The following is a 123003-nucleotide window of genomic DNA, read 5'->3' as shown; positions in this document are numbered from 1 at the left end:
GGCCCCATCTGGTGCAGACCCATGCAGGCCCTGAGCATGCCTCTTCAGTCTCAAACCTGCATTGGTCCTGTTACCTTTAGAAGGCCTGTTGCCTTGATGTCCTCAATCCCCTCTGGCTTTTATAATCTTTCCTCCTGAGGGTTCCCTGAGCCCTGAGAGGAGGGATTTGATAGAGACATCCCATTTAGGGCAGAGTGTTCTAAGGTCTTCCACTCTCTGCTTGTCTGGCTGTGGGTCTTATTGTATTTGTTCCGTCTGCCCGAGGAGGAAGCTTCTCTGATGATGGCTGAGGAAGGCACTGATCTATGAGTACAGCAGAATGTCACCGGGAGATATTTTTTTTGCCACATTCCTTTTGTAGAACAGTAGTATTGTGTTTTACCCTTTGCTATCTAGTCTCAAGTTCATGATCACGAACAGTGTTGGCTATGGATTAGTACATTTTGTGGAGTAAGCCTGAAGTGATTTAGATATTGCTTGGTTACTCCCACAAGTTTTCTGCCGCTATTTCGTTGAAGATGGGATGGTGTTTATGCTTTTCCTTTGTTTGCATGCAGTGAACCTTCCGGTACCAAGAATACTAACCAGTAAGGGTAGAAGTTCTAGGTAGGCACCAGCTCTCCACAGTCAAGGAACTGTGTAGGAATTATCTTTAGCAATAGGGTCATGCTGTCAGTTTGTGGAAAGCAACATCCTGGCTTGTCTGCAGATTTCTCATGGGACCCCTTTGGCTATGACAAAACCCATTTCCAATACTGGAAGCATCATTTGCTGACAAGAGATGTCCAGCTGAGATTCTGCTTCTCACATTATTTGGCCATTTTGTTTACCTATGTATATATTTAATCTTTATCTATGTAAATATTTTAAGAAACTTGTAATGTATTGTTTCCATTCTATGCCTAAATTAGATCTCAGTTTTAGCTTTCTCTCCCACACCCCCCCCTTATCGTCCATCCTCTTTTCTTCTCCCCAACTGAATCTCCTGCTTCTTCCCCGACCCTGAACATAACTATCCTTTTCCCAGGCAGAGCTGTCTGTCCCCTCTAGTCCCTTACTCTATATCTAACTCTTATGGTTCTATGGATTGTAACTTGCTTACGATTGACTTAACAGCTAATATCCACAGACAAGAGAGTAACTACCATATTTAACTTTCTGAGTCTGAGTTACTTTCCTCACTTAGGATGTTTTGTGCCTGGAGATTATTAGATTTAGTATTTTTTTTTATTTGACTGAGGTCTCCATTCCTATCATGTCTCAAATGCCTGAGAGTCTCTCTTCCATCTCTTGTAGTCTGTTGTTGATGTTTGCCTGTGAGGTTCCTGAGCAAGATTTACCTCCTTTGGGTTTTATTCATTGATTCTATTTCTAGTTTTAGAAATTGAACTATCTAATTCATTTCTTCCCACTGTTATTTGGGTTTCCCCAGATCCTTTATTTCATAGATAAAGGATTTAGTAATTCCCTCTTTTAGGACCTTTATCATCTTCCCACAGGCTATTCTGAGCTCTTTGTTTTGTGCTGCAGCCATGTCCCGTTTGTCAGAGTCTACCACGTAGGGTTGCTGGGCTGTAGTGGAGATATATGGTCTTGGTTGATATCATGCTTTTATGCTAGTGTTTAGGCTTCTGGGTTTGCGCTGATTGGGATTCTGGGTTCTAATATCTGGTACTATCATTGTTGGGTAGCTGTCTCGATTCTGGATTTCTGTTGACCTCTTCTTGTGAGGTAAGCAAACTGGAGATTGCCACATGGACACTTTCAAACCCGAGTAGAAATCTTTATTGCTGGCCAGCAGCTGCATGCAGAACTTTCCCAAATCATGCATTCCTGAGCCTTATAATTCTTTGCCTTTTACGGACAAAAGTCATTTCCTGGTTGGCAAGTTTCAGTTAAAAAGAAGCAGAACGGCAGAATTCAAATATCGAGGTTCATACATTTAGGGACATTTTACTCAGAGACTTTTCCAGCCACATTCCAGAACTATTGACTTAGCTTCTATTCCCAGGTGGACTGACTGTTTTTATTTTTTCAGGTGCCGATGTCTCTGTGCTGGGTTTCGAGGTCTCAGGTCTCAATGGTGCCTATGTTCTTTGTTTCGGGGTAAGATCCCACAGAACTTTGTTGATACTGTCCTTGTTCTGGTTTATGTAGTCACTGCTTGGAGGACTTTTCTACAGTAGACTTTCCGGCTCTTCCCTGATGTTCCCTGAGACATAGACGCAAAGCCGTGATGTAGGCGTATCCATCGGGGATAAGTTCTCACAACCCATTGATTTCTGAATTGTGTCCAGTTTGGGTTTTCTCTGATGATTTCCATTTACTGTATTTATTAAGGATTGTTTCATGATCCAGAATATGGTCTATTTTAGAGAGATTTCCATGTGCTGCTGAATTGAAAGTATATTCTTTGGTGCCTGGGTAGGCTATTCTGCACATATTTAGAGGTTTATTTGATGTAAAATGTTACTTAATTCTAAAGTTTCTGCTTATTTGTTTTGTCTAGATGATCTGTCTATTGGAGAAAACTGGTTGTTGAAAATACCTACAATTATTGGGTTTGTGTTCATCTAAATCTTTAATTCTGTTAGAAAGCTTTTCATGAAATTAAGAGGACAGGGGTTTAGTGCACATATGTTTAGTATCGGGATATTTCTTTTCCTTATTAGTGGATCCCTTGATTAGAAGCACTATGGCCTTTGTCTCTTCTGATTAGGTTTAATCTAAGTCTATTTAGTCAGGTGGCAGGAAGGCAATACCTGCTTCCTTTATCATCCCATTTTCTTGGAATACTTCTTTTCATCCTTTCACTTAAAGGTGATGCCTATCCCTAAAGCAAAGATTAACTCCTGGTAGACAGCAGATGGATGGTTTTGTTTCTTAATCCATTCAGCTAGCCTAGGAATTCTGATTGGAGTTTTGAGGCCGTTTATTTATATTAATGAAAGATCGCAGTCATATTTTTTGCTGGCCTGTGTTCTTAGTTGTGGTTTATTTTTATTGAATTATGGCTTCACATGTTATATTTCCAGAGTCCCTTGGCTGTGCTTATTCCTCCCCTCAGCTTGAGTATTGCTTCTAGGATTCTGTTAATATGAATTTATTTAGGCTTTTTCTTTCACAGGAAAATTCTCTTGCTCCATCAGCTATGGCAGATAGTTTCCCAAGGTGCAGTAGTCTAAGTAGGCAGTTGTAGTCTTTTAGAAGGTGGAGTGTCTTGCTCCAGGTTCTTCAGGATTTCAGAGTTTTCACTGAGAAACGGATGTTTTTTATGATTTTTTATTTTATGTGTAATTTATCCTTTTTTTCTATTTCAGCTTTCAGTAGTTTTTCTTTGTTCTGTACACTTAGTATTTTTTTTAACTATGATATGCTTGAGTGTTTTTTTCTATTGTTGTTTTCTTTTCTTTTCTTTCTTTCTTTCTTTCTTTCTTTCTTTCTTGCTTGCTTGCTTGCTTGCTTGCTTGCTTGCTTGCTTGCCTGGTTGGGATTCTGTAAGCCTCTTGTATCTTTTTGGTGACATTTTCTTCTTGCTAGAGATATGGTTTATGTTATTGACCTGATTGTGATCTTAATTCACATTTCCTTAATACTATTAGGTCTTTTGAATGACTTCAGTAGAGCAGTGTCTATTCAAGTTCTTGGCCCATTTGAAAGTAGGGTTACTAATCTTTTGGCTTTGGGGTTGTAGCAGTTCCTTTGATATTTTGACTATTAACCGCTTTTAAGATGGACTATCAACCTTTTATAAGATGTGTAGTTTACACACGCCTTACCCAGTTGTTGTACTGCTTTTCACTCTATTGATTATTTTTTCTCTTGTTTTTAAGAAGGTTTCAGTTTGATGCATGTAGGTTTTGATGCCACAATCATGCAAGCATTGCCAACATCATGGAGCTTCCATCCATGTTACTATCATGGAGCTTCCATTCTATGTTTGTTAATACCATGGAATTTCCATTTTATGTTTTCTTGTAGGACTAGGAGACTTGTGTGCTTTAAGCCTTGAATTGGTTGTAAGTCTCTACTAATTTTGAGCTGATTTTCATGCATAGGAAAACTCTTTTAAGTACTAGAACCTACTTAGGATCTTATCCACATGCTTGGATCACAGGTAAAGCCAAAATTTAATAACAACGAGGAGGTTGCTTTTACAGGTTCCTCTATCTCTACAAACTCTCAGTTCTTATGACTTCCTTTGGGCCCCCCCCCTTCCTCTTTGATTAGAATCACGAGGTTTTGACAACACCCTGCTCTGCTCTGGGCTTCTGCAGCAGTAACCATGTGCGGGGTTAAATAATGGGAGTTCTAATAGAGGGGAGAAAACAGTAAAATCAGTCCTGGTACTTCCGGGCATGTTGTACAAGTAATCCCTGCATCCCGGAGGCTGATGCAGGAAGATCATTGGGAGTTTGAAGCCAGCCTGGGATACAACAGGTGAGAGAGAGAGAGAGAGAGAGAGAGAGAGAGAGAGAGAGAGAGAGAGAGAGAGAGAGAGACAGAGAGAGAGACAGAGAGACAGAGAATGAATTATACTATTTATTATAATTTTCTACCATTATTTATTTTTCTGAGTCATTTAATAGTTTCTGCATACATTCTGTCCATGTTTTCTAATTAAATTGAATGGGGGCAACAGCAGGAAGCATGTTTATGATATCTTAACTACAATTAGAAACTTAGGCTTAAAATATAAATCACAGGCTGTTTTTTTTTTCCCCCATGAAGATCCAGATAGTAAATATTTTACAATTGTAGGTTTTATGGTTTTGGTGAAATTACTCAACTCTCCTGTTTTAGTTTGAAAGCAGGTGCTGGCAGTATGTAATGAAGGAGCATTTGTTTTGGAAGACAGGTGGCTAGCCTGTGGAGAATAGTTTGCCAACCTCTGCTTAAGGAAGGGAAGGAGGAGGGATGAGGCAAGAGAGCAGGGAATTGGCAAAGGCTTGCTGTGGGAATGCAGGAAAGTGGAGAACACCAAGGATTACCAGATTCTTAGGCCGAGCACAGTGATGCACCTTCCAATTTTAGTCTACTTGGCATTTAAGCACCATGGGTTTACTTTCTAAATTGGAGGCCATAGTGGTTTTGCACTTTTTCTGCTGATTCCTACTTTGCTTTGTTCTTATGTGACAAGACTCCTTTAACGAACGCTTTATCACCTATGTCTTTTTCAGTGTTGCATTTTTGACAGGACTCTGGAGGAAAAGCGACCTGGCTCATTATCCAGCCCGGACGCATAAACATACTTGAAAGTGCTTCCTTCTCTTTAGGTGTCATCCAGGAAGATGATGGATAAAGAGGCTGTTTTAATAATGGAAGGCTGACATTTCTAACTGACTCATGTGGGCACAGGATCAGAAGATTGGCTATTTATCATAGGAAAGGCTGCTGTTCAGGGTAAACAGTGGCATTCTCTTTTACATTGTCCCCAGGCCACACAAATCAATTAGAAGTATGTCTTATTAAAGACTCTGTGAGTGTCGAAACAAATGTTGTTTGGTGAGCTGACCTGGGGGAGCATTCAAGGCCTAGATGTTTTCTGGTGATTTAATTTCTTTGCTTCGTGGAAACACGAAGACACAGCGTTCTCGGAAATTGCAAGAAGAAAAATATTGGAAGATAGGTATTGTCTCAATTTCAAGTGGAACTGGCAACTTCATGTTGTACTGTGAAGTAGGGTGCCTCCTGTGCAAAGCCCTGGAGATATGTGACTTCCTAAGATTTCACATCCATTGCTCACTGGAAGAGGCTGTTTTCTGAAGCCCTTGTTCATATTTCCAACGAACCTTCCTCAACCCTGCTTTCTGAAGTCGTCACTGAAAACAATGTGCTTCTCCATAGTCTTCTCTTTGTGGGAACTGGTAGTGAGTGGAAAGAAAGGAGAAAAAGAATGAAGAACAGGAGAGAAGGAATAGGAAGAGAATAAGCACAATTTATTGTACAATGAGTGGTTTATTACTGTCAAAGATAAATTACCATTTAGTGTCTAAAAGCACACATTGGAGCAGCCACGAATCACTATGGGGAAATGGATCAGGGAAGAATTCTTGACGTTTGGAGCTAGAGACCCCAAATGGTAGGCAGACACTAAGAGGGAAGGATTATGAGTACATTAAACTAATATAGCAAATTTAAATAAAATTGGGTCTCTGTGTCTGAGTCGTGGAGACCAGGAAATCTTGAGCATCAAGCAGAGATCATACACAGGTTTACCAATGTGTGAGGTGCTTTGAATAAGAAAGGCCCCCATAGGTTCATATATTTAAATGCTTAGGGAGTGACACCATTGAACAAATTAGGAGGTGTGGCTTTGTTGGAGGAAATGTGTCACTGGGGGTAGGCTTTGAGGTTTCAAAAGCTTAAGCCAGGTCCAGTGGCTCTCTCTAACGGCTGCCTATGGATCTGTATATAGCACCCTCAGCTCTTAACCAGTACCATGTCTGTTTGTGTCACCATGCTTCCTGCCATGCTGATAAGAAACTAAACCTCTGTTAACCAGCCCCAATTAAATGCCTTCCTTTGTAAGAGCTGCTGTGGTCGTGGTGTCTCTTCATAGCAATACACCACTGACTAAGACAGTATAGTAGACTGGTGAAGCTTGTGCTGGTAGAGGAATGAGTAAAAATGGGAGGGCTGGACTGAGAGCACTGATAACTGTTGTGGGAGTTGTTAGGAGAAAGTGGTGAGGCCAGACCAGGGAGGACTTTGTGTCGGACCAACTTGCCTCAGGGGTGAGGGGTAAGCTATTTTTGCTTGCAAGAGGAGAGATCTGTTTTAAGGCTATAATGAACTTGATAATCAATGATGATTTTGATGGTTAGTACTAGACATTTGACAAACTGGGCAGAGCCTAGTCAAAGATAGCTGAAAGAATGGCTTTCAGTATTGGACTTCAGATGCCCCGAGATGTGCCTCAGGCTTGACACTCAGGGAGTGACACAAGACCTCAAGAGCCTTACTCCAGAAGAGTGTTAGCCAGGTCTGTTGTGTTACCTGGATTAATTTAGTAAGGGGTCTTGTTAACATCTGACTGGTTCTTGTTACCCTTCCTCATGGCGAATGCCATGCAGAATAAAATTCCTGTAGATTTTGGTCTAGTCTTTATTTATAGGCAAAGGACTTACCCCAATTTAGTAGTCGATTTCTTGATCCTGTTCAATAATCTGCCATGTAAATCCAGAGGGGTACACCAAACTCCTCCCTTCCTCTGGTCCACTCTAATATGAGGAGCCCTGCCATTGGCAGACCGGCAGATAGCCCTCACATCTCCCCATCCTTTCTCTTTGTAGACACTTTTCCTAGTTAGACTGAAAAGGCCTCAGAGGCTACAGAGACATTTCATAAGCAATAGCTTGCTTTGGTCTCCCTTTCTTTCTGCAGTTAGATAATAACCCAGCTTTCATCTCACAAAGAAGTCACCCAAGGGATAAATGAAGATCATAAACTATTTGGAGTACCCGAGAAAGGAGCTGGGAGTTTTGAGAACATTGTTACAGGGCTTGCAGACAGTGACTGTACAGGGAGAGGAAATCCCAAATTTCAGAGGAAACTTGTTGGGTAGTAGAAAGGCTTATCCTAGACAGTAGCATATATGCATATGGGAATCAAGGAATGCTAATAGGAATGTTGAGCTTGTGGTTTGAATAGTAATGTTAGGAATTAGTTTTGGCAAGTTATCTTTCCCTAGAAGTGGAGTCAGAAATCTAGGTAATGGTAGGAATGAAGGTATAGATATGTTTTTGCAAGGCATATACTAGAGGGAAGTAAAGCAACTTTGCTGGGATCACCTGTCAATCCCGGTACCCAACAAGGAGAATTGAGAACCAAAAGGTGAGTTCAGAGAAGCTGATTAAAGCAGAATAAGTGACCTCTGTATTAATTAAATATTGAATTATAGTTCCTAAACATCTAAAGTAACCTGGGGCTCTTCCATAGAGACAGGAAATACAGAAGCCTGAACAGATTCCCAGGTTGCCCTCTGAGCTAGGCATGGCTCCGTTCTCCATGGAATCTTCATAAACTAGGAAGAGAGTCTCAGGTACTGTTTAGCCCATGGGTAGAGTGTCCTTGAGACCTTTGGTAATGGGGTAACTTTCCCATTTGAAAAAGTGAGGGACAGTCTTGCTTCTAGTGTCTCTTTTGAGGTTGCAAAGTGGACACATGCCAGATGATGGGTGAGGGGGTTGGCAGCTATGACAATGTCTTTGTTGGTCACAGATGGAGCATACACAGGGTCTCTGTGGAGTGGGGGAGAGGCCCTTCTATGTCCATGGTCTCCTCATCTACGATATGGAAATTTGGGCTGTATCATGGACAGAGGTACTCAAGGATGCTCCAGCATGGAAATGGAACCAGCTGTGGCAGCTGCCACCTGTCTGGTCCTTTGCTTTGCGTACCCCATTGTTTGTCTTCCTTCTTTGTCTTTGAGGGCTCCTCCTGATTTAGCAAGCTTGGAATACTATGTCTTGTGCAGTGGGAAAGAGATTTGGGTCTCTTGTTCAGCTTTTGTTTTGGCTGATGTCTAGAAAGGTCATGAAATAGACTTTGAGAATGGTAAACCCTTCTTTGGACCCAAGTTGGTTAAGCTATGATAGATAACCTCAGGCAGTTTGGGTGTTACAGAGCTGGACTTTGAATGGAACTTTGAATTACCCCTCTTAGTTTAGTGTAAAAAAAGTATTTGATTACTGCTATTTTCACACATTTTATTAATCATTTGAATATGTAATTATGACACCCTTCCCAAAATCTGTATTCTAATAGGGCTACCTAGGTCTTTTAAAGAAACCGTATCTTTCTCAGAGGGGCCTCATTTGACTTTCAGGCATGGACCCTGTCAGATCATTGCTTAGCCAGTGACCAATTGCAAGGCTTTTCTTCATGGGTACAGAATAAGAAAAGCAATAAATATAATGCCAGGTTATATCATAGGAAGTGGTGAGAGCCACTTTTTAGTGAAGAAGAAGGGGTCTCAGTTAGAGGCTGAGTTTGGCTTCTGACTTAAGCCAAGATTTCTCTACTTGAGGGTACTTTCTGGATGAGGCTTGCATTGGAGACTATTTCTGGTCTCTCAGTCATGACCTTCCCTTTCTTGTGTTAATTAATTAATAAACAATGGTATAATGCATGGCATATAGTAGATATAAATTTTACATATCTGAAAAACATGTCATGTTAAGTGCATGGGCAGCCGTCTGGGTATCCTAAAGAGAAGGGTATCCAAAGATAGGGAAAATGATTTTAAAAGGCAACATATAGTCAGAATTTATAAATATGATTTATATAGTTTTCTAGGATGATGAAAGATGTGGAAAATGATCATCCAGAGAAAATTTTACTTAAAAAGGTCACACTGGGATCCAGGATAGTATATAATGGGGCTCTAATTAGCAATATTAAGAAGCTGTGCTGGCCATATTAGTGCTTAAGAGCACAAGGTTGCAATTTATTGTCAATTGACATGGGTTTTGATCCACTGACGGTGTAATGTCTTTGTTGTATAATATCTTTCTGTTATTCATATTATACTATTTTTAATACGTACTGAGTTTACGTTGACAGGGTGATTTCTCCGGGAGAGCTTTAGGTGACTTCTGTCTTGAGCTGGGATTTCTTTACTTGAGGGTGCTTGATTAGAAACTTGGAGTTCAAAGTTCAACACTTCAACCTCCAGGATAGTGAGAGTAGATGGATACTGAGTTCCATTATCAGTTATCAGTGATTATAAGTAATCTTGCCCATGTAGTGATCCCTTCACATATATTGGGGTGAAAACACAGCTAGGGGAAGCTTCCAAGAAGTCATATATATTGAAGTTGTAGTGTCAACGATTGGGAAGTTGTGTTTTCTTCCACACCTCACCCTATGCATCTCTCTAAGTTGTCTATAACTTGTACTTCTTTATTCTTCATTCTTATAATAAGGAAGTACTAATAGTGAGCGAGTCATCCGCCTGAGTCCTGTGGACTCCTTCTCTCTTTGATGGGAAGATGTTACTTTTGTAGCTTGCTTAGGAGCCTTTGAGTAGACCGGTCACCCTTTGAAAGTGCTGTTTGAAGTGATGGGATTCTTGACAGACAGAACCCTTAATTTGAGTGTTTGCTAACTCCAGGAACTTCTGTCAGAGTTTCAGTGTGAATTTTGGATCCTTAGCAGAGAATTATGAACTGGTCAGTTGATCAGAAGAGAAATACTTACTGTGGGGACAGGATCCACACTTGTGGTCAAGGGAGTTGACTATCTTGATTATGACACAGGACCCCTTATAGTCAGTCAGAGCTTTGGCTGTTCAAGGACTGTGCTGACTTAGTACAATTATTAAAAGGAAGGAAATCACTGTTCTTTGACATAATTCTAAGGAGAGTCGAGGATCCCAGACTGAGCCAGCAATGACTGTTGGGCTCAGTTTTCCATATTTATGCCAATTACTCATTTTCATTCATGTAAAATATATTGGTTCTTAAAAATAGAGAAAAGCTAGACAGAAGTCTAGATTTTAGCTCTCATTTTATCCGGCAAAATAGAAGGGACACTGAATTAAGAATGAAACAAATGAAGAACTAGAAAGAATTAAGAACTGCTTTTTAAATTGAAAAGTGACAGAACCTGTTATGAACGCATAAAGGGGAGATTAAATTTTAGAGTCAAAGAGACTTGTAATGTACAGTGACTCAGAACCGTCCTGTATTTTGTGATATATTTCCCTTCATGAATGATTTAAATTTTCTCACTAATACACTCCTTCTGAAAGAGACAGAAGAGAGTCTTTAAAAGTCTTCTCAGAGGTACCTGGTGCCCTGAGCAGGGCCAGAGTTAACGGTCCCTTCTGGGGTCCATTGTAGGAGTGAAGCTTCAATTCCAGACATTAGAAATATCTTTGTGATGAAGCATTCTGCTGCATAGTCTACTTTAAAATGTGCATTATGTCACTAAGAAGGAGTTTAAATTCTGAGCTATTACAAAGCACCGTGCATTTCAGAAATAGGCCCTTCTTCAGGACCCATTATATATTTTTATTTAAAAATTTCATATAATATATTTTAATCATTTCGCCCTCCTCCAGCTTCTCTCAGATTCTCTCTACATCCCTGCCCACTCAACTTTGTGTTGTTTTTCTCTCAAAAACAACACAAAACAAATCTTTCAAAAAAAAGAAGCAAAAATGAAACAAAACTCCTTACAGAACAAGAAACACACCCAAGAAGAACCCACAAACACAAAGATGAAAACAGAACAAATAAGCAAAAGACCAAAAAAAGCAACAACAACAACAACAAAATCAAACAACAGAGCAATGCAAACCCCACTGAGCTCACTTTCTGTTGGACATCTATTCCTAGGCATGGAGTGAGCCAACCCTCAAGTGTGGGTCATGCATTCATTTGGAGAAAACTGATTTCCCTTTCCCAGCAGTTAATAATTGTGAATAGCTTTGTGGGGTGGGACCCAGTGGAGATCTCCCCCTCTCAGCACTAATGCTCCCATCTAGCTTGAACCGCGCAGGTCTCAGGAGTATTTCCACAGTCTCTGTGAGTTCATAAGTGAATCAGTCCTGTTGTATCTGGGAGACACTCTCTCTTTGAAAACATCAGTCACTTCTTTACAATATTTGTGCTTCCTCTTCGCTCAACCCCTGCTCCCTGGGGAGTGGGGGTTGATGAAGACATCCCATTTAAGACTGACTGAACATTTCACCTCTTTTATGCATTGCATGTTGTCCAGTCTTGGGTCATTGTGATACTGTAAGAAGCTTCTCTTCTGTGGGATGAACCAGTACTGATCTATGAGTACAGCAGCATGTCACTGGGAGTCATTTTATTGCTGTATTCCTTTAGCAGGACAGTAGCATTAGGTTTTCCCTAATTCCATGACCTATCTAGTCTTAGGATCTTGGCCACTTCAACAGTGTCAGGTACGGATTCCATCTCATGGAGTGGTTGTGTACTCCCATAACACTTTTTCCAGTACCACATCAGTAGATCTTATAGGCAGGTTAATGTTTTATGTTTCAGGATTTGTATCTGGATAATATTGATAATATTGTCTTTATCATAGGTCTTACCAGCAGGTTGTGAAGAACAGATAAAAGCCTTGGTAACAGCTTTGCAATAGCCTGTGGTGTTTAGGGATTTCCATGAGGCCCTGTGGGCCAGCGACCCAACAAGATGCACCCATTCCTGGCACTGAAAACTTCACATAAGACAAAAGACGTCTAGTTGAGACATTGCCTCCCTATTATTTGGTGACTTTTTCAAATGGGTGTTAGTGTGAATTGTCCTTCCATGTATTCATGCTTTTATGCTTTTCTCCAAGCACCCTCCCTGTCATACTATATTCTATTTCTGTTTCCTGTGAGAGTCACTCCACCCCTTTGGCTCCTTCGTAGGCATTTAACCTGTGTGGTTATTCATATTGTAGCACATATTTTGAAAGCTTAAAAGCTGACATGAACATATAATAGAAACCATATAATGTTCATCATTTTGTGTTTGAGTTACCTCACTAGGGATGATTTTTTTCCCTTGGATCCATCAATTTAACTGCCAATCGTATTTTCTTAACAGCTGAATAATATTTCACTTACCACATTTTCATTATCTATTATGGGCATATCCATTATCCATGATTGGCAGCTAGGCTGTTTCCAATTTCTGACTGTTATGAATAGTGTAGCAATGAATACAGATTAGCAAGCGCCTCCACAGTAGGCTGTAGGGTCCTTTGGCTATAAGCCCAAGAGCGGAAGAGCTGCATATTATGGTAGATTGAGTCCCAACTTCCTGAGGAGCCACCACTGATTTCCAGGGTGGCTGTAAAAGTTAATATTTCTACCAGCAACAGATGAGTGTGTTTCCCATACCGTTTGTTCTTGCCTGCATAAGCTGTCACTTATTTTATTGATCTTGGCCATTCTTACTGGTATAAGAGAAAATATAAGTTTTGGTGTGCATTTCCTTGAAAAGTAAGAATGTTGAACATTTCTTTAAGTGTTTCATAACCATTTGTGTTTTATCTTTTGAGAACTTTCTGCTTAGTTTTGTAGCACAGTTTTAAAATGACTTGTTTGCTTGTTTGAAGTACAGCTTTTTTTCATTCTTTATATATTTTAGATATTAACCTCTGTTGGATGAATAATTGGTAAAGATCTTTTCGTTCTGTAGTCTGCTGTTTTGTCTAAATGATGTGACTTTTGTAGTACAGAAACTTTTCAGCTTCATGAAGTTCCACTTATTAATTGTTGATCTTAGTGCTTGTGCTAACCCTGTTCTGTCAGGAATCCTTTTCTGTCAATGAGCTCAACCCTATCCCCTACTTCCTCTTACATCACATTCAGACTGATGACTCTTACACTGACGTTCTTGATCCGTTTGGACTTGAGCTTTGTGTGGGGTAATTATGAATTTATTTGTGTTCTACATGTAGCCATTCAGTATGGCCAGCGCCATTTGTTCAAGGTGTTTTCTACAGTATGTATTTTTTGACTTCTTTGTCCAAAATCAGGTGTCTATAGATGTGCGGACTTACATCTGGGCATTCAGTTTGATTCAGTTGATTGGTGTCTCTACTTTTATGACAATACCATGCTTTTTAAAAAAAATTGTTAACCTCTGTACAATTTGGGATCAAGAACAGTGATCCTAGTGAACTCCAACATTATTACTATTGTTGTTGTTATTGTTATTATTATTATTATTATTATTATTATTATTATTAGTAGTAGTAGTAGTAGTAGTAGTAGTGGTAGTAGTAGTAGTAACAATAGTAGTAGTATTTAGGACTCAGGACTATTTTAGGTATCCTGACTTTTTTGTGTTTCCATTTGAGGTTGACAATTGTTTTTTCAATTTCTGTAAGGAATTGTGTTGGAATTTTTATGGGGCGTTATGGTGAATCTATGGCTAGCTTTTGGCAGAGTGGACATTTTTATTATATTAATCCTACTGATCCATGAACGTGGGGAGCGTTCCACCTTGTGTTGGTGTCTTCAGTTTCTCTCTCCAGAGTCTTAAAGTTTTTTTTTTTATTTATTAACTTGAGTGTTTCTTATTTACATTTCGAGTGTTATTCCCTTTCCCGGTTTCAGGACAAACATCCCCCTAATCCGTCCCCCTCCCCTTCTTTATGGGTGTTCCCCTCCCCATCCTCTCCCCATTGCCGCCCTCCCCCCAACAATCACGTTCACTGGGGGTTCAGTCTTAGCAGGACCCAGGGATTCCCCTTCCACTGGTGCTCTTACTAGGATATTCATTGCTACCTATGAGGTCAGAGTCCAGGGTCAGTCCATGTATAGTCCTTAGGTAGTGGCTTAGTCCCTGGAAGCTCTGGTTGCTTGGCATTGTTGTTCATAAGGGGTCTCGAGCTCCTTCAAGCTCTTCGAGTTCTTTCTCTGATTCATTTAATGGGGGTCCTGTTCTTAGTTCAGTGGTTTGCTGCTGGCATTCGCCTCTGTATTTGCTGTATTCTGGCTGTGTCTCTCAGGAGCGATCTGCATCCGGCTCCTGTCAGCCTGCACTTCTTTGCTTCATCCATCTTGTCTAATTGGATGGCTGTATATGTATGGGCCACATGTGGGGCAGGCTCTGAATGGGTGTTCCTTCAGTCTCTGTTTTAATCTTTGCCTCTCTCTTCCCTGCCAAGGGTATTCTTGTTCCCCTTTTAAAGAAGGAGTGGAGCATTCACATTTTGATCATCTGTCTTGAGTTTCATTTGTTCTAGGCATCTAGGGTAATTCAAGCATTTGGGCTAATAGCCACTTATCAATGAGTGCATACCATGTGTGTCTTTCTGTGATTGGGTTACCTCACTCAGGATGATATTTTCCAGTTCCAACCATTTGCCCACGAATTTCATAAAGTCATTGTTTTTGATAGCTGAGTAATATTCCATTGTGTAGATGTACCACATTTTCTGTATCCATTCCTCTGTTGAAGGGCATCTGGGTTCTTTCCAGCTTCTGGCTATTATAAATAAGGCTGCTATGAACATAGTGGGGCACGTGTCTTTTTTATATGTTGGGGCATCTTTTGGGTATATGCCCAAGAGAGGTATAGCTGGATCCTCAGGCAGTTCAATGTCCAATATTCTGAGGAACCTCCAGAATGAATTCCAGAATGGTTGTACCAGTCTGCAATCCCACCAACAATGGAGGAGTGTTCCTCTTTCTCCACATCCTCGCCAGCATGTGCTGTCACCTGAGTTTTTGATCTTCGCCATTCTCACTGGTGTGAGGTGAAATCTCAGGGTTGTTTTGATTTGCATTTCCCTTATGACTAAAGATGTTGAACATTTCTTTAGGTGTTTCTCAGCCATTTGGCATTCCTCAGCTGTGAATTGTTTGTTTAGCTCTGAACCCCATTTTTTTAAATAGGGTTATTTGTCTCCTGCGGTCTAACTTCGTGATTTCTTTGTATATTTTGGATACAAGCCCTCTATCTGTTGTAGGATTGGTAAAGATCTTTTCCCAATCTGTTGGTTGCCGTTTTGTCCTAACCACAGTGTCCTTTGCCTTACAGAAGCTTTGCAGTTTTATGAGATCCCATTTGTCGATTCTTGATCTTAGAGCATAAGCCATTGGTGTTTTGTTCAGGAAATTTTTTCCAGTGCCCATGTGTTCGAGATGCTTCCCTAGTTTTTCTTCTATTAGTTTGAGTGTATCTGGTTTGATGTGGAGGTCCTTGATCCACTTGGACTTAAGCTTTGTACAGGGTGATAAGAATAGATCGATCTGCATTCTTCTACATGCTGAACTCCAGTTGAACCAGCACCATTTGCTGAAAATGCTATCTTTTTTTCCATTTGATGGTTTTGGCTCCTTTGTCAAAAATCAAGTGTCCATAGGTGTGTGGGTTCATTTCTGGGTCTTCAATTCTGTTCCATTGGTCTATCTGTCTGTCTCTGTACCAATACCATGCAGTTTTTATCACTATTGCTCTGTAATACTGCTTGAGTTCAGGGATAGTGATTTCCCCTGAAGTCCTTTTATTGTTGAGGATAGTTTTAGCTATTCTGGGTTTTTTTATTCCAGATGAATTTGCAAATTGTTCTGTCTAACTCTTTGAAGAATTGGATTGGTATTTTGATGGAGATTGCATTGAATCTGTAGATCGCTTTTGGTAGAATGGCCATTTTTACTATATTAATCCTGCCAATCCATGAGCATGGGAGATCTTTCCATCTTCTGAGGTCTTCTTTAATTTCTTTCTTCAGAGTCTTGAAGTTCTTATTGTACAGATCTTTTACTTGCTTGGTTAAAGTCACACCGAGGTACTTTATATTATTTGGATCGATAATGAAGGGTGTCGTTTCCCTAATTTCTTTCTCGGCTTGTTTCTCTTTTGTGTAGAGGGAGGCTAGTGATTTATTTGAGTTAATTTTATACCCAGCCACTTTGCTGAAGTTGTTTATCAGCTTTAGTAGTTCTCTGGTGGAACTTTTGGGATCACTTAAATATACTATCATATCATCTGCAAATAGTGATATTTTGACTTCTTCTTTTCCGATCTGTATCCCCTTGACCTCCTTTTGTTGTCTGATTGCTCTGGCTAGAACTTCAAGAACTATATTGAATAAGTAGGGAGAGAATGGGCAGCCTTGTCTAGTCCCTGATTTTAGTGGGATTGCTTCAAGTTTCTCTCCATTTAGTTTAACGTTAGCAACTGGTTTGCTGTATATGGCTTTTACTATGTTTAGGTATGGGCCTTGAATTCCTATTCTTTCCAGGACTTATATCATGAAGGGGTGTTGAATTTTGTCAAATGCTTTCTCAGCATCTAATGAAATGATCATGTGGTTTTGTTCTTTCAGTTTGTTTATATAATGGATCATGTTGATGGTTTTCCGTATATTAAACCATCCCTGCATGCCTGGGATGAAGCCTACTTGATCATGGTGGATGATTGTTTTGATGTGCTCTTGGATTCGGTTTGCCAGAATTTTATTGAGTACTTTTGCGTCGATATTCATAAGGGAAATTGGTCTGAAGTTCTCTTTCTTTGTTGGGTCTTTGTGTGGTTTAGGTATAAGAGTAATTGTGGCTTCGTAGAAGGAATTCGGTAGTGCTCCATCTGTTTCAATTTTTTTTTTTTTTGGTTCTTTTTTTCGGAGCTGGGGACCGAACCCCGGGCCTTGCGCTTCCTAGGTAAGCGCTCTACCACTGAGCTAAATCCCCAGCCCCCATCTGTTTCAAGTTTGGATAATATTGGTATGAGGTCTTCTATAAAGGTCTGATAGAATTCTGCACTAAACCCGTCTGGGCCGGGGCTCTTTTTGGTTGGGAGACCTTTAATGACTGCTTCTATTTCCTTAGGAGTTATGGGGTTGTTTAACCAACTGGTTTATCTGTTCCTGATTTAACTTTGGTACCTGGTATCTGTCTAGGAAATTGTCCATTTCCTGCAGATTTTCAAGTTTGTTGAATATAGGCTTTTATAGTAAGATCTGATGATTTTTTGAATTTCCTCTGAATGTGTAGTTATGTCTCCCTTTTCATTTCTGATTTTGTTAATTTGGACACACTCTCTGTGTCCTCTCGTTAGTCTGGCTAAGGGTTTATCTATCTTGTTGATTTTCTCAAAGAACCAACTTTTGGTTCTGTTGATTCTTTCTATGGTCTACTTGGTTGATTTCAGCTCTGAGTTTGATTATTTCCTGCTTTCTACTCCTCCTGTGTGCATTTGCTTCTTTTTGTTCTAGAGCTTTTAGGTGTGTTGTCAAGCAGGTGACATATGCTCTTTCCTGTTTCTTTCTGCAGGCACTCAGCACTATGAGTTTTCCTCTTAGCACAGCTTTCATTGTGTCCCATAAGTTTGGGTATGCTTTACCTTCATTTTCATTAAACTCTAAAAAGTCTTTAATTTCTTTCTTTATTTCTTCCTTGACCAGGTTATCATTGAGTAGAGCATTGTTCAATTTCCACGTATATGTGGGTATTCTTCCCTTATTGTTATTGAAGACCAGCTTTAGGCCGTGGTGGTCTGATAGCACGCATGGGATTATTTCTATCTTTCTGTACCTGTTGAGGCCTATTTTTTGACCAATTATATGGTCAATTTTGGAGAAAGTACCATGAGGAGCTGAGAAGAATGTATATCCTTTTGCTTTAGGATAGAACGTTCTATAAATATCTGTTAAGTCCATTTGGCTCATGACTCCTCTTAGTCTGTTTATGTCTCTGTTTAATTTCTGTTTCCATGATCTGTCCATTGATGAGAGTGGGGTGTTGAAATCTCCTACTATTATTGTGTGAGGTGCAATGTGTGTTTTGAGCTTTAGTAAGGTTTCTTTTATGTATGTAGGTGCCCTTGTATTTGGGGCATAGATATTTAGGATTGAGAGTTCATCTTGGTGGATTTTTCCTTTGATGAATATGAAGTGTCCTTCCTTATCTTTTTTGATGACTTTTAGTTGGAAATTGATTTTATTTGATATTAGAATGGCTACTCCAGCTTGCTTCTTCTGACCGTTTGCTTGGAAAGTTGTTTTCCAGCCTTTCACTCTGAGGTACTGTCTTTGTCTCTGAGGTGTGTTTCCTGTAGGCAGCAGAATGCAGGGTCCTTGTTGCATATCCAGTTTGTTAATCTATGTCTTTTTATTGGGGAGTTGAGGCCATTGATGTTGAGAGATATTAAGGAATAGTGATTATTGCTTCCTGTTATATTCATATTTGGATGTTAGGTTATGTTTGTGTGCTTTTCTTCTCTTTGTTTTGTTGCTAAGACGATTAGTTTCTTGCTTCTTCTAGGGTATAGCTTGCCTCCTTATGTTGGGCTTTACCATTTATTATCCTTTGTAGTGCTGGATTTGTAGAAAAATATTGTGTAAATTTGGTTTTGTCATGGAATATCTTGGTTTCTCCATCTATGTTAATTGAGAGTTTTGCAGGATACAGTAACCTGGGCTGGCATTTGTGTTCTCTTAGGGTCTGTATGACATCTGTCCAGGATCTTCTGGCTTTCATAGTTTCTGGCGAGAAGTCTGGTGTGATACTGATAGGTCTGCCTTTATATGTTCCTTGACCTTTTTCCCTTACTGCTTTTAATATTCTTTCTTTATTTTGTGTGTTTGGTGTTTTGACTATTATGTGACGGGAGGTGTTTCTTTTCTGTTCCAATCTATTTGGAGTTCTGTAGGCTTCTTGTATGCTTATGGGTATCTCTTTCTTTAGGTTAGGGAAGTTTTCTTCTATGATTTTGTTGAAGATATTTACTGGTCCTTTGAGCTGGGAGTCTTCCTCTCTTCTATACCTATTATCCTTTGGTTTGATCTTCTCATTGAGTCCTGGATTTCCTCTATGTTTTGGACCAGTAGCTTTTTCTGCTTTACATTATCTTTGACAGTTGAGTCGATGATTTCTATGGAATCTTCTGCTCCTGAGATTCTCTCTTCCATCTCTTGTATTCTGTTGGTGAAGCTCATATCTACAGCTCCTTGTCTCTTCTTTTGGTTTTCTATATCCATGGTTGTTTCCATGTGTTCTTTCTTGATTGCTTCTATTTCCATTTTTAATTCCTTCAACTGTTTGATTGTGTTTTCCTGGAATTCTTTCAGGGATTTTTGTGACTCCTCTCTATGGGCTTCTACTTGTTTATTTATGTTTTCCTAGAATTCTTTTAGGGATTTTTGTGATTCCTCTCTGTAGGCTTCTACTTGTTCTCTAAGGGAGTTCTTCACGTCTTTCTTGAAGTCCTCCAGCATCATGATCAAATATGATTTTGAAACTAGATCTTGCTTTTCTGGTGTGTTTGGATATTCCATGTTTGCTTTGGTGGGAGAATTGGGCTCCGATGATGCCATGTAATCTTGGTTTCTGTTGCTTGGGTTCCTGCGCTTGCCTCTCGCCATCAGATTATCTCTAGTGTTACTTTGTTCTGCTATTTCTGACAGTGGCTAGACTGTCCTATAAGCCTGTGTTTCAGGAGTGCTGTAGATCTGTTTTCCTGTTTTCTTTCAGCCAGTTATGGGGACAGAGTGTTCTGCTTTTGGGCATGTAGTTTTTCCTATCTACAGGTGTTAGCTGTTCCTGTGGGCGTGTGTCTTGAGTTCACCAGGCAGGTCACTTGCAGCAGAAAAGTTGGTCTTACCTATGGTCCCGAGGCTCAAGTTTGCTCGTTGGGTGTTGCTTATGAGCTCTCTGCGGAGGCAGTCACCAGGAAGCTCTGCGCCACCCTTTCCGGGAGCTTCCGTGCACCAGGGTTCCAGATGGCGTTTGGTGTTTTCCTCTGGAATCAGTAATGTGTGCAGAGTGCAGCCTCTCCTGGTTTCCCAGGCGTGTCTGCCTCTCTGAAGGTTTAGCTCGCCCTCCCACGGGATTTGGGTGCAGAGAACTGTTTATCCGGTCGGTCCCTTCAGGTTCTGGCGGTGTCTCAGCCGCAGTGGACCTGCTGCTCCTGGGCAGTCTTAAACTTTTTATAATACAAGTTTGTCACTAGCTTGTTTAGAGGTATTCCGAGATGTATTGTTCTGAAGCTGTTCTGAAATGCACTAATGCCCTGGTTTCTTTCTTAATTTTTTCATGTGTGTGTTAAAAAATTTTGATTTTGAATGTTAATTTTGTAGCCTGCTATTTTGCTGAAAGAATTTATCATTTGGATAAGTTTCCAGGTACAGTTTTTTGGGTCAGTTATATATAAAATCATATCATCTGCAAATAGGGATACTTTGACTTCTCCCTTTCCCATTTGTATCCCAACTGAGTTGTCTAGTGGCTTTAACTAAGACTTCAAGTACACTGAATAGGCATGGAGAGAGTCCACATCTTGTCTTGTTCCTGATATTAATAGAAACATCTTGAGTTTGTCTGTTTAGTTTGATGTTGGCTTGCTGTAAATTACTTTTGTCATATTGAGGAATTTATCTTGTATTCCAAGTCTCTCCATGACTTTATTATGAAGATGTTGTTTGGTTTTGTCAAAGACCTTTTCCTCCTCCAATGAGATGATCCTGTAGTTTCTGTCTTTAGGTTTGTGAATGTGGTGGATTGTGAATTATGTTTATTGTTTTCCACATGTTGAACAATCCCTCCATCTCTGCCATGAAGCCACTTGATCATAGTTGGTAATATTTTTTATGTGTTCTTTATTTTGGTTTGCAAGTATTTTAATGGGAGCTTTTGCATCTATGTTTATAAAAATATTGGTCTATAATATTGTTTAATCTGTTGTTTTGGTATCAGGGAAATAGTGACTTTTAAAACAAATTAAAAATAATTTGAGAAGTATTAAAAGTAATTCTTTGAAGATCTGATAGAATTCTGAATCCATGTGGCCCAGGGCTTTTTCGGTTGACATACATTTATTTACTGCTTCTATTTCCCTAGGTGTCATGGCTCTCTTTAAATTGTTTATCTGAGCTTCGGTTAAGTTTTGTAGTTCTCATATATCAAGAATTTCATTCATTTCTTTTAGGTTTCCCAGTTGAGTGGAACACAGATTTTTAACATATGTCCTTATGATTCTTTGAATTTCTTTGGATTCTTTTGTAACTTATCCCCTTTCATCTTTAATGTTATTACTTTGAGCCTTTCTCTCTGTCTCTCTGTTACTTTTGCTAAGGATTTATCAATTATATTGGTTTCCTGAGAGAATCAAGCCTTCATTCCATCTGTTCATTGTATTTGTTTGTTTCTATTTTATTGATTCCAGCCCTGAGTTTGATTATTCTCGCCATTGGTTCCTTTTGGTTGTTATTTCTTCTTGTTATTTTAGAGCCATGAGGTGTGTTGTTATGTTATTAATATGAGATTGCTCCAGATTTTGATAAGCACTTCTAGGAAATTGCCTCTTGGGGCTGTCTGTTGTTTTCCATGGGTGTGGGTAGGGGGTGCTTTCATTTTTATTCAATTCTAAAACATTTTAATTTTCTTCTTGATTTCTGTCTTTTGACTCATTTGTTTTTAATCAATGAGTTGTTTATTTTCCATGAGATTGTAAGCTCTCTGCTCTTTCTATTGTTACTGACATCCAGGTTTAATCCATGATAGTCATGTAGGATTCAGGATGCTATTTCAATTTTCTTACATCTATTGAAATTTGCTGATCCCAAGAATGTGATCAATTATGGATCAAGTTCCATAAGTTGCTAAGAAGCAAGTGTAATGCTTTGTAGATGTCTGCTAGGTCTGTTTGATTTGTGTTGATATTTAATTCCAGCATATTGCTATTTAGTTTTTTTTGTCTGCATGACCTATCTATTGGCAAAAGTAGGGTATTGGAGTCATCCACTATATTGTGTGAAGAACAATATATGATATTAGCTGTAGTAAATTTTTTTTTGTGAACTTGGGTGTCCTTGTGTTTAGTGCATTAATCTTTAGAATCCCAAATGTCCTCTTGATGGATTATTCCTTTAATAAGTATGCTATGTCCTTCCCTATCATTTCTGATTAGTTTTGTTTGAAGTCCTTCTTGTCAGATATTAAAATAGCTCTACCTGTTTGCTTCTTGGGAAATTTTGCTTGGAATATCCATTCCCATCATATTATTTTGAACATAAGTCTATCCTTGGGGGTGAGATATATTTTGTGGATGCAGAAGAAAGGTAAATCCTATTTTCTAAAAAAAAAATGTTAGTTTGTGTCTTTTTATTGGGTATTTGAGACCAGTAATGAATGACTGGTGTTTATTGATTGATTCCTGTTACTTTGTTGTTATGATGTGAGTTTTTACCTCTTTTTTTTTACTGTTCTTGAATTATTGAATCTTTGTATCATAACCTCTTTATACTGAAGTTTCCATTTACTGCATTCTGTAGATCTGGATTGGTAGACAGTTATTGCTATAGGAAGAAACTTTTTCTCTCTACCTTGATTTTGATTGGTAGTTTTGCTGGCTACAGTGGTCTCAGATGTCATCTGTAGTTTCTCAGAGTTTATAGTCCCTTTAGGCTTTAATGTTATTCTAGTTGACCTGACTTTATATGTAACTTAGTTTTTACCCTTGGAGATTTTAATATCCCTTCTTTTTTGATTATTTTCTGTTGTGTGAAATTCCTTTCCTCTCCTTTCCTCTCCCCTCCCCTCCCCTCCCCTCTCCTCCTCTCCCCTCCCTTCCCTTTCTCTCTCTCTCTCTCTCTCTCTCTCTCTTTCTTTCTTTCTTTCTTTCTTTCTTTCTTTCTTTCTTTCTTTCTTTCTTTCTTTCTTTCTTTCTTTCTTTTTGGTTCTGTCCATTTGTGTAGTGTATGCTTTTTGTATCCTGACAAATATCTTCTTTAGGTTGAAGACATCTTCTTCTATAATTTTGTTAAAAATTGTTTCTGTGGTTTTTACTTGAATTGTCTCTCTTTTCTCTATACCTATTATTCATACATTTGTCCTTTTCATTGTATCACAGACTTCCTGAATGTTTTGTGCCTGGATAGGTTTTTTAAGAATAACATTTTCTTTGGCTGAGATATCTATTTCTTTTAGCGCTTCTTCAAGATTTGAAATTCTCCTTATCATGTCTTATAATATGTTTGTGAGATAATTCTCTGACTTTTCAAAAAAATTAATTTTTTATATCCTAAATTTTCCATTTCCATTTTTATTTCAGCTTGTGGTTTCTTTCTTTATTTTTATATTTTGAAATCTTTCATTATTTGATTTAACTGTTCATGTTTTCCCTTTCTTCATCAAGACCTTTATTTATATCTTCCTTAAATTCCTTGAACATACTCAAAATTGTTATTGTAAGTTATTGTTTTGTGCTTTGGCTATATTTCAGTTCCCAGGGCCTATTTGCAGTAGGGTTGTTTGCTTCAGGAGAAGGTATGTTGTCTTGAATATTTGTGTGGTGTGCTGGCATCTGGTATTTGAAGTTATGGTGTTTCTTTTATTTTTTAAACAGAGAATTCTTTTTTTACTAGATACATTTCATTTTTTTCTCTCCATTTTTATTAACTTGGGTATTTCTTATTTATATTTCAACTGTTATTCCCTTTCCCAGTTTCCAGGCCAACATCACCCTAACCCCCCCCCCTTTCCCTTCTATATGGGTGTTCCCTTCCCCATCCTCCCTCCATTACCACCCTCCCCACAACAATCATGTTCATTGGGGGTTCCATCTTGGCTGGACCAAGGGCTTCCCCTGCCACTGGTGCTCTTACTAGGTTATTCATTGCTGCCTATGCAGTTGGAGCCCAAGGTCAGTCCAAGTATAGTCTTTGGGTAGTGGCTTAGTCCTTGGAAGCCTGATTAGTTGGCATTGCTGTTCATATGGGGTCTCAAGCCCATTCAAGCTCTTTCAGTCCTTTCTCTGATTCCTTCAGTGGGGGTCCAGTTTTCAGTTCAGTGGTTTGCTGCTGGCATTTGCCTATGTATTTGCTATATTCTGGCTGTGTCTCTCAGGAGAGATCTACATCCAGTTCCTGTCAACCTGCACTTCTTTGCTTCATCCATCTTATCTAGTTTGGTGGCTGTATATGTATGGGCCACAGGTGGGGCAGGCTCTGAATTGGTGTTCCTCCAGTCTCTGTTCTAAACTTTGCCTCCCTATTCCCTCCCACAGGTATTCTTGTTCCCCTTTTAAAGAAGGAATGAAGCATTCACATTTTGGTCATCCTTCTTGAGTTTTATGTGTTATGTACATTTAAGGTAGTTCGAGCATTTGGGCTAATATCCACTTATCAACGAGTGCATACCATATGTGTTTTCCTGTGTTTGGGTTACCTCACTCAGGATCATATTTTCCAGTTCCAACCATTTGCCTACGAATTTCATAAAGTCATTGTTTTTGATAGCTGAGTAATATTCCATTGTGTAGATGTACCACATTTTCTGTATCCATTCCTCTGTTGAAGGGCATCTGGGTTCTTTCCAGCTTCTGGCCATTATAAATAAAGATGCTATGAACATAGTGGAGCATGTGTCTTTGTTATATGTTGGGGCATCTTTTGAGTATTTGCCCAAGAGAGGTATAGCTGGGTCCTCAGATAGTGCAATGTCCTATTTTCTGAGGACTTCCAGACTGATTTCCAGAATGGTTGTACCAGTCTGCAATCCCATCAACAATGGAGGAGTGATCCTCTTTCTCCACATCCTCACCAGCATCTGCTGTCACCAGAGTTTTTAATCTTAGCCATTCTGACTGGTGTGAGGTGAATCTCAGGGTTGTTTTGATTTGTATTTCCCTTATGACTAAAGATGTTGAACATTTCTTTAGGTGTTTCTCAGCCATTTGGCATTCCTCAGCTGTGAATTCTTTGTTTAGCTCTGAACCCCATATTTTAATTGGGTTATTTGTCTCTCTGCAGTCTAACTTCATGGGTTCTTTGTATATTTTGGATATTAGCCCACTATCAGTTGTAGGATTGGTAAAGATCTTTTCCCAATCTGTTGGTTGCCGTTTTGTCCTAACCACAGTGTCCTTTGCCTTACAGAAGCTTTGTAGTTTTATGAGATCCCATTTGTTGATTCTTGATCTTAGAGCATAAGCCATTGGTGTTTTGCTCAGGAAATTTTCTCTAGTGCTGATGGTGTATATATCTAGTCTTTCGTTTACTGAGTAGTTGTTCTGTTCTTTGGTTGATGTTGCCCACCCTTATTCCTAGTTAAGTGTGGTGATTGTGAAATCCCAAATACTCAAATAAGCCTCAGATAAGAAAACTCAACACCCCCAAATCTTATTGGATTCCTTAGTGGAGATAGTCTTAAGATGAAGGACTTATTTTGATTTTGTCTTATTCCCCCAACCCCCCAACACACATTCTTGGCTTGACATGAAATACAATTAGGTTAATGACTTATGCCTTTATGTGATAAAAGTAGCATTTCTTTCGAATGCCATTTGCAGGCTGCTGAATTCTGTGTCTGTTGCAATTTCTGACAGCTTTTTAAAGAGGAAAAACCCTGGAATCATAAAATTAGAGAATTGCATGCTTTGCACAAAAAATTTAATATGCACCATGCAGTCTGTGCTTTAAACATAGGAAAAATGAAGAAATAATCAAGTAGTAAAATTTAAGAGCTCTCAGTATGTGTGGAAGTAGGGAGGTCACACAGACCTTTGCTTAGTGTTCTAACCTCCCCTGTAATTATGGTTTCTAGAATTTTAATACTGTGCATCAAGGGTAATGAGGTTCTATTGATTTAAATTTGTGTGTATACATACTAGATTAAAAGAATGGTTTCTTGTCAAGCAATTTATATAGCAATGGCACTAGACAGTGGAATTTCTGCTAGAGCTTATTGTCCCCTGTGGTCCTGTGACAGATTGTGTGTAGGAAGGAGAGCATTCCTTTTAAAGGGGCTTTTCTTTCTAGTACCAACCTAGACGTGCTACTTCAAGCTCGTTTCTGAGTTCTTGTTCTGATTGATGCTGCTCTTCCATGGCTTCTTTCTTACCATCTTTATAGCATTCTTAACTTCTTCCAAAATAGTTCTCATACATTTCTTTGAGCATGGTTTTCTGGCATGCAGTTTCTAGCAATTCCAACAATTGGATCATAAAGAAGCCTGAGGTGTACAAGCTCCCGTTCTAAAATGGGGAAAGTACTTCTGATCTTCCCAGGACTGACTCCAAATGCCAGAATAAATGTTACCGTTTGTGTCTGTGCAAACCACTGTATGAAGCTAGCAGAACCGTTTCTGTGATCTCAGAGTATGGCAGCCCAGCATCTTCCCACACTCTCTAGATCACTTGACACAAGCTCAAAACCCGATTTCTGGGCATGCTAACCTATACCATATGATTAGGCAGATGGCTCAATTCTGTGTGGACACTAGTGTGGACATTAGTGTGAACATTAGTGTGGTGTGAGGTTAACTTATTTCTTATCTGTATTTCTATATAAGACTGTTCTTAATGGGGAAGGAATTGAGTCTGCTTCATAACCCCAAGCCAGTTTTATTCTTTTATATAACATTAAAAGTGTGATTATTTACTTTCTATGATTTTTTCTGCTCTATTTTCATCCCCAATAATCCCAAATTTATGTGGGCCTTCTCTTTCTTTTTCCTTTGTCCTTGTCCTGTCAATTTGAATTTCTTCCCTGTCATTTTGCCCTCATGGTCATCCAGGAAAGGAGAAGCTATAGTCTCCAGGATCCTGGGAGCACAGAGTGCTTAGGGCTCTTCAGCACTTGCTCTAGACACATCCTCGCCCAGCGTGTGTTTTCTTCTCACATTGCCCCTGTGAGATTTCCAGTACATTCCTGCTGGCTCTTTTAGAAGTCTTAGAACTACTGCCTGCTTCCTGCTTTCACTGTGCTTCCCCTGGCATAGATGCTGTACATGTAGGAGCCACTGGGGCACCTTCTGGGGTGCATGAATTTGTCACTGAAGGTGGCCGAGGATGCTGATGGTCAGTTTTAGCTTGTTTTTCTAATTGTCTATCTACTTTTTTTTAAAATGGCAATAATTAAGGAGATTTGAAAGTCTAGCTGCCTTTATCTTCATCTTTCCTATGTAAAATATCCTTTTGCTCAATATATATATATATATATATATACATATATATATATATATATATATGTATGTTGAGGCCAGTGACATAGCTCAGTGGAATAATTGCTTGCTGTCATGACATGGTTGCAGCTCCTGGTACTCATATGATAAAGGAGAGAACTGACTCCATGATTTGTCCTCTGACCTCCTCATCTGTGCCATAGCATGTGTATTTCTATGGACATGTGTAATATAAACAAATATTTAAAAATTTAAAAGCATAGATATTGAAAGTAGCAGTGAGTCTTTCCTGGGACTTGTTTTAGCCAACAGATGATTTCATAATAGTTATTATTAGAATATATGAGTACTTAGGTATTTCTTTTTGGTAGGACTGATCTGATTCTTGTCTAAGAACCCTATTTGCTGCTTTTCTTCTCAGCAGACCCTCCCAACAGTCAGTCTTTGTAGTTTTTCAAAGAAATGAGTGCGCCAGTTTTCCACAGTGGATCACACACTCTGATGCCTCACAAATAATCTTTCTTTTCAAAATCATGAACCACGGCCTAGCTCCAGATTATTTTTCCTTCTGAGATATATTTTGATTTTTAAAGAGAAATTATGCTAATGTTATTTTCAGTTTGCCGTCTATCACTACTCCTTGACTGTACAAGCTACATGGAGTCCTCATTTTATTTTCACGTGAAACTCTCTTGTCTGAATGACTGGGATCTTAATGTCAGCATAGGAGAAACCCTGGTGATTTGTTAAATGTATTATAGAGAAGGGGAAAAATACAATAAATTGTAAGTTTGAACAAATAGGTGAAAGTTCTAGTTTTAAATACACGGCTTTCTAGCTCAGATGTGATTAAAACATCTAGCCGCATTGTTCTGCCTTTTGCCCCTTATACATTCTTTACTTAGCATACTTTTAGGAGCCAACTTTTGTTTGATCTCCAAATTTATTCCCTATATAACAAGGCATAGATCTCACAGGTTAGGGGTGGGTATTTGCTTGCTTGCCTTATGGTTTGCCTTAGATTTTAAATTTAAATTTAAATTCATGGTTTAAACTATTGCTAGAAGCAAGAATGATTTAAAGGGGGCAACAAAGATGAGACAGTGAAGCCAATCTGGCTTCTTTTAGGTACCAAATGTTGACAAGACACTTTGAAATATACCCATGGAAAAGGCCATGAATCCACAATAGCAGGAGAGTGGCTAATATTCTATGTAAGGGGTAGTTATTGTCATAAGCAAACATACTAAGCTCAAGTGTAGTTGGGTAATAATCTCACCTTATGTCTGCAAAGCATATCACTGCATGTAGCATTTGAATGCATTTACAAATGATGTTTTAAAACAAGGTATATACTTTTGCATGAGCAGGATGGAAATTTTGTATAAAGCAGGGACTCTGGGAAGGGTAGAAGATACCAACAAGCATTGAATGCCATTTGCAATAAGCTAGTCAATTGGAAACAGACATTAATGAAATCTGTTGGCCATGATAGTGATCTCAAGAGATTTGTTTGCAATGAAATGAATTAATCTCCTAAGCAGGCTCCCTATTGATACACATTACAGTCTAGCTGGCTCCAATAACTATACAAAGCATTTGCTAAGAAACATATACTGTAAAATGTCAGTAGACTAGACCCATATATCATAGTGACAGGACAGTAGATTAGAGATTAGGACCCAGTCCTATTCAGAAAGCAGGGAGCTTGGGAGGAAAGACAGAAGAGCAGGAGTAATGTGGATACAGCCTTTGTATATAATGTTTCCAAAGATAAAAATGAGAAAAACATTGAAACTGAAAGCCAAGAATGTATAAAGGAAGACAGCTTACAATTCTCAATGTCACCTGTTCGATTTATGTTAAGTAATATCTCAGCCCCAAGGTCTCTTAGCCAAGATCTCAGAATCTGTGGACTTAACTTGTCTGAGATTTGTTTTACGTTTGGCTTTGGTTAAGGTTAACAAAACTGAGAATTCTCCAAATAGGAGTAATAGCAATGTGTCAAAATCTGGATCATGAGAAACAAAAGATCTTCACATTTAAAAAATTTTAATAACTGTAGTATAAATGGTTAACTATCAGTGATACTTGGTATGGGCAAGAATCAACTTATTAAATTTATAGTTACAGTCAAGTTTATATCTATGTCTAAATGCTGAATAAAATGTTTCAAATAAATTATCAGAAATATGAGTTAATGTTAAACTAAAAACAATAGAGCATATACATGGATGGGCATACACACTGAAGCACGTGTGCACGTGCATGTTTGTGTGTGTGCATGTGTGCACACATGCACAGGCCTTTCCACAAATGAAAAACTCTTGGCCATACACATTTCTTGTTCCTTGACCAGGAGATCTAAAGTTTCAAGCCATCGTGCTCACCCATATGGAACTTTACTTTGCTTTTCTGTGTTTTCAGGAAGTGGCCGAGGAGCATGACTGCTCTGTGACTCACCCCGCCATGCTGTGCCTGCATCCACCAGCAGCCTTCAAGCTAAGTGACCATGGGTTTTACAGAAGGAGTGCTGTTTCTTGAGCATCAGCTCTCTAGATCTTTTCCTCTCTCTTCTTGTTCTGCCCAATAGAGCAATACAGGCAAGGACACTGAAATATTGGCAAGGGCTATTAATTTTTGTCCCTTTTGTCCCTTCTGTTAGGGAATTCTTCCTTATTAACATCATTCCAGTTCTTCTTGATGACTGCTATTACACCTCTTGATTTCCCCATTGTTGAGGTAGCATGTTCTGTACCCTCTTGGCTATGTAAATCCACTGAAGAAGGGTCAGATTCAGGCTGTATTAGAATTTGTATGCTACGGATCTAGAGAAGACTCCCACTCAGTCCCCAACTTAAATTTCATCTTGCTGTTTGGCAGGTATTGTCCTGGAAGGTGAGAATTATCACTAACCCATGAAGAAGCATGATGGTCAAAAAGTGGGCTGAGGGCAATGCATGGAGGTGATGGAAGAATGATGCTGGTTGTATGTGGGTGACTCAGGGCTCTCCTGGTGTGCAGAGCACACATCCCCAATTCACTGTGCTGGTGGCTTATGCTCTCCTCTAAATGTACCTTATGCAGACATTATATTTCTCTTTTGATAATTTGATAACTCTTTTGATGGGCTTGATATTCGACTGCACAGATAAGTGCAGCTTATAGTTTCTTCTCTCTGTTCTTAGGACAACAGTGGAGGGTGAATATTCTTGTTTTTTAATTGGATTTTTTATTTACATTTCAAATGTTATCCCCTTTCTCAGTTTCCCTTCTATAACCCACCTACCCCATGCCTCTCCCCTGCTTCTATGAGGGTGTTCCCCCTCCCCAACCACCCCTGCTCCTGCCCTGACATTCCCCTACACTGGGAGGTTCAGCCTTGGCAGGACCAAGGGCTTCTCCTCCCATTGGTGCCAAACTATCTTTTGCTACATTTGCAGCTGGAGCCATGGATCTGTCCGTGCATACTCTTTAGTTGGTGGTTTAGTGCCTGGGAGCTCTGGTTGGTTGATATTGTTGTTCTTCTTAAGGGGTTGCAAACCCCTTCAGTTCCATCAGTCCTTTCTCTAACTCCTCCATTAGGGACCCTGTACTGAGTCCAATGGTTGGCTGTGAGCACCTGCCTCTGTATTTGTCATGCTGTGACAGATCCTCTCAGGAGACAGCTATATCAGGCTCCTGTCATCATGTTCTTCTTGGCATCAGCAATATTGTCTGTGTTTGGTGGCTGTATATGGGCTGGATCCCCAGGTGGGGCAGTATCTGGATGGCCTTTCCTTCAGTCTCTGCTCCAAACTTTGTCTACCTATCTCCTCCTATGATTAGTTCTCTCTTCTAAGAAGGACTGAAGCATCTACACTTTGGTAGTCCTTCTTGAGCTTCATATGATCTGTGGACTGTATCTTAGCTTTTGGGCTAATCTACTTATCAGTGATTGCATACCATGTGTGTTTTTTTGTGATTGGGTTACTTCATTCAGGATGACATTTTCTAGTTCCATCCATTTGCCTATGATTTCATGAAGTCATTGTTTTTAATAGCTGAGTAATACTCCATTGTGTAAATGTACCACATTTTCTATATCCATTCCTCTGTTGAAGGGCATCTGGGTTCTCTCCAGCTTCTGTTTATTATAAATAAGACGTCTATGAACATAGTAGAGCATGTGTCCTTGTTATACATTGGAGCATCTTTTGGGTATATGCCCAGGAGAGGTATAGCTGGGTCCTCAGGTAGTACTATGTCCAATTTTCTGAGGAACCTCCAGACTGATTTCCAGAGTGGTTGTACCAGCTTGCAATCCCACCAACAATGGAGGAATGTTCCTCTTTCTCCACATCCTCGCCAGCATCTGTTGTCACCTGAGTTTTTTATCTTAGCCATTCTGACTGGTGTGAGGTGGAATCTCAGGGTTGTTTTGATTTGCATTTTTCCTGATGACTAAAGATGTTGAAAATTTCTTTAGGTGCTTCTCAGCCATTCTATATTCTTCATTTGAGAATTCTTTGTTTAGCTCTGTACCCCATTTTTAATAGGGTTATTTGATTCTCTGGAGTCTATCTTCTTGAGTTCTTTGTATATATTGGATATTAGTCCTCTATCAGAGTAGGATTGATAAAGATCTTTTTCCAATCTGTTGGTTGTTCTTTTGTCTGGGGGAATCACCATCCCTGACCTCAAACTGTATTACAGAGCAATAGTGATAAAAACTGTATGGTATTGGTACAGAGACAGTCAGTTAGATCAATGGCATAGAATTGAAGACCCAGAAATGAACCCACATGCCTATGGTTACTTAATCTTTGACAAAGGAGCCAAAACCATCCAGTAGAAAGATAGCATTTTCAACAAATGGTGCTGGTTCAACTGGAGGTCAGCATGTAGAAGAATGCAGATCGATCCATGCTTATCATCCTGTACAAAGCTTAAGTCCAAGTGGATCAAGGACCTCCTCATCAAACCTGATACACTCAAACTAATAGAAGAAAGAGTGGGGGAAGATCCTTAAACACATGGGCACTGAGGAAAATTTCCTGAACAGAACACTAATGGCTTATGTTCTAAGATCAAGAGTCAACAAATGGGATCTCATAAAATTGCGAAGCTCATATAAGGTAGAGGGTAAATATTCTTGTTGCTCCCTTTGTGCACATGGGGAAAGAAACCTAAGAGAAATGAAGTAACAGTAGTAAATGGTAAAGGAATCTGTACTCAAATATACCTTTGGTACCAAAGCCTGACTTTTTGCCACTAAATTTTGCTGCTTCCATTGGTGGTAAAGGTTTAACAAACTCAAATGATGCATCATTTTTTTTTGCTACAACTAATATCCAAGTCCAGGTAGTATATAAAGAGAGATCTTTTGAGCACTTGCCCTTTCAGTTGGATGTCTGACTGGGCAGCCTTGTCTATTTGTCTTCTGGTGAGATCCCCCTTGCTGTGTCTCTTAGTGATTAGTGTCATGATGTGAAAACATGCAAGTTGAGTGATTATGTAGTCATATAGGAAACCAAAGAGGAAGCAAGTCATTCTTTTATGTAACCACCCTTTTAGAACTAAACAGGGCTCCAAAAGAACTACATTAATTTCTTCTGTGGACAGTATATGGTGTCACTTTGCATTGGGCACATTTACCACTGTTACATTAAGGAATGAACTTCCAGCACATGATCCCCTGGGGAAGCAGTCATGTCCAAACCATACCCTCCTTTAAATTAGTGATGAGCTGTAGCTCCTTCGTAGGCACTTATACGAGCACATTGTACATAACTTTGCCCAACTTCACGAGCAGCAAGGTTTTGATGAAGATTGACTCTAGCATTAATCTTCACCCCAGTTGCTACAAATCTGCTCGCTCTTCTGTAAAACCTGTCATTAAACATATACCTGCACACCATGCCCCTGAACTCCAGGTTTTTTGTGTAATAAAGCAATATTGTTTCCCTACATGTTGCTTTCCTATAAATTAAAGCACTTTTTCTTTTATTTTTAGTGTTTCTATTACCATGTATGGATTATATATAATACCTTTCATTGAAACATTTCCAGACATGTAAATGAGGTATTTTGATCATAATCAACCCAACTACCCTTCCATTGCCCTTCAGAGCTCTGCTAACACCTTTGCTCTTCCCAATCACACATGGTTCTACTTTCATGTATTTTTTACATCACCCTAGAAGCTACAAGCTTCACTGAGGTGAAACATCTTGTTTGTGGCTAAACAACTGAAGAAATTTTCTCTCTTCTGTTATTTGCACTCTGTATATAAACTCTCACAGAGGGGTAGCAACCCATGACCCTTTCCCCTTTCCTTGACAAATTGTGATAGACCTATCATTAGGAGACTGTGTGTAAATAAAAACAGATGCTCTGAGTTCGTGATGCCAACAGCCATGCCATACTTAGAAGTCAGCATTTCACACAACTCCTCATTTCTTTTGCTCTTGTTCTTTGTCTCTTCTTATGCAGTGTTTCCTCAGTCTTGAAATGGGTTATAAATATGTCCCACTTAAAGCTGTGTATTCAAAAGTCATTTATTATCTTTACTTCGAATAGTTATGAGTCTCTGTAGTCATTGTTGTGTGGACTATGGCAAAAAGGAGCTTCTTGTATCAAAGCTAATAGCAGATTTATTCTTTGGGCATAAAATTTTGTAGAAGGCAATTTAATAGCTACATCACATTCACTTAAGGAAACAACAACAGTAGTTTCCTCATTAAGGCCTGTAACACTACCAGCTAAAGTGTTTTGTCTTGGTTTGCAGCAGTGGATTGTAGTTCCTTCCTTTGGAGTAGGCATAATCCAACTAGAAAACATTTGGTCACTCTCACAACAGACTTGACACACTAGTGTAACAGTGGGTTCATTTTCTGTGCCTCTTCAGATTGGTGTACACATGGTTCATAGCTGAGTAAGACTGTCTATGATAATTCTCTCCCAGAAGCCTGCACAGCTTCTGAAATAATGAGGGCTAGACAGTGTGGAGGAAGTGTCCAGTGAACTTGATTTCTCTTTGCCTTGTAATAAAGGCATTTGGCATCTTCAGCAATAGGATCTCACCATCCAGTTTTGCTGACAATCAACAGTGGTATTGTCTGTATTATTTTAGGAGCGTTGGGGACTTCTCTGATAAACAGTTTGTAGGGAGACAGATAACAACCAGGACTGGGATTTTTTACTTAACAACCTACAGCTTCTAGAAGCAGCTTTATCCACTCACAAAGGATACGCTCATTCAAACGTTAAAAAAATACTGTATTTGGTCAGCATACTACTAACCATATTCCTGTATGGCTTTTTTTCATACATCATTAGGTTTGGTTGACCCTCCCCCATTTCCTCCTCATTCTATCTTCCTATCCAACTTGCCACATAAACCTGTCTGCAATATTCCTCCTTCCACTATTATAACATTTAATACAACCCACCTACTTTTTTTATTGGTCCAATGCCTGAACATTCATTTCATTAATTAATATATGTATTTATATATTATTCAAGCTTTTATGAGAAAGAATTCATTAAAATGTCTACTAGGAGCCCGATTTTCTCTTTAACCACCGGTTTATTATGACATTTGTTAAGATGTATTTATAAATCATCCTCATTCACTATTTAGAGTTCCATCACTGTAACAAAATCCCTGACAAAATTAACTTAAAGGAGGAAAGGTTTAATTTGGCTTGTGGTTTCAGTCTGTTATTCGCTAGCTCACTTCTCTGGTCTTTCGGCAAGACAGAAGTATCACCTCATGGTGGTTGGGAAGCACAGACAGTTAGGGAAGGGTTGGAAACAGTCTGTACTCTTCCTGGGCATACCTCCGTGACACTTTTCCTTCAACTAAGGGTAGCTTCTACTTTCCACCTCCTGCCAATAACATTATTAAATTGTGAATGCACCAATGGGTGAGGATGTCAATAAATAAATTCATAAAGAATACTCAACATTCTATTATATACTAAGTTGCCACCTGTCTTAGTCAGAGCTTTATTGTTGTGAAAAGACACCATGATTGTGGCAAGACTTATAAAGGATAACATTCAATTGGGGTTGGTCTACAGTTCAGAGGTTCTGTTCTTTATTATCGTAGTGGGAAACCTGGCAGCATGCAGACAGACATAGGGCTGGAGGAGCTGGGAGTTCTACATCTTAATCTACAGGCAGGAAAAGGAGATTATGTGTCACACTGGCATAGCTTGAATATAGGAGACTTCAAAGTTTGCCTCCACGGTGACACACTTCCTTCAGCAAGGCTATACGTACTCCAGAAAGGCCACACTTCCTGACAGCATCACTCTCTATGGCCTATGGGGACCAATTGCATTCAAACTACGACTACACCACCTCTGAATGCGACTTTAGAAAGGACCAAAGCTTCCGAGATACATGATGTACCAGAGAGAATTTCAGGTACTACCAATGACAATTATAGGTGTTTTACATAATTTCTTTTCTAAAATTTGGTTTTGATAAACTTGGATGTATCTGTGTCTCTACTTGCTATGCCCTGTCTCAAGAACATGTTTTAAACATGACTAGAGGGTGCTTACTTTCCCTCACTAATTTCCTATAATTAGTTTAAACTTAGTACTTACAACCCACATTTTCTTCAGTGAATCTTATCCTCTGTTTAGCACTCTCTACTTGTTTTATTATTTTGTTTAATAATTTATTTATTATTAAAGAAGAGTGGGCTAGTAATGGACAATAAGTAGTGAGCCTTCAACAACTATGTAAGACTCAAAGGTAGAGTTTGAGTGAGAGAATTTGTTATTTACAACACAACAAATAATAAGAACATTGATTATACCATTAATTTTTCCTGGTCCTCAAGCCTTAGAAGCAATTCAGTGGGCCCAGTAGTACTAGGTTGGTCAACAGGAAAAGAACATAAAGTAGAGAGTTGAGCTCTTTACATAAAAATAGAAACTAAATGGCAGCTCCTCTTCTACCCTGGGAAGCAACAGTCACCTTGCAATCCCTTTGAAGTTGCTTGATCTTTATTTTCCTGAGAATAGCTATGGAAGTTGCCTAACAATAAAGGGAAGTCAAGCTTTGATACGCCCAACAAGGATGCTCAGGAATCCACAGGACTCACTGTGGACACACTCTCCACAGTCTGCCCACTTTTTTAACAGTCTTAACTCAATGCCTATTTCATGTTGCTGAATAGCTCTGATGGTATAGCAGGAGTTAGGACCCATTAATTCAATTTGTTTGTGTATTACTTAAGAATGTCGTCAGTAAGACTGTGATCACTATGATGAAACCAGTATTCAGTATTAGTTTTAGCCATGTGCATAGCATCCTTGACCCAACCTGCTGAATTTCCTCTAGAGAGATCTAGTAAGGTTTACCTCAGATGGTTGTTTAGGTTCTTTTCCTAGAACAAAGTAGAGAGTTGTGACTGACAGTATTAATGTAAATACAACATGGGGTAAAATTCGACATACAGTCTTCCACAGTCAGTCATAAAGCAGTTCCATGCCTGTCTACTGTCTTTTATGACCCATTCAAGTTGATATTAACCTACTGATGGCTAGGTTTCTCTCTCACTGTCTCTTAATGCTAAGTTTAAGGAAGGGTTTATAATTGTCATATCTCTGGACTTTAATATGGAACCAGGAGTCAGCATGATACTGAAGGAATATCATCATTTACCTGGTGCCCGGATTACAGGAAGGATTAATGTCAGTTCTAAAAATTGCAGTGGATAGCAGGTGGGCCAAACATCAACCTTCATCCAGAGCTGAATGGTCTACATCACACTGTCCTTCACATTATACCCATGACTAAAATGGAAATGATGCTCCAGCTAAGTATTTCTTGATAAACTTCACTTTAGTTACAATATATGTGGGTTTGTTTAAGTCTTGTGCATAATGCTAGGCAGAGACTCAATTGCTATACATATGAAACCCACATTGCTTAGACCTCACAAGACACATACGAATGAGTCACTGTTGTGGAAGATTGTTAGTCCCTGTAGGGCTGTGTATGGGGGGAGGCAGAACCACACTAGGAACTGTTGACAATATTCTCAAGCCAACAAAATGACTCACAGATGTCCCTGTTGGCATCACATCTGGATAAAGACGATAAATTCAGTAGTGAGTCACTTAATTGGTATAGCAGCCAATTGACTTGGGAAGGACATGTGACTGCTTTGCCAAGCTCTGGGACCAAATATAGGGGAAAAGAGATGTACTTATCTGAACATCTAGATTATGCTTGGAATCTGAAAAGTTCCCCGCAGCCCATATTTTGAACACTTGAAGTGCTGGTTTGAAAGCTGTGGAGCCTTTAGGAGGTGGGTCCTGGTGGCCAGAAATGGGTTTCTATAGGTGCCTTTCAGATGTTATATTTTGTCCTGGTTCTAGTCTAGCCTTCTTTGTTTCCTGATCATTAGCTCTGCTGTACACTGTCACCAATGTGGATGAAGATAATCTGCCATGACTTCTCCAACATAAAGCCTGAGATGTCTGAAACGAACCCAGATGAGCATTTTCTCCCAGAAAACTTTTTTTGGAGTCAGGCACTGAGTCATACTGTTGTAAAAGTAGTGAACGTAGATCCTTTCAACACTCGTCAGGAGCTGACCCTGCTGCCTTAGATATTAGAGCTTGTTTTCTCTCTTCATAGTCACATAGCTTATTCTAATCTAATGGTCACTTCTCCCTTTTCCCAGACTAAGGGGCCAATAATGTGAAATGTAGTGATGCAGGTGACCCGGCCACTATTTTATTAGGCCATTGTGGGGGACTACGAGGTCTAAAAATTCTACAGGTAGCTCATTCTAATGATCTGTGTTGTTCTTTGTCCAATAAGTGGTGTTAAGAAGTTCAAGCAACAGATTGGAGTGTCCTGCACCATAGATAAAGCTAGGCCGCCAGTCTATACAATGTGAGAAAAGACAGGAAAACAGGCTGTGTATTGTCAGAATGTTAGAATCACAGATATGCAGAGGCTATCCCTATCCTGTTCTCGGCCTCTTCTGTCCTGATTCCCCGAAGCTGTACATCTTCCCTCTTTTTAGAGCAGCTACATTTCCTACACTTACTGTCTGCATAAGATGCTAATCCACGAACAGCAGGATTTTCTAACCTGCACTTCTTTTTCAATAAGCTATTTAAGTATCATTATGTCTTTTCATGATGCCAGTGGTCTTGAGATTATAAGAATCTGAGGTTTCTATTGGATATTATGTTCATTTTCCTACTGTTGATGTTTTGTTGCTAGTAGGATGCCATTGTCTTATTGAAAGTAGCTTGGATATCCCAAAGCATTGTACACCTTAGTCTTCAATGCTACCACAGTAGAACTGATGCTGAAAGAACCATTGATGATGGTTAGATGCTCGTGGTAGGAGTATCAGTGTGATCTATTGGCCAGGAGTAGGTGGACACCTTGAACTTCTTTACAAGATTCTATAGTTTCTGGACTTAGACAAAGCAGAGAGGTCTTAGAATCAGGTCTAGCCTATCTTCTCATTAAAGATGAGGTTTGGGAAGAAGTAAAGCAATGGAGGTACCAAGGACATACTTGGTTCTCAGGAAGCATACTACTGTTTTATTCAGTACAGTGATGATAATCTCCATGGAGGAATATGTCCCAGACTAGCCATTGCATGGCACCTTGAGTTTTTTCTATATGTCCTCTCTGAGGATCAATTTCCTAGTTATTTTCAACTGAGCCCACTGACTCTTTAAATGATTCAATTAATTCTATCATGCTTTTTTGCTTTTTAAAGAATGGTTCTTGAATTAACTGGCATATTACAAGGAAAGAGGAAGGACGGGCTGTGGGAAGAACTCTAGCACTGAGCTGGGTGAATGCCAAATCCAGAGTGTGTATTGTAAGAGCTATGTGAGGAGAACAGGCCTATACAATAGTCTGGTCCAATGGACACCTCTGGCGGAGCCACGGTCTGGAAAACCATATCAGCAGAAAGTCTCCACCTGAATATTTGTTCACTACGTTCAGAGAATGATTGATTACCTCTTTTGTCAAAATTGGATGTTTTCAAGTGTTTATTTTGGAGAGAGAGGGAAGGGGGAGAAATAGCTTGCTTATGGAGTTGAATTGCTGGATTTTTCAGCAGTCCTAACAATGCTAGTCAAAAATTTTTCTGTTTTCTGAGCTTTCAAAGCCACAACACGCACATCATATGTGGTGTGTGTGTGTGTGTGTGTGTGTGTGTGTGTGTGTGCTGTGTTTATGGGTCCTCTTTCCTCATTCCTGATAGAGACAAGGGAAGCTATCCATAAGGACTACTATGGACTCAGTGGAGGCAAGAAGTGATGTGGCAAAGTAGAGTCTTCCTGTCAGTGACAGTATCCAGGGAAATATGTGGCACCAACATGTGGAATGGAAATCTAGGCAGAATGTGGACATTTTGATACATTTCAGCTTTTTCTGAATCTAGAATTATCATGAGAGCACAACTCCCAATGATTCAAATTAAATGAGATGTCAAAATTAATATATTTATCATTAGAATATTAAGTGATTATTAAAGTTAGGATTATGATAGCTTTGTGATAGCATACATGTTTATAGTACATGGCTAAGTTGTTATATACAAGTTATGTTGATTTAAATATACATTACATAAAAAGATACAGCAAAGTAAAATAGTGTCAAGGTTTGCTACCTCTATTTTACTTATTTTTAAATATTTTTGATGAGGTCAAGTCAATTTTCAAAACACTTTAATTAGAAAAATGAATAAGAATAAATTAACCATACCTAAATATAAACTTCTTTCTGATAGATATGCTAATTTATTTATGGCAATTTTAACATTATTTGGCCCTTCCTCCACCTTGAGAAAGGCATATTTGGAGTTTGGATTCTCCACAAACAAAGCTAACAGGATCTGCCAATATTTAATGAAATTTCTGTGTTGATGCAAAAATCACAACTCTCATCTTAAAGGAAACATAAAACTGTGTATTCTGGAACCATTTTGAATGACCATAACCTGAGAATGCAGATTTAGGAACCAAAATTCCATGTTTTGATGTGGAAGCAGTTTCATGAAGGTTTATTGTTTTACAGAACAAAGAAATTTATAAATCAAGGCAAGTTCAAACTACACTAGTGGGTACACCAGAGAGGCCAGTAAAGCATGATGAGCTGAGAGGAGCTAGTCTATAGGCCCAAGATGAGATTCTTAGCTTTGGAGTTGCTATAAGTCAGTGATCTGCTGAATTAATAGATTCCAAAAAGACACTGCCAGTATGAAGTTTTATAGCCATTGGGCTGACTGAAATCAGCCCAATTTATTCCATGAGTATTTGTGTTAATATGTATTTTGTAATTTGTATTAACTCAAGTGTCCTTTGCATTTTTGTCAATTATGCACAGAATTCTAAATCAAATTTTAAGAGAACTCACCTTATAAACTTTAGTCCATGTTTTCAAGCATCTACATTTTCTTTTTTTTTATTTTTTACATTTTATTTTTTTTATTAACTTGAGTATTTCTTATATACATTTCAAGTGTTATTCCCTTTCCCGGTATCCGGGCAAGCATCCCCCTCCCCCCTCCCCTTCCTTATGGGTGTTCCCCTCCCAACCCTCCCCCCATTGCCGCCCTCCCCCCCCCCAGTCTAGTTCACTGGGGGTTCAGTCTTAGCAGGACCCAGGGCTTCCCCTTCCACTGGTGCTCTTACTAGGATATTCATTGCTACCTATGAGGTCAGAGTCCAGGGTAGTCCATGTATAGTCTTTAGGTAGTGGCTTAGTCCCTGGAAGCTCTGGTTGGTTGGCATTGTTGTACATATGGGGTCTCGAGCCCCTTCAAGCTCTTCAAGTTCTTTCTCTGATTCCTTCAACGGGGGTCCTATTCTCAGTTCAGTGGTTTGCTGCTGGCATTCGCCTCTGTATTTGCTGTATTCTGGCTGTGTCTCTCAGGAGCGATCTACATCCGGCTCCTGTCGGTCTGCACTTCTTTGCTTCATCCATCTTGTCTAATTGGGTGGCTGTATATGTATGGGCCACATGTGGGGCAGGCTCTGAATGGGTGTTCCTTCTGTCTCTGTTTTAATCTTGGCCTCTCACTTCCCTGCCAAGGGTATTCTTGTTCCCCTTTTAAAGAAGGAGTGAAGCATTCACATTTTGATCATCCGTCTTGAGTTTCATTTGTTCTAGGCATCTAGGGTAATTCAAGCATTTGGGCTAATAGCCACTTATCAATGAGTGCATACCATGTATGTCTTTCTGTGATTGGGTTAGCTCACTCAGGATGATATTTTCCAGTTCCAACCATTTGCCTACGAATTTCATAAAGTCGTTGTTTTTGATAGCTGAGTAATATTCCATTGTGTAGATGTACCACATTTTCTGTATCCATTCCTCTGTTGAAGGGCATCTGGGTTCTTTCCAGCTTCTGGCTATTATAAATAAGGCTGCAATGAACATAGTGGAGCACGTGTCTTTTTTATATGTTGGGGCATCTTCTGGGTATATGCCCAAGAGAGGTATAGCTGGATCCTCAGGCAGTTCAATGTCCAATTTTCTGAGGATCCTCCAGAATGATTTCCAGAATGGTTTTACCAGTCTGCAATCCCACCAACAATGGAGGAGTGTTCCTCTTTCTCCACATCCTCGCCAGCATCTGTTGTCACCTGAGTTTTTGATCTTAGCCATTCTCACTGGTGTGAGGTGAAATCTCAGGGTTGTTTTGATTTGCATTTCCCTTATGACTAAAGATGTTGAACATTTCCTTAGGTGTTTCTCAGCCATTCGGCATTCCTCAGCTGTGAATTCTTTGTTTAGCTCTGAACCCCATTTTTTAATAGAGTTATTTGTTTCCCTGCGGTCTACCTTCTTGAGTTCTTTGTATATTTTGGATATAAGGCCTCTATCTGTTGTAGGATTGGTAAAGATCTTTTCCCAATCTGTTGGTTGCCGTTTTGTCCTAGCCACAGTGTCCTTTGCCTTACAGAAGCTTTGCAATTTTATGAGATCCCATTTGTCGATTCTTGATCTTAGAGCGTAAGCCATTGGTGTTTTGTTTACGAAATTTTTTCCAGTGCCCATGTGTTCCAGATGCTTCCCTAGTTTTTCTTCTATTAGTTTGAGTGTGTCTGGTTTGATGTGGAGGTCCTTGATCCACTTGGACTTAAGCTTTGTACAGGGTGATAAGCATGGATCGATCTGCATTCTTCTACATGTTGACCTCCAGTTGAACCAGCACCATTTGCTGAAAATGCTATCTTTTTTCCATTTGATGGTTTTGGCTCCTTTGTCAAAAATCAAGTGACCATAGGTGTGTGGGTTCATTTCTGGGTCTTCAATTCTATTCCATTGGTCTATCTGTCTGTCTCTGTACCAATACCATGCAGTTTTTATCACTATTGCTCTGTAATACTGCTTGAGTTCAGGGATAGTGATTCCCCCTGAAGTCCTTTTATTGTTGAGGATAGCTTTAGCTATCCTGGGTTTTTTGTTATTCCAGATGAATTTGCAAATTGTTCTGTCTAACTCTTTGAAGAATTGGATTGGTATTTTGATGGGGATTGCACTGAATCTGTAGATTGCTTTTGGTAAAATGGCCATTTTTACTATGTTAATGCTGCCAATCCATGAGCATGGGAGATCTTTCCATCTTCTGAGGTCTTCTTCAATTTCCTTCTTCAGTGTCTTGAAGTTCTTATTGTACAGATCTTTTACTTGCTTTGTTAAAGTCACACCGAGGTACTTTATAATATTTGGGTCTATTATGAAGGGTGTTGTTTCCCTAATTTCTTTCTCGGCTTGTTTCTCTTTTGTGTAGAGGAAGGCAACTGACTTATTTGAGTTAATTTTATACCCAGCCACTTTGCTGAAGTTGTTTATCAGCTTTAGTAGTTCTCTGGTGGAACTTTTGGGATCACTTAAATATACTATCATATCATCTGCAAATAGTGATATTTTGACTTCTTCTTTTCCGATCTGTATCCCCTTGACCTCCTTTTGTTGTCTGATTGCTCTGGCTAGAACTTCAAGAACTATATTGAATAAGTAGGGAGAGAGTGGACAGCCTTGTCTAGTCCCTGATTTTAGTGGGATTGCTTCAAGTTTCTCTCCATTTAGTTTAATGTTAGCAACTGGTTTGCTGTATATGGCTTTTACCATGTTCAGGTATGGGCCTTGAATTCCTATTCTTTCCAGGACTTTTATCATGAAGGGGTGTTGAATTTTGTCAAATGCTTTCTCAGCATCTAATGAAATGATCATGTGGTTTTGTTCTTTCAGTTTGTTTATATAATGGATCACGTTGATGGTTTTCCGTATATTAAACCATCCCTGCATGCCTGGGATGAAGCCTACTTGGTCATGGTGGATGATTGTTTTGATGTGCTCTTGGATTCGGTTTGCTAGAATTTTGTTGAGTATTTTTGCGTCGATATTCATAAGGGAAATTGGTCTGAAGTTCTCTTTCTTTGTTGTGTGGTTTAGGTATAAGAGTAATTGTGGCTTCGTAGAAGGTATTCGGTAGTGATCCATCTTTTTCAATTTTGTGGAATAGTTTGGATAATATTGGTATGAGGTCTTCTATGAAGGTTTGATAGAATTCTGCACTAAACCCGTCTGGACCTGGGCTCTTTTTGGTTGGGAGACCTTCAATGACTGCTTCTATTTCCTTAGGAGTTATGGGGTTGTTTAACCAACTGGTTTATCTGTTCCTGATTTAACTTCGGTACCTGGTATCTGTCTAGGAAATTGTCCATTTCCTGAAGATTTTCAAGTTTTGTTGAATATAGGTTTTTATAGTTAGATCTGATGATTGTTTGAATTTCCTCTGAATCTGCTGTTATGTCTCCCTTTTCATTTCTGATTTTGTTAATTTGGACGCACTCTTTGTGTCCTCTCGTTAGACTGGCTAAGGGTTTATCTATCTTGTTGATTTTCTCTAAGAACCAACTTTTGGTTCTGTTGATTCTTTCTATGGTCCTTTTTGTTTCTACTTGGTTGATTTCAGCTCTGAGTTTCATTATTTCCTGCCTTCTACTCCTCCTGGGTGTATTTGCTTCTTTTTGTTCTAGAGCTTTTAGGTGTGCTGTCAAGCTGCTGACATATGCTCTTTCCTGTTTCTTTCTGCAGGCACTCAGCGCTATGAGTTTTCCTCTTAGCACAGCTTTCATTGTGTCCCATAAGTTTGGGTATGTTGTACCTTCATTTTCATTAAATTCTAAAAAGTTTTTAATTTCTTTCTTTATTTCTTCCTTGACCAGGTTATCATTGAGTAGAGCATTGTTCAATTTCCAAGTATATGTGGGCATTCTTCCTTGATTGTTATTGAAGATCAGTTTTAGGCCGTGGTGGTCCGATAGCACGCATGGGATTATTTCTATCTTTCTGTACCTGTTGAGGCCCGTTTTTTGACCAATTATATGGTCAATTTTGGAGAAAGTACCATGAGGAGCTGAGAAGAAGGTATATCCTTTTGCTTTAGGATAGAATGTTCTATAAATATCCGTTAGGTCCATTTGGCTCATGACTTCTCTTAGTCTGTCGACATCACTGTTTAATTTCTGTTTCCATGATCTGTCCATTGATGAGAGTGGGGTGTTGAAATCTCCCACTATTATTGTGTGAGGTGCAATGTGTGTTTTGAGCTTTAGTAAGGTTTCTTTTACATATGTAGGTGCCCTTGTATTTGGGGCATAGATATTTAGGATTGAGAGTTCATCTTGGTGGATTTTTCCTTTGATGAATATGAAGTTTCCTTCCTTATCTTTTTTGATGACTTTTAGTTGAAAATTGATTTTATTTGATATTAGAATGGCTACTCCAGCTTCCTTCTTCTGACCATTTGCTTGGAAAATTGTTTTCCAGCCTTTCACTCTGAGGTAGTGTCTGTCTTTGTCTCTGAGGTGTGTTTCCTGTAGGCAGCAGAATGCAGGGTCCTCGTTGCGTATCCAGTTTGTTAATCTATGTCTTTTTATTGGGGAGTTGAGGCCATTGATGTTGAGAGATATTAAGGAATAGTGATTATTGCTTCCCGTTATATTCATATTTGGATGTGAGGTTATGTTTGTGTGCTTTCATTCTCTTTGTTTTGTTGCCAAGACGATTAGTTTCTTGCTTCTTCTAGGGTATAGCTTGCGTCCTTATGTTGGGCTTTACCATTTATTATCCTTTGTACTGCTGGATTTGTAGAAAGATATTGTGTAAATTTGGTTTTGTCATGGAATATCTTGGTTTCTCCATCTATGTTAATTGAGAGTTTTGCAGGATACAGTAACCTGGGCTGGCATTTGTGTTCTCTTAGGGTCTGTATGACATCAGTCCAGGATCTTCTGGCCTTCATAGTTTCTGGCGAGAAGTCTGGGGTGATTCTGATAGGTCTGCCTTTATATGTTACTTGACCTTTTTCCCTTACTGCTTTTAATATTCTTTCTTTATTTTGTGCATTTGGTGTTTTGACTATTATGTGACGGGAGGTGTTTCTTTTCTGGTCCAATCTATTTGGAGTTCTGTAGGCTTCTTGTATGCCTATGGGTATTTCTTTTTTTAGGTTAGGGAAGTTTTCTTCTATGATTTTGTTGAAGATATTTACTGGTCCTTTGAGCTGGGAGTCTTCACTTTCTTCTATACCTATTATCCTTAGGTTTGATCTTCTCATTTAGTCCTGGATTTCCTGTATGTTTTGGACCAGTAGCTTTTTCCGCTTTACATTATCTTTGACAGTTGAGTCAATGATTTCTATGGAATCTTCTGCTCCTGAGATTCTCTCTTCCATCTCTTGTATTCTGTTGGTGAAACTTGTATCTACAGCTCCTTGTCTCTTCTTTTGGTTTTCTATATCCAGGGTTGTTTCCATGTGTTCTTTCTTGATTTCTTCTATTTCCATTTTTAATTCCTTCAACTGTTTGATTGTTTTTTCCTGGAATTCTTTCAGGGATTTTTGTCATTCTTTCAGGGATTTTTTCGATTCCTCTCTGTAGGCTTCTACTTGTTTATTAATGTTTTCCTGTGTTTCCCTAAGGGAGTTCTTCACGTCTTTCTTGAAGTCCTCCAGCATCATGATCAAATATGATTTTGAAACTAGATCTTGCGTTTCTGGTGTGTTTGGACATTCCATGTTTGTTTTGGTGGGAGAATTGGGCTCCGATCATGCCACGTAATCTTGGTTTCTGTTGCTTGGGTTCCTGTGCTTTCCTCTCGCCATCAGATTATCTCTAGTGTTACTTTGTTCTGCTATTTCTGACAGTGGCTAGACTGTCCTATAAGCCTGTGTGTCAGGAGTGCTGTAGACCTGTTTTACTGTTTTCTTTCAGCCAGTTATGGGGACAGAGTGTTCTGCTTTCGTGCGTGTAGTTTTTCCTCTGTACAGGTCTTCAACTGTTCCTGTGGGCCTGTGTCTTGAGTTCACTTGCAGCATACAAGTTGGTCTTACCTGTGGTCGCGAGGCTCATGTTCGCTCGCGGGGTGCTGCCCACGGGCTCTCTGCAGTGGCAGCAACCAGGAAGACCTGTGCCGCCCCTTCCGGGAGCTTCAGTGCACCAGGGTTCCAAATGGCCTTTGGTGTTTTCCTCTGGCGTCCGAGATGTATGTACAGAGAGCAGTCTCTTCTGGTTTCCCAGGCTTGTCTGCCTCTCTGAAGGTTTAGCTCTCCCTCCCACGGGATTTGGGTGTAGAGAACTGTTTATCCAGTCTGTTTCCTTCAGGGTCCGGCGGTTTCTCAGGCATGGGTCCTGCCGCTCCTGGGCCCTCCCCCACAGGAGCCCAGAGGCCTTATACAGTTTCCTCTTGGGCCAGGGATGTGGCCAGGGGTGGGCTGTCTTGGTGGTCTCTTCTGCTCTGCAGCCTCAGGAGTGCCACCTGACCAGGCGGTGAGGTCTCTTTCCCCCCGGGGTCTGGGAGCAGAGAGCTGCTGCGGGCCCGCATCTACATTTTCTGTTGTGATGGTTCTTTGGCAGCACTGGAAACTAGGATTCCTTCTCATTTTTCCTTTTACATTTTCTAAGATATCAACATAACCTAGTCACAGGATCTTCAAAACTTGGTTCAACTCTTTACTCTCTGACAGCTACTTCTACTTCCCAAGCCGCCTTCATTTTCTGCCTGTGAAACCATGGCAAGATCCTATTTCCTACTACCACATGCAGACCTGTTATACCATTGTCCATCTAATACCCAGACTATTTCAGTATAACTCCCAGATCACATCATTCTCATACTTAAAATTCTCCATTGGCTCTGCATTTCTCTTGGCCTCCTTGCCAAGTTCTTGGTGATTATCTTGAGTTAGACCTATCTTCCTCTGGTTTCATTGTCTATGGTTCTCTTTGCCTAGGTTTCTATGCCTACCTTCCATAAGGGATGCTAACTGCACTCTTCCTGCAGACCTGTGCTGCTACTTTTGAAAGTGCTTTGCCCATGGTACCTATAGTGACTGGCTCCTTTTTCGATCATTCACATCACAGCTCAGATTTAGCTGGCACGTCAACTTAATGAAAGTTGGTAGGCATCCTATAACTAGGACCCCTCTCTCACCTTCTGCTAAGTATTTTAAATTGGAGATATTTATTTTAATAGGGAAAACTGAAGGAGTCATGTGAGAAAGTGTCCTTTGGCTAATATCTAGTCTTTGCTGATGAATTATTTTCACAGCTTCTTTTAGGATAGCAGTTGCAAAGGAAACATAATTTGTTCTCTGAGAATTACAGCTTATATTTGACCACAAGCACTCATCTATTGCTGGCTTTTACTTAAGCTATTTAAAAGGGGTCAAGCTGTGTACAGCATAGATGGAGAAACAAAAGACGAATGAACTGTGGGCAGCTGCCTGAAGCTTCACATTGACATGTTTCCAGCAGAGAGCGCAGGCGACGCGTGCGCTCTGGGACGGGAAGCCATCAGACTGTGGTACATAATTAGACATGCATTCTCAAGTTTGCCCCTCTGGTTCAATATTTTCAACTTGAACATGTGTCTGGGGTGATAGCACACCGTAGGGAGCATTACATGAAAAGATGCTTCTGAGGAGAAGAGCATGCAAGCTTATTGAAGAAAAGGATTCTAGTGGAAACCTCTTTCCCACCATTTTCCACAGGGTACCATCTGTTTATTTCAGGGACCCTCCCCCCCCGAGCAACATTGATAGTTCCTTCCTGAACATGTTGCTGCTGTAGGACAGAGGGACCATTTATACAGTTTTGTAGTTCTCTAATTCTATGTACTAGAAAAGTAACATTTAAAACCAAAGCCAAATACTTAGCAAGACAAGCAGCCATGAGAGGTCCTGTCCCCACACTCAGTCCCTCCTTTTGGCTCTTAAACTGCATGTTCATAGCTCCTCTTTGTACCTGAGCTTCATTCAAACACCCTATGGAAGTCACTCTACCACCCATTTCTACCTTCAAGATCTAGAGTCCTGCCTTTCTCATACATCTCTGCTGTCTAGCATTTTTATCTGATGCTTTTTTTTTTTTTTTTTGTATTTTCAGTTTCATTCCCTGGGTTGATGTGTAAGGATATTTATCGCTAGGAGGGCATTCCCACTGAAGACTGTGGTACAGGAATAGGCTCTGCCTATTTTGGGTGTGCCCTCAAATGCAGGAGTGGATCTTGCGGGGGCATCACTGATCTCACTGCTGGTCACCACCGGGAAATGCTTACTTCATGGAGGCTATTGTCACAGGGATGCTATTTTTTTCTGTTAAACATACTTTCTGTAGTTTAAATCTTGGAAGAGTTAACTTTGGAAGATGGAGCAATGGCTCAGTGATTAACAGCAATTGTTACACTTTCAGAGGACCCAAGTTCAGTTCTTAGCACCGACTAATCAGGCCTGTAACTTCAACTTTAGGAGTTGACCTGATATACTCTTCTGGCCTCCCCTGACACAGGCAGGCAGACACACACACACACACACACACACACACACACACACACACACACACACACATTATAAAATTAAAAACCTTTTAAAAAGAACTTTTTCCTGAGGACAATAAAACTAGTAACACCAAGAAATTAGCTTAGAAATCTGTGTACCTGTTTATTGTCACATGATACCGGAATCTCTCCTTTTTGACACTTAAATAATTGTATTTCTATAACTTTTCATAGTTTTTTTGGGGATCATAAATGGAAAGTCTAATTAAAGTTGAAGCTAATACTCAGTTTATGGGTTTGATTTAATAAGTATGAAATTAGCTTTAATATTCAGATGGTCTTTTGAGAAAAACACATTTGTTCATTAAATGTGGCGTCCCTAGTTCCCTTCCCTCTGTGGTTGTATAAGATCCAAATGACAGGGTTGATCCGAGAAGTTATTATGTTGTTTTAAAAGTCATCAAATGTTTTCACAACTGTAATCTTATTTAAATACAGTCTCTGTTCTCAGAAAACTTACATTGAAAAAATAAAACTATTAATGCACCTTTCTTGGAGAACTATTAAATAGAGATGTGGATACATTTAAATGGAATAAGAGAGAAAGGTCAGCATAAATGGAATAAATCTCAATGACATTCAGCCTGTCCACACTTCTGGTTGGCTTTGTAATAAGTATATGAGCCTCCATATTATTGGTATTTTATGTCACCTGTTTTCCCTTTGTAAGAATGGCCATGGCTATTCATGGGCTGTCTGAATATGGAACATGTTGTGCCTACTCACCTTCGACTGCATGAGTCATTTAGACAACCAGAGATATACACTCACGGAATGAGATCACTCCCCCAGACACCAAATAATAATGTCTGCCCTTAGGGACAAGCAGAGGAGCGGCTGCACCTGGACTCCTTGTGTTACACCCTGTGTCTCTTTACCTTTGCAGGCTTGCTTGGTTCTCCTCCAAAGAACCACCTATAGTGCTTATAATCTCTTACATTTTCTCTATCAGTTTCTGGACTCCGAGGACGTGTTGCCTCGAGTAGGCACCATACATTTCTTAGGGAAGATTTTGCAGCTGAAAACTAAGAGTTCATTTATGAGATCGGTTTTTAATAGTTTTCTTTCTCTTGCTCAGCCCTAGCCTGGACTTGTTTATTATACTGTGGTCACACAACTCATAATGGCTCCAGGGTTAGAAGGACTACAGAGCTCACTTATGTGATTCTGAGCAGGAATTCTGTGTTACAGAACAAGACATGCTATGTGTTCATTAAAAATCTGAAGAAGCCAGCATCTTAAGTGAAGATTTATTATATGTTTTCAAGATCCTCATTCCGTGATCCTAAGGCTGGACACAGGGTAAACTTGAGATTCTGAGTTTTAATTTTTAAGAATTCTGAGTCAGCGTTGTGAGATGGGGAGAAGAAAGGGAGGTTGAGAACAGCGTAGAGTAGAAATGACCAAAATTTCTTTTATGCATTATGAAGTTGTTAAAGAATAAACAAAATAAATGATTCCAAAAAGACTCCAACTCAGTAGACCTGAGACGAAGTGTGGACATTTGTGTTTCTAGCTAGCATTCTAGAACATTCGGATACCTGCAATCCAGACTCATTCAAAATTTGAGGGTTGAATTGATTCATCATAATTCATATGAACACAAATTATGATTTACTGGGGCAAATTAAATTCATATCTCATGATATTTTAAATGATTGGGTTTATTTCTACTTTTATTTTCCAGCTTTATTGATGTGTAATTGGGAAATATTAAAATTATGTATACTTGAGATATGCTGTGTTGATGAATGTATATGGCACCCAATGATTGTCACAGGGAAGGAAATGAACATTCTCATCACTCCTTTTAGTAACACATCCTGTAACTCTGTAATGAGACACTGACGATCTACTCAGTACACACAGATCTAATCCATAATCTGGTGCAAAGATTAGAGTCCCTATTACGCATGCCCCAAGGTTGGAAATTAATGTTATTCCAAGCATGCAAAGTTTGGTTATGTAGAAATATTATTTGCCTTAATGTGAACTATAGTGCCTAATATTCAGAGGCTTATCTTTCAGAAGACTGCTTTTATGCCATTTACCCATTCTTTCCTATGTGCTGTGGTTTCAGGAGTAGAATGCTATGCCTGTGAACTTTGCTTAGCTTATACCATGTAGCGTGTTACTCGGATTTTGGCCACTGTGACACACACTGGAGATAATCAGCTTAGAAGGAGAAAGGTTAGTTTTAACTCAGATGTGGGGTGGGAGGGGTTGTTCCAGTGAGTTGGGTTCATTGCTCATTGCTCAAAAGCAATGAGGCAGGAAACCATGGCAAGAGCACGTGATGGTGGGAGCTGCTTGTCTCCTGGTTGCTAGGAGGTGAAAAAAGGCAGAGAAGTTTGGGCAGCATTGCCTTCAAAGGCACATTCCCCATCACTCAACTTCCTCAACCAGGTCCTGCCCCTTACAGATCTCACTGCTATCCCACAGAGTTGTTGACTGAGATCCAAGTATTCACATATGGCTCTATGGGAGACATTTCATTTCAAAATTAAGTCACAAGTGTTTCTCTTTGTTCTCTCAACAGGATATGATGCCATATCAGTTATTACTGAGTGGGTTCCATTTCAACAATAAACAACTCTCAATCTCTTGTGAGGGACCAATATTGGTACCTTAATATTCATGGAAACTATAGATTGTATTAGGTTTAGTCTTTTGTGCTACACATTCGATGGGTTTGGCTGGATAAACGATGCCAGGTACCCATCATGACAACCTTATGCCGAGTAGTCCCATGGACCCCAAAGTCCCCTGTGTACTATTTACTCTTCACTTTCTATATTTCACATGGAAATTACCAGTTTTTAATGTCTTCCCATTTCTAGACGGCAACCCATCACACAGTAATTGCTCTTTTCACGTGACAGCATACATCCAAGTTCCCCACCTGTGTGTTCATTCACTTGGTTCTGCAGGGACTCCTGCAGTTGTCTGCATATCTCACTTTTTTCATAATTCACCCATCGAAGACTATTAAGGTTGCTTCCAATTTTTAATAACAGAAGTCCCAACTTGTGTGAGTGTATATTTTCAACTGTAGGTCATATAGTGTATCAGTTACTTTTTTTGTTGTTGATGAGAAAAAGCACCCAGACCAAGAGCAGCTTAAGGAAGAAAGGACATACTTTGGCTTCAGAGGGTCAGAGTTCACAGTGGCAGGGAAGTCATGGTAGTAAGAAACTGAAGCATAGAGCTGGGAGAGCACCTTTACCCACAAATGCAAGAGAGGGAAACTTGGAAGCAGGTCAAGCTATAAACTCAAAAGTCTCACCCCTACCCTGTGATCTGCCTCCATCAACAAGACCACACCTCCTAATATCCAAATACCTGAGCCTATTAGGGATACTATCGTTCAAACCACCACAAATGGTGAGAGGGAAATCTCTGAGAACAAAATATGATGTTAATTTTTTAAACCTAAGCAACATGGTCATTCTGTGTTGATTTGGGGATATTGTTCTATGTTATTCCAACAGGAAGACTCCAGTTCATAAATACCTTTTAGATTATTGCAGGGTTATAAGATCAGCAAAAGAGAAGGATGGAGGAAGAAGTCTATGTGTTTTGCATCAGCAATTCAGGACTGTCATCTGGAAATGACCCCACTCATGCTCACTGGTAGCATGCCCTGTCTCCACAACAGGGAGCCAAGAAGTTCAGCTTTTTAATTATCCAGAAGAAATGGACAAATGGATACCAGCCATTAGCTCTAGTAAGTAGTACATTCTGCTTACAGGTTCATTGAATATTTGGTATGACCTTCTCGTCAGTAGAAACAATGCTTACACAACCTGAAGATTCCATGTAGTCATGACACCATTCTCTACATCCCAGAGGCTAGGATGGGGTCGTTTGTACCTTAGACCCAAAGTGCATTTGGAGTTGCAGGCTCTTACTAAGTGAACTTCCTGGCTAGGGATCCCACTGGGCCCTTGCCTTTATCTTCTGTGGGGTTCTTGTTTTTCTTATTCTCCTTTGGATGATACAGTGAGAAGAAATTAGACAACAGATACTGTTGTCCTCTGAGCAGGCTTGTTAGTTCATGCCTTCTAGATTCATCACTCCTACTTCTGAGTCAGTCTAGTTTCTTTATAACGTCTGGTAAAGATGTACCAGTGTCAGTACCCATGGTGCTTTCACAGATGTTCTTACTAGGTTTGCAATGCAGCTCTGTTCCCTCGCTCCCATCCTCTTCTCCCTTAGATGCTTAGATTAACTGTGAAACTCTGGGTCTAGCAGACTTCAGTGGAAGAACCATTTATTTAGTCTAATTTTTGCATAGCCATATTTTTCTGGCACAGATTTCTGAATGCCTTCCAAATGTATGCAATGATTTCTAACTATGAATGAAGCAGATCATTTCCATTTTCCTGCAGTGTACAATTTTAAGTAGCTCTTGCTACTCATGGCGTTTCATACCTTTACTCTCTTCCTAAAGTGTGAGAAGCACCTGCTGCTGTCATCTCACAGCTGTGAGCTCCTTTCCGTTTTTTAGTGTTTTACAAAAACTTTTCTCTGTGTGTGTGTGTGTGTGTGTGTGTGTGCGCACACACACACACACACATAAGCGTGTACATGAGCATGTTCACACATGCATGAAAATGCCTGTGAAGGCCAGCAAGAGCTGATGGATCCCTTGGATCTGGAGTTGCAGGCAGTGTGAGCCACTTGGCTGCTAGGAATGAGACTCAAGTCCTCTGCAAGGGCAAAAAGTGTTCTTAATGTCTGAGCTGTCTATCCAGGCTCCTTCCGTTTTCTGTCAGCTTTCAATATAGCTAACTTCTTTTATTTTATCTTTCCTATAATGCTTAGTGTCATGGTTTGAATCATGTCTTCCCTTCAAAATACATTGAAATCTTAACCACTGGTAGGTTAGAATATGACCTTATTTAGAAAAAGAACTTTATAGTTCTTTAATTGAACTATAGTTTATTTACTTTATAAACTTTATAAACTTTATAGTTTGTTTAATTGAAAATGAAGTCATTAGGATGGGCTCTAACTTAATATGTCTGTTGCCTTTTAGAAAGAGTAAATTCATACATGGAACAGACAATACAGAACTCATGAGAATGTCAATGTGAAGGTGAATATAGAGATAGAGATGTGTGTGACAAACCAAAGATCATCCAAGATAGCCAGTGGACCACTGAGGGCAGCAGAAAATCCAGGATCAGGCCCTCTGACTGCCCTGAGGGGCAGCCAATTTCCATATTCTCTCACTAGCCGTGTATGGTGGTTTGAATATGCTTGGCCCAGGAAGTAGCACTATTTATAGGTGTGGCCTTGCTGGAGTAGGTGTGGCCTTGCTGGAGTAGGTGTGGCCTTGCTGGAGTAGGTGTGGCCTTGCTGGAGTAGGTGTGGCCTTGCTGGAGTAGGTGTGGCCTTGCTGGAGTAGGTGTGGCCTTGCTGGAGTAGGTGTGGCCTTGCTGGAGTAGGTGTGGCCTTGCTGGAGTAGGTGTGGCCTTGTTGGAGGAAGTGTGTCATTGTGGAGGTGGGCTTTGAAAGCTTCCACCTAGCTGCTCAAGGATGCCAGTCTTTTCCTGTTTGCCTTTCGAACAAGAGGTAGAACTCTCAGCTCCTTCTCCAGCATTATACCTTCCTGGATGCTGCCATGCTTCCTGCTATGATGATAATGGACTGAACCTGTGAACCTGTAAGGCAGCCCCAATTAAATGTTGCCCTTATAAGAGTTACCTTAGTTGTGGTGTCTGTTCACAGCAGTAAAACCCTAACTATGACAACACAAGACAATAAAGTACTGTGATGAGGTTTCCTGCTGTGTGGTCATTAGTATGAAAACCCTAAGGAATGTGTTTACTTTGTCAAGTGAGGCCAATGACAGGTAAAACTATTGTTCTGACTCTCAACATGACATACTACTGATTTATCAAATGATCACAGAGATGTTACTTGATTTGTTACTGTAACAAAATATTGGATAGAAAGCACCTTAGGAAGTGTTTACTCTGGCTCATATTTCAGGGGATACAGTGCATCATGATAATGGGTAGCCCCTTGGCAGTGGAAGCCTCTAGCATCCACTTATAGTGCATTTGCAATCAAGAAACAGAGAGGAATACTGACTGGCTTTCTCCTTTTCTCCATTCTCTTCAGTCCAGAACCTCAGCCTGTGGGTGGAGCCATCCATGCAGTGCCTTATTCTTCCCTCCTCTGTTAAGCCTCTCTGAAAGGACCTTCACAAACACACCCAGAAGTATGCCTGTCAATGCTTTGGGTATTTATTAATCCAACCAAGTTGAAACTTGAAGGTATCCATCTCCCAAAGCAAGCAATTTCATCAACTATATCACCACTGTGTAATGTGAGGAACCAACACCAGTGTCTGCCTCACTTATAAGTCTGCCGTATGCTGCTAATAAAATCAAACCCTTAATCCCATTGGCTCAGAGAGTTGTGGCTTGGTTCTCTTTCATGTTCCAAATTCAATGCTGGCTGGCTAGGAGGCATGCCCACTGCTGCCGCCTTCCCTTGGGGACAGAGACTGGCTAGGAGGCTCTGTGCTCACTGCTGCTGTCCTCCCTTGGGGACAAAGGCTGGCATAGAAAGTTCATTTTAGCATTCATTTCCCGACTTAACACGGAAGTCAGGAGATAGAAGAGAACACTTGGTCTCCCACTGACAGTTAAAGCACTTTATCCATTTGTAATATATTGGCCAGAACTAATTACATGCCATCAACAATCCACAAAGGGAACAGGGAAGTTTAGTTTTAAGTGCCCAGAGTGTCTGAATCAGCCCTGGCTGTCATTACAAACACCACACACTTGTTTGTTGGAAAAAAAACATTTATTTCTTGTAATTCTAGAGGCTAGAAAGTCAAAGATTAAGGTGACAATATGATCAAGTCTTGGTTAGGTCCAGATTCCTGCCTTGAAATTGGTCATGTTCTTACTGTGTCCTTATTGGAGGTGTTCTCTCTCTATAAGACACTCATCCTCTCCATAAGGCTCACATTTTCATGACCTAAAATCTCCTAAAGACTCATCCTTAGCATCATGCTGGGAGTCACTGTGCAACTTAACTTTAGAGGTTCACAAAGATTCAGACCACAGACGAGGCTTAGGAGAGCAAGAGATCAGCATAAAGCTGACAACTGTCATCCCAATAACCTCCTAGGTTTTGTCTAGAAACTACTAATGCTTCCATTCATTGATTAATTCAGTGCTTATTAAATGAATTATATACACCCATCAGTATGACATAGGTGCTGGGATGAATGATGAATCAAAATGAACTCCTCTGTAGTAGACAGATGAGGCAAAAGTCCTGAAATAATGTACTATAGCTATTATAAACCTCTGAGATGGGGATACACGGATCTGGGGTGGTTATAAAAGATTTGACTTGATTAGCAATTAAGAAAAAACCCCAAGGATCCTTGAAGTAAGGCTACTTTCCATGTTAGAGGGAATGGCAAGTGAAGAAGGTTAGGGGTAGTGTCACCCAAGGGGGTAGAAGAGTAGATAAACAGCATATCCTACAAGGACACTGAGACCATATGAACATTGTCTTTCTTAATCTCAATATAACATGGAATGAGTTACACTGGATTCCATGTCCGCAGCTGAAATTGCTGGCTGTTGACAGTGGTCAGTCAGTCCTTCCTGAACACAGACCTGAAGCTTTCTTGTATGTCTACCATGCTTTAGTGTCATGTGGTAGGACCAACATGGGGAATTAAGCTGTTGAGTCCAACTGGTGATTTGTTCCCATAACTGGGTATGTGGGTCTGAGACCTAAGGCTTCAAGGTCAGATGTGGAGAATAGTGCAGAGTCCAGCCCAGACTTTGAATAATAGGATACAAAGAGTGAGACATATGCATGACATTTTCCACCAGAATAGTATTTTTGGCAAGTGAGTTTTTTTTCTTTTTCGCCTCCAGGGTTTTTTCTTCCTTCCTATTTTTGATGTCTGCCCTTTGATCAAAAATAGAGTAAACTCTCATACAAGAGCATTTGATTTCCCCTTCAAATCTGACTATTCATAACCCATTTAAAATTGATTTATAGTCTTACAGGCTACGAATTAATTCAAGGCAGAAGCCAGGAGAAGGTCATCTTCCTCACGATTTCTGCAGTTTGCCAGTTTCCTCTGACTGGTTTAAAGGGACAGGCTCAGTTTGATGACCCTGTAGCAAGATGGCTGTGGTGGACTGAATGATATATGTCTGTCTATATCATGTACTTGAGCACCTGGTCCTCAGTTGGTAGTAGTGTTTGGCAAAACGATGAGACCTTCAGGAGGCACAGTCTTGATGGAGGAAGCATTCACCGGAGGTGAGCTTTGAGAGTTTATGGCCTCACCTCACTTACTGCTTGCTCTCTCTGCTTCCTGTGTGTGGATGAAAGAGATGATCAGCCAATCTCTTGACCTGAGAGCCAGCTGCCAGGCATTCCTTACACTACAGACTCCCCCTGCGGAACTGCAACCCCAAATGAATCCTGCTGTAAGTTGCTTTTGGTCATGGATTTTGTCACAGCCCAGACAAGTAACCCAATGACCTTCTTTCTTGTAATTTGGATCATCCCTATTAGAAGACACCAAGGCCACTGAGGCAACAAGCTCCCTGCCCATTACTTCACTACTAATTGGTTAGAGAGCCACAGTTGAGAGCCAGATTTCCTGAGACCCCATCTGGGAAGCTGTGTTATAAGAATGGTTCCTTCTCCCGTGTGAGGAGGTAGGAAGTCCCTCCATTGCACCCCCCCTCCGGGTGGTTCAACTTGCTATGAGATACTTAGTCCTGGTTTGTTCTCCCTCTGGATCTCCAACCAGCCTGCCTCTCTTGCTCTTCTTAATGTGTTTTTTAAACAGTGGTGAGCTCTGGGGACCAGACTGTTTTTCCTTTGTTAATCTCTTGGCTTCAAAAGTCCTTATGCTGTATTTTAGACTGCTTTGAGGAGCGTGGATTCCTTCAGGGACTATTCTGAAGTCATGTCACGCCTTGTAATTATCTTGTCTCCTTTTCTTATGCATCTTTTCGTCTTCCTAAATAATTAAGCATTTTGGATTAATGACTTTTGTCTCCCAGGTAAGAGAGGTTTTGCCTTTTGTCCTAGAAATATTTATATTATGTCTAATAGGGACAGAGTTTTTTTAATTCCCATTCTACTGTTGAGAGAATTATTAATTTAGTGTACATACTTTTAATATCCCAAGCTATGCTTGAGAATGAAATCACAAGACCATTCCACTTTCCACAGTTGCTTTCCTAGCGAAGAGAGAGATTAGCCCTAAGCACAGACGCTAGGTGAAAGCTCAGCACGCATCTTGAGTCCACCATTTACTAGTATAGACTTAGGTTAAGTTACTTACTTTTTTTATGCCTCAGTCTTCTCCTTTGTGAAATGGGTATGGTAATAACAAAACCATACCAAAGCCTCCCCTTGGGATTTATGAGATAAGTGATATAAAGACTTTAACACAGGTCTTGTAAGAAGATGAGCTATTTATTGAGTGTGTACCCCAGGCTGGGTGTGACCTCTTCTTAGCACATAGCCTTTGCTGATGAGGACAAATGCTGCAGAGTCTGTCTGATTGCCCCTTGGCATGGGCTCTTAGTTACAGTCACAGAGCTGTGAGCTGGGTTCTCTGAGGGGTTCTCTGAGGTGTGAATGAGGCTTTGTGTCCTTAACCCTGGATTCCCTGGGCAGCTGGATTCTTTCACAGTGAGTTTTTCATGCAAACGCCCTCAGGATCATTTGTCAGCTCTCCTGAAAAATTGTCTTAGCGGCTCAGACTACCCTGTGTTTTATGTCGCAAATAGTTTTATTTTGATGGTAAGCTATCTGATAATTTTCATATCAAGTTATTAAGTGCAATGAGGCACATGTGTGGGATACTCACATGCCCCCCCACACATACACACACGCGCGGGCGCGCACACACACACACACACACACACACACACACACACACACACACACACACTTCAAAAGAGTCACATTGTATCAGCCACACTTTATGGATGAGAAATTTAGACCACATGCATGGAGCTGGGGACTAGAAGAGCCAGCATCCAAACCTAGGTATATATTTAGTAATTGCAATTTCAGTAAATGGGAATCTGAGATTGCTGATCTGAAAGGTTTGAAGGCAATGAGGATTCCTAGTGTTTGAATGCCAGACACATTGAAATTATTATCTTGCATGGCCATATGAAATGAAATATTTATGATGGTATCTTGAAAGGACATGGAGCCCACTCCCCACCCCAAATGTCCTACTCATTTTGTAGCATGGACGCCCTTGGAATACTGACTGGTGGGCTGGAAGCTTCTGGCTAATTTCTAGATTTCGATGAAAGGGAATACAAACCCAGAGTTTCGTAATTCCTATCGTTCTTACCCCTAGTTCTGTACTGAGTGAGTGCAGTCATGTACCACTTGGTGAAGAACTGAATATATGACTTCCCATCAGGTTCTGTCTACTGATGTTGTCACAGCCATCCTACCTTGTTTAAATCCATGGCGTGATGTTTTCACAATGATGAACTTACCATATGGTGCGTTTCTTAGAAGGTACCTCTGTAGTTACGCAGCATGCTACGGTACGTAATTAACTGATGTTTGTAGGATTTAAGGCGAGATTACATATGACCTGGAGGAGGACCAGGGTGCTCAGGGATGAGAACAGGGAAATAAGTCATAACGCCCTGGGTGCAGCTTTTGTGAAAGGATGCTAGGTGTTTACATTCATTTAAGGTCGACTTGTGTTCACTTAGTGTGTCCTACGCTGTTGTATTGGACCTTCAGTTGGAGAAGCAGGGCATGGGTGATTTCTAAAGAAACAGGCCTTGCCTGGCTCGCCACCTCTGCTCATTCCACTTGCATCTTTTTAGTAAGGCCTTCCCCTTGTACGGATGTCGGGAAGCTACTTGATACCTTTGACTTTATGTGCATTAAGAACCAGCCATGTAATTTCACATTACAGTTTTTAATCTTTAAAAAAATCATACTCTGCTGATTTCATTTTATTGTTTTGGAACTTGCACTGGGCCCACAGACTGGAGGAGAGCCAGTGTTCAAACCTAAGCATTAATTTAGTCATTGCAGTTTTTAATGTAGGCAAGTGCTTTTAGGCTCTGCCAAATCCATCAAAGGGATTGCAGATGTGAGCTTCTCGCAGCAGTGGCTGAGGAGCACATGCACTCCTGGAGGTGTCTGAGTACCCGGGGTATTGTGACAGGGCTCCTCCGTACCCTCTTCCGGATCTGGTGAGACCAGTGGGGTCTTCCAGCTAAGGTCCTCACTTTAGCTGCTTTGTGGCAGTCTACACAGTGGTTGGCCAGCTGTGCAGCAAGGAAATGGGGGTCTCTAGGAACTCTGTCAGTGACAGGATACTGTCCTTTACAAAGTCCCATCTCGCTGAAGCAAACCAGAATTTCTCTCTCCACATTTTACTGAAAACTGGCCAGTGTGTTGGGGTTTTTAGAATCTATCAAGCTGATGTCTCTGATTTGCTCTGTCTTCTTCTCAAGGAAGAAATGGCCAGGTTTAACATTTATTGTAAAGATTAAACAAAATGGACATCTACATCGCATGGAGACACTTTGTGACAGCTAGTTGAGAATTTTCTTTGCACCCAGGAGGCTTTACATTGATATCTGGAGTCAAGACTAGAGAAACATGACTTCAGAGTTAATATAAACATGATAGATTGTGTCCCATAATTTCTCAATGGGATACTTGAGTTGTTTCTTCTTCCATTAGTGAAGTCTGTCGAGTTTCTCATTGCATGCTAGAGATAATGAATTTGTGGATTGTTCATGGGTTTTAGAATTGCTGGCCACTCCGAATTGTTTCTACTGTATTTAATTTTCTTAGTTTTTCCATGTTCATTATCATATCTTGTAGTGGTTTGGGGGAAATATTAGATTGTGAGTTTTCGAGAGTCAGGGTTCCCTTCTGTTAGTGAAAACTACTGTCTGAATTCCATGAGGAGTTAGAATAATATAGCTCGTGTGGTCTCTGTAGGTCCCCTTTGTTTGCCCCAAAGAAACACATCTTACAAGGAGGAAGCTGGGTGTATGTGGAGGTAAGCTATTTCTTACAGGCTTGTTCTACTCAGCTTGGTTTTGACTTTTGAAAATGTCTAAGCTACTGGTTAGAGTCTGGTAGCCTCAGCAGATGGTAAGGGATGCTGGAAGAGACTGCAATCAATGTCCCAAAGTATTGAGTGCAGGACCCAGCTTTTAAGGAAGTTATCACAAGGGTTTAAAGGCATGGGAGCTAAGCAGACAGACTGAAGTTATGGTAGTGTTACAAAGTCAGTTGAAAACAAAAGTTTTGATTGGAGGTGAGGGTGTGGTGGGGATTCATAGCAAGATGTTTATGGCCAGCTGTGTGATAGCTTGGAGTTCATATGTATACCTGTGTGCACATACATGTCCATGTGTACATTTGGCAGAGGAAAGTAAAGATGAAGGAGGAGATGAGTAGTGATACAATCATGATTTATGCTTGGATTGAATAAGAGATCATTAAGCAGGGTAAAGCTGCATTGTCTCTACACTGATAGTTCAAACCCAATCAGAGGAACCAGACATCCAATAGCAGGAAGAGATTGCTCCATAGGCTTTATCGACGTCAATGCTTTAAATAGGAAAGTAGAAAATGTCTTTTTTTCTTAACACTGGTGGTGAGTCGAACACATTTAAAGTTTTGCATCTTCCTTAGGGTTGTATGCGATTGTCTCGAAACCCCAGCTGTTTGTGGTAAGGCCGTGAGTGCCCTTTCTGCCACAGCCTCCATTAAATCTAGAACCAGGAAAGGGAGTTGCATAGTGACAGAGAAAGGGCCAGTGAAGGCTGGGACTGACAGATGGGGAGCAGAAGGGAGGGGAAGGCACTGCGAAATGAAAAGGAAGCTATAAAATTAATTTGCCCTTCCTTTATGAATGAGACATTAGCAGTTGCTTTTGGGCCAATTACGTTGGCCATCACATTTTAATAGTGGCAGTTACAGCCAGTTTAATTAGTAAGTTTTTGTGAGTAATTTAACATTTCACTGAACGAGAAACCATTCTGAGGGGAAAGAGGGGTCCTCTAAATAATAGTCACATCTCTGCAAAAGCCAATCATTTAATAAGAAGAAATCTAACAACAGAAAATGGTTGCTCCATATTTTTTAAGTGACAGTTTAATTAGGTATTTAAAGTGGGAAAAATAGAAACAGTGTTTACCATCAGGACTGGTGACAAATCAGCCAGGCTTACATTTTGGCTTTTTTTTTTCTTTCTTGCTCACTAGTACTTCTGTTCCAATTTGCTATTGAACCTGATTTATTTTCCCTTCTTTTCTCATAGTAGTGTTAGGAACAAGCAAAAGAAACTTGTCCTAAGTACTGCCATTTTGTTTTCAGATGCCATTTTATCACAGTAGAGACAAAGTTCAAGGTCCCAGGCCTTAGGGGAGCTGGGAATTTCCCAATAGCTGAACAGCTTCTGTTGTAAGGAGACAGTTGACTGAGTCCAGCCTTCTCAGAGACAGCTTGTAAGAAGACAGTTGTCTAAGTCTAGCCATCCCAGGGACAAGTTCTCCATCTTGTTGGCAGGGTCAAACTAAGTTCATGTTCCCAGGCTGAGGAACCAATTCCTATCCTAATTGGTAGGAACTCTCTTGCTCAATTCCTTATGTCAAAATATGATTGGACAATGCTACAGCCCACCGTGTTTCCCCTCACTTTATGGTTTCTTCCTTTAACTACGCTGTACAACTTGCCCTTCAGAGTTGCAGGTCAGCCCCTGAGGATTATGTTCTATGGTCCTGATCCATCAGAAGTGGTTGATTGTAATAGATTTTTGTCAGCTGCATTGACCTGTTGTTTAAGTGATGTTGGATCTAAGCGGACTCCATAACAGTAGTTTGCTGCCACTGTCCTCATTCCCATTTCCATGAATACTATTTTGCTCGAGGCTCTTACTAAGAGCCTTTAGGGGTGCAGATAAAAGCAGCACAGCCACCCACTCTCACCCTCAGCAGCCCAAGAGGATCCCCAAGCAGGTCAGTATCCACTTAGGACAAACTAGGATTTGTGGCTTCAGTGAAGCAAAGAATTTCAGGACAATCCGTTTATGAGACAGAGTTAGAGAATTATTAAAGATATTTGAATATAGGATGAAGCTTGTGGACTAGTAGAAAAGGGTCCCTAAATACGTACTAAGACTATGGGTGTGGGCTTCTCAGATCACTGGTTTTACAATTATCATATATATCCTGAGGGGCACCTGAGAGGATTATAATTGAAGAGATAAAAATTTAACTCACAGTGATACTTGAAGGTAAGGCAGCTTTACTAAAAACAGTTTTGAGATATTTTTAGGCATTGTCTGAGGAAATGAATGAGGCCCTACCCAAAGGTCATATGTATTCTGACCTTCAGCCTGGGTCATCGCTGCTTGAATATGAACTATCTATATGTGAAAGGAATATTAAAGAAGTGAAATGCAGAACTTGGGATGATAAGTGGTCTCTGTCCTCCTAAAGTTGAGGTGCATCAGATTCAAATAATATGAGGTTCTGTAATATAAAGAGAGCTGTTTGCAGTATGCAGAAAAGAAAACATAGCTCTTGCTAAGAATTACATTAAAATTCAGCAGTAATACAAATATTCATAATCAGCATGGTCCCATATAAGGGCATAGTACTCATCCATAGTTTCCTAGCAGCCTTGTCTTCAACCCTTATTTTCTAACCACCTCCCCCATCTCTTTCCCAGGGTCCTGGAGGCTAAACTTGAGACTAAAATATTAGCAGATTTGTTTCTTCTAGAAACTTCTGCCTAGACTTGTCCCCCCAACACAGTGGTGCCATGCTTAGCATCAAGGAGTGGTGCTATTTGATAAGGATTATGAAATGTGGCCTTGTTGGAGGGAGTGTGTTACTGGGAGTGGGTTTTGAGATTTCAAAAGCTCAAGCCAGATCCAGCTGCCCTGTCTCTTCTGTTACCTGTGGATTCAGATGTAGAACTCTTAGCTACTTTTCCAGCACCATGTCTGGCTACATGCTCCCTACCATGATGATAGTGGACTAAACCTCTGAAACTGTAAGCCAGCCCCAATTAAATACTTGGTTTTATAAGGATTGCCTTGGTCATGGTGTCTTCGCAGCAATAGAACACTGACTAGGACATAGCACCCTCCCTCTGTGTCTACTTTTACCTCAGAACATGAGAGAGAGAGAGAGAGAGAGAGAGAGAGAGAGAGAGAGAGAGAGAGAGAGAGAGAGAGAGAGCATGTAGCTGCACTGCCAAAGTATAATGCAAATGTCATCTCTGCTGGGATGTCTCGAGCTACATATTTTAGGTCATTGAGCACTCACATTGATTGTCTTTTGTCATGTTCTTCAACACAGGAAGTATCTTCTAGCCATTTGAATATGACTGATACAGATCCAGAGTTTGTACCTCGATGGAATCCAGCCTCGTCCAGATACCTCCTAGCCACAGTGAGAGGATTGTTTGGATAACGCAAGCTCTGTATGTGGTGCTGCACAGTGAGCGCCATCATGTTCTTGTCACTGACATTTTGAACTGACCAGAAGTCCATCCCTCTCCTCATTCTATCTGCTTCATTCTCTGTACCATTTCCCCCTCTCTGTGTAATAAATAATTTTATACACTTCCCTCATCACTGTATAATAGAAAATATATTTTATGTGTTTTTTTTTTAAGTCAGAGAAAAAATGATTTTGAAAACCTTTTAGGGATGTGGCCTGATCCCTTTGCCATATACTAAGGAAGATAATAACACTGAATTTTGATAATTTTCCAACTTTTATATATTCTAGACATGCCAGAATCTCAACAGAGACCCCAAACACATCCCTACTCTGGGACTGCGAATATTCAGACTGGAGTCTGCCTTCCCTTGCATTGCTGTAGTTTTGATACACAAGGCCTGGGGACTGATCCAGACCCATTATAATCCTGTGCTCCTGGGGAGGAGAGGTGAACCAGGGGACTCCTAATCAGAGGGAGACTTAAACTGTCTCCTTCAGACTTCTGCTCATGGCAGTTGAGTTTGACAGTAGTTGCTCTTGGACTTGTCATCCCATTCCCTCAATGACTTTCATTGTCATCGGAAGGTTTTATGGGCACTTTCTTAGAGGTATATAAAGCACTAGATATTTACAGCATGCATCTGTTGAGAGCCATCTGTTGGATCTGCTTATCACTCACAGGTTGACATGTTGGTTTTCTCCCACCCTCAATCATTTACATTCCCAAACTTATCAGCCCAAATTAAAGGAAAAGGAGTGGGACTTTACCTCATTTTCTTTTCTGTTTGAAAGTCAGGCTTTCTCCTTCAGCCAGTTTCCAAGGCTACTTAACTTTCCTCTCTTCTTCTTTATAAAGTTGTCCAGTCATTCACTTAGGTGTTTACAGATAACATTTATAAAGGAGTTTAGTGCCTACAAAGTGGCAGTTGTTTTTATTTTTATTTTTTCCCCCTTGGATTTTTTTATCTTTATTAACTTGAGTATTTCTTATTTACATTTTGATTGTTACTGCCCTTCCTGGTTTCAGGGCCAACATCCCCCTAACCCCTCCCCCTCCCCTTCTATATCCCCATCCTCCCCCCATTAACACCCTCCCCCCAACAATCATGTTCACTAGGTGTTCAATCTTGGCAGGACCAAGGGCTTCCCATTCCACTGGTGCTCTTACTAGGCTATTCATTGCTACCTATGAGTTTGGAGCCCAGGGTTAGTCCATGTATAGTTTTTGGGTAGTGGCTTAGTCCCTGGAAGCTCTGGTTGCTTGGCATTGTTGTACATATGGGGTCTCGAGCCCCTTCAAGCTCTTTCAGTCCTTTCTCTGATTCCTTCAACGGGGGTCCTGTTCTCAGTTCAGTGGTTTGCTGCTGGCATTCGCCCCTGTATTTGCTGTAATCTGGGTGTGTCTCTCAGGAGAGATCTACATCCGGTTCCTGTTGGCCTGCACTTCTTGGCTTCATCAATCTTACCTAGTTTGGTGGCTGTATATGGATGGGCCACATGTGGGGCAGGCTCTGAATGGGTGTTCCTTCTGCCTCTGTTCTAAACTTTGCCTCCCTATTCCCTGCCAAGGGTATTCTTTTTCCCCTTTTAAAGAAGGAGTGAAGCATTCACATTTTGGTCATCCTTCTTGAGTTTCATGTCTTCTGTGCATCTAGGGTAATTCAAGCATTTGGGCTAATATCCACTGATCAATGACTGCATACCATGTGTGTTTTTCTGTGATTGGGTTACCTCACTCAGGATGATATTTTCCAGTTCCATCCATTGGCCTATGAATTTCATAAAGTCATTGTTTTTTTTTTTATTTTATTAACTTGAGTATTTCTTACATACATTTCGAGTGTTATTCCCTTTCCCGGTTTCCGGACAAACATCCCCCTAATCCCTCCCCCTCCCCTTCTTTATCGGTGTTCCCCTCCCCGTCCTCCCCCCATTGCCGCCCTCCCCCCAACAATCTAGTTCACTGGGGATTCAGTCTTAACAGGACCCAGGGCTTCCCCTTCCACTGGTGCTCTTACTAGGATATTCATTGCTACCTATGAGGTCAGAGTCCAGGGTCAGTCCATGTATAGTCTTTAGGTAGTGGCTTAGTCCCTGGAAGCTCTGGTTGCTTGGCATTGTTGTACATATGGGGTCTCGAGCCCCTTCAAGCTCTTGCAGTTCTTTCTCTGATTCCTTCAATGGGGGTCCTATTCTCAGTTCAGTGGTTTGCTGCTGGCATTTGCCTCTGTATTTGCTGTATTCTGGCTGTGTCTCTCAGGAGAGAAGGTCATTGTTTTTGATAGCTGAGTAATATTCCATTGTGTAGATGTACCACATTTTCTGTATCCATTCCTCTGTTGAAGGGCATCTGGGTTCTTTCCAGCTTCTGGCTATTATAAATAAGGCTGCTATGAACATAGTGGAGCACGTGTCTTTTTTACATGTTGGGGCATCTTTTGGGTATATGCCCAAGAGAGGTATAGCTGGATCCTCAGGCAGTTCAATGTCCAATTTTCTGAGGAACCTCCAGACTGATTTCCAGAATGGTTGTACCAGTCTGCAATCCCACCAACAATGGAGGAATGTTCCTCTTTCTCCACATCCTCGCCAGCATCTGCTGTCACCTGAGTTTTTGATCTTAGCCATTCTCACTGGTGTTAGGTGAAATCTCAGGGTTGTTTTGATTTGCATTTCCCTTATGACTAAAGATGTTGAACATTTCTTTAGGTGTTTCTCAGCCATTCGGCATTCCTCAGCTGTGAATTCTTTGCTTAGCTCTGAACCCCATTTTTAATAGGGTTATTTGTCTCCCTGCGGTCTAACTTCTTGAGTTCTTTGTATATTTTAGATATAAGCCCTCTATCAGTTGTAGGATTGGTAAAGATCTTTTCCCAATCTGTTGGTTGCCGTTTTGTCCTAACCACAGTGTCCTTTGCCTTACAGAAGCTTTGCAGTTTTATGAGATCCCATATTTTGATTCTTGATCTTAGAGCATAAGCCATTGGTGTTTTGTTCAGGAAATTTTCTCCAGTGCCCATGTGTTCGAGATGCTTCCCCACTTTTTCTTCTATTAGTTTGAGTGTATCTGGTTTGATGTGGAGGTCCTTGATCCACTTGGACTTAAGCTTTGTACAGGGTGATAAGCATGGATCGATCTGCATTCTTCTACATGCTGACCTCCAGTTGAACCAGCACCATTTGCTGAAAATGCTATCTTTTTTCCATTGGATAGTTTTGACTCCTTTGTCAAAAATAAAGTGACCATAGGTGTGTGGGTTCATTTCTGCGTCTTCAATTCTGTTCCACTGGTCTGTCTGTCTGCCTCTGTACCAATACCATGTAGTTTTTATAACTATTGGTCTGTAATACTGCTTGAGCTCAGGGATAATGATTCCCCCGGAGGTCCTTTTATTGTTGAGGATAGTTTTAGCTATCCTGGGTTTTTTGTTATTCCAGATGAATTTGCAAATTGTTCTGTCTAACTCTCTGAAGAATTGGGTTGGAATTTTGATGGGGATTGCACTGAATCTGTAGATCGCTTTTGGTTAAATGGCCATTTTTTACTATATTAATCCTACCAATCCATGAGCATGGGAGATCTTTCCATCTTCTGAGGTCTTCTTCAATTTCTTTCTTCAGAGGCTTGAAGTTCTTATCATACAGATCTTTTACTTGCTTGGTTAAAGTCACACCGAGGTATTTTATATTATTTGGGACTACTATGAAGGGTGTCATTTCCCTAATTTCTTTTTTGGCTTGTTTTTCTTTTGTGTAGAGGAAGGCTACTGATTTATTTGAGTTAATTTTATACCCAGCCACTTTGCTGAAGTTGTTTATCAGCTTTAGTAGTTCTCTGGTGGAACTTTTGGGATCACTTAAATATACTATCATATCATCTGCAAATAGTGATATTTTGGCTTCTTCTTTTCCAATCTGTATCCCCTTGATCTCCTTTTGTTGTCTGATTGCTCTGGCTAGAACTTCAAGAATTATATTGAATAAGTAGGTAGAAAGTGGGCAGCTTTGTCTAGTCCCTGATTTTAGTGGAATTGTTTCAAGTTTCTCTCCATTTACTTTAATATTAGTGACTGGTTTGCTGTATATGGCTTTTACTATGTTTAGGTATGGGCCTTGAATTCCTATTCTTTCCAGGACTTTTATCATGAAGGGGTGTTGAATTTTGTCAAATGCTTTCTCAGCATCTAATGAAATTGTCATGTGGTTTTGTAAATTGGAGAGGTAAAATGTATTCATCTCACCAAGGACTTTAGGACTGAGTCCAATGTGGACATAGCAGTGGGTAGAGAAGGGAGCTGTTCATGTCTAGTACAGCACCAAATGAGAAACAAGCTTAAGGAAATCTCAAAGTTTTAGTCTCTTAATAAGTTATGTATTCATTTAGTCCAGTGAACATATTTTCTATAATAAGTAATATTTTCTGAATTCTGTCCTGACTCATGAAATTTATGGTTTAAGGAACACACACACACACACACACACACACACACGCACATGTTTGTGTGTCTGTGTCTTTGTGTGTGTGTGTGTGTGTGTGTGTGAGAGAGAGAGCGAGAGAGAGAGAGAGAGAGAGAGAGAGAGAGAGAGAGAGAGGAGGAGAGGGAGAGGGAGGGAGGGGGAGAGGGAGATGAATAAAAAGCTGAGGCCATCAATACAGGTTTCTTCTTGACATGTTGGTTGTAAACCTACAGGATCTCAAGGAACCGTCACAGATGCAGCTCAGAAGTCAGTGGGCTGGAGGATAGTGGGAGAGGCAAAAGTTATGTTTTAAGTTTTTATTACTCTCTTAAGAGATCCAGTAAACAGAAGTCTTCTAACCTCTAAGCCCTACTTGCCCAAGGCCTGTTAATGTCCTGGGATGCTAGGAGCTGTTGTTCACGTAAAATAACAAGCCACATGATTCACTTCCGTCAACAAGGTTGATTGCCCCAGTTGTACAGGATGTGCTTAATCACACAGAGGCAGGAAGTACTTCAGGATGTAAGCTTGCCCCTTAAAAAACTGGGAAGTATGTAGCCTTTTGTCTTTTGCCTTTAAAAACTTGGTTGGGGATTTAGCTCAGTGGTAGAGCGCTTGCCTAGGAAGCGCAAGGCCCTGGGTTCGGTCCCCAGCTCCGAAAAAAAGAACCAAAAAAAAAAAAAAACCATCAAACAACTTAATTGGTCATTTGTGGGACTCTTGGGTGTGGACCTGGGCAAAATCTATTGTCCTGGCCAGTATTTAGTAAAGCTTGCTTCAAATTTGGCTTAAAAAGTTATGGTAGGGGTCTTATTCTTGCCTGGTGGGATTAGCATTAATTGTAGAAGTAGGCAGATTGGCCTAGTCCATTAAATATGGAACTGTGTAAGAACAAGTCTGGCCTGGGCGGGAATCGCCTTTGCTCCACTGGCCATGTAGAAAGGTTCATGAGTAAGCCCTCTCTTATGAGGGAAATTGTGTCTATTTGGGAGAAATTACTTCAATTGTTTTCTCCAAACTCAAGGAAGTCTGAGGTTTTAGTGGGTCAGAATTGCCCTAACAGCCTTTTGAAAAGTTATGTTTCTAGGAAATGTTCCTCAGTGCCACCACCTATTTTTTGCCGTTTGCCGCTTTGTTACAATGGTGCAGTAACTTAAAGATGGCTTGGTTGATTCTCTTTCTTTTTAAATTTATCTTTATTTTTATGTACATTTTTTTCTTGCATTTGCTTGTACGTCTTTGTGAGGGTGACAGAAGGCCCAGAGCTGGCGTTATATACAGTTGGGACCTGCCATGTAGGTGCTGGGAATTAAACCCAGTGTTCTTAAGTGGCCGAGCCATCTCTCCAGCCTCTCCCTCCCACCTGTTTATTAACTGAGTGATCATCATCATAAATGATCAAGATGAAGCCCCACCCTGTGCCACCCTGTACTCAGGAGAGGTCAGTGGTTTCCCAGGACAGCCTATAGTGTGTGTTTCTGAAACTCTGATCCATTTTCTACCTCTGTCCCTGTGTCCTGACCTGCTGTTGAAACACTGTAGTTTGTTCCTCAAATCTGAAATTAATATTAATTAATACCTTGGTCTGATACATAGCTAAGATTGAAAAATAGGTTTCTGTTCTACTTTTTTTTTAACAAATGAATGTGATTACCTCACCCAACATAGTTCATCAAAGGTGAAATTCGACATCACTAAGCTATTCCCCTAGTGAGTTTACAGGATTCTCCAGTAATAAAGTATCAACAACATAAGCATCTCCAAGTCTGACTGATCAATGCATACATAAAAATCTTAAGTCCTTGTGAGATAAACTGGGCTTATACCCCACAGAAGCTGCAGGAAAGGTATAGTTTCATCTGTTCAGCATGTCCAGCCTGAAGTCCTTGCCTGGACCTGGTATGGTTGCTTCAGGACCCGATGCTATATTGAGTTAGTGAATGACAAGCACATACGAAACTCACTGTGTAACAGACAAAAGAGTTGAAGAGGACTATGTGGTTAACCAGCAGCGGATGTTCAGGACATTTGGAAGGAAGTCTCCAGTTCCTATTGCTGTTGTCCCTGTTAAACTTAGGTCTTTGCCCTCTGCTGCTTCATTTTGCCTAGAGCTACTACAGAAGCACCTCAGTGGTATAGCAAAAAGGGAAACAAAAACAAAAATAGAAACAGCAACAACAAAAACAGATGCCTTACAAAAAGTTTCAGTCTTTGTTAGGTATCTGAAACCTCCGGCCTCTGAGTATCTGAGAGCATCTTTTATCCTTGCAATTGGCTATTTTGCTGAAGCTGGTAGCATGTGATCTAACTCAGACCAATGCTAAGCTTTTCTGTGACCTCATTCACAGTGTGTAGAGTGTCTGATCCTTAATTCCTCAATTTGACTGTCAGGGACAATGAGAGGTAGGCCTTTGGGGGTGGGGACCAGCGTCTGGAAATCTTCCTTTGCCTGCTTGCTCACTCCATTGTCTGTGAAGATGGAGAGTGGCCTCCAGGTCAAAGGAGTGAGTGATATTAGCTTCTCTCGTAGCAGCCTATGCTCACACTTGAAAGCTTAAGGCTTTCAAGCTTGCCTCCTTCAGCAGGCAGCTGCCTGTCTTCTTTCCCACCTAAGTGAGTGTCTGAAGGTGGCAAGGGACAATGGAGGCAGATCCATCATCATTAACAAAATCATAGGGTTTATTGATTGCTCAGGGGTGCCAGGAACATTTCTGAAAGTCCTGCATGTTTAAGCATGAGTAACGACTGTGAGTCACCAGGAGAAAATGGGAGCACAGTTAAGCACATCATCAAAGGTCACCCCTTTCAGTAGAAGAGGAGCCAGGTTGTTCAGTGCAGCTGCAAAGCTCTCCCTCCTGGCTCATGCTATAAGGTTTGTCAGTGAAGGCTTTAATCAGTGTTAGAGATGGTAGTTCTCAATACCTGTGTCACAGGGGGGAACATGAATTTGTTCACATTTTATTACGTGTAGAAGAATTTTTTAAAAATTCTTGGATCTCTCAAAGCAGTTCATTGGCCTTTCCCTGATGGCTAAGAGTGTTGGACTTATTTTTCAATCATTTATTGTCCATTTGTATTTCTTTGAGAACAGTATTCAGTTTGCCAGCCCATTTATTAATTTGATGCTTCTTTTGATTTTTTATGTTAATGTTGATGTTCATCTCTTGTCTGAGGTATCGACAGCAAAAATATTTTTCTCATCCTGTAGTCAGCCCAATGTTTAAAAGTTAACCTTTTATATTCTTAATATAATTAATTTCTCCTTTCCCATTCCTCCCTACAACCCCTTCCCTGTTCTCCCCACTCTTATCCACAGATATGGGAGATGTATCTACTGGGTTGCTTTGAGGGCCAATCCTACCATTCCACAGCAGCGGCCTTCATCAAGGGAACAAGCGAGAGCACACGCTGCCAAGGACATGGGAGGAAGAGCCCTTCGCTCACCCATGGTGGGAGTGGGAGCTGATGCAGCTACTGTGGGAATCAGCGGGCAGCCTCTCAAAAACAAACAGTAGGACTGCTGTAAGACACAACTACCCCACTCCTTGGCATTTTCTAAGTCAGCATACTACAGGGATATCTGCACATCCACATTCATAGCTGTGGCATTTACAACGGTTAGGAAATGGAGCCGGCCTCTGTGCCCATCAACAGATGAATGGATGCATATGTGGAAATTTTCACAAAGGGGTTTATTCTGCCATAAAGAAAACATAGTCCTGAGATGGGTGGTGGTGTCACACACCTTTAATCCCAGCACTTGGGAGGCAGAAACATGCAGATCTCTTAAGTTCCAGGCCAGCCTGGTCTACAGAATGAGTTCCAAGGTTACAGAGAAACCCTGTTTCAAAGCAACACAACAAAAACAAAAAAAGAAAAAAGAAAATCTAGACATCTGCAAAAAAATGGACTTGGAAGTAATTATGTCAAACAAAGTCAGATTCACAAAGACAAATACTATATTTTTTTCTCATGTAGGTTATAAAACTAGAAAGGGAATTCTGCTGGCTAGTTTTATGTGAACTAGACACAGGCTGAAATCATCTGAGAGGAGGGAACCTCAATTTTAAAAATGCCTTAAGAACAGGCTGCAAGCAAGCCTGTGGGTATCTTTTGAATTAGTGATTAATGGGGGAGGGCTCAGCCCATTGTGGATGATGCCATCCCTGGTCTGGTGAGCCTCCATTCTATTTAAGAAAGAAAGGAAGGAAGGAAAGAAGGAAGGAAAGAAGGAAGGAAATGAAGGAAGGAAAGAATGAATGAAGGAGGAAGGAAGGAAGGAAGGAAGGAAGGAAGGAAAGAAGGAAGGAAGGAAGGAACCAACTAACTCAACCAACCAACCAAGCCAGTAAGCAGCACCTCTCCATGGCTTCTGCATCAACTCCTGCCTCCAGGTTCCTGTCTTGTTTGAGTTCCTATCCTGATTTCTTTTACTGGTGATCAGTGATTTGGTACTATAAGCCAAATAACCCCCCCCCCCCACAAAAAATTCTTGGATCTGTCCACTTGTATGTGGAGGTCAGAGAGGGTGGACTTTCCTGTAGTTACAGCCATTATGAACTGTGTATGTTGGTTGCTGAGGACTAAACTTCAATCCTGTGGACAAATAACAAGTACCTAGTTCCAGCCCCGGATTTTTGTTTGTTTGTTTATTGAGAGTTTCATTATATAAGCTCAAATGGTTCTTGAACTCTGAATTTACTTGCCTCAGTTTCCAGAGTTCGAGGGCTTGAAGCCAACTCCAGAGAGTAATGAACCATTCATGTGAGAAATGATCCATGGTGCCTCCCACTCTTCACTGAGACTGAGGGAAGGAGAGAGGGGCTGCCATTTTCAGAAGAAGAAAGCCGTAACTAGCTTTAACTACAATGGGATAACTTCGTGTTGGCTGTCCTAATGGATTAGAATCAAGATACAGCTCATATGAGATGGAACTACTATGCACTCCTTGAATTACCCTTGCCTTCCTTAACTACCACTTCCTTCTTTAACTACCATCCCTCGCTTAACTATGCTCCCTCCTTGAACTACATATCACTCCCTCCCTTAATTACCATTTTCTCCCTTAGCTACTATTCCCCCATCAACTGCCACTTCCTTCCCTTAACTACTATTTCCTCCTTTAACCACAATTCTCTCCCTTAACCTTTTCCTCCCTTAACTGAAACTCCCTTCATTAGCTGTCCTCCCTCTTTAATAGCTGAAATACCACCTCCATCCCTGAAATCCTAGCCCTCTGCTGGTTAAACCACCACTCCCTCTCTAAATTTTACCCCTTCATTAGCAATCTTTGTCACCCATTTCCACTGAGCCATGTGAGTAGTTCAAATGTAGGCTGAGGAATAAGAGCTGGTAGCCGGACTCAAACACAGTTCATGATGTGAGCAGTGTTGCAGAAGAAAGAAAGTAGCACAGCGTATCATAGAGAAGTCTCAGGAAACCAGGATCATAGGGCAGAACTTTAGAGAAACCCTAGGGAGACTTTAATACAGAATATATATATATATATATATATATATATATATATATATATATATCACATCCTTTATCCACTAAAACTAAACGAACACTACTATCATCAATCAGACTGGAATCATTATATATATATGAAACTACTTTCCTAACTTCATTTTATGTACCATGGTAATTTTTTAAAGAATGAAGTTTAAAGTAACAAGAAAGGAATGTAAGCCGGGGCTTACAGCATATGCGAGAGCAGGATAAGGTCAGAAGAACACAAGTCAAGAGCTGGGCTGAAACCTGTGAACTTGCAGATGGTAAGATTTCACTAGAGGATACCATTCAGATACAGACTATACCTATGGTAAGCACACTGTAACAATTTCTGATGCAGCAAGAAGAATGCTTTGAAGGTCACTTACAGTTTATGCTTATGCTTCAACAGAGGCTCCAAAATAGGCCTAAATTCGCACTTTAGAAGTTGTAAGGATGTGAAAAGTTAAACCTGAATAAAGCTAAAAAAGAAAAGGAGGAGGAGGAGGAGGAAGAGGAGGAGGAGGAGGAGGAGGAGGAGGAGGAGGAGGAGGAGGAGGAGGAAAAGGAGAACCAAATAGAGCAGAAATCAGTAAAATAGAAAAAGTGGTAAATAATTGAGAAAATTCTGGATATGTAAAAGCTGGACATTTGAAGATTAATGATAGACCTCTCAAAAGACAAAGAGAGAAGGATTAGAACACCCAGAACGAGAGACATCACTACAGATCCAAGTGCAACCAACAAGAGAGGACTTTAAGATGTTTTTTAACAGTAAATATTTCAATGTAGACAGAAAAAAATATCTTTAAAAATGATTTGGCAGAACTGGCAAAAATAGTAAACAAAAGGATATTCTTTTATCATTAAGTAAATGGAATATATGATTAACAATCATTCTATAAAGAAAATCCCCAGATCCAGACCAAACTATTCCTGAGGACATACTTGATGGGCAAATTACATAGAAATGGATAATTCCCAATTTAAGGCAAATATAGTTTGGATGTTAAAATCTGTCAAAATCAAAACAAAACAAGAAAATGGTATCTTTTATGACAACAGACAAAAATTTTTAACAAAATATTAGCAAATTAAATCTACTAATGTTTTAAAAGGGTAGTAAATCATGATCAAGTGGGATTAGTTCCAGGAAAGCAAGGTTGTTTTCCATTAAAAAATGAATCAGGGTGAGTACTGCATTAAAGGGAAAAAGAGAAAGTAATAGAATCATCTTGATCGATGCATAGAAAGCACCTGACAGAACTCCATGCTCCTGAGTGCAGGAGGCACCAGAGCAAGTTCCTGCCATCTCACAAGGGCTCCTTGTAAATACCACAACTCCAAACCCTGGAACTAACATTATATCCAATGACTACAATTTGATTCTGAGACTGAACATAGAAAGGTGTGTAGTTTAGCATCATAGTGGAGGCAAGAAGATAAAATACAAAAGGTGTTGGAGTGGAAAAAATATAGTTGGGACATGATTGTGTACTTGGGAAGGAGTGTGAGTGGCACACTCCTCCAACGACTTGTGAAAAAGCAACACTGAAATGCTTACATCAGCTGATTTCAGAACTTCTGGGAGAGTCATGATAAGCCAGCCTGTGGAGGGCTAGACCAAGGACAGAGGGATCCATGGATGAATCCAAACAGGAAGCTCGGATGTAGACCTGCAAGTAAGCAGACAACTATTAACCAAGGTAATTAGAGATTATGGAGTTAGTAATGTTTAACAAGTTAATTCAATGTGGGAAACACCTTCAATAAATGCTGGAGCAGCTGGACATGAGAGAAAAAAAAATCACAGTCTATTTTGCTTGAAGCTTGGCTGTCTAGATATCTAATCATTAAATTTCTGGAAGAAAGTTTAGAGGAACATCTTTGCAACTCTATGGTGGGCAGAAATTACAGGATAAAACCAAAGAACTAAGTGCAGTTAATTTTTTTCCATTTTAAAAAGACAACATTATCAGTGGAGAATTGCTCTTGGCTAGCCCTCCCATACATGTCCCTCTCTTCACAGCAGGAGGGATATTCTTGTGGCCTGGACTGTAGGAAAATTCACTTTCACAAATCCTTTGGTTCACCTACCACATGCTATGGCCCTGCAGGGACCTGTTATCAAAAGCATTTAAAGAACAGAAATTCTTTGAGTAGTCATGGGCTGCCACAGTGCACCAGTTTCACCGTGTGGGAACAGTGATCCTAGACAGGTACTGCCCACAGAGAAAACTCCAAAGTTCTGAGAAAAAAAGAAGAGGAAAAAGACAAGAGGAGAAAGAGACTGATAAACTTGGAACACACATAGCAACAGTAGTAATAACAACAATATAAATACCTCTCCTACAACAACAACAACAACATTGGCATGGTTATGAAACAGAATAGAAAAAATCCAAATGTTTTTTGCAACATATATCTGAGAAAGGGCTTATATGAAAAAAGTTTCTATAATAAACAATTACGAAATTGAAAAGGGTGTTCAGTCCAGTTAAAATTTGGGAAAAATACCTGGGTGCACCATAAAGTGGTAGAGAAGTAGGTTTTCTATAAAAACAGAAAATCGTAACATAATCACCAAGGAATGAAAATTAAAGCCACAATAAGGAACCATTCTATACATACAGAACAGCTAATATAAAAGATCAAAGAGTGACGGAAATAGAGATCTTAACACATGCGAAAGCCAAAGAATCTGTGAACCCAGCGATTCTAACTGTAGGTGTTTGTTTACTCAAGAGAAGAGATATATATGCTTATAAAAAGGCTCTTGTGAGAATGCTTCTAGCAGCCTTATTTCTAATGACTAAAACAACTGAAATGATCCCCCATGGGGAAATAGGTAAGTAACATATGATATCGTCACACAATTGAATACTGTCCAGCAACAAGAAAGAGCACATTGGTGAAACACACTAACTCATGGGTTGACGGGATCTCAAGATAATTATGTTAAACAAAAATAGATCTGACTCATCTATTCTACAGGGATCCTATTCATGAACACCGTAAAGAATGAGATCCAAGAATAGATAAGTCATCCCGAGTCTATCTAATACTGATGGGAATTGGAAAGTGGGTAGAGAGCAGGAGCTGGTTGGAAAGTGTCATAGAGAACCTTTGGAATGATGTAGACCTTGATTGAAAGGCGTATATGGTAGTTAACCCTAGTCAGGATGTGTAAGATATACACAATTTATATTTATTGTATTAGAAAGCAGGCTGAGCAAGTTGTGGAGAACTAGCCAGGTGCAGCCTCTGCCTCCAGGTTCCTGCCTTGTTGTATGGAAGTGTAAAATGAAATTAACCCTTTCTTCTCTGTGGAGGATTGAATAAGAATAGCCACCATAGGCTCAGATATTTGAATGATCGGTACCCAGGGAGTGGAACTATTTGGAAGGATTATAAGAATTAGGAGGTATGGCCTTGATGGAGTAAGTGTGGCCCTGTTGTTGCAAGTGTGTCACTAAGGGTGAGCTTTAAGGTTTCAAAAGTCCATGCCAGGCCCAGTGTCTTTCTCTCTGTGGTGGTGGTGGATTAGATGTAGCTTTCAGCATCTCCAGCATCACACCTGCCTGCCCCCATGCTCCCTGCCACCATGCTCCCTGCCGCCCTGCTTCCCACTATGATGATAATGACTAAATCTTTGAAACTGTAAGCAAGCCTCTTATTAAACGCTTAAAAAAAAAAAGAGTTTGCCTAGGTCACAGTTTCTCTTCATAGCAATAAAACAGTGACTAAGACAGTCTCCACGCTGCTTTTGACCAGTGTTTTATCACATTGGCAGAGACATACACCAAGGCAATGAACAAAAAGTTCATTAAAGAGAATGTAATGGAAAATACACACACTGTCAGAAGGTCCTCAGCCAATGCACATTATAATGAGCAGGATGTCTCTGCGTGCACATCAGCACTGGGGAAGGCTAGACAATGACGGAAAGCATCAAGTGCTGGCAAGAATAGGAGACACCAGCTTGCTTGCACGTTGAAAGTAGGAGTGGAAAGTAGTCTACTGACTCTGCGAATCAGCTGGGCAGTTTCTTCTAAAACCAAACATTTGATTATTGTGGACCCAGTAATCATACTCTTGGACATCTTCTCCAGAGATATGCAATGGAGCAATTCTTGATACACCTAACAATTTGGGACAATCTTAAGGAAGTCATATTCAATTAAAGGGCTCAACTCTAAAGGTTACATACTGCATGATTTTATTGTAAAGTATTGATAAGTTACCCAAATGAAGAATGGGTCAGTTTTGAAAAGGAATAGGAGTTACTGGGTCTGGGTGTAAAAGAATAGCACAAGTGGTCCTTCTGGATGCAGCTTTTCTGTGTTTTGCCTGTGGTACTGGATTGTGAACTTGTGATTCGCTTGGACAAATTAATAAACACTCCCATTTCCAAATGAAAATACAAAAGAAAATACAAAACCTGGAGTAACCCAGTCCACTGTAGTAATGTCAACATCCTACTGTCCATAGTTCGGTACTTTGGTGTTGCCATTGAGAGAAGCCGTGTAAAGGCATGTGGAAATTTTCCCTAGAAAACTAAAAGTGAAAGTATCAACAGGCACTCACTTAGCTTACATTGTCTGTTCCTCTGTTAATTGCTGCCATAACCCCTAGTCAGTACCATAGGCCTGGAAATCTTTTCCATTTGGTAATATGTTATATAGGTATAAATATATACACATGCATAACATAGACATAAAATATATTCACTGAAACATATTCTACTAGAAAGCGTCTTTGTTTAATGTCCACCTGGGACAATAAAGAAATCACAAAGCACTCCTTTGTGACCCCCTGTTGATATAATAATGACAAATACAGACTTAAAAACTCTTATGAATGGCCCAAGTATTTGAGCATCAGGGGAAATAAGAGGGGAAAGCTTCAATCTAATAAGGAAAATGGAAACTCGTGACAATAACAGAAGTCTTGCTTTCACAGTGTAACAACTTCCAATGACATGGTTTTAGTCATATGATATTATGAGTCACACACTGTGATCAATAGAAGTAAAGGAGACAGAAGCAGAAGTTTTTACTACTACCTTTCTGGGGAGTGAAAACAGCTAGGTTTGGGAGATTCTCTGACTTTTAAGCAACTTGATATGTATGCACATAAAATTTATGGAAGCCTGACAAAGCAACATATCATTCTGTCTTCAGGAGAACCATCCAATAATGATTTTTATTTTGGATCAATGAGCAATGAATGACTTCAGAGTCCATCCTGTTTTTCTATTAGATGTGAATGGAGTTCTAAACTGACTTCTGAAATGTTCACTTCAATCACAGTTAAAAGAATGTCTCTGTGCTGATATTCTGTTCTCTGCCTACAGAATATTCTATTATTAACTATACCTAACACAGTGCAGAGTCAGCATTTGCTGGTAGCAAAAGTAATTGTCATATACTTTATACTGCTTCACATTTAACCTGGTAGCTGTCCCAATGGACAGCCTCTTTCTCCTGAGAGAGAGAGAGCTTTTCGTGTATTTAGTCTTCTCAGTGATGAATCTCTGCTGACTTCTGAAGGTGCTCAGGGTCTGTTCTAACCATAAGGGTGAAGCTTACCTGTTCCTCTAACATAACACATCCTGCATGGAAAATTTAGTGTATTATTTGCTTTACAAGATGAGTTGTGCTAATTAGTTTGAGAATTGGCACACATGAATATAGTGCCCTTGAATCTGTGTTTCCTCTTCTTGTAGCCTCATTCATCATCCCCAGCAGATGCAAGAACATTGTTGCCATTGTTGGTGTCCATGGGGAGCTCAGCACTTAGAAGTCTGAGAGTCCTTTCCTATTTGATATTGCGCAAATGCTGACCTTAGCGGTGTCTTCTGTTGACTTTCATGCTTCTGATCATTTCCCCTCATTTTTACTCCTTTGATGTACATTCTTTTAATTTTTACTCTTAAAGATGGATGCTTTCTGGGACTTGCATCTTTTCCCACAGAGTAATGGACATATGTTGGTAGTCTAATTTGGGATAACAGGGTTGTGGGATGTGTAGGGTTAAACCAACAACTCAAAATCAACAAGCCCAAAACTTGGATGGAGTTGCCTTCTTCCTCAGACTGTCTTGCCAGGCTAGTGAAAGGTGGATTCTGCTATGAACTGACTTTCCAGTCATTTGCCCACCTCCCCTAGCCTATTCCTTTTTACTGTGGATCCAACGATTAACATGATGGCATTTTTCCCAGGCTTGATGCCTGACATTTCTTCTAGAGTACAAATTATCTCTTTGGCCAGTTATTTCTTGCTCTAGGTTCAGGGACATTGAAAGCTCAAAACCTGGAGCCTTTTTCTGAGTGCCAACTAATCAAACAGACAGAGCCATGGGAGGAGGTATGAAGTCCATCCCCCCGCCTTTGTTCCACTTGCAATTGTGTGTCTGTCACATTTTGAAAGGCGCAGCAGACATTCAGTCTGACAAAGAAATTAGATGGCTGGGGAGTACATTTTGGAATGCTCAGCTAGTTGGTGAATCGAAAGCCCCAAGCAGGTGAGAGTGACTTTGATTCATGGCTGACGCAGTTAAATTGCTTCCATTTCTCTGAAGAAGAAGACGAATGAAAGGGTCCCCAAACACCAACTCCTGTGGTACACAGCCAAGAGCTGAACCAATACGGTACAGGTGAATCAGACAGAACAGGCATGGGACAGGATGGCTCAGATTGTAGGTTCATGGTTTGCAGAAAGAGATAAGAGGAAGAGAAGGTCAGAATAAACTGTGACTCATCGAAGAGGCGAGCACACCAAGAATGGGATTTGTATTTATAGTTCCCAGGGAAAGGAACTGCTGAGAAGTGACATTTACAAATAAGACGGATGATGACCAAAGGGGCTTGGACATCAAATTAATTTCAAGAATGTGATTATAAGCCAGGAAACCATAAGGACTTATAAAATATGTATTGATAGAAAACTCTAGAGCAGCACTTGGAAGCTTCTGATATGAAATGATTAGCTCAAAGTCACATAAATCCAAAGCTACTGAGTGATGGAAACAACCGTCATGTTCAGGTAGACAAAATCGTTTTCACCTAGCCCAGATGTTTGGACACCTTCAGGGCAAAGAAGAACAGTGCAGAAGGCATTGTCCCTGAGGGAAAACAGCCTTGGGGACATGTCACTTACCTAAGTGTGGTTAAGAAGCCAAATTTGCAAGTGGTAAGGTGAAATGTCAACATCCGTGGTGTGATCGAGGGAAGCTAAGTTATAAATCTAACATCCTTACAGAACATGAAGAAAATCTAGTATGTTTCTCTATAGTCAAATTAGCTCCCTGAGTTCACTATGAAGCCGTATGGTCTTAGTAATCAAATTGGCATAATTTTCCTGGCTTCCTCCAGGCACTGAGAGGTTGGCAGTGAGCCAAGTGTAAGCACATGATAAGGGTGAGTGCCTATCTCATGGGAAGAAGTAGTTGTCACATTGATGGATTTTTAAGTCTGTTTTTAGTAATTCCATTAATAATCTGGACAAAATAGAGTGTGAGGTTTGGACAGATATGAACTTTAGTACAAGCATGGGCCCTGGGTAACCTTGATAAAGTTATATTATGTCTCTGAGGCAGATTCCTCATTGTGGGATAGAGATTACAATAGCTACCTGATAACACCTGCCTCTGCAGGAACCTTAGGGATGTAATCGGAGGCCAGGGATAAAAGGCCCAACCCAACGCTACAGGCACCTTGGGCACTGATGCTGTTGTTGCTGCTGCTTCCTCTTCCTCCCCATCTCCCCTCTCCTCCTCTCTTCTTCCTCTTCTTCCCTCTTCTTTTTCCTTCCTGTTTTAAACCTGGACCACAGATTCTGGGTATGTTACCATCTCTTATTTTCATATGTGTATTGTTGTCTTTTACATAGGCTATGATGTTTTTATTGTCATCTCCACACCTTGTTGGATCCTCTTATGCTATTCTGGATGTTTACATTAGTCCACTGCCCCTGGATGTGTACTCTTTTATTTTCTCCCTCTCGTTTCGTTTATACAGTCCATCATGAGAACCTCTGAAACATACCAAGAAATTTACAATGAAACATCTAAGGCAGTGGTCCTCAACTTTGACTATATCAGAGCCACCGGATGCTTTTTAAAAAAGTCCCTATTCCCCTGCTGATTGATAGACCAACTGGATTAGATTCCCAGGAGTCAGTGTTTCTACAGAACTCTCAACATGAATCCAATGTGCACATTTGTATGAAAATTACTTTTCCATAGAGTGTGTTGGTTTGGGTGCCAGCCAGTTTTATGTTAACTTGACACAACCTGAAGTCATCTGAGAGAAGGGAGCTTCTAATATGACGCCTCAATATGATTGGGCTGTAGGCAAGTATGTAGGGAAATTCTTACTTAGTGATTGATAGAGGAGGGATGGTTGCATTGTTGATGGGTTCATTTCTGAACTCGTGGTCCTGGGTTCTATAACGGAAAGGCCAGTAAGCAGCACTCCTGCATGGACTCTGCATCAGCTCCTGTCTCCAGTTTCCTGCTCTGTTTGGGTTGCTCTTGACTTCCTTCAGTGATGGACTATGATATGGAAGTGTAAGCCAAATAAACAAATAAACTCTTTCCTCCTAAGTTTCTTTTGGCCACCCTGTTTTGTCACAGCAAGAGTAACACTAACTAAAATAGTACAAGTGCTTTGTTTTGATGCTTTCTGCAAAATTAATGAGCAAAGATTTTATTTCTCTATGGTTTTGATTTGGGCCAAGATAGCATCTACATTTGTGCCTACCTAAAGTGGAGGGTCATTTTATACCGCACCCCTACCCCTTTATTAATTATGCTTGATTTTTATCCCCCTATGATGATCAAGTAAAAAGATGGGCCACCTTTGGTTTTATGATAAGATCCTCTAGTGCCACTGTCTGCTTTTAGAGCTAGCCACAGGGAAACAAAAATACATCTTAACCCCAAGTTGGTGTTGGAGCCAGTGGAAGTAAAAATGCTTGATGCTGAGGTGAAAGCTGTATTTTGAGGAAGCTTGTTTGATTTGCAGAAGTTGTAAATTTCCTTTTTGCTTTGCTTGTAGTTTGTGTTAGATTTAATGGCTTCAGGTAGAACATTTGATTCTCCATATTGGCTCAGGGGACGTAGGGGGTCAGGTGGTAACAGGTTGCTGTTGGTAAGACACTTTGCTTCTGTGTCTCACATCTCATCTTCAAACTGAAGGAGTTTTTATCTCCTCTCTCTCTCTCTCTCTCTCTCTCTCTCTCTCTCTCCATACACACAGACACACACATAGACACACACACACACACACAGTTTAAGACTTTAGCTGTATTTTTGTGTGTGTACATGCATGTTCTATGGCCTGTATATATGTATGCTGTGGTTAGGAGACAATTTCTGGGTGTCAGTTTTTCTTTCTTTCCAGCATATAGGTTTGAGGGAGGAAACTTAGGTTGTCAGGCTTGGTGCAAGATATCTCTAACCACTGAGATATCTTGCCAGACCTGATTTTTATTTAAAAAAGAGCAGAAATGTATTTAATCTCAGTCTTTGGTTATGCTTGTGTCCCAGGAGTGACATGAAGTCCATTTTAGAGGTATTGTCTGAATGATTTAGTTATCTCTGAAAACAATATTAGTATGGGAAGAACAGAAGAACAGAAAGAAGAAGTTTCCCTTCTTTGATATTTGTAGCTGATGGATGTCTTTATTGGGAGAGAGTTCCATGTTGCTGGCATAGGATGATCTCTCTTGGTTATCTTTTTTTGTTAAAATATTGTGAGTTTTGTTTTCTAGTCACTATTTGTCTTTATCTTTCAAAATATTTCTTTTTATTTTTTTTATTTTATTATTAACTTGAGTATTTCTTATATACATTTCGAGTGTTATTCCCTTTCCCGGTTTCCGGGCAAACATCCCCCTCCCCCCTCCCCTTCCATATGGGTGTTCCCCTCCCAACCCTCCCCCCATTGCTGCCCTCCCCCCCAACAGTCTAGTTCACTGGGGGTTCAGTCTTAGCAGGACCAAGGGCTTCCCATTCCACTGGTGCTCTTACTAGGATATTCATTGCTACCTATGAGGTCAGAGTCCAGGGTCAGTCCATGTATAGTCTTTAGGTAGTGGCTTAGTCCCTGGAAGCTCTGGTTGCTTGGCATTGTTGTACATATGGGGTCTCAAGCCCCTTCAAGCTCTTCCAGTTCTTTCTCTGATTCCTTCAACGGGGGTCCTAGTCTCAGTTCAGTGGTTTGCTGCTGGCATTCGCCTCTGTATTTGCTGTATTCTGGCTGTGTCTCTCAGGAGCGATCTGCATCCGGTTCCTGTCGGTCTGCACTTCTTTGCTTCATCCATCTTGTCTAATTGGGTGGCTGTATATGTATGGGCCACATGTGGGGCAGGCTCTGAATGGGTGTTCCTTCAGTCTCTGTTTTAATCTTTGCCTCTCCCTTCCCTGCCAAGGGTATTCTTTTTCCTCATTTAAAGAAGGAGTGAAGCATTCACATTTTGATCATCTGTCTTGAGTTTCGTTTGTACTAGGGATCTAGGGTAATTCAAGCATTTGGGCTAATAGCCACTTATCAATGAGTGCATATCATGTATGTCTTTCTGTCATTGGGTTGCCTCACTCAGGATGATATTTTCCAGTTCCAACCATTTGCCCACGAATTTCATAAAGTCATTGTTTTTGATAGCTGGGTAATATTCCATTGTGTAGACGTACCACATTTTCTGTATCCATCCCTCTGTTGAAGGGCATCTGGGTTCTTTCCAGCTTCTGGCTATTATAAATAAGGCTGCTATGAACATAGTGGAGCACGTGTCTTTTTTATATGTTGGGGCATCTTTTGGGTATATGCCCAAGAGAGGTATAGCTGGATCCTCAGGCAGTTCAATGTCCAATTTTCTGAGGAACCTCCAGACTGATTTCCAGAATGGTTGTACCAGTCTGCAATCCCACCAACAATGGAGGAGTGTTCCTCTTTCTCCACATCCTCGCCAGCATTTGCTGTCACTTGAGTTTTTGATCTTAGCCATTCTCACTGGTGTTAGGTGAAATCTCAGGGTTGTTTTGATTTGCATTTCCCTTATGACTAAAGATGTTGAACATTTCTTTAGGTGTTTCTCAGCCATTTGGCATTCCTCAGCTGTGAATTGTTTGTTTACCTCTGAACCCCATTTTTTAATAGGGTTATTTGTCTCCCTGCGGTCTAACTTCTTGAGTTCTTTGTATATTTTGGATATAAGGCCTCTATCTGTTGTAGGATTGGTAAAGATCTTTTCCCAATCTGTTGGTTGCCGTTTTGTCCTAACCACAGTGTCCTTTGCCTTACAGAAGCTTTGCAGTTTTATGAGATCCCATTTGTCGATTCTTGATCTTAGAGCATAAGCCATTGGTGTTTTGTTCAGGAAATTTTTTCCAGTGCCCATGTGTTCCAGATGCTTCCCTAGTTTTTCTTCTATTAGTTTGAGTGTGTCTGGTTTGATGTGGAGGTCCTTGATCCACTTGGACTTAAGCTTTGTACAGGGTGATAAGCATGGATCGATCTGCATTCTTCTACATGTTGACCTCCAGTTGAACCAGCACCATTTGCTGAAAATGCTATCTTTTTTTCCATTGGATGGTTTTGGCTCCTTTGTCAAAAATCAAGTGACCATAGGTGTGTGGGTTCATTTCTGGGTCTTCAATTCTATTCTATTGGTCTATCTGTCTGTCTCTGTACCAATACCATGCAGTTTTTATCACTATTGCTCTGTAATACTGCTTGAGTTCAGGGATAGTGATTCCCCCTGAAGTCCTTTTACTGTTGAGGATAGTTTTAGCTATCCTGGGTTTTTTGTTATTCCAGATGAATTTGCAAATTGTTCTGCCTAACTCTTTGAAGAATTGGATTGGTATTTTGATGGGGATTTCATTGAATCTGTAGATCGCTTTTGGTAAAATGGCCATTTTTACTATATTAATCCTGGCAATCCATGAGCATGGGAGATCTTTCCATCTTCTGAGGTCTTCTTCAATTTCCTTCTTCAGTGTCTTGAAGTTCTTATTGTACAAATCTTTTACTTGCTTGGTTAAAGTCACACCGAGGTACTTTATATTATTTGGGTCTATTATGAAGGGTGTCGTTTCCCTAATTTCTTTCTCGGCTTGTTTCTCTTTTGTGTAGAGGAAGGCTACTGATTTATTTGAGTTAATTTTATACCCAGCCACTTTGCTGAAGTTGTTTATCAGCTTTAGTAGTTCTCTGGTGGAACTTTTGGGATCACTTAAATAAACTATCATATCATCTGCAAATAGTGATATTTTGACTTCTTCTTTTCCGATCTGTATCCCCTTGACCTCCTTTTGTTGTCTGATTGCTCTGGCTAGAACTTCAAGAACTATATTGAATAAGTAGGGAGAGAGTGGGCAGCCTTGTCTAGTCCCTGATTTTAGTGGGATTGCTTCAAGTTTCTCTACATTTAGTTTAATGTTAGCAACTGGTTTGCTGTATATGGCTTTTACTATGTTTAGGTATGGGCCTTGAATTCCTATTCTTTCCAGGACTTTTATCATGAAGGGGTGTTGAATTTTGTCAAATGCTTTCTCAGCATCTAATGAAATGATCATGTGGTTTTGTTCTTTCAGTTTGTTTATATAATGGATCACGTTGATGGTTTTCCATATATTAAACCATCCCTGCATGCCTGGGATGAAGCCTACTTGATCATGGTGGATGATTGTTTTGATGTTCTCTTGGATTCGGTTTGCCAGAATTTTATTGAGTATTTTTGCGTCGATATTCATAAAGGAAATTGGTCTGAAGTTCTCTTTCTTTGTTGTGTCTTTGTGTGGTTTAGGTATAAGAGTAATTGTGGCTTCATAGAAGGAATTCGGTAGTGATCCATCTGTTTCAATTTTGTGGAATAGTTTGGATAATATTGGTATGAGGTCTTCTATGAAGGTCTGATAGAATTCTGCACTAAACCCATGTGGACCTGGGCTCTTTTTGGTTGGGGGGACCTTTAATGACTGCTTCTATTTCCTTAGGAGTTATGGGGTTGTTTAACTGGTTTATCTGTTCCTTATTTAACTTCGGTACCTGGTATCTGTCTAGGAAATTGTCCATTTGTTTTTGATACGAGAAAATCTAAGTTTTCTTGAGGCTAAATCCCTGTTCTGTACATGTTTTCCAGACTTTCTGCCTCAATCAGGAGAGCAGTTCATATCATGATATTATGAAGACTTACTTTGTCCTGCAAATAGCATTTAGCCTTCTTATTTACTCTGACGTTGCCTTGTTATGTTGGGAAGTGGCTTACCAACTTCATTCATAGCAAATAATCATTTTCACTATAATATTTAAATACCAGTTTGTCTTTTTAGTTTGAAGATCACCTTTGTCCTGGACTGGACTAGCATGTTCATATGACACCTATGTTTTTCTGCTGCTTCGTAAACTTATTCTGGTGCCAGAATGGCATTTTACTTGTATCAGTTTATAGAATGTTTTCATATTTAACAAGTACGTACCTTTCCTAAACTGACATGACGCGAAGGTTTCTTTAACACATTACTTATCCATGTCCCTTCCTTTTTTGATTTGCCTATTTTCACTTCCACATGTATTTTAGAAATAGCTTGTCGAGCTCCATAAATAAGCCATGTGCTATTTTTTTCTTAAGGGTTGCTTTGAATTTACAGTGTCAGGAGATAGTTTATATAACAATTGAAAACCTCAGTGCTTCTGCTTAGAGTCCTGACATACTTTTTGCATTAATTACATTTCTATAAATCTTTATTTGCTTCATAGTCTTTTTTCGTGAACGTAAAACAGACAGACATTCCTACTTCACTGCTTTCCAACACCCACTGCTCATATCATCACGCTATCATAAAGCTGTTTGTGAACAGTTTTATTGTTAGTTTTTCTGGTTCCTTCTGTATCGATTAAGGCAGATGAAGGGTGGTTGCGTGTTCTGCAATGAAAGATTGAGGGGCATGGTTATCTTCCTCCTAAAGCTTCCTCAAGTAGGACACACAAGGGGCAGGTTTGTGTCTCTGAGTCTTTAGCTCACAGGTAGAGGTCTCAGTGTGACTGATAGCCCCGTAGAAGGTACATTCCCCCACCGGCTGTTTACTACTCTAAAGGCAGTGGGCCAACCAGGAAGAATGGAAGCTAAAAACGAACTGGGCTAACGTCTCATGCAATAGCCAACTCTATCCAGAGCATCGGACACTGAATACTCTGAGGGGAAGAAAGCTCACAGGAGTCAAGTTCTCATGAGTTCAAGATACATACAATCCCAAGGAAAAGTTTCATGTGTAAAAACATGTTTTCCTATAGAGACATATAAACAAATAATAACCAGTCGTATCAAATAATCTGAAGCAAACTCACTACTATCTGTTACACTGGGAGGGGCACAGAAAGCACGTTCCAAGAATAAGTCTGTGTTTTTCAAGAAATTCAGGCCGCAAGGCTCTTGTCTTGTTTTCATGGAGTCTTCTTCTCACATGTACTCAGCATTCCCTTCGCGTGACTCTTCTTGGACCAAGCTCTGACACCTGGTGATTGTTGGCTTATCATGGGAGAGCATCTGCTTTTTGTTTTTTAATGGAAATTTGAAGTTGATGCTCTCTCATCAGAAACACAAATAATTTTGTCATTTAGCCTGTCTCTAAAACAAACCTATATTTTATATAGTAATATGCCTGGCTTATTACTATTATTATTGTTAGGAGAGACATCTAGTCATTTTCCACTCCCTTAATCAATTTAGATTTTCCTGTAGTTCACTCTTCACACAGCTGTCATCATTCCACCTAATTTCCTGGTCCCTGTACCTGGCATTTTGGTGCTTAGTTTCTGAGACTTTGTTTTTCTAATTGCTTCAGGACACTGTCTAGTCAGTTCTTGTGGGTTGAGACACTCAGATAAGAAATGTCACATCCACTTACTACCACTTAGTCCTCCAACTACTAACTCAGAGTTAGCTGACCAGACTTTGGCCATCAGGAAGCATGTGTCAAGAAGACAGATCTCTCAGCATAGTTGCATGTGCCTCAGACAGCCTTAAAATCTATTGTGATTAATGTGTTTATTATGAAATATTTGAAATTCCTTTCAACTGAACCGTGTGCCCTTTATTATTTTTATGAAGTTGTAAAAAATGGTGACTGTGAAGTCAAGGTTACAACGTATCATAGACACTTAGATTGCAGTAAGATGTCCGTGGCTGGGACAACCTCCATAGGAATTTGGGTAGTAGCTTATTTGTTATTGTAGCTGCGATGTTTGTTTATGTGATTATTTTTGATGTAAGGACTTTCAATGCAGTCTAGGCTAGCGTAGAACTCACTCTGATCTGTCCTTCACTGTCATGGGCCAGATTCCTAGGAGATTATTTTCAAAGACTTACATTGGAAACCATTTCTATGATTATAGTTTTCTTGTTGCTTATGATATGCTGTGAAGGAAAGAGTTAAAAAAAAATCCGGACTCAGCACTTGCTGTGTACCCGTTGTATCAGTTACTTTGAACAGAAAGTACTATTTGGGATGGGGGTGTGGGGTGGTAATTTATTTTTATCTTATTTAATCTTTTTTTTTACACTCCAGATTTTATTTCCCTGACAGTCCATCCTCCAACTGCTCCACATCTCATACTCCTCCCCATCCCCCTGTCTCCATGAGGATGTCTCCACTCCCCCACCCCATCCCACCAGACCTCTAAGTTCCCGGGGCCTTCAGTCTCTTGAGGGTTAGGTGCATCTTCTCTGAATGAACTCAGACCTGATAGTCCTCTGCTGTATATGTGTTGGGGGCCTCATATCAGCTGGTGTATGCTGCCTGGTTGGTGGTCCAATGTCTGAGAGATATTGGGGGTCCATGTTAATTGAGACTGCTGCTCCTATTTCGGGGTGACCCACCTCCTCAGCTTCTTACAGCTTTTCCCTAATTCAACCACAGAGGTCAGCAGCTTCTGTCCACTGGTTGGGTGCAAATATCTGCATCTGACTCTTTCAGCTGCTTGTTGGGTCTTTTGGAGGAGGGCAGTCATTCTAGGCCCCTTTTTGTGAGTGCTCCATAGCCTTAGTAATAGTATCAGGCCTTGGGGCCATTCCTTGAGCTGGATCCCACTTTGGACCGGTCCTGGACCTTCTTTTCCTCAGGCTTTTCTCCATTTTCATTCCTGCAGTTCTTTCAGACAGGAGCAATTATGGGACTGTGGGATGGAGACCCCATCCCTCACTTGATGTTCTATCCCTCTCCCTACTGTAGGGCATTTCATCTAAGGCCCCTCCCTTTGATTCCTGAGCGTCTCTCACCTCCCAGGTCTCTGGTACATTCTGGAGGATCCCCCCTTCCTACTTCCTGAGGTTGCCTATTTCCATTCTTTCTGCTGGTCCTCAGGGCTTCAGTCCCCCCCCCCCCATACCAGATCACATCCAGAAAGTACTATTTTAATGCAGATGTCAGTGAAGTCTGTGGTGCTGCATATTTTTTAGTTCTGACCAAATTTAAAGTTTCAGATAGGAGAGTACCCAGAAAACATTTGTAATGCTAAGGGATTAGCAGTTAGGGAATCTTCTGCTTTCACTGAAATAACAAAGGAGCTGTTTCTAAGGGAAAAGTCTACCCTTCAAAGCTCTAGCTTGTAATGCAAATTCATTTGAAAAGACAATCTGAACTGAGAAAAGCTGCTGATAGCCTTTCTTGTCCTTAGTTATTTTTCTTTCGCTAATGTCAAATCAACGAAAGCACCTTAAAAGAGCAGGGTTTTAGAGTGGCTCACAGCTTGAGAGTACAGTGCAGCTGGTCACCGTGCATCCATAGTCAAGAAACAGAGTAAGGAATACTTGACCCAGCTAGGTTTCTCCTGTTATACACACTGGTACCCAAGCCCAGGGAGGAAGTTGTCTACTTTTAGTGTGGGTCTTACCTTTACAGCTAACCTACTTTAGAAAATCCCTTACACACTAGTGTCTTTGGTACATGAAGACACTCTGTCCCATACCAAAGGAGAATGTAAATACCCATCAAACTCTTCTATTTACAGGGGTGTCCTGCCTGTAAGATGTGCTATTGCAATGGTGACACAAAGTTAGTGGGGGTAACCAAGCAATGTCTGATTTGACTGAAAGCCCACTCCATGAGCTAGAACCCACAGCCAACACTGGTTGGATGAAGAAGAATCAGCAACTGCCCAGGAACCTAGGGCAAAGCCAAATCCTTCTGTTTTAAACAAAACAAAACATGAACAAACAAACAACAACTAACCCAAAATCACAGCAATGAAATGACTCTTAATGACAGTTTTCTATAATCATAAATCAGCGCCTTACTCAGCTATCATCAGGACACTTCCTCCTGCAGCAGATGGGAACAAACACAGAGACCCACAGCCAGATGTTATGCAGAGAGTGAGAAACCTTGGAATGCTCAGTCCTAAATGGGATGTCTACATCAAGTCCCACGGGGCTCAGAAACCTTGAAAAAGAGAAGATCGATCGGAAAGAGCTGGGGTGGCGGTGGGGGACACCAAAGAAACACGGTTCTCTACATGAATATATGATTGGTGCACATACGAACTCTTTCTTGCCTTCTCCCTCCCTCCCTCCCTCCCTCCCTCCCTCCCTTCCTCCCTTTCTCTTTTCCTCTCAGAGCTGAGCACCGAACCCAGAGCCTTGAGCTTACTAGGCAAGTGCTCTACCACTGAGCTAAATCCCCAACCCCCAGGAGAGTCTTACTAGGGCAACAAACTGCTCTGAAGGATAGGCTGAATGGCCAGCAGTTCAATGCCAGCTGAAAATGAACTCAGTGGCATCACTGGAGGTTCCCTGTCTTATAATGTTGTGTCTGGGCTTTTTCTTTTTTAAATTGTATTATTTTGTATTGTTTTATTTATTTATATTTTTCTTTCTATCAGCATCACTGGTCTTTTGTATACATATTATGCCCTCCAGTTTTGTGTTTTATAATCATGGGATTCCTATATATGTGAATGAGTGAGACTCTGTGACTCGACCTGTCTTTTTGCCTTTCCTTGGACTCTTTTTCTTGTGTGTGTGTGTGTGTGTGTGTGTGTGTGTGTGTTATCCTATTTGGGTTAGGTATATTATTATGTTTTATTATTCCTTAGAAGCCCCTTTTTTAATGAGAGATGGACAGGGAGTATATTGGGATGGGAGAGGAAGTGGGAAGGAATATGGACAAACAGAAGGAGAGGAAACCTCAACTTGGATGTATTTATGTGAGGAAAACAAACCTACATTCAACAGTACATCTCGCACAGTTGTCCTCAGGGGTTAAATGATCCCTCCCTTGTGGACCTGGAGGTGCCTCCTCAGTGATTCTAGATTCCTGTCAAGTTGATAGTTAATGCTCATGCCTCGAAAGTGGTTCTTCATTGGAAAGCAACCATTTAGGGAGTTGTTTTCTCAGGCACACCCACCAAGGCACTACGATGTGATAAAAGGGTGTCAGAATGCACCCCTAGATCACTGCAAAACTTAGAAGTATTTTTTTCACACAGTCCTAGTTTTATAGACTTCCAAAATGCTTGCACTGAAGTTTCAGAAGGATCCTGGGGTCAGGCCATGCACAACAGGGCCAGATTCCCATCACAGAACCTCCAAGGGGCCATGGCATGAGGCTATGAATGCAATGCTGAAGCGTCAGTGGTACCCCAGAGCTACAGACACTCATGGAGGAAACCTGCACACATGGGATGCTGCCAGCCCAACAGGGAGAGTGTATGTGCCGAAGGTGGCAGAACCAGAGGAAAGGGATTCCCCAAGGCTATGGAGCCCAGTTGGTTCCACCAGGAGCTACAGATACCAGACATGAAACTAAAGGATTTATTGTTCCCCCTACTGGATGTCAGTCTTGCTTTGGCCCAGTCTTTGCCTGTGTACCCTGACATTTTTCCCCTGACATGGGAATGTTGACTCTGAGCCATCATCTACTGGAAACGTGTAGCTTGTGCTTTGAACTTGTAGTACATTGGAGTTAAGCAGTTGTTTAACATCCCAGGAGAGGATTTAGCAAAGCTGGAGACTTAAAACTGTTGAGGCTTGTGGGGCTCTTAGGTAGACTAATTGCATTTGCTTTATGAGATGGCTCTGAGATTTTTGGGGAGCATGGGTAGAATATTTTGGCTTAAATGTGACAGTTTGCATAGACTTATAATGGGTTTTCTTCACTGTCAACTTGAAGGGATTTAGAATCACCTGGGAGACATAGCTCTTGGTGTTTCTGAGATGTCCTTTCCAGGGAGTATTAAGTGTGATGAGAAGAACCTTCCCAAACCTGAGTGATTTCCATCCCACAGCCTGAGGGCTTGTACTGAGTAAATGAGAGAAGAATAATAAAGCCAGATAAATATCGAAATTCCCCTTCTTCTGCCTATTGGTCTATGAGCGGTCCTACGCACATGATCCTATTGGTCTATGAGCGGTCCTAGGCACATGATCCTATTGGTCTATGAGTGATCCTACACACATGATCCTATTGGTCTATGAGCGGTCCTACGCACATGATCCTGTTGCCATGGACTTACTCTGTCCTCCTTCACACTATGATAGTCTCTATTTCATCAACCACAAGCCAACAGAAATCTTTTCTCCCTGAAGTTACTTTTGGCCACAACCATGAGAAAAGAGTGACTTGTAGGCTGTAAGTTAAGGTTGAAAGCCTTATCTGTTTCTGTCCCCAAATAATTTGACACAGATACTTATTTGTTTTATTGACAAGCTTTAAGCACCGTGACTAGACTTATTCATCTATTCTAATATTCTGAGCTATTTACCTCCCAGCCACAGGCCCCATATTACTTGCAGTTTGAGTCTCAACCTGGCTTGATTCTGCCCCATGTATATCCTCATGACAAATCCCTTGGCAACTACTTACTCTTCACAACTCTCTTGGACCCCCTGTCTCATGGCTACTCCTTCTCTTCTTTTGTTGTGGTCCTTCTCTCCTTTCTCTTTCTCTCCCTGAGACCCTAAGCTGGGATAGGAAGTCCAGTCTTCTGATCTCCTCTGCCAAGGCATAGGCGGAATCAGCTCTTTCCTGACCAATCAGAGATGATGGAAAACAATTTTTACATAAGATTGAGATCAGAGATACTTGACCTTGCTATTGTCCAGACTGTAGGCAAATGTCTGGGCATAGAAATCAACATCTGAATATAAAGTGCACAAGGCCAACCCCCAACAGTAGCCAACACACAGCCTGAACAGAGTTCATTGGTGTGTATTTTTACAGAGATGGGGGAATTTAGCACGCATTGATCTGGGAGGAGTTATGGCTAATTGATTATGAGTAAGCTGCAAAATGAAGTTTCAAATGTCTGATTCTTAAAAATTGAAGCAGTAGCTAAAGTGGGTATTTTTTTGAAATTAGAATTTTCCCAAATTATACAAATAGATACAGAGACTAAGACAAAAATGGATTTAGGAGTCAGGTAGTCCCCTATCCCCCTCCTTCTGGCTGTTGGGAGGCTGTGTGACATGGATTGAATTAACCTTTTAAAATATGTTCTCATTAAAAAATTATTTCATTTATTTATCTCTCTCTCTCTCTCTGTGTGTGTGTGTGTGTGTGTGTGTGTGTGTGTGTGTGTACTATGGTACATGTGTGGCTGTCAGAGGACAAATGTGGGTGTCAGTTTTCTCCCACTGGGCTCTGGGGATGGGACTGTGTTCTTCAGATCTGACAACAAGGGCTTTTACTGGAAGAGCTATCTTGCCAGCCCCACTTTCTCATGTTTTAAAGGCCCATACTAACTCACATGACTCACATGAAGTTTACAAATATCCAATATACAGGATTATTTGTATTTTGGCACTCTGAAATTGTCCACCATTAACTGCCCCGAGAAATACCTTGAAGTATTGTGTTTGGTTTTGTTGTCTTGAACTTAAATGTTACAGTGGTTTCTTAGGTAGTATTTCTGCCCTAAATGAAATTATGCATGTCTCTCTTCACCCACACAGAGCATCCTTTAGCAGTCCTGAGAGGCTTGTACTACAGCTTGGCACCATCGTGAGATATTTCCCTCCCAACAAATATATATCTTATCTTAAGAGAATGTGGATTTTCTGCTCTGATGATACAATTCAATTTTATCACTTTTAGAAGAAAAATGTTTTCTTTCACTGCCAGAAAAAAACTGCACATTTCAAAGAAAAATAGTTGCAATCCGTTGAGTGCTTCATCTTCCAAACACCAATCTTTCCAGCGGCTCCTCTGATATCTCAGAATGGGCCTTCTTGTCTAAGAGGGAATCATCGCTCTCTAAGTCTGGGTGGCTTGCTCCCATCCGCCTTTCCAGAGCTCATCTTGCTGCTTCCTCTTTCTGTCCTCAATCCTCCCTGTCTGCAGAATCTACTATTGGTATGTAACTGCCTCAGCACTTTTAATGCACATCTCTCCCTGCTCACCCTGCCCTTGTGACCACTCTCTTTCCTCAGCCTCTAACTTTTCTCTAGGTTGGGGCTGCATCACACATTTCACCCCAGTGAAGCCTCTCTGTCTGTCTCTCTCAGGAAATGGCTCTTGTGGAGGGCCCCGTCTATCTTAGTAAGCCAATATGTGGGGCGATTCTCCTCTGTTCTCCCCAACTGGACGTCCCCACTGTCAGCACAGACTGTGGCCTGCTTTGTGAACTTTCTAACCGCAGGTCCTTCTCTGACTGAGTCTCCTGTTCTTTTCTCAGTTCACTGGCTGCTTTTTCCTGGCTTTTTGTCTTTTCTGCTTTACTGGACTAAAGTTTGGAATTAGCAGCCAGGATATCTTCTCCTAAGGAATGGTGAGAGTTCAGATAATTGCCTATAAATATCTCCTTTCCTAGACCACTATTATCATTATTTTTGTTTCCTCTTACTTCCTCTCTTTCCCTCCCTTTCTCCTCCCATATTTCCCCCTTCTGTTTTTCTCCTTTTCTTCCCCATCTTCCTCTTTAAGATAATGAATATATATATATATATATATATATTATCTTCTATTTTGTTAGTGGACATTGGGTCAGACAGTAGACATACAGAGATAGAGATATGCTGTGTTAAAAAACAAACCATCATGGTGTACTAGCAAACTTTACATAGAGATAAACATAAAAATTAGGGCTGTTGGGGTAGGGCTATGAGCAGTTATAGAGCCCAAGGTCTAATGAAGGCGGGATGGACACAATCAATGGAGAATTTACTTTCTGAATACGAATGGCTCACTCTAGTCTTACTCTAAAGCCAAACCACATAAGATGAAACAAACCAAAGACTCCGTGAGAAGTTAAGAATCCAATTCCAAAATTCAATTCACACTATAGTTTATAGATAAATAATCTGAAAGCCTTTCTTTTGCATGAAGTTTTATGTTAATTGAGAAGTGTATGGCTATGATTTTATAAGTCCAAAGGTTCCATGGGATTCTTTGTGGAAACTGGAATTCCTGGCTTGTGGTTTTCTATATTTCTTTCTACTCAGTTTAGAGACTTTCAGCTGGTGTAGCAGTCTCTTTGCTATTTGTCTAGATTGGGAAATAATTGGTTCTAAAGAAAACTGGATTTTTTTTGAAAGTCCCAGTGTTGGGTATTGAAATATAATTCCCTCCTTGGATTTTTAAGTCCATACATGTATAATTATTTTTTCTCATGCAGAAGCTCTGTAGTCAGTCCCTGGGTTATGACAGGCATGTTCCTGAGTCAGACCACTGGATATCCTGTTATTACTTTCTTACGTATTTTAATGTAAACAATTGCATTTTGCTTGTTTAACTTTCAGGCTTTTGCTGCAAATCCACCGTCCCCCCCACCCCCCCAATTCTCTGCTAGAACTGAAAGTCCACACCAAGTGTTTAAAGACCACTCCCTTTGTCGTGTTGACTCCCTTTCTCCGAGTTTTCCCCCATGCATTTCATCCTCTTCAACTCATCTCCACATCTTTGTCTTTGGTGTTTTCCAGTCAGGCCTGGGTCACCATTATGCTTGTCACACAGCTCTGCTTTGGGGCTCTCCCTGTACTGGGATTTTATGTATTTGTGCCCTGAGCTAGCTCACTGATTGGTAGTTTCCGTTTCTTAGAGAAACTTAAATAGGGAATCATTTTTCTTGGAAACATGTAAATCATTGTTCTGTGGTCTAGAGTTGCATTGAGTAGCCTGGGGCCATTTTAATTCTTCCCTGCCTCATTTGAAAGAATAAACTTCAGTGAAATCTTCTAGTACAGGAAAACCTTCACTGGGGAAGACATCCTTTGGGTTTCCCTTTCCTTTTGCACTGGGGAAGTTCAGAGGATTTTTCAATCTGAAAATATATATGGTTCACTTTTTTGAACATTTAAAAAGAATTATTAGTTTGATATTTTCATTGTTTTTTTCTTGCTGGAATTCTCACTTAGAATTCAGTGAATCATTCTTTGTTTTGTTTTCTGTTTTTTGAAGCTTCATGGTTTTTCTTTTCTTTTTTTTTCTCTTAAATTTTTTAACTTATAGAAGCCTTCTTTTGACCTAGAATGTCCTGTGTTTGTAATATTTTGTTGTTTTCTCATGATTATGCTATTTTATCTGTCTGAGAAATACTGAATTTTGGGTTGTTCTGTTGGCATTCCAAGATCATAAATCACTCTTAGAATTTCTGATGATAGTTATTGTATGTGTAAATGTGTGTGTGCACGTGTGTATATATATGTATATGCTCGTGTGTGTGTATGTGTGTGTGTTTGTATGCACATGTTTGTACTTGCCTGTGTTTGTGTCTGTGTTCATGTGTGTGTGTGTGTGTGTGTGTGTGTGTGTGTGTGTGCTTGTGCGTATTGATTCCTTTCAGACCATTTTATTGGTGGCAATCATTTTCCTGTTTGTATTTTTAGGACATTTTTCTTGAGTACTGATGCTTTCCTAGAAAATAAGAAAGTAACTTGTCTGGAAAGCACATGCCAAGTTGACTGGTTTTTTGGAGTGGTTACTGCTGATTTGGGCTTAATTTGCTTGTGTTTTGACTGCTGAAAATAATTAACGTCTAGGCAGTCTATGGGTTGTGGGTAGGCCTTGCAAAGGGCCAAGGAAAGCAGTGTCAGATGCATGGCTCTCTAAATAAATGAGGCATTGTAGCTAAGCCTTTAATTATTCCTGCCTGGGTAACAAATGCTTCCAAGGGCTCTCTGCTTAACCTCTCTCCTCCCAACCCTCTTTGGTGGCTTCTATATGGAATCAAAGCTAACGTGTTCCTGGCCTGTATGGTGTGGATGAATGGGCTGGAAACAGGTATAAGTGACGTTAGAACTCCAGTGACTCTGGTGACATTGTGCTTTGAGATACCTCATCTTAGAAATCTGCCTTTGTGTTCGCTCGTCTCTGTGTATAGTTACAGTGCTTGTCAGAGACTTGGTGAGGTTTAGATGCTCATGTTGGCACTTTCATCTGTCAGCATTGTAAGCTACCCTATTCATTCATTCATTCATTCTTTCATTCATTCATTCCTCTGTGTGTGTGTATGTGTGATTGTGTGTGTGTGTGTGTGTGTGTGTGTGTGTGTGTGTGTGTGTGTGTTATGCATGTATGTAGGGAAATGGATGAAAGCCAGAGGAGTATGCCAGGTACCTTTCTATCCTGCTTTCCACCTTACTTGCCTGAGTCAGTCTTTGTCTGAACCTGGAGCTGGCCATTTATTGGCTAGGCTAACAGGGTGATCCTCCAGTCTTTGCCTCTACCATCTCTGAGATTACAACAGGAGTAGTAACACCCAGCTTTTAAAATGAGTGCTAGAGTTCCAAACTTAGTTCTTCATGCTTCCCTAGCAAGCATTCTTCCCTACTGATCCACCTCTCCAATCTGGCTATGATTATTTGTATCCATATTTACTATCATTATCTATTCTCATTTGTGTGGAAGTGACCTCATTCCCCAAAGGATATGGTGTGTTGCCTACCCCAGTGCATCCAAACTCTAATACTTGTCATATATAGTGCTGTAAGTCAATTTATTCTTGTCATCACAATTCATCCCTTCTCAGTCCAAGACCTACAGAAGGTTTCCTAACTAGTCAGGGCCTTCCTTTTATTATCTGTTAAATGGAGATAACTTTCCCATTACACAGGATTTTGTGTCAAATAAAAGATGTTTTAAGGCCAGAAAAACCGTAAGTATTATCAAACCAGAGTATTCACTCAATGAGCATTAGCTCCTGTGACTATCAATACAAAGCACCCAGTTGTTTGCAAATCACAGGTTTGTTCTGAACAGAGGGATGTATGGAAACAGGTCCTGCTCCTTATCATGAAGTCCATTCAAGGGGCTACTTGTGCTTCCCGCCGGTGGTGTGGTGCCTGTGGAGAAGAAGGCAGAAAGATCAAATCCGACTAACAGCGGCCTGGTGGCACTGTAGAATTGCCATTTAGGCTGGAAGACCTCCTGTGATAGCTTCAGAGGGAGGAGAAATGGTCCTGTCATGAAAGGGTGCCTCCAGTGAGCTAAGTGAAGAGGACATGACTCCTTCTCCAGCATCTTCTTGTCCACAACACCAGATTATCGCCATTTATTTGTGAAAATATCTGTAAGGGCCTGGGTGAATGACAGGCCGCAGCACCTGGGAGGTCTGTGGAGTCATTCACAAAGTAAAACCTCACATTTTAATAAGAGGAGTTGGGATTTTTAAGAAATTCATGAAAACAAGGTTTAAATGGAAAGATGTTCATGAAATACCTCTCCTGGGCAAGGCAAATCTCGAAGCAGGCCAGTCCTATCATTTTCCACACCTCTGGATGTTCTCTGCTTGCCATAGAAACTGCTTGTCCAAATTCTTCACAGAGTCTATTAAACAACAGTTACGTGGAGTCTCACGATGAAGAAAAATTACCATTTTTCTGTTTTCTTTTCAATTCCGTTTAAATTTTATCATTATATTATTTTCAGTTACAAGGGGATTTTTATTATGATACTTTCATACATGTATAAAATGTTTTGAGCGTTTTCATTTCTACCTCTCCTCTTCTTTCGTTTCTCTTTCTCATTCATAGTTAATCCCCCTCTCAGTTTGATGTCCACTCCCCAGGCTTCTACATGCAAACTAAAGCACACTACGTTTGTGTTTGTGGGGCTGATTTCATTTCACTGAACTTGATGGCTGCCTTTGGGTTCTTAGTCATTGCCTTTTGGAAAGTTCATTCTCCTCAGAGTCCTTCATCCCCACCCGAGGCACAACAGTTAACATCTAACTACTGTGCCACTTCCTCAGAAGAAAAGTTTCAGTCAAGCTCAAATTAAACTACTAAGACTCTGAAGCTAATGACACAACACAAAGGCTTAGCAAAATAAACCTTACCAAAGCAAATCCCTGCTTAAGGAAGAGTCTGAGGTAAAACGTTGCTATTACCTCTCGAGAATGTCAATTTCTAGTTCAACTCTAATTAAATGTATGGAATATATAATGTTTGAATGCTAATGCTGATTCTTTTAGCACTTAATGACACAAAGAGAAAATGTTATTCTTGATAAAGCTTGCCAAAAAACAAAGACAGCAGCCATGTCTAGCAGCCATGATGTTTTCTGGAAATGCTTCTGTGGAAGGCTAAGGCAGTGGGGATGGACAGGAGTCCTGCCTACCCTATCAGGTTGCTGCAGTGTACCTCCTCACCACATGTAGTCTGCCTTGTCTCCTCCACATCTGACTCTGTTTCCCCAGATCCTGTTCTGGCCTCTCTTTTCTCCCTTCTTATTCCTACATATTTTGGTCACTTCCTCTGCTCTCATAGCTCAACTCACACCTCATGGTAGGCAAGTCCAAAATAGTTATTCATAGTCCTCCCTTCCAAGCAAAGTTACTTTTCCAGCCACATGCTAGACATGTGCTTGTAAACACAACACCAGTGTCTCAAATAAAAAAAAAACCCAAAACTTCTAATCTTATTTTCTTCCATTTCCTTCTTTTGATTTTCTTTCTTTTTATAAAGTAAATGGTAGGGCATTCTTTGAATCACAGACTTTCAAAGTTAAAAGGTGAATTGAGTCCTGAACTTCTCTGTATTCTGTTATCTTGAAATGCCTTCCATCTTTCTTTAAATCAGTTCAATTCCACCCTTTAGACACCCCTCTTAGCCTTAGGTCTGTGCTAGAGTCTAAGAGGTAAACAACAAACAGATCGATAAGAACAAATTGTGTCTGCAGGAACCTTACAACAGAGCAGGTAAGGCAAGATGTGGACTCAATGTTATTTTTAGAACCATTACAGATTTTTCATACCCTACTATTCTTAACCACTAGAGCCATTTCCTTCTGGATAAGACTAAGAAGAAAAATCATAAATGTATATTGTACAGTGAGAATATCCCTCTTCGTTCCCATACTTTCATATTTTCATGTAAATTGTGGCTTTTAACACAATTTATATCCAGGCTCTCTGATATGTGTGTCAGTAGCATACATCGCCTGCTTGATTTGCTGTGTGCCAGATGCTGTTTGTTCTGGCCTGTTTACCCATTACAGATATTTTGTCTAAGACTGAACTTTTTATAAATGGAATGCCAGAAAGCTGAGCCCCACAGTCTGGCTCCAGCAAGCAGACTATGAACCACAGTGCCCTGCTGCTTGCCCCGCACCTCTGAACCCTTCCTTCCTTCCTCAGCCACAAATGACGAGGAGTGACCTTAACCCCCAAAGCCAGTCTGTTGGCTACACAGTCACTTGTGATTTGTGTGACTTGGCTTCAATAGATGAACTTGATCCTTTTAAGGTTATTCTCTTAAGGATTTAAAATAAGATACAGAGACATTGTCATTTTTATAGATGCCTAAAAAATATGGGGCTCTTCTTTCTAGTTCTGATAAGACTTTCAAGTTTAAATTTGAAATTGAGATTAAAATAACTGTTGATTCACTCCACTTAATATTAAATGCTATTAGATGCTTTGAGAAAAAATTCAGTTTTCTTTTAAAAAATTGTGTTGATAGCCATTTTCTACACGTTTTATTTTTCTGTGATTTATCTCTGATAATCAGTCAATGTAAGCTTTTAAGGTTTTAATCTACTAGTATCTAAAAATCAATATTTGAGGAATTTGGTTTTAACGTTTGCTTTATTTTCTCATTGTTTGGATTTACTGATCTAGAACAGTGAGCATGTTCATATTTAACTCCAACATTGTCTGTTTTGTATTTTGTTAACTTTACCAATTACTTGTATTACCATGACTTTTCACTTTACAATTAAAACATAATTATACTCTTTCCCCCTTTCTTCCGACCTTCCGTGTTTTCCCCACTTTAGTCTCTCATTGATGACTTTTGGTCTCTTTTCCTTTAGTTGTTGTTACAGTTGAGTGTGTGTGTGTGCGTGTGCGTGTGTGCGTGTGTGTGTGTCTGTGCTTATGGGTGCTCTGACACCTGGGGCTTTTCCACAGAGATCTCTGGCCTGGCTAGGTGCTCAGGTTTAAGCAAAGGGAGAACTTGGGCAGGGATGGGGGACAGCTTCCGCTGCCTCTGCTGCTGGTCCTGCTTCTTTCTGCTGCTGCTGGTCCTGCTTCTTTCTGCTGCTGCTGCTGCTGCTGCTGTTGCTGCTGCTGCTGCTGCTGCTGCTGCTGCTGCTGCTGCTGCTGCTGCTGCTGCTGCTTTGGTTGCCCAGCTGGTCTGAGCCAGCAGGAAACTGACTAGCTGGAGAGGGTGCAGACGATATCGGGAGAGCAGATCTCTTCCTCAAGCGGCGGTGTTACAGCTCTTATGACAGAAGCTCTCAGATGATGGAATAATTCCTGCACACTTTTAATCCTGAACACGATTCTTAAATACAGTTTTTGGATGGTTCTGTGTGTGACAGCAGGTTCTTCCTATTGGTTTGGCCTAAGAGCTTGGGAAGGCCTCATCTACATATTTGGGGGTGTGGTCCTGTCTCTATGACTGATCTGTCTTGAGCCTAGGTAATCTGTGCTCACATCCTCACCTGTGGAGGAGGGGCTTGGGGCATTGCCCTACATGACTGGTCTGTCTCAAACCTCTCTACAATGTGTCTGTGGGGGGCTGCAACTAGGTGAGGCTTTGATCTCCTAGGAGACAGGGAATGTGCCTGCCATCCCTTTTAGGGTCTCCGGGAATCCGACCTATTTCGACCAGGAATCAGGGAACTTTTCACTGCCCTACGTGTGTGTGTGTGTGTGTGTGTGTGTGTGTGTGTGTGTGTCTGTCTGTGTCTGTGTCTGTGTCTGTGTGTGTGTGTCTGTGTGTGTGTGTTTAAGTAAGTAAAAGCAATCTGCTCAGACTGTATAATGCTGGGTGTATGTATAGAATTTCAAGGTTGAATGACTCTTGGTATAAATAATTAATTTGGAGACTCTTTGCTGGGGAAGACTATTTTCTCCAATTTACGGCATTACTTAGTCGTCTATACTTCTTTGTCTAGGGGGTAGGGCCCTACGAACATCTCCCTTCTACATTAACATGTCATTGTTTTTCAGGTCTTGTTTAGGCGGCCCTATTGCTGTGACTTCATTGGTGTATTTTCCATGACTTTTTTTTTTTTAGGAAACATGTCACAGCATACATTCTGTTTCTTGAACTTTTAAAAACTTTTCCCTCTTCTTGACATCCCTGAGCCCTATAGGTACAGGAGTCGCGTTGTCAATTAAGTAGTTGGGACTCCATACTCTCTTGTTCTCTGCATTCTGATTGGCTGTGGTTTTCTATACTAGTGTCTGTCCGTTAGAAGGAGGAAATTCTTTTATGAGGCAGGAGGATACACTTAGTGGGCCAGACCCTACAGAAGAAGCTTGTGCAGGGGCTGACTTCGTGGAGAGGTTGATATGGCATTTCAGGTTTTTGTTGTAGATGTCTTTCACCTTTGTGGTTAGACTTAGTCCTAGTTATGTATTTTCTTTGAGGCTACCGTGAATGGGAGTGCGTTCAGGATCCCTTTCTCCATATGTCTGTAGTGAGTGTACAGAAATGTTGGTGGTTTTTATAGGTTGACTTTGTATCCGGCCCTTTTGCTGGAATTGTTGATCATTTTTGTTTCTGGTAGATTTTTTTTTTTAGGATCACTTATTAGTAATACCATCTCAGCTTGCAAATACAGATAGTTTAATTTCTTTTCCTATTTGTATTTTTTAATTTCCTTCTCTTGCTTTATGTTTCCCGTGAGTGTTGTGAGCACAACATTGAAAATGAATGAAGACAGTGGGCGGCTCTGTTGCATTTCTGATTTCAGTGTGATTGCTTCAAGGCTCTCTCTATTTAGGAGGATGCTGGTTGTGGGTTTGCTATGTGTAGCCTTCAATGTCTTCTTGAGCTCCATCCCTTCTAGTTCTGATCTCTCTAAGCCTTTTATCATGAAGGTATGTTGAATTTTGTTAGCACTTTTCTGCATCTATTGAAATCAAGTGAATTTTGTCTTCAAGTTGATCTAACTGGCTTATTACATGTATTGACTTGTGTGTGTTGAACAATCTGTTTATCTCAGAAATAAAGCCAACTCATCATGGTGTGTAATCTTCCTGTTGTATTTTGGATCTGTGTTAGGATATTTGTGTTTTGCCTATAGCTCGTTTCCGTGCCCCAAAACCCCAAGTTTGTGTGTGTTTGTGTTGTGTGTGTGTGTGTGTGTGTGTGTGTGTGTGTGTGTGTGTGTGTATGCTTTTCCTGGTTTTGGTCTTAGATTAGTATTTGTTTCACAGAAGGACTTTCTAAGTACTCCTTCTGTTTCTATTTCCTTCAGTGAAATAAAAAGTATTGGGCATGCAACTTCTTTGAAAATTGTGACGAGTAGTTTTATATCACTTCAACACAAACTACAGTCATTTCAGAAGGAACCCCGTTGAGAAAATGCCCCCTTCCCCATGTTTTCCTGAGAGCAACCTGTGGTACATTTTCTTGATTGATTATTGATACGGGAGGGCTCACCTCACTGTTGGTGGTACTTCCTCTGGGAGGGTGGTCCTGGGTGTCACAGAAAGCAGGATGAGACAATCATGGGGAGCAAGCCAGTAAGAAGTAATCCTTCACAGTCTTTGCTCCCGGTTTGACTCCAGGTTCCTGCCTTGAGTTTCTACCCTGACTTTCTTCAGTGATGGATTGTGACCCGAGCTGTTGCAAACTGGAATAAACCCTTTTCTCCTCACGTTGTCTTGGTCAGGGTATTTTATCATATGAATAGAAACCCTAAGACAAAAGTCTTACAGAATTTTATTGTGGATCCATGTAGGCCAAGACTTCCTTTAATGGAAATGCTTTTCCTTATGGTCTGCTCATTTCAAGTTGTTGATATCTTCTTTGTTTGATTTCGGTGGTTTGGCTGGATCTAGAAATTAGAAATTTGTCCATCTTTTTTATATTTTTCAACTTAATGGTTGTTTATTTGTATTCTCTTAGAATATTCTGAATTTCTTTAGTGAATCTGTTCATTTGGGTCCTCTCTTACTTTTAGTAGGTTGAACCAATTTGTTGATCCTGTTTATCTTGCCAAAGAACCAGCTCTTAGATTTGTTGATTCTTTGCATTGTTTTCTTTGTTTCTATTTTGTTAATTTTAGTTCTGATTTCAATCATTGACTATTGGATTTGAATTTGCTTTGTTCTGTTATTTTTCAAACTTTCGAGTTGTCTAATTAAGTGATTTATATCTGCCCTTATTTTTAATGTAGGAGCCTGTAGCTATAAATTTCCCTCATAGGACTTCTTTTAACATGTCCCACATGTTTCTGGGGTTATATTTTTATTTTATTTTATTTCTTCATTTCTTTTTTTCGTGATCCAGTTACTTTTAGTAATGAGTTTGTATACTTTTGAGATATTTGCTGCTGATTTTAAGTTTTATTGCATTATGGTCAGATAAGTTACAAAGTCATTTTAATCCTTAAGAATTTGCTAAAATTTGTTTTGTGTCCCAGAATGTGGTCTATTTACAGAAGCTTCTGTGGGTTGCTAAGGATCCATAACATTTTGTTTTCTTTGGCTTGGGATTCTTTGCCTTCACCTAGTCCTACAATTCAAAGGTCCTGTCTTTTAATGGTGACACATATAATATATCCTGTATATTGCTTTCCTGTGTTTTGTTTTTCAAGTTTTTTAATATATCTTTGCTTATATAGTCTAATTGCTCTCTTTTATCTTTGAGTTCTAACATTCTGTCTTCTTGATTCATTCTACTTTAAGGCTTTATCTTGAGTTTTATAGTTGTATTGTTAAGTTTTCTAATCCATCTTCCTTTCATTTTGGGTTCTTTTCAGTATCTCTCTTAATTCGGCTTTCAGTTCAGTGCCTTTCTTACTTGTCAATCAGACTTAGGTTTGTGCTTTTTAGTTGAGGGGATATTAAATAGGTACTTATTCTCTTTAAAGTTTATTGGGATATATGTATGTGTTCTTTAAACTCTTTCAATTCTTTAACATTTATGGTATTTTCTGTGTCTTGGAGTTTTTCTAGATCACTAGCTTTCAATCTGTGGGTAGTAATTATTGGAAAACAACTTATTTCTGATGATCTAAGGAACTGGGACACTTCTCTGTAGCAAAATTACATTTATGAAGTAGCAACAAAAATAAATGTATGGCTGGGGGTCCCTAAGACCGTCAGAAATATATGTTTTCCAATGATCACTACCCACAGGTTTAGTAACACTTATCTATGTAATTCTGATTGGAGAACATTTTTTGTAGGACAGGTGACTTTTGAGGGGAGGGTTTGAAATTCTGCCTTGAGCTTTTATATTGTTTTTGCAATGATATCTAGAACTGTAGACTTCTTTTGTTAGTTCTGTGTCTGGTATGGACACAGCAGGCTGAGGCAGGACATAGTATGTGTGAGCTTGGTTAGGCTTGACGGTTGAATATGGCTTAGGTAGAATGAAGCTAGGCAGACCACAGAGGGTTCAGATGGGACCCAGGATGTATGTTCTGGTCACAACCTGGAATTTGGAGGTAGGTATGGTGCATTGAAGATGGAGGAGCCAGGTCTTAACTGACTGGACCCTGGCTCAATCTGTGCAGGACCTGACTGGGCTAAGACTTTGGATGTGGCCTGTAAAGAACCCATAAACTTATGTGTGACACAAACAAGGCTATCTATATGGTACTGGGGCACTGGATTCTAGGCTTGACTTGGGCATTGAAGAGGGTGAGTGAAGTTGAAGATTAGGTTGATCTACCAGGTTAGGCTCTGGAGTAAAATGTCCTGGACCTGGCTGGACTGAAAGGTTGGATGTAGTGCAAATGGCATGTGTCTTGATAAGAGCATGGACATTGTAGGTGGGACAAGCATGGCTGTTCAAACTAGACTGGGGCATTGACTGTGGGCCCCAGATTACAGCTGGGGATTTGCAGAGGATGCATAGAGGAAAACTGTCCAAAGATTTGTCAAGCTATATCCTGGTACAAACCTGCACAGGTCCTGGCCTGGCTAAAAGGTTGGATGTGAAGAACAAGGAGCTTGTAGGATGTGGGCAGCATAAACACAAGCAGGACTTCCCAGACTTCATTTGGGCACAGAATGTAAACTCCAAGATAGAGCTGGGACTTTGGGGGAGGGAAAGATCAAGTAAACTCATCAGGCTAGCCACTGGGAAAAGATGTGTAGGACCTCTTCCCATGACTCTCACCCATAGAAGCTCAAATTTGTCCAGATTGTGTTGGAGATTTCAGTTTCCTTTTGATGCAAGTGTTGTCTTCTATGTCTTCAAATTTCAGTGTTATAAATTGTATCACTCAAAGGTGATTTCAATAGTTATAAATCTAAGTCCCCAAAATAGAGTTAAATTTAATTAAAATATACTTTGAAATGTCATATTTTTACCCTAAGAACTTTGATTTTTTAAAAAAGTTTCTTTTAAACTTGCAAATGACAGTGTTAAAAACATGTCCATTTCTCAGGTACTTTGGTGTGTTGTTAAATGGAGACAGTTTAGAAAGTTTAAGCCACAAAGTTTAAAACAGAGGCAGAAGGAACACCCATTCAGAGCCTGCCCCACATGTGGCCCATACATATACAGCCACCCAATTAGATAAGATGGATGAAGCAAAGAAGTGCAGGCCGACAGGAGCCGGATGTAGATCTCTCCTGAGAGACACAGCCAGAATACAGCAAATACATAGGCGAATGCCAGCAGCAAACCACTGAACTGAGAACGGGACCCCTGTTGAAGGAATCAGAGAAAGGACTGGAAGAGCTTGAAGGGGCTCAAGACCCCATATGAACAACAATGCCAAGCAACCAGAGCTTCCAGGGACTAAGCCACTACCCAAAGACTATACATGGACTGACCCTGGACTCTGACCCCATAGGTAGCAATGAATATCCTAGTAAGAGCACCAGTGGAAGGGGAAGCCCTTGGTCCTGCCAAGACTGAACCCCTAGTGAACGTGATTGTTGGGGGGAGGGCGACAAGGGGGGGAGGATGGGAAGGGGAACACCAATATAGAAGGGGAAGGGGAGGGGTTAGGGTGATGTTGGCCCAGAAACCCGGAATAACAATAGAAATGTAAATACGAAATACTCAAGTTAATAAAGATTAAAAAAAAGAAAGAAAAAAAAAGAAAGAAAGTTTAAGACACACTGAGTCTCTGCACATCACCATCACTTCATCACGCACTCTTCTCTTTGGTGTTGTGTACAGCTCTTTATATTTATCTCTATTCTATTGTATGGTAGCACAGCAGGATGACCTCTTCCCACCCATGTGAAATTAAAGTTAGAGATATCTGGATACTTGGATACTTGAATTAATGCTTAGTTAACATTTAAATTAATATTGAGTATCCTTTGAAAGACTTCAGAAGTAGCCAAAACAGTGAGACATTAAAAGTTATCTTCCAATCATCTTAGAAAAAAGACAAAGACAAGAAGAAAAAAAAATTAACACAGGCTACCAAGAGGATGAAACTTGAGCACCTTGTGGCTAGGAAAGCAAGGTGACCACAGAGAGACAAATACTGCATGAGGGCATCTGTAAAATGGATTGAAACTATCCCATATTCACAGAATCAAAGAGTGAATCAGCGCTTGTCAGTGGTTGAGTAACCGGGGAACCAGGGACTTACTAATCATAGGGCATGAGTAAGTTCCGGAGATCTGTGGAGTAGTAGTGTACCCATATTGACACCAGCATACTTAAGTCAGGGCAGCACACTCCATGGCACCTTGGTCAGCCTGCAAATATCATCACTGATGGAAATGCTGCTTAAAGTGGTCTCCTTCCATGGTTCCTTGGGTGCCCACATCTCCAGCTTGGGTTGCTTTTCTTGCCTCTGTCTCTTTGTGATATACACAAGCCTGGGTCTCTCTCTCTCTCTCTCTCTCTCTCTCTCTCTCTCTCTCTCTCTCTCTCTTTCTCTCTCTCTCTCCCTATCTTGAAGGGATTAAAGTAGCAGAATAAACTTCATTTTGCATTTCAGACTCCATTTTAAATTAACTTGCCCTCAGTGAGGCCTGGCCCCCACCACTGAGTTCTGAGAAAAACCACGAAATGTCCCTGGCAGTTGCAAAATAGACACAGCAGCTGCAGCTAGCTGATAACAGAGTGGGCTAAGAAAACCTAAGTCATTCCCAGGTCAAGGTGTTCCTTTTAGATGGTCCCTCCTTGTGTTTTGATACTGTGAACAACACTCCTTTCACCCTCTTACCCAATCATGTGACTGTAACACCAAGGTTTGGAAACCCCTGCTTGCAGTTTTTCCCTTTATAAACCCCTTTTCCCCTAGACCTCTGGTCTGTTCTCTTAGCCTAAGCCTGGAGGTGAGCTCGAACTTGAATAAAGACTCTTATGTACTTGCAACGGAGTTGTGACTCCTGGTGGTCTCTTTGGAGTTTTACAATCTGGGTACAACAATACAGACATCTCTTTCTTTGTGATCTCAATAGTCCCATAACTCTAAAAAATCCTGTGCACTCTTCTCTCTGAGCTGTTTCTTTCTAACTAGGTTCTCTCAGTTCTGTTTGTGATCTGACCACCAAACTCAGTTCTTTCCAATTTAGTTACTTAATAGACAATTCAAATGCATTAGAAAGGACAGCCAATCCTAGCTTCCTTACCCAGGTAACTACAAGTTATAACTTCTAAGATTGCCATGACCAACCGGTAGTCCCTGCTTCTTCTTTCCTGCCTTTCAGTTTTAGTGGCATCCCACACCTGCAGCAATGTTTTTAAGTCTCCACCCAGGCTCAGGACTCCTCTAGATGCTTATATGTTTACATTTATATAATTAGAGGGCCAACATTATCCAGTCTCTACCTCCCCTTTCTTCTATGATTTTATCCTTTCCTTGCTTATAACTACATATAGTATTCTTATTTCTGAGCCATGCAAAGTTAATTTGCATATGTATTTTTGTTTTTATAGTGACCCTTCCTTGTATTTGTCATTGTTTTGGCTAAATGGAGTTTTACATCCTGGAAGTACTCCTCTTCTTCAGGGGAAATTTCCTACTCTTCAGGTCGGGTTCAAGTCAAGAGTGTATCAAATTTTGCATGCATTACATTTCTCATATATGTGATTTTACATGCTAATATTTACAGTAAGTTAAGCATTACTTTGGTTATAACAAAGATTAATAACAACTGATGATTAAATACAGCATTTATAGCATGTTGTATAACATTCCCAGCAACATTACCTTTGCCATTTTGAGGTCTTTATCAAGTGAAATAAAGGTTACTTAAATACAAGCACAGTCATAATCATGACCATCAGAACACCATTGGGGTGGCTGAGAGGCTCCCAGCTGGTGATATGCGCGGTGTGGATGCACTGGTTAAAGGCATGGTTCACATCCAGGGTGGGGTGACCCTGGAAAGCATAGGAAGTCAGAATGCTACTGAGAACAGCATGTGGTTAAGCTTTCGAATATATTCAGATATTTTTAATGTAAGATGTTCTGATTGCACCTGACCACAGGTTACAGAAATCACAGAAAATTGCTATGAGGAGATGATGCTGTGTTTAAATTTTTGCTCAACTATCACATCCTCTCATATACAAATGGACTCAGTCCTAGTTTGTCATTTTGTTTGACTTGAACCTCATTTATTTCCTTTTTGACTATTCCCTGGTCCCAACATTCTATGTCATGTTTATTTGTTGTTCCTGATTTTTCTGACAAGGCTCCTGAAGGTAGAAAGCAGAAACTTGGTGGCTGACATAGTAGGTACTCAGGGCCTGGGTCTTAGAAGGTGTTCAATAAATATTTGCCTTGTGAACATGCTTGAGGGCTAAACTGCCTCTTTGTGGTTTATCATATCTTTTAAAATTCATTTAGTTTTGAAGGTTATAATATAATCGTAACATTTTTCCTTTTTCTTTTTCCCCTCCAATTCTGCCCATGAAGCTCCTTGCTCTTTTTGAAATTCATGGCCTCTTTTAATAAATTACTGTTAGATACATGTATATATGTGCACACACACGTGTTCCTTTTGATCACATTTGATCCTCATACCCTTCAGCATTTGTTGTTGGGTATTTGTTGATCTTTTCTATTCTACTGGGATAAGATGAAATCTCAAAGTCGTTTTGATGTGCATTTCCCTAATTGCTAGGGACAAAGAACATTTTCTTTTGAAGTACTTCCTAGACATTTTTTTCTTCTTTTGAGAATTCTCTGTTCAGATTCCACACTCATTTTTTGAAAGGGCCATGTTACATTGTTTGTTCGTTTGCTTGCTTTTTGAGCTCTTTGTATATTCTGGGTATTAATTCTCTGTCAGAAGTATAGGTGAAATTATCTCCTTCTTGATGTCATGAAACTTTAATGAAAATGGCAGTCTCTAAGATAACACATCTGTCTTCCTCATGGGCCTTGATTCAATGTCTCAAAGGTTTTTATCCCCTGGTAACTATTTAGCTATCATACATGCTAGGGTATGTAAACATCTCTTCATGAAAGTGACAGTCAAACTCTATATTTAATATAGCAAGTTGTGTTTGATGGACTGATCCCTACCCTACAAAGGAGTAGTTTTGATTCCCTAGAATTGCCTTCCTCAAAAAGAAACAAGTCACTCAAAGGGGTCACCTGTCAGGATGGAAAAGGAATAAAAACACAAGGACATAAGCTAGAAGTACCCTTCAAGCTTCTAAAATGTCCCTAAGGAGAACATTTTTACAATACACACACACACACACACACACACCCCAATGATAAATGGTTGAAAAATGGGAATGTTTAACTTTCTAATTTCTTTAGTACGCATTGTATATGTGTTGAGCGCCATAAAGTGCCCCTAAAATATGCACATTTTTAAAATTTTTATAAAGCTCTAGTGAGAGAAAATCCCAACCGAACTCATATGTACGCAGTCCTCACAGAATTAGCCTTGTTTTGACATATGCTAAAGGGGCTTTAGACTTTGTTATAATTTAGCACAAGTTATGTTAAGTTTCCATAATGTTTATCTCCAACACTTCACAGCTGTTTTGCTAGGATTTATCCTTGCCCTCTGAGCACAGAGCCGATCCGACACTGTGACAGACATCATTTTATTGTGTGGAAGAAACTTCATTTCCTAAAGTCTGGAGACGAAGATGCCTCAAAGGTCAGCCAAGTGCTGAATGTAGCTGTTGATGTAATGCTTGAAGGTTGGCCTGGGTTCTAGAACAATGCCTTAACATATCATTCAGGCCAGCTATTTGTTTTGCAAGAGACAATTTCTGTGAAAGGAAAAAACAGCATCAGAAGAATCGATTTGCCCCTGTGTTTGCATGCAAGCACATATGTGTGCTGATTGGTGTGGGCGCATAAGAAGGTACAATGATAGGTACCAAGAAAAAGCAAAGATAAATTGCACATTAAAATGGCTGTTAAAGACAATAGGCTCCCTGTTTCATCACAACTGTATTGCTTGTCTATAGTTTCTAGAAGCCCTGCCCTTTCATCTTATAATCACATGCCAGCCCTTTGCCTTTTCAGCAGGTGGCATTTGTGGGCTTTTCCAACTGTTATTCATACTTTGACGTTCCTGATTTTGAGTCAGACAGCTGTATTCAACAAATCTAGAGTTTATATACCTGGTACCTTGTTTCACACAATTTACAGGGAAGACTGTACATTGGTTAAAGGAAGAAAGAATTTTATATAATTATCTTATATGTAAACTGACCAAGCCAGCAAAACTGAAGTGGTAGCCACCCACTGTTAATGCTGGCAGAAGTGAAGCATGTAGGATTGCCATCTGATTAGCTTTGGAGATTCAGATAACTTGGATCATTTTGCTGGAAGAGGCCTGCCTTCCTCTGTAGAACATGGCAATACATACTATACCAGTCCCGGGGTCTGGAATTAGACTGCTTGGTAATAATAGTCCTTTCTTAAACACTGTTATGAGCTATCCAGGGATGCTAACTATAAACTGGTTGATTAGCTCATGGATTGAGTTCATTTTCTAGTATTAGGGGGCCCCATTGCTTGACTTCTGGTGAGGACAGCAACTGATAGCACATTATGGCAGGAATAGCTTATGTCACCAAGTAAGACACAGTCTCCCATGACAATGCTCCCAGAGCCCTTGAACTCCTTAGTGCTATGCTTTAAGTGTGACTCAAGTGTCCTCACAGAGGTCTGTGATAGTTATCCAGTCATGATCCCTGTGTTAGTTAGGGTTCTCTAGAGTAACAGATCTTATAGAATGAATCCCTATCTTGCTGTCTTTCCATGTATACAGAAAGGGGATTTATTAGAATGATTTAGAGGTGTGGTCCAGTTAATCCAACAATGGCCAGTGGTGAAAGGTAAAGTCCAAGAATTCCCTTCTTACTTGGTCCATAAGACTGGATGTTTTCTGGCCTTCAGTATATGCTGGAATTCCGAAGAAGTAGAAGCTGGTGCCTGTGAAGGGATGGACTTGCTAGTGGAGGTAAACAGGTAAACAGCAAAAACTTCTTGCTTCAGTGTCTCCATGAAGACCCCAGCAAAAGGAAGGCCAGCATTAGATTTGGATTAAAGATCCAGATTAAAGGTTTGTTTTCCTGCTTCAAGATCTGTATTAGAAGTAGATCTTCCCAATTCAAATTAAGCCAAAATCCTTCACAGGTGTACCCTCTGTTTTTGGGTTTTAGTTAATTGTAGATGTCACGTCAGGTTGACAACCAAGGATAGCCATCACAGGTGCCAGGATGGTGTGGACAAGGAGTGTTACCTCAGTGTCCATGGGGCTGTTTCTGAAGCAATGCCCTGCCCACCCCCATGCCTGTGAAACCAGTATTTTTCCCTCTCTCTTCTTTTATTGGTTATTTTATTCATTCACATTTCAAATGTTATCCCCCTTCCCATTTTCCCCTCCACAAACCTCCCTAGTCCCTCCCCCTGCTTCTATGAGGGTGCTCCCTCCACCTACTCCTGCCTTACCAGCCTAGCATTCCCCTACACTGGGGCATGGAGCCTCCACAGGACCAAGGAACTCCCCTCCATTGATGCCAGATAAGAAAATCCTCTGCTACATATCCAGCTGGAGCCATGGGTCCTTCCATGTATACTCTTTGGTTGGTGGATTAGTTCCTGTGAGATTTGCGGGAGGGGGGCTCTGGTTGGTTGATATTGTTGTTCTTCCTATGAAGTTGCAAGTCCTTCAGTCTTTCCTCTAACTCCTCCATTGGGATCTCCACACTCAGTCCAATGATTGGCTGCGTGCATCTGCATCTGTATTGGTCAGGCACTGGCAGAGACTCTCAGATGACGGCTATACCAGGCTCCTGTCAGCAAGCCCTTCTTGGCATCAGCAATAGTGTCTGGGTTTGGTGTCTGCAGATGGGATGGATCCTCAGGTGGGGCAGGTTCTGGATGGCCTTTCCTTCAGTCTCTGCTCCACTCTCTGTTCTGCATTTCCTTTAGACAGGAGCAATTCTGGATTAATATTTTTAACCAGAGGCCTTGGTTATAGGATATGGACTCTACAGGTTCTCTCCCCGCTTTGTTGGGTATTTTGACTGTCATCCCTGTTGGGTCCTCTTGGGTCCCTGGCATTTGGGACTTTCTAGTGGCTTCCCCCAGTTCCCCATCCCCCACTGCTACACACCTCTGTTCAAATTCTTGACCGTCTGTACTTCTCCCAGTTTCCTCCTGAACCCGATCCTGCCACCCTTTCCCTTCCCCTCCTCTCTTCCTCCCAGACCCCTCCCCTCCTCTACCTTCAGTGATTATTTATTTCCCCTTCTGAGTAAGACTGAAGCATCCATACTTTGGCCTTCCTTCTTGGGTTTCATATGAGGTCAGCACTTTTCATAGTAATGACCAATTATCACTTTCTGACTTAAAATAGTTGAAAGAAATTCTGAAATATGGGTCTGTGACAGTGAAGCCTCATGCTTTCTTTCTGGAAAGTTACTTTGGAAATTCTGGAATTTTAAACATCAACTGACTTTTGCAGTCTCTGGTTTTACTGTTTTTTGCCTCCCTCTTCACTGCCTTTGCTCTTCCCCATGGCAATTCCCCTTTTAGTCTCTTGCCTGGTTCTGCCTCAGAGATGCTAGCTCTTCTAATGTTGATAATCCTGCCTTCTGTGTTCTTTCTAATTCTTTTCCAAAGAACTCCCTGGTCTACTCCTGTTGCCTTTGATTCTGGAAAGGATGCTAGATATCCTGTCTCTCTGGTTTAGCCAGCAAGTGGCTAAATGCATTTACAGACAATTTGAAACATAATTATGCTCTCATGAGGCTGACTGACTCACTCTGGTCATCTAAAGAAAGTGTCACATGAGCCCAGTTCTTTATCCCTTCTCATGTAACTTGATACAGTTAAACAATGCATCATGCATGTTCAAAAGGGCTGGCGAGTATTTAGAAAAGGTTAATATAAGAACAAAGTTAGAAAGTCTGTTAGTCACTACCAGTGATGCCTACATTCTAACACTGGTAGAGGGATGGGGAGAGAACTTACAACCATGTTCAAACTAAACATGGAAACCAGCCACATGACAGCACCCTAGACGAATTTGGAGTGTGTTCTGATTATGTTACGTTAGAGGGAATCAACTCATAACTATTAAGAAACATGGTTCATAATTCTAGGAAGAACATTAAAAGATTACCTGAAGATATCTATAGATACTCTGAGTTTTAGAGGCTCAGGGAATGGAGTAGAAAGCCAGGGAGCATGTCCCTTTAAGCCAATATTAGCACCACAGATGCAGACTTCTAGGAGTCAGTGCAAGAGTCTCAGCTGTAGCCAATGGGAAGTGCGTGAGCAGAACACTTCCTTTAAAAGTTAGCATATTTTGGGGTGCAATAAAAAAATCACCTACTTTATGAACAGGTAGAAGCATTTACCAGTAAGGCTAGATGCTACTGGCCATGTAGCTGAAGCAGCAGCTAAACCAAGCAGATGATTGGATTCGCACGCACAGAAGTGAGCCTAACCCATGAAAAGGCACATAGAAACTCAACTCAGCTGAATTCACTCACCACTCCCCTGAATCTCATCAGTATCTGAAGCTATTCAAAATTATATTAGCTAACAGTTTAGTACCCAGAGAAGTCTCAAAATAGGTAAGTGTTGAGAAGTCTCTAGGAAGACAAAAATCATATAGTTTGTAAACAAAGAATGGCAGCCTTATTAAGAATAGAAATGTAATATTTCGGAAAAAGGTTTTATAGCAGAAAGAATGAAAAGTCATGTGGCAATGCAAACAGCAGCTCTCACCTCAGAGAGATAAGAGATGTTTATTCTGGAACCAAGTTTTAGTTACTAAAACCCGAGAAACATGGACCTAAGTTACTCAAGTTTCATTTCCCCATGTGGAAGCAGTTTGTTGATGCTTTAGAGTAGCAGAACAAATAAAGTCATAAATCAAGGCGATTAAAAATACATTGATAAAACATCAGAGAGGTAGTTACAGACAGCAAGATGGGAGACTCTTTTCCTGTATGCCTCAGATGCGGTCTGATGGCATTCCTAGCTTTTGTGTTAATGGAACTTAGTGATCAGTTAAGTCGATAGATTCCAGAAGATTTTTATCTACTAGTCACAGGATGCTAGTTCTCACACAGAGATGGGTAAGGAATTGCTATTCAGGGAGATAATAACTAGCCCAAGATAAGGTAAATAATTGGCACTGGACCTGCAACATTCCACCCCTCCACATCACTGTGGTTCTGATCAACCCATCTTTGCAGACACAAGTTCTTTCCAGGAATTCTCTTCCACACATGGCAGTTTAAGCAGAGAAAAAAAAATCGTACTGTGAAATATTGTAAAACAGAAAGTGAATTTTAAATCACACCTGCCTAATGTCTTCAAGTAAAAGGAAGCAAGTAGGAATGATCTTTCTGGGAAATAAAAATGGACAAAATTGTTCAAGAAAATGAAAAAAATACAGCACGCAGTTTAACAGAATGAAAAGAAAATGTTGGAGACCCTGAAGAATGCGTTGTGTTTCCATGGATTGTCTAAGGCCTTTGTAGATTGAATGGGATGACCATGTGATTCTTTTTATCTGAACATGTGTAATATTTATTATATTTACTGACTTATGTATATTGAACCGTCCCTGCCTTTCTGGGATAAAGACAACTTAATCATGGTCAATGCTGATGGTCATATGAGTCTGTATCTGTGTTGTAAATATTATATTGAGAATTTTGCATATATGTCTATCAAGAACATTGGCCTATAGTTTTCTTCTTTTCTTGTGCCTTTACTTGGTTTTGGTATTAGAGTGATACTGGCTTTATAGAAGAAATTTGGGAGTGTCCTCTCTATCTCTTTCAGTATCTATCTATCTATCTATCTATCTATCCATCCATCTATCTTTCTTTTTATGTAAATATCTATCTATGTAAATAACTATCTATGTAAATATCTATCTATCCATCCATCCATGTGTGCATATATCACTTGTCCATGTATGCATATATATATATCCATCCAACATCTACTTATCTATCTATCTATCTATCTATCTATCTATCTATCTATCTATCTATCTATCAATTTTAAAAGTTTTGGTTGTACATCTTCTTTGACAGTGTGATTGAATTCGGCTATGAACCCATCTGGGGTGGGCACTTCTGTAGTCACTGGCTTTTTATTACTATTTCAGTCTTCACATTTGTTACTGGTTTTGGTTGTTGATCTCTTTTTGGTCTAACACTGGTGGTTTTGATGAATCAAGAAATTTGTTCATTCTTTAATTTTCCAACTTAATGGAGGATACATTTTTTAAAGTCTTCCCTTACAGTATTTTTGAATTTCCTTGGTGTTTATTTGTAACATTTCCTTGTTTATTTCGGAGTCTGTTAACCTGGACCTTCTCTTTCTTTTGGTTAGCTACACCCAGAGTTTGTCAATCCTGTTTGTCTTCTCAGGGAACCAGATCTTAGATTTGCTGAGTTTTTGTATTGTTTTCTTTGTTTCTATTTCATTAATTTTAGCTGGGGTTTCATTCCTTCTTTCTGTCAATGGTTTGGACTTGGGTTTCTAAATCGTTGCTTGCGTCACTAGGGGATTCATTTGTCGTCTTATTTTCTGATATGGAAGCCTGGACTGACGCTTTTCCCCCATGGACTTCCCCATGTTCCAGCATTTTGATTTTGCTGTGCTTTCAATTTTATGTAGTTCCAGAATTTTAATTTCTCTTTTGCCCTGTTCATCATTCAGAAATGTGTTATCTAATCTTCATGCACTTATGTAATTCCTAGAGATTCATTTGCTGTTGATTTTAAGTTTTATTACTGTGGTAAGATAGGATATACAGGAGCAATATTTCTGATTTCTGAATTTGTTAATATTTGGTTTTGTTTGTCCTAGGATGTGGTCTATTTTAGAGAATCTTCTGTGGATTACTTAATAGAATGTGTGTTTGTGTGTGTGTGTGTGTGTGTGTGTGTGTGTGTGTGTGTTTGAATGGACTATTATGTTAAGCTTATTTGATGTACAGTGTCACTTAATACTAATGTTTCTGTAATTAATTTTTGTCCAGGAGACCTGTTGGAGAAAGAAAAATATTAAAATTGCTTACTATTGCTGAGTTAGAATTAATCTGTGGTGATCTGGAGAAATTGCTCAGCTGTCAAAGTCTAGGCTCACAATCAAAAATGTAGTATGCTTTGAGTATAAGAGATTTTGGTGAATTCATATTTAGGATTGTAATATCTTCTTGGTTAATTGTTCCCTTGATTAGAATAAGGTCCATTCTTTGTTCTGCATTCTTAATGTTTTAACTATAATATGCCACTAGAAGTGTCTTGTCTGTTCCTACCTATTTGATGTTCTGTGTGTTTCTCATATCTGCAGGAGTGTGCCCTTAATTTGGAAAATCTTTCTTCTATGATTCTGTTGAAGATCTGGTTCATGCTATCGACTTGGACTTCTTGTCATTTATCTCTGCTTATAATTTGAAGATTTAATGTTGTCCTGGTGTCCTGTAGCTCTTCCATGTTCTTCTCTCTCTCTCTCTCTCTCTCTCTCTCTCTCTCTCTCTCTCTCTCTGTGTGTGTGTGTTAAAAATGTCTTCAGATTCTTATTTCCTGTGTTAAGTCCCTACTTTATCTTACCAGCATGACAGTTTGTCTTCTACTGGATCCATTTTACTAAGGCTTCCCTGTGAGTTTTCTAATCAGACTGTTTTCTTTTCTTTTCATTTATCTTATTTTCAGCTTGAGTTCTCTTCAATATTTCTATCTCTTTACTGAATTCAGTTTTAAAACCCCAAATTGTCTTAGTTATTTCATTCAGATGCATATGAGTGCTTCATTGGATGCCACTCAGATATTTGTTGGTATCTTCTTTAAGTTTATTGAATTGATACTTTTGTAATTTTATTAAATTCATTGAGTTCTTCGATAAAACAACTATGGTTGTTCTTTTAAGTTATGTGTCCTGTGTTTCATCTTGGTAATTCTCATTGATGAATACTCATGTAGGACTAGTGTGATTGAGGGGGCACACTGTCTTGGCATTCTATACTGTTTGTGTTTTTGCATTGTGACCTGGCAGTGTGGAGTTCATTCTTCATTGTGTGTATGATGTGTGAGATTATAGCTTGCCTTAGGTTGGACTGGTGCAGGAATTGCATGGGGGAACTTTGCTAGGAAGAGATGGCTATGGGCAGCCCCTTTGCAGCTAGAATTGGTGATGTGGAGATGATAAAGGGGCAGGTGGGAGTCAGAGGAACGCATTAGGCAATGACAACACTTTAGCAAAATGTTCAGAGCTCGAACTGTGAGCTTTAGGCAGTGGTTTGGGGTGATAGACTATATACAATAGTGGTATTTTCTATTTAAATATACAGATTCCAGTTTTAAAGCCTGCTCATTCTATCGTATAATTCTTTTCCCTCCCTTCTCCTCCCTTCCTCCTTCCCTCTCCCCCTCACTCCTTTCTTTCCCTTTTTCTTTCTTTCTGCTCGGCTTCCTGACACAGTTGGCCTCAAACTCTTTGAGAACTAATTACTGGGCTTGCAGGAGCAGGCTCACATACCTGGCTTGAATACATTTTCTAAATATAAGTTTACAAATACATCTTTGGATAAATTCCTGCAGTTTCTTAGGTAACATTGTACAGATTTAAATTACTTTATTGATTACAGCAAGGTGTCCTCTAACAGTTGTAACAGTCTGTCCTCCCTCCAACAATACTCATGTCCCTGCCATATGCTGTGAGATGCTGCTATTCAGCCAGATCCACTCCAAACTCTCCACTGATTATGTGTGAAATGGACATTCCCTTATTGTGTTTACTTTTTCTGTTTGTTCCTTTCTCACCATCTATTTAAATCTTTTAATGGTAGATAAATCTATCTGCAAATGAAGGACAGCATCTGTCTATTACCTGAGCCTATATATTTTATTCAACTTGTAATTGTTATAGGTTTTATTGGGAAGTAGTGTTTGTAAAAGAGTTTTAGGTTTTTAATGTGGTGAAATTTATGAAGACAGACACATTAATAGATAAGAATTTTTGCAACTTTCATACAGTTTCACAGTATTGCAGTATAACACCAGTAATACAGTATTGCACCTGTCAGAGTCAAATGCTTTTATAACTGGGCAGTGTATTCTGTGGACAGGAAAACCTAATCCTGTTTCATCTTTGAGCCAAATCTAGATCCACACTGAGAGTTTTATCTTTCCAGGTGACTGACAGTACATGAGAATTTTCACTCGGCAGATAGCATTATCTAATTAAAAGGGAAATTTAGACAATAAGTCTGTCCCAATGGTAAGCTTCAGTTTTCTGAAGGTAACATCACTCTCCACTTTGTGCTCCAGATACTCATTTCTTAAGGAGACATGACAGAAAGAAATGCTAAAGCTTTGTGGACACTGCAGCCAACTTGAGTGAAGGGGAGAAGTTTGCATATGAGGTCCTAAAAATGTAGTATTCAGGCAAAACTAGTGACTACTTCATTCAGAGAAGAGCAGAGAACCCTGGTGTCCACAAGGGCTCTGGGTATCAGCAGCTATGTCAGTCTCCAGCGTTTCTGGGTGTTACCCTCTATTTGTGCTACACAGAGTTTGATCAGCAGAATGAAGAACATATTTCATTGTCTGTCTGATATTTTGTCATGCTGACTAAGGCAGCAGCCCAGCCCAGGGACTGCCATTGCCTGGCTTCCTTTCCTCCAGATCTCCTAGTTTTTTTTCCTCTTCCTTCTTTGTTTTCTTAGTCCCCATCTTTATCACTGTGCCCATGACAGAATAGGCTTTTAACAAATACATGGTGACCTGATGACAGATCTGATTCATGTAACTATAACACGGGCTCTAGAAAGCCCTTCTTTCGGAGAAAAGCCATTAGAATGAAGCTTGGGCTGACATGGTGAAAAATCAGCTGTAACCACTCCCAGAACTAAGCTTTTGATGTTCTTTCTATGAGGACACAAAGCGACTGAGTATATGGTATACTCATATTTCCATGGTATATTATATGAATATTCCTTTTATTGCTGTGATCAAATATTTGCTCAAATGCATCTCAAGGGAGGAAGGGTTTATTAGTCTTATAATTGGAAGAGATATAATCTATCAAACAGGGGGAGACAAGCACGTCATGCAGGTCTATGATAGAAGCACTGTGCTGCTGGGTCCATTCACATTTAGAACAGGAAGCAGAAGACAAGAAGTAGGTCTCAGATACAAAACCTTAAGGTACAGCCTCCATTTCTTCCAGAAAGGCACAGCCCCCATTTCTTCCAGCACGGCTCTACCTCCTAAAAGTTACATAGCCTTCCTAATCAGCTTCAATAGCTGGAGGCCATGGGTTCAAATGTTAATTCCTATGAGGAAATTTTATAATAAAACCATTACTATGAGTAATATTTGGAGAGACCCTACTAACAAGGTATAAATAATTCTTCATGGATTTGAGCTTAGAAGATTT

General features: G+C 40.3%; 2 long non-coding RNA genes across 3 annotated transcripts; both read left to right on the top strand.

Annotated features, from left to right (window-relative positions):
• The first annotated feature begins 1865 nt into the window (after positions 1–1865).
• Positions 1866–40981, top strand: LOC134481990 (uncharacterized). Its single transcript, XR_010057954.1, has 3 exons — positions 1866–1932; positions 2039–2106; positions 29810–40981. It is a non-coding gene; the product is annotated as an uncharacterized LOC134481990 (long non-coding RNA).
• Positions 40982–45341: 4360 nt separating this feature from the next.
• Positions 45342–64949, top strand: LOC102546539 (uncharacterized). Of its 2 annotated transcripts, none has more exons than XR_005494105.2 (4): positions 45342–50584; positions 51363–51472; positions 52803–53009; positions 55415–55710. It is a non-coding gene; the product is annotated as an uncharacterized LOC102546539 (long non-coding RNA). The 2 variants fall into 2 exon arrangements; XR_005494104.2 differs by lacking the exon at positions 55415–55710 and adding an exon at positions 64675–64949 and having other exon boundaries at positions 45354–50584.
• Positions 64950–123003: the final 58054 nt, after the last annotated feature.

This window comes from Rattus norvegicus, chromosome 15 (genome assembly GCF_036323735.1).
Source record: "Rattus norvegicus strain BN/NHsdMcwi chromosome 15, GRCr8, whole genome shotgun sequence".
NCBI lineage: Eukaryota > Metazoa > Chordata > Mammalia > Rodentia > Muridae > Rattus > Rattus norvegicus.
Note: the sequence above shows the minus strand (reverse complement) of the source record. Positions and strands in the feature narration are given on the sequence as shown.